Raw genomic sequence first — 121,896 nt, 5'->3', positions numbered from 1 at the left:
CGTCAGGCTTCAGGGGAGCTGTAAAGGACAGGGATGGTGGGAGTGGTAGTGTGATACTTTTGCATGCTTGCTAATATCGTCTCCATAAAACAGCATCAACTGCTGCTGCTGCACACAGTGTAAGTTTAACATGCTCCTTTAATATTTACAGCATGCCCGTAGAAGATTCCAGTGATTTCTGTGGCAAGTAATGAATGACAGCACAACCATGATCAGACATCTTCAGGAAAAAGTCTCTCAGAATGCTGGTATTCACAAATCCAGACCCAAGGACGATTCCTGGGTTCAGGATTTTCTAAACCTAAGGTTGGCACCATTTCATTATTGCCTACATGGTTCTGTAGGGTCATATCTACAGGTTCTCCCCAAACAGCCAAAGTGGACTAGGAAAAGGTGATGGGAACAAGGGGGTCACTTGCTAATACAGGTATCGTCTTGGGACAGACTTTTTGTTTTTGTAATGCAGTTACAGTGAAAGTTACTCCTTGACTAAGAGAGCAAAGAACAAAGATATCAACAGAAGTGTGTGTGTGTGTGTGTGTGTGTGTGTGTGTGTGTGTGTGTGTGTGCGTGTGTGCCGTGCATGTCTATCAGTTTGGCAGGTATGGCTATCCAAAGCAGCACAGGTATTTAATAAACCCAAGATGTGGTCAGCACATTCTAATAGTACATCAGTCTTTCACCATCGCTTGCACTGAATTCCTCAATTACGCATTTGCTTGCCCCATGCTCTTCTCCACTGTGACACTCTGAGCCTGCATTACCTATGGAATTTTCCCAGGCATCTCTGTTTGGTGGTGCACCCATGTCAATTACACTTTTTTTTTTTTTTTTTTTTACCACTTAAGGCTACAGCTTCCTGCTGTGGCACTGCAGGGTGTCAAAAGGTGAAATGCCTCGTGGCCTCAATTTTTTTCATCTATATTAGATGTAGATTCCATGAATCCAAACCAGGTCTGTTGAGTTAGTATATGTAGAAAACAACCAAAGTAAATCCTCTAAAGTGTTTTACAGCCATAAGTACTATTATGCAGAACAGCAGAAAGTACTATTTTTATTATCTCTGGCATCTGGGTTTTCTTTGAAGGACTCAAATTGTTTTATCCCCCTAGTCAACATTATCTCCACATGAGCCACGTGGGCTGTCCTTTTTAGTCTCTTCATCCCCTTTCCTAGTGCTGAATATTCCCCTATTTTCTTCCCCTTTCAGAGAGCCCAGCACCTCCTGTTCTTGTGTCTGCACAAAGATGGAAGCCATTGAATTTGAACTCTTAGCCTCCCTCCTCTCCCCTTCAAGATTTCCCACTTGGTCACCCTCTGGCTCTTCTTTGCTCTGACTTTGAGAATTAAGCAGCTGTTTCTTCTCTACCAAAGAAAACCCTCCTATTTGGACTCTTGATTCTACTGGTGCTCCTGCCTTACACTTTGTTTAAGCTCCCAATTCTAACTTGTCTTCCTCTTCTCTGTTTTTATGGTCTTGTCTTGTCGGTTTTCTCCGTCTCTTTCTGCTGTTTTCTTTATAATAACATCTCTCGATGAAAATCTCACTCAATCTTTCTCTGTCATGCAAAGAGGTCAGTATCATCAAAATTGCCCTATTTTTAATACGTTGTTTGCATCGAATCAGGGCAGAACTTGCCATCATCTTTCTAGACCCATTTTATTTCTGTCTTGGAATTCTGTTAATCCCATTTACTTAGAATAAGCTGTTTTCTGAAAATACCACTCACAAAAATAGTTTTTAAAAGCATTTAAAAACCTTCTATCTCAATCCATATTTCTCTAAAGGATGAAGGATCAGGGGGATCTGCCCAAAGCATCACTTCCTCCCATGTTGGAAGAGTCCACATGTGAGACTGCTGAGTCTCATTGCTGAGAATGGCAGCTACTTTGCTATGCCTTTGACACAGAAAGGGAGACCTCTTTCCTGAAGAACCTTGACTTTTGAGTCCTGACAACAGGGAGCTTTCATTATCAAATGGGTTCTTAAAACGTACTCAGCCAAAGACTACCAGGAACAAGTCTGTAGCATGAAAAAAAAGCAGATTTATTGCCTTGGAAAAAGGGAGGGCACATCAGAGGAGTGCCTGCCGCTAGACAAGCAGGAAGAGGTAGGCATCTTTTGTGAACTGGGCTCTCACTGAAGGACTTTGAAGAAGGTCTAAGGGAAGCAGGGATCAGTTTTGCATTGGTTGTTGTTTTGAGGTACCAGTAGAAAAAGAGGCAATTAACTAGGAACTGGGTGTTTTCATGAAGTGAAGGTGTCAAGATGACTGAGCAATTGGGTATCCCTAGTAAGAAATGAAAATAGCACGTGGTCCGGGGCATCACTGGTCAGTAACCACCCAAAGAGAGGGTCGTTATTGTAATTTCTAACTGCTCCTTGATCTTGGCAGAAACAGTGTTTTCTATTAACGTTGCAGCTGCCTTCGTCTGTGTCTGTCCTCCCAGCCTGATTAGTGGCAGGGCTTTTTTCTTTTTTTCTCTTTTCAGTCCAAGTTGGTTTTCCCTCTTTCAATTCCAAACAGATTTTCAGCATCCCAGACTCTAAACTCACTGAAATACATTTCCCCACCTAACCAATTGTAAGTATTTGGGTTCATCTTGATTTAACTTAATAGAAAACTCTAGAGCAGACATCAAGCAACCTTAAAAAGTTGAGGCAAAGCCATGTGGTTTCACTCCCAGGTTCCAACTTAGGATATTTACAACTTTTCCAAATGCCCCACCACTCTGCCTTTTGATGATGCCACTGCCCTCACAAATAGCCTTTCTAGATTAGAGCAGGTCTATTACCCTACTCCGAAAGCTTAATGGCCCCTCATTGGAAATCTCATTGTCTTTGAAGCTCACCATGATTTGGCTCTGTTCTACCTTTCCATTCTCCTCTCTTTCTATGTGTTTCACATTTGAGCCACATCAGAGCGACCCTTGTACTTCTACACTTCCATGCCTTTGCTTACACTTTCCCTCATCCTGGAGGGATCCTCTGTCCCAATCAAAGTCCTATTCTCACTTATCTGAAGCAAGAAGTTTCTCCAGGAAGCCACTCCCAAATCAGCCTGTTGACACTACCAGCTGCTTCTTTAGCATTCCCATAGCACTTTGTTTATGCCTCTGGTTAGCATTGCTTTTCTTCGGTCTCCTAAGAACGCAGTGTTTTTTAGAGTTATCCCTGATATTTGGGGGGAAAAGTGTTATTTTACTGACTCTCTACGTCCTGGGGAACATAGAACTCTCTACGTTCTTAACCTGAAGTTCATGACTTCATGTCTGGGGACATGGGAAGGTGAAGTATCTTGTGAAACTTTATGTATACGTCTGTATGTACACGTTATATAATTGTGTAACTTGTTGGGAAGAGGGTCTACAACTTTCAGCAGATGCTCAAAGAGATGTGTAACCCCAAAGAGGTTAAGAATAACTATTAGAATATTAGACTGTTGTGGAATGGGCACTCTGCCACTCAAACAGATGGGGGAGAGGAATACAAACAACCCAGAAATCATGAATGTGCATCAGATGTGGGTGCTTAGGGCATGGTACCCAGCTGGGCAGGTGGAGAACTCTATCCACCCAAAGCTGCCAAGGGCTATTTGCCAGTACTGATTAAACTCTGGACTGTACTTTCACTGACTTTAGGAAATTGCAATAAAATTCTGTCCTCCCCCGTCAAGGCACAGCAGCACAGTCATTGGCTGAGTTTGTCCACATAAATGCCCTGACCGTGCCTTTGCTGAGAAGCCAAGTTGGCAGTGGCAGCAATGCCACTTGTCCTCATCTACTTTTTCTATTCCCAGATAAATTTTAGTTTGATTAATAATCACATTTCAGTCTGTCACAGGCACCATGAAGACTAAAATTCTGGAGGGAAAAAGTAGTGCATGACATATATCTTTTCTCCATCCTTAGACTAAATAGAAAAGCTCCTCAAAAGGATTATATGATGCCATATCTTCCTATTCTCTCACTTTAACACAGGTGTCTAAGTATATGGGTTGCAAGACAATACAGTCAATGTTGAGCATGAATGAGACAGCTATGACCTGACCTTCAGTGCAAGAGACAGGCCCTTGATGATACTGCCCATGAGAAAAAGACTCATGATTTTGAGAATGTTTTTCCTGCCACTTCTTCCATGCCTTTCTTAGAAAAGTCTCTGTGGAACTGACTTGGCTAATAACAGGTTAGCATTAGAAAAAGGCATGAAAAATATGTACACTTCCAATAGTCATGTGCATTCACATGCCCATCAACTAAGCCTCATTTTGGCACCTGTTGAGATCATTTGCCACAGCTTATTCTCTCCCACAAGGGTATGCAAAGAGAGAGCAAAAGAATATGCTATTCAGCACCAGGGTTTAGGGGGCAAAACTCCATGTTTCCTCTTCCTCAAAGTGACTAGTTATCATTATTACTTCTTTCTTTTCAAACAAATCCAGTTACAAAAATCCTACAACAGCAAAAGCATTATGAAAATCAATGATAATTCTTCCAAAAGCAAGTGTGACTGCCTTCAAACCTAGCTATTCGTGAGCGAAGGAGCTTACTTCTCAATCTGAAAAGCAATAAAACTTGCATATAGTCAAATCAACCCCTACCAATGAGTTCCTTTGGGACTAACAGATAATATTTTAACTCAGTAATTTTAAAATGAGCATGCATTAGAATCATCTAAAAGGCCTGTTAAAATACAGATTGCTGGGCTTCATCCCCAAAGTTTCTGATCCAGTAGATCTGGGGTGGAGCTGGAGAATGTGGATTTCTCATGAGTTCCGAGGTGATTCTGATGCTACTGGTGTGGAAACCACATGCTGATAACCACTGATGTAGGACTTTAAGGTTGTGAGGTATTGGTAATTAATTCAGAAACCAGGACATAACATGTTTTAAACTACCTAGTAATACAAGGTAACATAAGGGTCCAAAATAAGCTACAGTGTGTGTGATATTGAGAGAGAGGGAATTCGGGGCTGGCAGGATTTGAGCTGACTCCCAAGTCCAGATGGAATTAAGATCATCAGAGAGGAAGGTGGAGGGCATTCTAGGATGGGCAGAAGAATCAAGTTAGTTAGAGGTAAGACTGGAGGGGTAGGTAGGGACCAGTTTGTGGAGAATGGCTTTCAATGCCATTCTATAAAGAGTTCAGATTTTATGTAGCAGGTAGTATTTCTTCCATTCCCACATTATTCCTCCCATGGCATGCAGTCACAAAGCTCTAGTTCCAGGTTACTGCAAACATTTTAACCTTCCCAAAGTATTGTTCAGCTGAGGTGAGTGGGAAGAGGGAAGGTTTTAGCATATCTCTGATGTTTGATGAAGATACGAATTGAGATTGGGAGTTGGATTATTTGCAGTGTAGAGTCAATTTATTTTTCCTAGGTTGGAGGGATGGGAAAGCCAGCAACTTTTGGATGGCATCTGAAACACTAAGTAAAGCTTGTTTCAGTATGGATTTTGGTTGCTGACAGGAATACGAAAAAATCATGGATGTCTTGGGCAACTGTGGCTCTTGAAGTGGGCAAGACCATTCACTAGAGGCCAGTGCTTTTCAATCTTTAAGGTGCACATGTAGGAATCATTTGTAGATCTTGTTAAAATACAGATACTGATTCAGCAGGCCTGAAACGGTGCATTTCTAACAAGTTCCCAGAGGATGCTGATGCTGGGGACTGCAATTTGAAGCAAGGTACCAGAGGACATCCAGAGCGCGTTAGGGGTAGAGAGGCCCGTGGGGCATCCTTCCCGAAGTACGGAAGGAGGATAAATGCGATCCTTAAAGAAAGGCCCTTCTCCAGTCACTCAGGAGAGCGGGGACAATGGTGTGGAAGGAGGAGGAGAGCGTGGGCAGAGCTGGGAAGGTGGCAGCCGGGGAGGGCGGCGGCGCCGAGGTGCGTCAGGTACGGGTGTTCGGGTGATGGCTGTCCGGCAGGGCACATTGCCGCGGCGCGTCTCCGCGTGCTCGAGGCGCGATTTCTGGTCTTTAGGCCCTCGGCGGCTCCCATCGCGGCTCCCGGGCGCCCAGCTGGGACCGCGGCGGCGGCGGCGGCAGCCGGTCACTCCACCGCGCGGGCGGCGCACACCTAACCCGCCGGTCCCGGCGCTCTGGCTCCCGGAAGCGGAAGGGGAGCGCGGCCCGGCTAGGGCGGTGGCGGCGGGACTAGAGGAGGAGGAGGAGGCGGAGGGGGAAGAAGCGGAGGTGGAGGGGGAAGAGCTGCCGGCGGCCGCGAGAACAGCGGCGGGGAGAGGCGAGCCCCCGGCGCCGGTGAGTGTGTGCAGGCACGAGAACGCCACGGCCGCCCCCCCGCCCCCGGCCCCTGCAGCCCGGCGCCCGGCCGCCCGCCCCTGGCTGCGCCCCTGTTCCGCGCCCTGTTCCCTGCCCGCACCTGCCCTCGCTCCCGCTCAGAACCCCGGGTCTTCTGCGTGCCCTGCCCGCCTGGGGCCTGGCCTTTCTCCCAGCATCTTCAGCCAGAGCTGCAGCCGCCCGCCAACTGCCCCTCCTATAACTGGTGGTGGGTGGGTTCGTGCTCCAGTCAAGATGATTTGGGGTAGTTTTTCGTGTGTGTGTGTGTGTGTGTGTGTGTGTGTGTGTGTGTGTGTTTAATTAAAAAAAACCTTTGCCCTGAGTTTCTCGCGTGTGAACTGTAGTTTCTCTCTCTGTACCTGCGCCCGGAGACCTGCGTAGGGATCTGGGATTTATCCTTGCCATCACAGCCTTTCATTCATTTCCAGATCGCTGGGTGAGGCTTCAGAAGACTTGCAGGAGGAGAAATAGTTTGCTCCTTTACTGACCTTCTGCCTCCCTCCCCCAGATTCAAGAGTGGTTTTAAGAAAATGGCTTATGGATGGCAGCAGTTTGCACTTGTTACCATTCACTGTAACAGACCGCTAGATTTTAACTGGGGAGTCCATTTAAAGTTGTGCTCTTTCTCAAGCTGTATTTGGAGCGTATTTTAAGATCCCTTGTGAGTCAGTGGAGGATGTCTGTATCTCTAGGGCTAAGAAAACCTGACCAGTTTATTACTTGAAAATATTGCTATATAGCAGTCTATAAAAGTACAAGAGGAAAAAAAAATCAAGGTCGTTGTGAGCAGGTCATAAATCATAGTGTAAAGTTACAGTATAAAATCATGACAACTAACGATAATTAAGCATGCAGGTTAAAAATATTTGTCAGATGGATCCAAGGCCTAATATGTGTACTTTAAAAAATTCACTGCCTTCCTTGTAGTAAAAAGTAATAATAATTATCATCTGATGATTGCTTAGTATATGCCATTCCTGAACTAAAAGGCCTTTGGTGTAATATCTTGTTAAATCCTTCCAACTCTTTAGATTTTATTTATTTTAAAGATAAAATCCAGAGAGATGCTTTATTTTGCCGTAGGTGTGCTAAGTTGTCATGGCAAAAAAGATTTTTGAAGAGATGAGAAATCAGTTGGAAAGAAGGAACCAAATGATTTGGTGTCGTGGAAAGAAAAACTAGATTTTAGTTCCATTGCTGTCACTATTTATTTAGCTGTGGGGTCATGGGTAGGTCAGTGACCCATGCCATTTTTCATCTATACAACCAGGAAGTCAGGATAAATTCTTTAATGCTTATTTTAGCTTTCCCATCCTTACTTGGCATATGCTAAGTTTGTAAATAATTTAAGACCCTTTAACATGTTAAAGTTACTTTTAAAACATTTACCTGAAGAAGTATTAGTAAAATTATATCAAAATATAACCAAAAAATGTATAATTCCATACTTTTAGAATAATATTTGGTGTCGTACTATTCCAGAATTCCTCATTTTGGAGGTAAAACAATAGGATTATATTAAGTCCCTTCAAACTGTTGTGACTTCTGTTAAATTTAACGTACTTTCGAAGCCGTAGTTGGAATAAATGAACTAGAGCATATTTTAAATAAAACGGTGTCACATTGCCTATCTCTGGGGTGTTTTACTTAATAAAAAGAAATTTAAGCATTTAAAAATGCAAACATGTAACCATCAGCTTAACAGGTATGTTCTAAAGAAGTAACCAGTGAATCATAAAATTTTTTACTTATTTACGCACTGCCTGATTTCTCTAATTCATAGAGACTGATTCAGAACCTGTGGAAAAGCACATGGATAGAATAATGTCGTGTATTAGTGAAGAAATGAATTTAGAAGTCTAGTAATGTCTCCATGGAGCTTTTTTTCAGGAATTGTAATTGAATGTGAGTCAATAAAATCTTTTTCAGTGTAGAAGGCTACATAGTGGCGTTATCAGTACTACCAGGCATAACAGGGAAGGCGGAGGAAAAGCTCTTTTTATTACCAGGAGGTTGTTCCTTAAGCTCAGTTTTACTTTTATATTAAGGAATGAAGACATTTTATATTACTTTAGTAAAACATTAGGGCTCAGTTTCAACTTTTCAAATGCACTAAGTATAAACGGCATCGTAGCATGTAGTAGAATAATCAATGAATTAATACCTCTTATTAAAGTTGAAAATGTTTTGCTTTGAATCAGTAAAAACTATAGGTGAATGACATGAAGAAAAATGGAAAAACACCAGTCTTGCTTATTATCAGAGTAGTGATTTTTTGTTTCTTTATTGGAGTATAATTGCTTTACAATGGTGTGTTAGTTTCTGCTTTATAACAAAGTGAAATCAGCTATGTACCTACACATATATCCCTATATCTCCTCCCTCTTGCATCTCCCTCCCACCCTCCCTATCCCACCCCTCTAGGTGGTCACAAAGCACCGAGCTCATCTCCCTGTGCTATGCGGCTGCTTCCCACTAGCTATCTATTTTACATTTGGTAGTGTATATATGTCCATGCCTCTCTCAGAGTAGTGCTTTTTTTGGTTAAGAATCTTTGGTAAATTGAGTTAGCCTAGTTTAAAAAGCATATCTTAATAGACTTGAAATAGCACTGCTCTCCATGGTAGCTACCTTCCCCAAAATATCTTAAAGTGATGGTAGATTATTTACTTATTTCCCTCTTGTGATGTACCATGGGAAGAAACGTGGTATTTTCAAAGTTTGTCTTCTGCGTTTTAGGCCTCTTCTTTCCCTGTGCTTTTCCTCTCAGATAGATTGACTTGATCCATTTAAGAGACTGAATAGGTTTCTGCTTTCTTCATCTCTCTGTTGCTGCCACTTCCACAAAAGGGCAAGTTAGGTAAAAATTAGTATTTTACTACTCACTGATTCATTCAATTTTAACTTAATGTGCTCCACTGTGATCTCAACCAGGCTTCTGATTTTAAGCCTTTTATCTGTAATTATGGAATGAATAACTTTTTTACCTGCTGCAGGATTTTCAACTTCAGCAAGCAAGGAGAGATTTTTTTTCTTTTAGTGTTATTGGTTTTAAATCATGTCTGCTCTGGTAAAGCCTGGTGTGAAGGAAATCTAATTTAGCCTTTTGGTTTGTGTGTTCTTTTTTTCAATCTGTTCTTGGTGCAGTGGGTACTAGATAGAGGTAAGTAGCTGGCTTGCCTTTCCTCATGGAAGAACATGTCTGATTCACACCCAGGAAATGCCAGAGTCTAACTTCTGGCTTTTACTGTAGCTGAAGTTTTTTCCTTGTGCTGTTTTTGGAGCAAAGGTTACCCGTGCCTTCTGTTCCTACCCTGCATTTAACTCCAGTTCTTCCCTTGCCTGTCCTGTCCTTTTTCCCACACCCATACCTTCCTAAATGAAGAGCCCTGCCTAGACATTTTGTACTGATTGAAACAGTATTTGGTAGTCTTTAATTCATATCATCACACACCTTCCCAGTTATTTTTGCTTTTTGTTGGGAGATTCTGAAGAAGTGTGTCGTTGTAGTGCAATACTTTTAATAAAGGTATTAATTTACATTTTTTTCACTCACGAGGTGGGTACACAGAAGAGCAACAGCTTACGTTCAGTTCTGCCCAGAATATAGTGATGTAAAGACTTGTTCTAGGAAGTGGATTCTTGAAACCATTGATGGTACAGGTTTGATATGCTTTGACACTTTGTCTACCCACATTTTAACAGTCTTCCTGGAGAACTGAGCAATTGGGTCAGAATTCCCTACTTTAATTCTGCATTCTTCCTTAGCTTTTGAAATCACGTCCTGGTTTTCTGCCATGCTTCATTGCTTAATTTCCCAGTCCTTCCACTTTTACCTGAAAGAGATTTAGTTTACAGGCTTTAGTTCAGTCACTCTATTTTAGATCAGATCTCTATTTTTGGTTTTCTGCTTGAAGAGACCTCACGCCAGCCTTGTGGAAATACAACCTCCCTACATGCTTATAGTGTGATGCGAGGGAAAAGGCTGTGTACTGTCCTATCTGAGGTTTCTCATCTCTGACAAGTTCTCAGACTTCAGTGTTAGAGAAGGTAGGCAGCTGGGTATAGCTAAATTGTATTTAATGATGGTGACCCAGAAACACTGTTTCATCCTGGAGTTTGTAAGACTAGATGTACAACTCATCTTTAGTCCCCCCTGTCCTCCACCACCCCCCACAAACGCCCCTTTAAAGTTGCCATTGTTGGAGGTGCTTATCATTTGCCAGGCAATTTCTCTTTTAAGTATGACAACCACCTTGTGTGTTGATATTTTATTACCATTTTAGAGATGGTTAAACCGAAGCTTGAAAAGAAACTGAAGTTTGGAGAGCTAATAAGAGGCTGTTTCATAATTTGAATGTGGCTCTCTTAAGTGTCTGTGTAAGATTAATTTCCTACTCTATTGAAATAAACTGAATACCTCTGATATTTTAAAAATTGAATTACCTCTTTGGCTAATTAAAGACAGCTATATCCTGATATTTTAGGTAGAATTACTTGACCAATTTTTCAGAGTTGATAAAATCAGAAATTAAATAGCTGTATAAATATGTAAGATTCATTTTAAGCTGCAGTTATAAGGTTTAAATTTTATATATTTAAAAATTTTATATATTTGTGTATTAACCATTTTGTTTTGACCCTCGGGGGGGATTTTTTTTTTTTTTTTTGGTTTGCCCTGTAAATTGTTGATTGCAGTCTCAGATGTAGCAATGTTAAAAATACTTAACATTTTGTAGTTACAGAACTTTGAGATATTCTTTGTTATCACAAAATTTCTTGGGTTTTTAAGACTAGAATTGCTTTTATATCACGTGGGTGAGATTTGATTCCACAGTGATGGCGATGCTGAACTAGATAAAACGTTCATCTCATTTTGGATGCTATGGCTGTGATTTAGTTCTGATAACTGTAAATGTAAAGTAGGATTTTTTCCTTGGTTTTAAGCCAGTGAGTGACTAGGGTTTGACTCATGGACGGTTGACTTGTGCTGTTACCTAATGTTACTGATGGAAACTACTGTTTTGCTGCAACAGTAAGAAGCCACCCTAGAGTCATAGCTTTAGCAGAATTACTGACTTTGGCCATGTTTCAGAGCACTTCATCGTACCACACTTAATTCTGCTTGAGATCTTTTCTAGAAGAAGATGAATTCATTCATTGCCACTAGAGTAGCAGCTCCTTTACTAAATCATTCTGTATTTTGTCTCTAAGAAGCAAATGTGCAGCCAAAGAGACCACTCTAAATTAGCTTAGAAAGTTAGAGTATAAACAAGTTATATATATATCACAATCTAACAATCATGGACCATAGAAAAAGTGACCCTGGGAGAAAGTACAGTTTAAAAAAAAAGTCTGTAAGGGGAATGGAAATGTAATGATAATGATTTTGATGTTTTTTTCCACATCCTCAGTATGTAATAGATTCCTATTGCTGTGGTAAGCAGTATGCATAACAAACTCACAATTTGTCCTTTATCTCCTTTCTTGGAGAATGGTACCACCATTCAGCAAGACCCTAAGCCAAAAACTTGGGAGTCATCCTAGCATCTGCCCTTTGCATGATTGATCACCACGTCCTATCAGTTTTACTCATTAAGTTCTTATTCTGCCCTTTTCCAGCATACCTCCTGTCTTAAGTGTTCCTTCCTCACCCCCCTCCCCTCCCCACTTCCTTTAGAAGTTACTGTTTTTGGGGTACTTACCATGTGCCCTCATTTCTCGCCTGAATAACCAGTAAGCCTAGCTTATTCCATATAGTCAGTCTTGGAGCTTTATCCATCCACCCAAGTTCATTCTTCAAAGTGTTGCTCTTCTTTCCAAAATGCACATTTCATCATGGCATTCTTCTGCCTTTAATCCTTCAGTACTTTCCAAACTACTTTCTTCAGGGTGAAGTCCAAACTCATTGGCATGGTTTAACAGTGTTTTTTATTCTTAGATCACTCTCTTCTTGTAGGTCATGAAATCAGTCTAGTAGGCTGTGACCAGCATTATATATTTTTATTAAAGTGAAATATAATAAAATAGTACAGTATCAGAGTACGTCACATATAGTCAGGGTGAATATCACTTCATTAAACTTTTTCAGTTATATATTTTATATATGTGAAATATATACTCACATATCTCATATATTTCTGTGTATATATTACCAGATGTCCTGAACTATATTTCTTAAAGATGCTTGTGTTCGAAAGGTTAAACGCATTTTATCCCATGCTTCTATATGCAATGACTCTAGTCATTTCAGTTTACTTAGATTTTCTTTGCCTGCCCTTATACCTTTGCGTACTCCGCTCTCTTGTTCAGAAGAGCCTCGATTCTTCATCCACAGGTTTTGCTCTCTCCAGAAATCTTTTCCTGATGGTAACGTACCAAAAGAAATTTTTTATTGCAACCTTGTACACACAAATATTTACATAACTGAAAAGTTCCGTGAACCAATACCCTTCCTGTATGAGATGCATTATTGCCCCCTTGCCCTCTGTCTTACTTTGTCTTACTTGGTATTGATCATGTCTGTTTACTAGTTTGTCTCTACTGAGAATAGGGAGGGTCTCTTTTTTATCTATACCAGTGCCAAGGCGTAGTAATATAGATAGTGATAGAATTAGTGAGATACTGAATCAGTATATGTTTTCTAGAACTCTTTACAGTATTATTGTTTAAGCCTGAACTGTAGAAACTAACTTTAATGGTTGATTCTCTTAATGGTTTCATTATAGGAGGATAACTTTTTTCCTTAAAACATTTAAACTAATATGTGCTTCTATTTTAAACTCTTTATTTTATGTTTATCAATTGTGATTAGACAGTCCAGGCCTAATATCTTGATAGATATTACATTGGATTTTGTCACATCAGTGACCTCAGAATGTATTGTCATTTTGTGATTTGTGGTCAGTAAGTCTGATGAAGCCCAAATGCTGGACATGTAATACTAATTTGATTTTATGGGAACTGAGTGGTTTCGAAAGAGAGAACGTAGAATGTTCATGTATAATGGTAATCAAATAAAGATTTTGGGGGGCTGGCTGGATTAGATATGAAAGCATAGAATTAAGTGGAGTTGAATCATTTTATTTCTAAATTTAAACTTTTTTTTTGTAATTGACATTTTTTACAGTTAGAATATTTAGTTGCTTACAGTTTTTATCTTTGTTGTGAGATATTATTTGTTAAACCATTAATAGATTCGCACGGAGAACTGCTCTTGAGGAGAGATCCATTTGTTGGGATATAATAAAAAGAATGAATCAGGATAAAACCTCTAAATGCAAGTACCAGAAAAATTACAACACATCTCAGTGAATTTGCAGGTGGTAAGTGCATTTAATTTTAATGGGAATATGTTTCTGAATTGTGCGGCGTAGTATCCTTAAAGTGTTTTGTTTAGATGAATTTAACAATCTTTCATTTGCAAAAAAAATGATAGTTGCTTTATGTTTATATAAAATTTTCGTATTATCTTTTAACTACACATTTTCTTAAATAAGGCTTTTTCCATAGAGAAAAAAATCTGTAAATAATACAAGTTTCAGAAACATCTTCCTGAATTAGAAGTTTTATATGGCTTTACAGCTGATGCTTCTGTGCTGCATTTTTAAAGATATTAATTTTAAAAGCATTTCATATAAGGATAATACATAGTGATAAAGAGACGCTAAAAGTAAAAATTTTGTTTGTGCGGTTGTAGTGTCAAATCACACCTTATTGGCTATCTTTATTTTTCAGTTGGTCGAGAAGAATTTAGAAGTACATATGTCTATTAATAAACTTACATGAACACATAAATATATATATAAAATGTGACAGCATTCCTTCTCACTACTCTTTCCTTCCTCAGCCCAGTGGTAACCACTGTTAACAGTTTGGTAGATGTGTTTTCTTCCACCCATACAGAAATTACTTATACATATTTTTTTTCTAACAAAAAAAGAAACATGTTATACAACGTACATCTGAATACCCATCACCTAGATTCTACAACTAATATTTTACTGAACTACATCACATACTCATCCATCTCTCTGTCCACACATCAGTCCATTTTTTGAGGGGATCCATTTGAAAGTAAATTGCAGACATCAGTATACTTCCTTCCCCCTCTCCCCAGTCAGTTTACATGCGTATCAGCAATGGATGAGATTGTCCTTTTCTCTGTGCCCTTTCAACATTGGGTGTCACCTGTCTTTCTAGAATTTTGTCAGTACGAAGGGTAAATAATATACCTAGTGATTTCACATTTTCCTAATCAGTAATGATTAACCACTGGATTTTTTTTTTCTTTTGTGAATTGCCTCTCTGTGTATTTACTTTGTATGACTCTTACTAGTCATATGGTATATTCTTTTTTTCCAGGGATGCTTTGTCTTTTAATTTTGTTTCTGATGTGTTTTGAACTTCAGAAATTTTAATCTTTATGTGGTCAAAGGTGGCTTATGGGTCTTGTTGAAGATCTTCCTCATTCTAAGATTATAAAACCACTTGCTATATTCTTCTACTAGTTTTGCTTTTTATTTGGAATTTTGAAGAGAAGGAGAAATCACTGTGAACTAAGGTGCCAGGAAAAATTTCATATGGCGAGTGAGATTCAAATTGACCTTGAAGTGTGAGTTGAATTTAAATAGAGTAGACAAAATGGTAGAGACATTTTGGACAGAAGGAATGAGAGAGGGAATATATTTTTCATATTCATGGAACAATAATAAGACCACTGGCTGAGGTGGCGAGTCATATAAAACTGCAAGTTTAGAGATATTCATTTGGCTCCATTTCTTGTAAATTATTTTGGCTCACTTTTATCATTTTTTAAAATCTGCATTCTGGTGTTATAGTTTTCTGTCATGTAATAGTTTTCTGTCACTTTCTTTTCATAGTGACTTCAGTATTCTTCCTGAGGAAAATATGTGGTGAAATTTTGTTGCCTGAAAAGGCAAAAAAGGGAAAGGTGGTTTCCTACCAGAGTAGTTTGAACATTGTGAATATTTACTAGTCTAGTTTATTAGAGTTGAGTTATAATTTCTTTAAAAAAAAAGTCGTGCTGTAGTAATTTACATCATTAATGAAGTGAGGGCACTCAAGTATAGTTACCAGATATCAATCTTCAAAAATGTTGAAATACCAGTGTGTCCACTAGTTACATCAAAGAGTTATGAGCTCACCATTTAATATACAGATTAATATGTTGGATTCTCTAGCTGATGCAAGTATTTACAGATGCCACCCTTAAGACTGAGTAGCAGCATTGTGTTCAGTTTGGTTGTTGCTCAGGATGTGTAATAGTTTCTGTTCGGCCGTGAGCCGCGCCTGGTAGATAATAACTGAGTGGAGTGATCCTGCAACTTTACCAGTTACACGTTTCTGGTTGTAATCTGATTTGGAGCTCTTGGAAGGCTACTGTTTTCTTTTCTACAATCTAGTTGTAAGGATTATGTGGCACTAATTATGTGGATTAATTTTCACTACTCAGGTATTTAAAAAAGTATTCAATATCTTATTTGTTCATTGTTTTATTTTTCTCTCCTTAGCGCACTTTTCCTTGGAGATGCTTGTTCTTTTAGAGCTTGTTGTCTGTGTATGTTTATATCCAGGAAAAACAGACACATTTTTAACTATACTTTTCATTTATAGTTTCTGTTGTGAGGAACTCTTGCAGTGATAAGAAAAATTTGTTATTCTCTGGTAGAGGAGAATAAAAATAGAGTTTAAAAAAACAAATGAGTGTTTGATAATTTTGCTACTTGTTTTGCTGGCTTGTATGCTTTTCTGTTTCTAATACTAATACATTTAGAAATAAGTAACGAAATTACTCTGTTCTGTATAGTTACTAGAATTCATTGTCTGTTTTTTTAGTCGTGAATGGAACTGAAACATTAAAAGAAAGAAAGTACATGAAGTTAATGATATTGAACATGTTGAGAGACAGAGCCTTCTGTCATTCTTTTAGCACTTGATGGTTGGCAAGACTATAAAAATAAACATTCTTTTTAATGTTTCTCTTTTTAGGTATGTTGATAGCTTGTCATTTGTATTTGAGTTCATTTAGCTTTTAAAATAATCATCCCTAGAAAATTAAATCCTCTGTGACTTTCCTCACTTTAACGATACTGATAGGTCTTTTAATTTTTAAATTAAAAGGTAATGAAGTTCAACTTTTACTTTTTTAAAGGCCTAGGCATTATTCCTATTTTAAAATTCATACGTAAGTGCTAACTGAGACCATATCTGATTTAAAGAGTTGGGTGGTGAGTTTGAGTTCTTGTCTTTTTTTCTGCTGTCCCAGTGTTTCCAGGTTCTAGTGATAACAGGATAGGGGTATTCTTTTAAAATTAATCCTTAATCTTTTTTTCTTTGTTCTGGTAGCTTCGTAACTTTAAAGAACATTGGCAAGGCCTCCAACGGGTAGTACCCTGAGGCTCTTCAACTGATGATAAATTATCCTTAGAATGAAATAGTCTGGGATATAAGCTGGAAATCTGGGAGTCATCCTCCAGAAGCTTACTGGTTTGATTCTGTTTCTTCAGTTGATCTCTCCAAAACTAATTTTGGCTTTTGCCTTCTCGTAGCCTAAATGATCTTTGTCTTTAATTTCATCCTCCACACCAGAGCATTAATCCTTTATTTAAAATATAAACCTCATTATGTTACCCGCCTGCTTTAGTAGCTTTCCAGTGCCTAAGAATGGCATCTTTATATCCATCATGATATAGCCCTTTATTTCTTACCACTTGCTCTCCACTGAAAGGTTTGTGATTTATCATGGCAGTTTGTAATACCTCCTACAATTTTTACTCTTGTCTACCTCCTGCTCTTCCTTCTGTTTGCAGTATTGTTGTCACTTTTCTTTGCTTGGATAACTTTTACTCTTTTAAGATTGAACTCAGTTCACTCCCCTGCAGGGGGGTCTTGCCCTGATTTAATCAGTCCCCATCTTTCTGTGCCTATAGTAAGATCTTGTCCACATCCCTGGAATGTATTATATTAAACCCATTTTATGGCTCTTTTCCCAATTAGACTGTTAGTTCCTTTAAGCAAAGACCATGTCTTATTCATCATTGTATCTACAGTGTCTAGCAAGTGACCAGTATATAGTGGAGGCTCAATGAATATTTGTTGAACTGAGTTCAGTTCATTGCTGTACATTGAAGTCTTAGTGAAGCTCCTGGATCCGTGGTTCCTGGATACCAGTCAGCTGTATCGAGACACCTGGGGAGCATTTTAGAACATTTTATAGGTTTTTGAGCATTACTCTGTAAAGAATTATGATTCAGTACATCTGGAATGAGGCCTGGGAATAAGTATTTTTAAAAAGCTCCTCAACTGATTCCAGTTTGCTTATAGGTTTGAGAAACATTGTCCTAGTGTATTATTGTATTATTCCATTGTATTTTAGGTAAAAAAGTTGCCCCCTAGACCTCATATAGTAATTTATTATTTAAGGTTTATAAATTATAGCTACTAAAGTAAGGATATATTTTAGGTCACTTTTTTTTTTTTTTTTTTGCGGTATGCGGGCCTCTCACTGTTGTGGCCTCTCCCGTTGCGGAGCACAGGCTCCGGACGCGCAGGCTCAGCGGCCATGGCTCACGGGATCCTCCCGGACCGGGGCACGAACCCGTGTCCCCTGCATCGGCAGGCGGACTCTCAACCACTGCGCCACCAGGGAAGCCCTAGGTCACTTTTTAAATACCATATGTAGAAGTATCTTTAAGCCTCTCATTGTGAGGCCTATCAGCATTTTGTTAACACTGAACTGAAAAAAGCCCCATTTAAGCAGGAGTCTTCTCGAATTGATAGTAATATTAGTTGGGCTTCATTCCATGAATTTAAGTATTTTTGGCAATTTGTAATTACTTCTCACTTTTTATTATAATTTTTCAAAATGATTTTTAAGCATTTTGTTGTGATTTAAAATTAAATTAAATTGAACAAATCTTAAGTGTATATAGCTCAGTGAGTTTTTACATATGTAGATATCTGTAAGGCAACAGGTCAACATCTAGAACATCTCTAGCTCCTCAAAGTTTCCCCCATTTCCCTTCCCAATTAATAAACACCCCTCCCACCACAAGATGAGCGCTCTTTTGACTTGTATTACTATCAGTTAGTCTTATGTACAAAACCTTTTTGTAGTTTTAATCATATCTTTTGGTGAATATGTGCACTCATTTCTCTTGAATTTACACATGGAATTGCTGAGTTAAGGGCAGACTTGTGTTTAACTTCAGAAGGTAATGCCAGTTTATACTCTATGATTGCAATTCATATGAAAATTGAAATTAAATTATTTGAAGCTTATGGTGAAATTTTAATAGGCTGAAACTTCCCTTTGTTTTCCAAAGTGTTCTATTTTGTCAAAAATATACGTAGAAAGAAAATTTAAGTGTCATTTTATAGTTGCCAAAAAGGTAGTTTTGTTTTATTCAAATAATTTTTCCTTTATAAGTAAATTTTTCTTTTTCCCTTTCCTTAGGTTGATCTTTCCTTGTGGGTTGGCAGGCAGTCATAGGACTGCAAAATGGGTCTCCGGATTCACTTTGTTGCTGACCCACATGGTTGGTGCTGCATGGGTTTGATTGTCTTTGTCTGGTTATACAACTTTGTTTTAATTCCCAAAATTGTCCTCTTTCCTCACTATGAAGAAGGACATATTCCAGGCATATTAATAATAAGTAAGTTTCTAGATCTTTATTTATTTCTTTGGATAATTAAAGCTTTTTCTCATTGTGAATGTTTTTGGAGTAAAATACCACTATAATAACCTTCCTTTTAATATTATTCAGTGCTATTAATATGAAGTTATTTACTAAATTATGGACATTTTAAAAAAGAATGGCCTTTATATATTTTGCAGGGTTAGATAAATGTGATATCTTCATACCTAACTCTACAAAATATATAAAGACCATTTTGTTGAATAAAAGACTGGCACAACAGTGCTATTTGTGTAGGTCTGTGTGTATTTTTAATGTTTCTGTTATATACTTATTGCAAATGTGGAAGGAGTTTTAAGAATGATTATGATACACATTGAGAAAAAGTTTCATGATATAAAAGTTATTGATTATGATTTTGATTATGATAATACTTTGAACTTCTGGATAATTATTTTCTCCTACAGTTTAATGGTGATGGTTTGCTTATGATTAAAAGAATAAGATTGAAGTGATATGATTTACATGTACATGGCATTTATCATTTTCATGTACATTATGTCATTTTGATCTCATAAGAGCTGTGGGAAGTATAATCTGTTTTACAAATGATAAAACTGACCAATACCATGCAGTCAGTCCTGGAGTTAGCACTTGAACTAAGTTTCCTATTACAGGTGCAGTGCCTTTATCCCCCCAACAAAATGCCTATTTCTTTTTCATCTAAAAGGTAGAATTATGATGAATGAATATATTTTCCTTTACTGTTATTTTTTCTAGTTATTCATTTTAAAACACAAAAATTTCTAGATTCTTTATTTTCAAATTAACTCTCTTAAGATCTATTGAAAAGAGCAATTGAACATCACTAACCCAATGTAATTCTGAAGCTAGCCACTTAGAGTTAATGAAAAAGTTTAATTGTAGAATAGGTTTAAAAATGCTGCTTTGATTCTGTCAAATATAGTACATGTAATAATTAAAAGGGATTCATTTATACCAATATTAGTAGGGAATTTCTGTTAATAAAGAATCTGGTTTATAACAAGTTTATCAGTTATTATTATACGAAATAACTATTTAAAATTACTACATTTTAGATAATCCTCTTGGCAGTATTATTTGATGAATGAAATGAGTTAATCATCTTTCCATCTTATTTTTGAAAATTATTTATCCTGATGGTATTAATTAAAATATACATTTATCCTTTAGATATGCTTGTTGAAAAATGTTTTGAAGGGTAAATACTAATTTTATTTATTTGTTTGTTTATTTCCAAGTATTCTATGGCATTGCCATATTTTGTCTGGTTGCCTTAGTGAGGGCCTCAATAACTGATCCAGGAAGACTCCCTGAGAACCCAAAGATCCCACATGGAGGTATGGTACCTTTCAGATTTATCAGTTTTACAATGCCAGAATTATCATCTTTATTAATGTATTTGACTGTCTTTAGTATATTAATTATATATGTCATGTAAGGCCACTTTCAAGTCTTTCCTCAGTTGTTTCCTTTCCAGACTTCTCAATTTAAAACCACAAATCTCAGCTGATTCCTCCTATCCCACACTCTCTGGCTCTCCTTTTCAGTTTACATGTTTATTTATTTGTCTCTCCCTCCTCCCACTCTAGATCTGTGTAACCTCTGTGAGGGTGTAGATTCTTTGTTTTGTTTTCTTCATTTGTTCAGTACTGTATCCTTAATGCCTAAATAGTCTCTGTCACTTAGTAATAGTTGCTAGGTAAATATTTGTTGAATGCTATATAATTACTGAGAAATTATATTTTTATTTAGTAAAGGAATTTTTTGATGGTGCCACTTACCTCATGATATTATTGATATAATATTGCTTAAATATTTGTAGTATTATAATACTATTGCCTATATTTCTTCAAGTTCGAACAATTCAGTGAAAATTTTGAAAGCCTTTTATTCTAGTGTCAATGAAGGTAATTTTTGGTCACTTTATTGCATAGTAACCATTCAGGCAACATAAAAAAATTACAAATATATTGCTTGTTTTATTACATGCCAGATATAGTAAACCTCCTTTACCCTCTTTCCCAAGTTTCACTTTTCCATCATTTGCTATGTAAGCTTTGAGAACTCTGTACTTTCTTCTAGAAAGAAATTTATATGTCTTTGTTATACATTATAGAACCAGAAAATTTTTTATAGTAGTTTCTGAACTTGCTGTACATTAGAACCACGTGGGGAGCTTTAAAAAATCTCAATGTCCAGATCACATCCCATATTAATTAAATCAGAATATCTGGGGGTGAGAGCCAGGTATCCGTATTTTTGAAAGATCCAAGGTGATTCTAGTGTGTCACAAAGTTTGGGAACCAATGTACTAATTCTTTCTAAAATTAGATAAACTGGCAAGTCACTTATATAGCCTCCCTTGAGTTTCTGATTGTTTTTTGAGATCCATCATTTGGGGCTTACTTGGTCTTGCAAGTTTAACGATTAAGTGGGAATGATATGACACTGATGTTTATGTAGAAGTTTCTGAAAATTATCTTGAATATTTAGTTTTTATTAATTTATAGAAGCAGTATCACTGTCATTTAGCGGTTATTGTGTGTGTGCGCGCGCGTGTACCTGTGTTTGGTCAGGGAGGATGGCACTCTGTAATTTGTATAGAATCCCTCTTCTCTACTAGCCTAAACCAAAGGCTCTCTAAAATATTGATACATGTATTTTCTTTTTTTTTTTTTTTTTTTGTGGTACGCTGGCCTCTCACTGTTGTGGCCTCTCATGTTGCGGAGCACAGGCTCCGGACACGCAGGCTCAGCAGCCATGGCTCACGGGCCTAGCCACTCCGCGGCATGTGGGATCTTCCCGGACCGGGGCACGAACCCATGTCCCCTGCATCGGCAGGCGGACTCTCAACCACTGCGCCACCAGGGAAGCCCTGATACATGTATCTTCTACTTCAACTCTAAAACCCAATGTTATCAGAAAATCAAAGAAGCAGGCTTTTCCTAACTCAGGACTCATTTCTGATGAAATCTTTAGTTTGCTGTGGTCAAACATTCAAATGCCTACATCTGTCAGATACTGCAAATCAGTGAAATGGGCCAGGGAGGAACTATTTTACGTTGAAAATCTCATATCTTATCTAAAGGGAGTGGCACTATTCAGCTACAGTGAAATAGTCATACAGGCCTGGTATTATTAGATACTGCAATTTTTGAAGAGAAAATATGGAATCTCAATTTTTATGAGACATTTCATGATTTTTAAAAATATTGGCAACTAATTCAAAATTTTTAAAGCATTGTTTTAAAGTAAATACCAAACGGATTATACCTGTGGGTCAGATTGAATCCACCTGAAACTGCTGTGTTACCTTTAGCTTATAGACTCCAGTGATGGAGGACACCATGGCATCTTGCCAACTATTTGGATATCTGCATTATATCTGGTCTCATTGACATTTGGCCTGTTTTTCTTCAGTGAAGAGTTCCCATTTGCCCAACCAAAAAAACATGCATTCATTTATCACATTTTAATGTTTCCAAAGTTTCTTGGTATTGTTACAGAGCTACACTGGCAACCGATTCTGTCAGAAAACCTCTGTTAAAACCCAACCCTTGTATTGATTTTTGTAGTTTCAAGTTATATTTTTCTCCCCAAAACATTACTTTGTGATTTGAGATATAGTAATTGAGAAAAGGCCCCCTAATATGTGAGTCTTTTAAAAGACTCAAATAGAAGGTGATTCCTTCCTTTTTGAGGGATAAACCAAACCAAATCTTGCTTTATAGTCATTCATGCATTTACAGCATTAATAAGGTTCCCTGTTAAACAATGAGATGCTGTTTACCTTACATTAAAGAGCATCTATCATTTATAGAGTTTACCTTTTTTCTTTTATTTGTTTTATGTTTTGATTTTTCTTTCCTTTAAAAAAATGTATCTGTTGATTTTTTATCTTCTATAACTACCATAAATTAGGAGTTGGATTCTGTCTCCCATAGGCTTTTATTTTGTTAGATGGGTAGTACAAAAGTCTTGTAGGTGACCATCAGACACCAGAATGTATCAGTCACCAAGATCCTATTTGGACATGAATAAACCCTGAAGAAAAAAGGGAGAAGGCTAAGAAATGGTTTATAGATACATAGGGTGGTAGGTTAAGATGGATGGCTTTTTTTCTTGCTCTGCAAAGCAAAAACATAGATGATACTTTAATTTCTGGATTTTAAAAATAGTGATTTTTTTTCCTTTCTAAAAACATAAATGTGTGTGTGTACTTGTGTGTGAAAATGTGCATTTTCATTTGTATTTTTCATTTTAGATTCTTACATCTTAAATTGAGCCTTAAATGGCTCAAACCCTTTCTTTGAACAAATTTATGTTCCAGACCATAGGTCAGCACATTCTTCTGTACTGTTAAGGGCCAGATAACAAATATTTTTAGCTTTATGGACCATATGGTCTCTGTCACAAGTCCTCAGCTCTGTCATTGTAACCCAAAAGCAGCCATAGAAATATGTAAATGAACGGGCATAGATAGCTGTGTTCAAATAAAGCTTTATTTATAGACATTGAAATTTAAATTCCAAGATTTTTATATGCCACAAATTATTATTGTTATGATCATTATAATTTTCAATCATTTAAATTTGTAAAAAACATTCTTACCTCATGGGTCACACAAAAACAGGTGGTGGCCTGGATTTCCCTGTGGACTGTAGTTTGCCAACCATAGTCTACACTACAGAATGAATTACAGTCTTTCTCTGACTCTAGCCAAACGCTCTTTTCTGAGGATACAACATTTTAAGTATGAAATAAATAATTTATTCTTTGCAGTATTATGTGCTGAAATTGCCAATAGCGAATACCCCATATTTATTTTTTAAGGGGCTGGTTTAAGAACATAAAGTTTTCATGTTGTCTTTTAATGAAAATCGGCTCATCAAAGAGAGTCTCCTTCCTGACCATATTCCTTGTAGTATGTGAATTCAAAGTTTTAACATTGGGATATTTGGGAACATCTAACATCCACTAACATGTAGGGGGAAAAAAAAGTGACATGCTTGTGACCTTGTATTATGCTACGAATGAAATATTTCTGTTTCACTAACAGTTAAATTATCATAGTTCAATTGTACCTAAATTAAGCTTTAATATTGTTGCTCTCTCATGTAATATGTTTTCATTAAAATAAGAATTATAAGTAAGAAACGGAAGAGAATTTTATTTTAAAGTGAAATATTTTAAATGTAAAAGATAATTTCTCAACTTTCATATTATTGGAATGAACAGTTGATTTGATATAGCTTTTATTCATACTTTATTGATTTCTTCAGAGACATTGGTAGCAGAATGTTTTTCCAGCACTTTACTATAAAATTCCAGTATCTTGATTTTACTTCTGGCCATTAAACTAGAAATAATGGAATTAAAATAGGGTATCTTTTTAGAAAATTGAAAACTACCCACAATTCTATTACTTATATTTAAAATCTTCCATTTAAAAATTTTTTAAACTTTTCATGCTTTAGCAAGGATTTAGTTACTACCTACTGTGTGCTGGGTCACATTTTGCATATACTAATACTCACTCTGAGTATTGGAATTAGGTTAATTTTACTATGCCCGTACTTTTAGTGAGGTTAGGATATAGTTTTCCATAAGTGATATAAAGTTTAAAAGTTTTTATAAAAGTAAAATTCCATTTCAAGAAATATTAAAATGATATGTTCTATATAACAATTGTCTTATCTTGGTAGATGACTGTCCCATAGAGTTTTTATGGATCTAATTAGAGCAGTTCTTAATGAAAACAAATGACTTTTCCCTTTATTCCTGTAAACTTCATGTTTTTAAGCACAAAGCTTAATTGTGTGCTCTTTCACAACAGACTAGAGGAAATTGCTATTTGGTGGTAGGATAGAATTTTGTAAAGGACTCCTTTATTTCCATTAAATAGTAATGTTCTTCACCTCTGAAACTATTCTAGTACCTCTTAAACCCATCTGAAATCTTTTTCCAACCCTCTCTCATAAACATTCCCAAATGAGTCCATTAATATTTTAAAAAATGGTTTCGTGTGGGGAGTTTGGGAGGATGCCATCTCTGTTTTTCTTACAATATCATAACGATTGATTTTGACTTATTAATCTATGAAACCAATACTCAGCATTATTTCTTCTTTAGAGCCTTTAGATAATAAATTTCTAGGAATTAATTTGTTTAAATATAATTCTGTTTTAATGTAATAATTTGGTTGTACTTCGGGGTTTTGTCATTAAATTTTACTTACAGCAATATGCTTAAACTCAAATATGTTGTTTTCTATCTCTTAGTTTAACTATTAATATTTGTCTTATTTTTATAGTGTTTAAAATTAGAAACGTACAAAATAAAACGTGCATAGAATAGAGCAGCAACATTTTTGGCAGACATTTTCACTGGACACTTAGACATATATATCGAAGAATTCCTATAAACTCTTCTAAACACTTGTTGCTAAATTTCAACATTATTCATGTGCCTTTATTAAATGGATTTTAATTTCCTCCTCTAGAAAGGGAGTTCTGGGAATTGTGTAACAAGTGTAATTTGATGAGACCAAAGCGTTCCCATCACTGCAGCCGCTGCGGCCACTGTGTTAGGAGAATGGATCATCACTGTCCATGGTAAGAAATAAGTAATTCACTTTTTGGAAAAAAAGGTAGTAAAAAATAAATCTTAGTACTTAGCAGATTTAAACAAAGGTTATATTAGAGTTACACAGTTTAAGAAAACCTTTTTAATAAAGATCCCTGTATTTGATCATATGGTTCTGTCAACTCCCAAAGTCATTTTTTTCCAGAGATCCTATATTTTCTCACAAGGAGATATTTGGGCAGAAAACTAAGAATTAACATGCACCCAAATATGCAAAAGAACTAAGGTGGTTTTATTAAATGAGGCAATGTATGTAAAGCATTCAGTGTAGTATCTGACATAGAAAATACTTAAATATAAATATAGTAGCTGTTATTGTTTCTAACTGTAATAAACCGTATACATCTCATTGTTTGTATTTCCCTTCCAGTTTGTTTAATTAAAGAGTAACACATTTCAGATACCCTTATACCTCATTTCACCCACTTTCAGCCTTTTTCAGTGCTATGAATTGGTAATAGGTATTAACTGGCTGGATGTGTAAAAAGTGGTAGTTAGCTGATTCTGCTGAACTGCCAACATTTTTGGTCAATAGGGGGCTCTCTTGTAATATTTAAAGAAAATGTTCAGTTGAGAAATAGAATTTTTGAAAACAAATGCTGTGAGAGTTCTTCATTGTATCTCATTTCAAAGCTGTCACAAAAATCTGTGAAAAAGATATTGTATTTAATTCTGCTTTCCTAGCATGGGATCTCTGTATAAATATTTAAACTGGTATGGTGTAGCACTTTATAAATATATCTATATACATATATATTTATGTTTGTACACACATACATGCATATATGCAAAGTTAGCTACATAATAATCTTCTTAAATTTATAATTGCATTTATCTAAGGTTGACTCAGGGTAGAGTTTAGCTTTGCCTAGTAATGCTAATCAATTTAGAGTTTCCCTTGTTTTTGATAACACAAGTTACTATTAGCAAGCTTTTAGTAAGAATTTGGTTTTCACTATAAACTGATTGTTTAAATACAAGGTAATTTCCTGAGATTAAGAAAAAGTAAAAGCACTTTGTTACTATGTAAAAAACTTGAAAATTCCATCAACAGGATAGTTTAGTATATAACATACAGTTGGTGTTGAAAAAATGTGCCTTGACTTTAAACAGATCAATTCTCAAGTGATTTTACAAACCTCAGTGTTCTGTTTACAGTTGCAATAGTAGTAGATTTTTTAAAGCTATATAAAACATGTTTTCAGGTAAGGGATAATCACACTTAAAAACTCAATTTTATACACTTTTTAGAGTAATATTTCTGATTAAAAGTATAATAAATGTTCAGGATAGTTGGTTGGATATTGATACCTCCTTTTAAGTGAATGCAATAGCTTAAGCTTAAAAAATAATCAACTAGGAACTGTTTTGGTACTATATAGATGAGTGATTTTATTTATTGATTTATTTTCAAGGAATAAAGATTGACTTGGTGACAAAATAAAGTGCTGTTTAACCAAAATTCTAAGATTGGGGTGAGCTCTCTGTTCCTAGGCCTTGTGCCTCCATAGTTTTAGTCACCTTCTCAGAACACTGGTGGGAAGAGGGAGGGTAGACCAGGGGGCCTGAGTAGATTTAGGGATTTATGTGATTGAATTCCCTAATAGAGCAGTGCTGAGATATTCAGAGAGTGAGGGAAATGTACAGTATAACTAGAAGCAAGGAGAATTTTTGATTTTTTTCAGAAACTGCATTATCTTAGCTGCTTAACAGCTTTGGATTTGGAGGTCAGTTCTCTGATGACCTCAAGGTTTACTCTATTTTTGGCTCTAATCACTCCTTCCAAGGAACTTGCTATCAAAAGAACTCTTACATGTAGATTATCTTAGTGTTTCTTAAAGTTCTGTGCTTAAGAAGAACGCCATGATCATAGCAGTTATTTCTCAAATTTTGGGGGGACAGAAAGGAATGGGGCAAGTATAAGTCATCTTTCAAGCAACAGCTATTGAAGAGTATTTTTGAGTGCATACAGAAGCACCCTTCTCTGGTAGCCCTGCTTGCAGATAACAAAACACAGGAAGTTTTCTTGTTTACAAAGCATGCACTCTTTAGTCTAAGAAATGCCTCTTCCAGGTTTTCGGTTCAGTTATATATCTGATTTTAAAAAACAGTTAGACAGCACACTTTTAAAACAACAATTTAAGTTAGGAATTTGACCCTATTTATTTATTTTTTCAAACAGTGGCAGTGTAATGCTATATTGAAATGAAAACATTTGTGAAAGGTAATTTGTAGTTTTGAACTAGGGTTTTCTGCTGGAATTGTAAAATATTTTGAAAATTTAGGTACAATAAATAACCTTAAACAATAAAATGGTCAGCTTGCATTAATCTTGAATATTTTGGGATTATGACATTAATCCTTTTTCCTAGTTGTGGTTCACTGTTGTATTGGTGGAAATGTAGCTCTAAGAATTTATAAATACTTTTGGATATGTGTTTATTTTCAGGAACCAAGGTTAGATTTTAAAAGTAAGAAAAATTGTGAATGCTTAGCAGTATCTCAGAGTGGCAGGTTTAAGTTATTTTACTTCACATCATTCAAATTGGTCTGCACAGCTAGAATGCTGTGGTGGAAGAGCAGTATACAGAAGAGGGTTCTTGTTCTCTTGACCACTGTCTCTCCTAACTGTACATCCTCTGGCAATTGTCCTAACTCCTTTGTTCCTTTTTTGTATCAGTGAAGCAAGGAGGCTGCCATCTGTTCTTCCCTGCCTCACTGGGTTGTTGTTGAGTTGAAGGGGAATCATATACAGGACTTCTTTAAAAAGTAGAATGTGCTTTACAAATGTGAAGTGGCATATTTGTGTCATATCTTATGTACTCTTTGCTTTTAGGTTTGAGTGACTTTAGCTTATCTCTGTGAAGTAAAGCACATATGAAGTTTGTGCTTTATGTGAAGTTTGTGTGTGTTTGCGTCTAGTTTTACCGTCCTAAAATTAACATTAAAGTTTGAAATAATTTTTCTTTTTCCTTTTTTTCTTCAGGATTAACAATTGTGTTGGTGAAGATAATCACTGGCTTTTTCTGCAGTTGTGTTTCTACACTGAACTTCTTACTTGCTACGCACTGATGTTTTCTTTCTGCCACTATTATTACTTTCTTCCACTAAAAAAGCATAACTTGGTAAGAAATGTTTATATCAACTAATGTTAGAGCAACTATATTATACAGTTAGTAACATGTGGTGCTTTTAAGTGCAGAAAACTGAAAACAAAAACAACAAACATAAACCCTCAAATTGGTGCATTTTAAAATATATTGGAATTGAGAAAGTGGACCCTGTTCTGATATTGCCTTTTAACCACATCTATTTATGATTATTTATTAGTGTTGAGTTCTTTAAAAAGTGACATATTAGATCTCTTAATAATATATTGGTTTAAAAATATCTACAGTAATGAAAAACAAAGTGAAAATGTTAGCTTCTTGTTTCTTCTCAGGAATAAAAATAGACTTGTTTAATTCTTAAAGGTTCTCAAAGGAACATTAAGTTCTTGAGAGAAAGGACAAGACGAATTTGCAGGATGCCCTAAGAAGTTATTACATACACCGTTTGAGGCATTGCTTTTTCCATTTTGTAGAGGAACTACAATAGATGTTAACAAGATTTGCCCAGAATGGTGGTGTTAGTGGTGGCGGTGGTAGTAGCATCACCTAGGAGTGTTAAGGCTTGACTGTATATCAACACTATGCTATGGGCGTGTGATTTTAATTCTCACGTTAATGCTCACTACAGCCACATGAGGTGGGTATGATTTTTCCCCCATTTTATAGATGGAAACAGACTAATAGAGGTTGAATAAATAGTTACTGAAGATGCAAAGCTAGGGAAGTGATTATTAAACTGGTTTTAGTTGTAGAGCTGGGATTTGAACCTGATTTTGTGTTTTCTGAATCATATCTTGTGTGCTTTGTGTGTAGAACTGGTATTTGAGCCTGATCCTATGTGTCATTTGGACTTAGATTGTGTTTTTAAAATGCCGTCTGTGTGTGTGTGTGTGTGTGTGTGTGTGTGTGTGTGTGTGTGTGTTTTGTGTGTGGGAGAGAGAGACAGAGAGAGTATGAGCAAGGGTGTGTGTGAGAAACCGGTAGGGAAGAGAGAGGGAAGAAGGAATAGATTCCCTGATGGAGAAGGGTGTTTTCTTTCCTATTTATATCATTTTATACTGTTTAAATCTTTTTTTATTAAAAATAACAAGTTCGGTGGTGGTACATACAATTAAATTTTGTAATAAGAGAGCGATTGAGAGAAGGTCTTTAAGTTCTGCGTATTTAGATCTTTTTTATACACATGGTCATTTTGTTTAATTAAAAGAAGATATTTACTATTGTTGCTTAGTTGCATATATTAGTGGGGCCTTGTGGTAATTCTCCTTATTAAATACAGAGTGAGCAATTAAAAACTAATAACTGAAAAAAGTTCAAAAGGGAGAACTGTAAATATAGGTGTTTGACATCATCACACTGAGACTTTAGTGCATCCTAGTACTGTGGTTTTAGAAACGTTTTATTTATAGATGAATTTCTTTTTTTATGCTTTCTCATATTTTAATTTTACTTTCTAATAAGACCAGGTACAAAAGAATGGTCACCCAAAACATCCAGATCAAAAGCTCTAATGCAATAGCAGCTAATATTTAGGGAGTCGTTAGGGTCGACAAGGTACTTTTTCTGCACGTGTTATTTCTTTTAATTCCCACAACAACTGTGTGAGGTGACCTAGCCATGAGCGTGACTTTAAAGCCAAACTCCTTGGGTTTGAATCTCAATTATAGCTTAATTTCTGTTATAATTGGCATTGTAGTTAAAATATGTAAAAGGTTATACATATTCTCCCAAGAGTAACCTGTTTCAAGTAGATTGAGCCTAATAAGAAAAGCATTAAAATAAAAATTTCCCAGTAAGATTAAGGTCAGAATGTTTTAAAAACTGAGAGAGAGGTAAAATTTAGTGGTATTAATGAAAAGCGACTAGAGCTTCTCTAGGAGGGAATGCATTGTAGGATAGTGAAGGGATTGGCAAACCATGGGCGTTGGGATAAGTTTGAACCTCTGCCTGTTTTTTTTTTTTTTGTCTTCTTTTTCCTCTGCCTGTTTTTGTTAATAAAGTTTTACTTGAAACACAGCTGCTCTCATCTATTTACATATGTTTATGATTGCTTTTGTGCTACAACAGCAGAGTTGAATAGTTGTGAGAGAGGCATATGGCTTAAAATATTAAGTATCTGGCTCCTTTATTTTTTTAATTAATTTATTTTTGGCTGCATTGGGTCTTTGTTGCTGTGCGTGGGCTTTCTCTAGTTGCAGCGAGCAGGGGCTACTCTTTGTTATGGTGCGCGGGCTTCTCATTGCGGTGGCTTCTCTCGTTGCGGAGCATGGGCTCCAGGCACGCAGGCTTCAGTAGTTGTGGCAAGAGGGCTCAGTAGTTGTGGCTCGCGGGCTCTAGAGCACAGGTTCAGTAGTTGTGGCACACAGGCTCATTTGCTCTGTGGCATATGGGTTCTTCCTGGATTGGGGCTCAAACCCGTGTCCCCTGCATTGGCAGTTGGATTCTTAACCACTGTGCCACCAGGGAAGTCCAGATTAATCCTTGTATCATTATAAATTATACCTTTTAATCTGTAGTAATTATTCTTGCCTTACAGTGTTTTTCTTTGTTATTAATTTAGCTATATCAGCTTTGTTTTGGTTAGTATTTTCATGGTATGTCTTTTTCTATCTTTTTACTTTCAACCTTTATCAGTTATATCTTGTCAGTGTTCCTTGTAGACACCAAATATTTCTTTTTTTTTAAGTTTAGTTTGATAATCTTTGTCTTCTAATTGGAATAGTCCATTTTTATTTACTGTGACTGATATTAATCCTATCAGCTTACTATGTATTTTCTACTTGACCCATCTGTTCTTTGTTTCCGTTTTTCTCCTTTTCTTACCTGCTTGGAAATTTTCAATTTAAAAAGATTTCCAATTTATCCCTTCTGATGATGTTTCTCCTTTTACTCTTTTCAAAGTGGTTTTCCCAGAGATCAAAACATTCTTCCTTGGTTTTCTGAAGTTTAATATAAGTTGGTACTTTAAACATTGCTGTGATAGTAAATGTAGTGGCCTTAGAACCCCTCCTATCATCATTTTTGGTATTCTGGGCGCATAAAATAGATGTTGAACTAAAACTCATGACAACAAGAAGTAATTATTGTCGTTTATATATTATGTGTTATAATACATATGTTATATGAAGTCACTATTTGTTTAGAGTTACCCACATATTGATGCTTTTTCTAGTCCTTCATGTCTTCGTAAGTTTCTGAGTTTCTTTCTGGGAGTATTTTTTTTTCTGCCTCTTGGTGGAAGTGTACTGGACAGATTCTCCCAGTTTTGGTTCACCTGAAAATGTCTTTATTTCTCTTTCATTTTTGAAGGATTTATTTGCTTGGCATAGAATCATACGTTTGGAGTTATTTTCAGGTTTTAAAAGATGTTACTTCCTTGTCTTCTGGTTTCCATCATTTCTGTTGTAAAGTCAGTTGTTAGTTTTATTGTTCCTCCACTGAAGTAATGTATCTTTTCTCTGACTGCTTTTATGATTTAGTTATTTATATTATTTCAGCTTTGCTGAGGCATAATTATATAATTAACATATAAATTTATAAGATACTTAAATTGTGCATTATGATAATTTGATATATGTATAACTTTGAAAGGATTTCCCCATCTAGTTAATTAACACATCCAAAACTTCACATATTAATCTTTCTTTTTATGAGAACATTTAAGTTCTTCTCTCTTAGCGAATTTCAGTTGTACAGTATGGTGATAAAACAGTGGTCATCATGTTTTACATTAGATCTTTACCTTATTCATTTTATAGCTAAAATTTGCACCCTTTTACCAACCTCTCCCTATTTCCCACAACCCCAGCCCCTGGCAACTACTTGTCTACTCTCAGTTTCTATGAGTTGAACTTCTTTTTCTTAATTCCACAGATATGTGATACCATTTGGCTTATTTCACTTAGTATAAGGGCATCAAGTTTCATCCATGTTATCACAGATAGCAGGATTTCCTCCTTTCTCATGGCTGAATAATATTCCACTGTGTATATATACATCTTTTTTATCCATTCATCTATTGATGGACACAGTTGCTTCCATATCTTGGCTATTGTGAATAATGCTGCAGTGAACATGGGAGTGCTGATATCTCTTTGATATCCTGTTTTCATTTCCTTTGGATATATACCCAGAGGTAAAATTGCTGGATCATATGGTAGTTCTATTTTTAATTTTTTGAGGGGTCTCCATACTGCTTTCCATAGTGGCTACACCAATTTCTATTCCCACCAACAGTGCAAAAGGATTTCTTTTTCTCCACATCCTTGCCAACACTTACCTTTTATCTTTCTGGTGATAGCCATTCTAATCTAACAGGTGTGAGGTGATATCCCATTGTGGTCTTGATTTGCATTTCCCTGATGATTAGTGATGTTGAGTACCTTTTCACATACCCATTGGCCATCAATATATCTTCTTTGGAAAAATGTCTGTTCAGGTCCTCTGCCCATTTTTTAATCAATTATTATTATTATTTTTTGCTGTTGGGTTGTATGGGTTCTTTATATATTTTGGATATTAACCCTGTATCAGAGATATGATTTGCAAATATTTTTTCGCATTACATAGGTTGCCTTTTCATTTTGTTGGTGGTTTCCTATGCTTCGCGAAGGTTTTTAGTTTGATTTAGTCCCACTAGTTTCTTTTGCTTTGGTCACTTTGCTTTTGGTGTCAAATCCAAAAAAACATTGCCAAGACCAGCGTCAAGGAGCTTACCCAATATGCTTTCTTCCACCATTTTTATGGGTTTAGGTTTTATGTTCAAACCTTTGATTTATTTTGAGTGGTTTTTGTGTATGGTGTAAGATAGGGGTCCAGTTTCATTCTTCTGCTTGCGACTGTCCAGTTTTCCCAGGACCATTTATTGAAGGGACTGTCTTTTCCCCATTGACTCTTCTTGGCTCCTTTGTCGTAAACTAATAGATCATTTAAGAGTGGGTTTTTTTCTGGGCTGTCTATTCTGTTCCATTGATATAAGTGCCTTTTATGTCAGTATCATACTATTTTGATTACTATAGCTATGCAGTATATTTTGAAATCAAGACATGAGATGCCTCCAGCTTGGTTCTTCTTTCTTAAGATTGCTTTGGTTATTTGAGATCTTCTGTGGGTCCATTACAAATTTTAGGATTGTTCTATTTTTGTGAAAAAAATGCAGTCAAATTGTGATAGGGATTGCATTGAATCTGTAGATTGCTTGAGTAGTATGTCCATTTTAAGAATATTTAATTTTTCCAATCTATGAGCGTGGAAGAGCTTTCCATTTATTGGTGTTGTCTTCAGTTTCTTTCATCAGTGTCTTCACTGTACAGATCTTTCACCTTGTTGGTTAAATTTATTCCTAGGTATTTTATTCTTTTTGATACAATTGTAAATGGGATTGTTTTCTTAATAACTTCCTGATAGTGTATGGAAATGCAACTGATATTTGTATATTAATTTTGTATCCTGCAACTTTATGAATTTGTTTATTAGTTCTAACAGTTTTTTGGTCGAGTCTGTAGGTTTTCTATATGTAATACCATGTTATCTGCAAATAATGTCAGTTTTACTTCTTCCTTTCTAAATGGATGTCTTTTGTTTCTTTTGCTTGCCTAATTGTTCTGATATCCAGTGTTGAATATTGGTGATAAGAGTGGGCATCTTTGTCTCATTCCTCATCTTAGAGGAAAAGCTGTCAGCTTTTCACTGAGTCTTATGTTTCTGTGGGTTTGTCATATATGGCCTTTATTATGTTGAAGTATGTTTCCTCCTACACCCAGTTTGTTGAGAGTTTTTATCATAATGGATGTTGAATTTTGTCAAGGGCTTTTCTATGTCTTTTGAGATGCTCATATGATATTTATCATTCAGTTTGTTAATGTGGTATATCACACTGATTGATTTGCAGATTTTGAAGTATCTTTGCATCCCTGGAATTAAATCCCACTTGATCATGATGTATGATCCTTTTAATGTATTGTTGAATTTGGTTTGCTAATATTTTGTTGAGGATTTTCACATCTTTGTTCATCAGAGATATGGTTTTCTTTTCTTATAGTGTTGTTGTCTGGCTTTTGTATCAGGTTAATGCTGGCCTTGTACAAAAAGTGTTCCTTCCTCTTCAATTTTTTTTGAAAAGTTTGAGAAGGATTAGTGTTAATTCTTTAAATGTTTGGTTGAATTCATCCATGAAGCCATTTGGTCCTGGACTTTTCACTTTTGGGGGTTTTGATTACTGATTCAATCTTCTTACTAGTAATTGGTCTGTTCAGAGTTTCTGTTTCTTCATGATTCATTGTTGGTAGGTTGTTTGTTTCTAGGAATTTATCAATTTCTTCTAGGTTGTCCAATTTCTTGGTATATAATTTTTCATAGTAGTCTCTTATGATCCTTTGTATTTGTGCAGTATCAGTTGCAATGTCTCCTCTTTCATTTCTGATTTTATTTATTTGAGTTCTCTCTTTTTTTTTTAGTGAGTCTAGTGTATTTCGTTTATCATTTCAAAAAACCAGGTTTTAGTTTCCTTGATCTTTTCTATTGTCTTTTTAGTCTCTATTTCACTTACTTGTACTCTAATCTTTGTTTTTTCCTTCTTTCTACTTTTGGCTTATTTTGTTCCTCCTTTTCTAGATCCTTGAGACATAAAGTTAGTTTGAGATCTTTCTTTTTTCTTTTTTTTCTTTTTTACATCTTTATTGGAGTATAATTGCTTTACAATGGTGTGTTAGTTTCTACTTTATAACAAAGTGAATCAGTTAAACATATAGATATGTTCCCATATCTCTTCCCTCTTGCGTCTCACTCCCTCCCACCCTCCCTATCCCACCCCTCTAGGTGGTCACAAAGCACCGTGCTGGTCTGCCTGTGCTATGCGGCTGCTTTGTACTAGCTATCTGTTTTACGTTTGGTAGTGTATATATGTCCATGCCTCTCTCTTGCTTTCTCCCGGCTTACCCTTCCCCCTCCCCATATCCTCAAGTCCATTCTCTAGTAGGTCTGTGTCTTTATTCCTGTTTTACCCTTAGGTTCTTCATGACATTTTTTTCTTAAATTCCATATATATGTGTTAGCATACGGTATTTGTCTTCCTCTTTCTGACTTACTTCACTCTGTATGACAGACTCTAGGACCATCCACCTCATCACAAATAGCTCAATTTCATTTCTTTTTATGGCTGAGTAATATTCCATTGTATATATGTGCCACATCTTCTTTATTCATTCATCTGATGATGGACACTTAGGTTGTTTCCATCTCCAGGCTATTGTAAATAGAGCTGCAATGAACATTTTGGTACATGACTCTCTTTATTTTATTTTATTTATTTATTTTTTAACATCTTTATTGGGGTATAATTGCTTTACAATGGTGTGTTAGTTTCTGCTTTATAACAAAGTGAATCAGTTTTACATATACATATGTTCCCATCTCTCTTCCCTCCTGCATCTCCCTCCCTCCCACCCTCCTATCCCACCCCTCCAGGCAGTCACAAAGCACCGGGCCGATGTCCCTGTGCCATGCGGCTGCTTCCCACTAGCTATCTACCTTACGTTTGTTAGTGTGTATATGTCCATGACTCTCTCTCGCCCTGTCACAGCTCACCCTTCCCCCTCCCCATATCCTCAAGTCTGTTCTCCAGTAGGTCTGTGTCTTTATTCCTGTCTTACCCCTAGGTTCTTCATGACATTTTTTTCTCTTCTTAAATTCCATATATATGTGTTAGCATACGGTATTTGTCTTGCTCTTTCTGACTTACTTCACTCTGTATGACAGACTCTAGGTCTATCCACCTCATTACAAATAGCTCAATTTCATTTATTTTTATGGCTGAGTAATATTCCATTGTATATATGTGCCACATCTTCTTTATCCATTCATCCGATGATGGGCACTTAGGTTGTTTCCATCTCTGGGCTATTGTAAATAGAGCTGCAATGAACATTTTGGTACATGACTCTTTTTGAATTTTGGTTTTCTCAGGATATATGCCCAGTAGTGGGATTGCTGGGTCATATGGTAGTTCTATTTGTAGTTTTTTAAGGAACCTCCATACTGTTCTCCATAGTAGCTGAACCAATTCACATTCCCACCAGCAGTGCAAGAGGGTTCCCTTTTCTCCACACCCTCTCCAGCATTTATTGTTTCTAGATTTTTTGATGATGGCCATTCTGACTGGTGTGAGATGATATCTCATTGTAGTTTTGATTTGCATTTCTCTAATGATTAATGATGTTGAGCATTCTTTCATGTGTTTGTTGGCACTCTTTATATCTTCTTTGGAGAAATGTCTATTAGGTCTTCTGCCCATTTTTGGATTGGGTTGTTTGTTTTTTTGTTATTGAGCTGCATGAGCTGCTTATAAATTTTGGAGATTAATCCTTTGTCAGTTGCTTCCTTTGCAAATATTTTCTCCCATTCTGAGGGTTGTCTTTTGGTCTTGTTTATGGTTTCCTTGGCTGTGCAAAAGCTTTGAAGTTTCATTAGGTCCCATTTGTTTATTTTTGTTTTTATTTCCATGTCTCTAGGAGGTGGGTCAAAAAGGATCTTGCTGTGATTTATGTCATAGGTTGTTCTGCCTATGTTTTCCTCTAAGAGTTTGATAGTTTCTGGCCTTACATTTAGGTCTTTAATCCATTTTGAGCTTTTTTTTGTGTATGGTGTTAGGGGGTGATCTAATCTCATACTTTTACGTGTACCTGTCCATTTTCCCAGCACCACTTATTGAAGAGGCTGTCCTTTCTCCACTGTACATTCCTGCCTCCTTTATCAAAGATAAGGTGACCATATGTGTGTGGGTTTATCTCTGGGCTTTCTATCCTGTTCCGTTGATCTATATTTCTGTTTTTGTGCCAGTACCATACTGTCTTGATTACTGTAGCTTTGTAGTATAGTCTGAAGTCAGGGAGCCTGATTGCTCCAGCTCCATTTTTCGTTATCAAGATTGCTTTGGCTATTCGGGGTCTTTTGTGTTTCCATACAAATTGTGAAATTTTTTGTTCTAGTTCTGTGAAAAATGCCAGTGGTAGTTTGATAGGGATTGCATTGAATCTGTAGATTGCTTTGGGTAGTAGAGTCATTTTCACAATGTTGATTCTTCCAATCCAAGAACATGGTATATCTCTCCAACTATTTGTATCATTTTTAATTTCTTTCATCAGTGTCTTATAAGTTTCTGCATACAGGTCTTTTGTCTCCATAGGTAGGTTTATTCCTAGATATTTTATTCTTTTTGTTGCAGTGGTAAATGGCAGTGTTTTCTTGATTTCACTTTCAGATTTTTCATCATTAGTGTATAGGAATGCCAGAGATTTCTGTACATTAATTTTGTATCCTGCTACTTTACCAGATTCATTCATTAGCTCTAGTAGTTTTCTGGTAGCATCTTTACGATTCTCTGTGTATAGTATGTCATCTGCAAACAGTGACAGCTTTACTTCTTCTTTTCCGATTTGGAATCCTTTAATTTCCTTTTCTTCTCTGATTGCTGTGGCTAAAACTTCCAAAACTATGTTGAATAAGAGTGGGGAGAGTGGGCAACCTTGTCTTGTTCCTGATCTTAGTGGAAATGCTTTCACTGTTTCACCATTGAGGACGATGTTGGCTGTGGGTTTGTCATATATGGCCTTTATTATGTTGAGGAAAGTTCCGTCTATGCCTACTTTCTGCAGGGTTTTTATCATAAATCAGTGTTGAATTTTGTCAAAAGCTTTCTTTGCATCTATTGAGATGATCATATGGTTTTTCTCCTTCAATTTGTTACTATGGTGTATCCCGTTGATTGATTTATATATATTGAAGAATCCTTGCATTCCTGGAATAAACCCCACTTGATCATGGTGTATGATCCTTTTAATGTGCTATTGGATTCTGTTTGCTAGTATTTTGTTGAGGATTTTTGCATCTATGTTCATCAGTGATATTCGCCTGTAGTTTTCTTTCTTTGTGACATCCCTGTCTGGTTTTGGTATCAAGGTGATGGTGGCCTCATAGAATGAGTTTGGGAGTGTTCCTCCCTCTGCTATATTTTGGAAGAGTGAGAAGGATAGGTGTTAGCTCTTCTCTAAATGTTTAATAGAATTCGCCCGTGAAGCTACCTGGTCCTGGGCTTTTGTTTTTTGGAAGATTTTTAATCACAGTTTCAATTTCAGTGCTTGTGATTGGTCTGTTCCTATTTTCTATTTCTTCCTGATTCAGTCTTGGCAGGTTGTGCATTTCTAAGAATTTGTCCGTTTCTTCCAGGTTGTCCAGTTTATTGGCATAGAGTTGCTTGTAGTAATCTCTCATGATCTTTTGTATTTCTGCAGTGTCAGTTGTTACTTCTCCTTTTTCATTTCTAATTCTATTGATTTGAGTCTTTTCCCTTTTTTTTTGATGAGTCTGGCTAATGGTTTATCAATTTTGTTTATCTTCTCAAACAACCAGCTTTTAGTTTTAGTGATCTTTGCTATTGTTTCCTTCATTTCTTTTTCATTTATTTCTGATCTGATTTTTATGATTTCTTTCCTTCTGCTAACTTTGGGGTTTCTTTGTTCTTCTTTCTCTAATTGCTTTAGGTGCAAGGTTAGGTTGTTTATTCGAGATGTTTCCTATTTCTTAAGGTAGGCTTGTATTGCTATAAACTTCCCTCTTAGAACTGCTTTTGTGGCATCCCATATGTTTTGGGTCATCGTGTCTCCATTATCATTTGTTTCTAGGTATTTTTTGATTTCCTCTTTGATTTCTTCAGTGATCACTTCGTTATTAAGTAATGTATTTTTTAGCCTCCATGTGTTTGTATTTTTTATAGATCTTTTCCTGTAATTGATATCTAGTCTCATGGCGTTGTGGTCAGAAAGATACTTGATACAATTTCAATTTTCTTAAATTTACCAAGGCTTGACTTGTGACCCAAGATATGATCTAGCCTGGAGAATGTTCCATGAGCACTTGAGAAAAATGTGTATTCTATTGTTTTTAGATGGAATGCCTTATATATTTCAATTAAGTCCATCTTGTTTAATGTATCATTTAAAGCTTGTGTTTCCTTATTTATTTTCATTTTGGATGATCTGTCCATTGGTGAAAGTGGGGTGTTAAAGTCCCCACTATGAATATGTTACTGTCGATTTCCCCTTTTATTACTGTTAGTATTTGCCTTATGTATTGAGGTGCTCCTATGTTGGGTGCATAAATATTTACAATTGTTATATCTTCTTCTTGGATTGTTCCCTTGATCATTATGTAGTGTCCTTCTTTGTGTCTTGTAAGAGTCTTTATTTTAAAGTCTATTTTGTCTGATATGAGAATTGCTACTCCACCTTTCTTTTGGTTTCCATTTGCATGGAGTATATTTTTCCATCCCCTTACTTTCAGTCTGTATGTGTCTCTAGGTCTGAAGTGAGTCTCTTGTAGACAGTATATATATGGGTCTTGTTTTTGTATCCATTCAGCCAATCTGTGTTTTTTGGTGGGAGCATTTAGTCCATTTACATTTAAGCTAATTATCGATATGTATGTTCCTATTCCTATTTTTGTAATTGTTTTGGGTTCGTTATTGTAGGTCTTTCCTTCTCTTGTGTTTCTTGCCTAGAGAAGTTCTTGTAGCATTTGTTGTAAAGCTGGTTTGGTGGTGCTGAACTCTCTTAGCTTTTGCTTGTCTGTAAAGTTTTTAATTTCTCCATCAAATCTGAATGAGATCCTTGCTGGGTAGAGTAATCTTGGTTGCAGGTTTTTCTCCTTCATCACTTTAAATATGTCCTGCCACTCCCTTCTGGCTTGCAGAGTTTCTGCTGAAAGATCAGCTGTTAACCTTATGGGGATTCCCTTGTGTGTTATTTGTTGTTTTTCCCTTGCTGCTTTTAATATGTTTTCTTTGTATTTAATTTTTTTTTTTTTTTTTTTTTTTTTTGGTGGTACGTGAGGCTCTCACTGTTGTGGCCTCTCCCGTTGTGGAGCACAGGCTCCGGACATGCAGGTTCAGTGGCCATGGCTCACGGGCCTAGCCACTCCGCGGCATGTGGGATCTTCCCGGACCGAGGCACGAACCCGTGTCCCCTGCATCGGCAGGTGGACTCTCAACCACTGCGCCACCAGGGAAGCCCTGTATTTAATTTTTGACAGTTTGATTAATATGTGTCTTGGCATATTTCTCCTTGGATTTATCCTGTATGGGACTCTCTGTGCTTCCTCGACTTGATTGACTATTTCCTTTCCCATATTAGGGAAGTTTTCAAGTATAATCTCTTCAAATATTTTCTCAGTCCCTTTCTTTTTCTTTTCTTCTTCCTGAACCCCTGTAATTAGAATGTTGGTGCATTTAATTTTGTCCCAGAGGTCTCTGAGACTGTCCTCAGTTCTTTTCATTCTTTTTTCTTTATTCTGCTCTGCAGTAATTATTTCCACTATTTTATCTTCCAGGTCACTTATCCGTTCTTCTGCCTCAGTTATTCTGCTATTGATCCCATATAGAGTATTTTTAATTTCATTTATTGTGTTGTTCATCATTGCTTGTTTCATCTTTAGTTCTTCTAGGTCCTGTTAAATGTTTCTTGCATTTTGTCTATTCTATTTCCAAGATTCTAGATCATCTTTACTATCATTATTCTGAATTCTTTTTCAGGTAGACTGCCTATTTCCTCTTCATTTGTTAGGTATGTTGGGTTTTTATCTTGCTCCTTCATCTGCTGTGTGTTTTTCTGTCTTCTCATTTTGCTTATCTTACTGTGTTTGGGGTCTCCTTTTTGCAGGCTGTAGGTTCGTGGTTCCCATTATTTTTGGTGTCTGTCCCCAGTGGCTAAAGTTGGTTCAGTGGGTTGTGTAGGCTTCCTGGTGGAGGGGACTAGTGCCTGTGTTCTGGTGGATGAGGCTGTATCTTGTGTTTCTGGTGGGCAGGTCCACCTCTGGTGGTGTGTTTTGGGGTGTCTGTGGACTTATTATGATTTTAGGCAGCCTTTCTGCTAATGGGTGTGGTTGTGTTCCTGTCTTGCTAGTTGTTTGGCATAGGGTGTCCAGCACTGTAGCTTGCTGGTCATTGAGTGAAGCTGTGTGCTGGTGTTGAGATGGAGATCTCTGGAAGATTTTCGCCGTTTGATATTATGTGGAGCTGGGAGGTCTCTTGTGGACCAGTGTCCTGAAGTTGGCTTTTCCACCTCAGAGGCACAGCACTGACTCCTGGCTGCAGTACCAAGAGCCTTTCATCCACACGGCTCAGAATAAAAGGGAGAAAAAGTAGAAAAAAAGAAAGAGAGGAAGGAAGAAAGGAGGGAGGGAGGAAGGAAAGAAGGAAGGAGGGAAGGAAGAAAAGAATGAAAGAAAGAAGATAAATAAAATAAAATAAAGTTTTTAAAATAAAAAATAATTATTAAGAAAAAAAAATTTTTTTAAAGAAAAAAAAAAGGACGGATAGAACCCTAGGACAAATGGTGGAAGCAAAGCTATACAGACAAAATCTCACGCAGAAGCATACACATACACACTCACAAAACTAGGAAAAGGGGAAAAAATCATAAATCTTGCTCTCAAAGTCCATCTCCTCAATTTGGGATGATTCGTTGTCTATTCATGTATTCCACAGATGCAGGGTACTTCAAGCTGATTGTGGAGATTTAATCCCCTGCTTCTGAGGCTGCTGGGAGGGATTTCCGTTTCTCTTCTTTGTTCGCACAGCTCCTGAGGCTCAGCTTTGGATTTGGCCCCGCCTCTGCGTGTATGTCACAGGAGGGCGTCTGTTCATCGCTCAGACAGGACGGGGTTAAAGGAGCAGCTGCTTCGGGGACTCTGGCTCACTCAGGCCGTGGGGAGGGAGGGGTACGGATGTGGGGCGAGCCTGTAGCGGCAGAGGCCGGTGTGACGTTGCACCAGCCTGAGACGCGCCGTGCGTTCTCCCGGGGAAGTTGTGCCTGGATCACCGGACCCTGGCAGTGGCGGGCTGCACAGTCTCCCCGGAAGCGGGGCGTGGATAGTGACCTGTGCTCGCACACAGGCTTCTTGGTGGCGGCAGCAGCAGCCTTAGCGTCTCATGTCTGTCTCTGGGGTCCGCGCTTTTAGCCGAGGCTCGCGCCCGTCTCTGGAGCTCCTTTAAGCAGCGCTCTTAATCCCCTCTCCTCGCGCACCAGGAAACAAAGAGGTAAGAAAAAGTCTCTTGCCTCTTCGGCAGGTCCAGACTTTTCCCCGGACTCCCTCCCGGCTAGCCGTGGTGCACTAACCCCCTGCAGGCTGTGTTCACGCCGCCAACCCCAGTCTTCTCCCTGCGCTCTGCTCCGACCGATGCCCGAGCCTCAGCTCCCAGCCCCGCCCACCCCGGCGGGTGAGTAGACAAGCGTCTCGGGCTGGTGAGTGCTGGTGAGTGCCGGTTGGCACCGATCCTGTGTGCGGAAGTCTCTCTGCTTTGCCCTCCGCACCCCCATTGCTGTGCTCTCTTCGCGGTTCCGAAGCTTCCCCCTCCACCACCCACAGTATCCACCCGCGAAGGGGCTTCCTAGTGTGTGGAAACCTTTCCTCCTTCACAGCTCCGTCCCACTGGTGCAGGTCCTGTCCCCATCCTTTTTGTCTCTGTTTATTCTTTTTTCTTTTGACCTACCTAGGTACGTGGGGACTTTCTTGCGTTTGGGGAGGTCTGAGGTCTTCTGCCAGCGTTCAGTAGGTGTTCTGTAGGAGTTGTTCCACGTGTAGATGTATTTCTGGTGTATCTGTGGGGAGGAAGGTGATCTCTGCGTCTTACTCTTCTGCCATCTTCCCCTCGTCTCCTCTCTTTTTTCCTAATGTAGGCATTTATAGCCAGGAACTTCCCTCAGAACTGTCTTTGCTACATCTCGTAAATTTTGGTGTGTTGTATCTCCATTTTAATTTGCCTCAATATTTTTTAGTATCTGTTTTGATTTCTTCTTTGGCCCATTGGTTGTTCAGTGGTATGCTGTTTAATCTCCACATATTTTTGAATTTTCTAGTTTTCTTCTTATAATTGATTTCCAATTTCATACCATTGGGGTTGGAAAAGATGTTTGATATGATTTCAGTCTTCTTAAAATTATTAAGGTTTGTTTTGCAGCCTAATATATGATTTACCCTGGAGACTGTTTCCTGTGAACTTGAGAAGAATGTGTATTCTACTGTTGTTGGATGGAATGCTCTTTAAATGTCTGTTAAGTCCATCTGGTCTAACATGTAGTTTAAGTCTGATGTTTCCATATTGATTTTCTGTCTAGATGATCTATCCATTGTTGAAACTGAGGTACTGAAGTCCCCTACTATTATTATAATGCTGTCTAGTTCTCCCTCAGGTCTGTTAATATTTGCCTTATGTATTTATGTGCACCTGTGTTGCTTGCATCATATTTATACAAATGTTATATCCTCTTGTTGGAGTGACTCTTTATTGTTTTATATTGACCTTCTTTGTCTCTTCTTATAGTCTTTGGCTTAAAGTCTATTTTGTCTGATATAAATATAGCTACCTCTGCTTTCTTTCGGTTTTCACTTGTGTGGAATATCTTTTTCCATCCCTTCACTTTCAGTCTGTGTGTCCCTAAAGCTGAAGTGAATCTCCTATAGGCCCTAGATGACTGGATCTTGGTTTTTTTTACCCATTCAGCCATTCTTTGTCTTTTGATTATAGAATTTAGTCCTTTTATATTTAAAGTAATTATTGATAGGTATGGACTTACTATTGCCATTTTAAAAATTGTTTTCTGGCTGTTCTGTAATTCCTTTGTTTCTTTCTTTTTCTCTCGCTTTCTTCCTTTGTTTTTTGGTGGTTTTCTTTTGTGCTGTGCCTGATCTATCAATATAAGATTCACTCAGCTAGTTTCTGGACTTCATTCAAAGGGAATTGCTTCATGCTTAGTAGTAGATTCATTGTGTCTGTGGGAAGAGTTGAGTTCAGGAGCCTTCTCTCTTGCCATCTTGGACCAAAGCTCCTGTGATTTCTTTTTGTTTTTGTATTTAGCAGTTATTCTATGATGTGCTTCATTGTTGTTTTCTTTGCATTCTTCCTGTTTGAGAGTTTATATAACTTCTTAAATCTATGGCTTGATGACATTTTTAAGTTATGGACATTTCTTGGCCTGTGTCACTTCAACTGTTACTTCTGCCCAACTTTATCTCCTGCATTCCTGGGATTCTGATTATATGCACATGACATCTCACTGCACTGCATAACTTATGCAGTCTTTCCTGCATTTTTCCTTTTTTTCCCTCTGTGCTTCAGACTGTGTATTTCCTACTGACCCCTCTTCTGGTTTACTGCTCAACTCTTCTGCTCTGTTTAATCTACTGTCAAACCCTTCTGTTGAGGTTATTAATTCAGTTATTATATTTTTCTCAGTTATAATTTCCACTTGATATTTTTTTCATAGATCACTCCTCTGGTGAAATTCTTCATTTGTCATCTAAAGTTTTGAACATTTTAATGAAAGTTATTTTAATATTTATGTCTGATAACTTCAGTGTTGAGATCTACTTGTGGGTCTGTTTCAGTTGACTTTTTTTTTTTCTCTCTTATAGTTTCCAGATAGTTTGTCCTTTCTTCTGATATATCTAATAAATTTTGTTAGATACTGGGCATTTTGTGTGACAAATTGTAGAAGAGCTGGTTGATTCTTTGTTTTTCAAGATATGATTTACTTCTTTTGTGGACTGTCAGTAAGAGAAGACTCATCTTGATCCAGTCAAGGATTTGTATAATAAATATTTCTAAGGCTAATAACAGAATATTGGTCTTAATACAGCAGTGCTTTTGAAGATGACATTTTCTGTGTTTATTGAGACTTTGTAAGGATTTATGATTTCGGGTTTTGTCTTCATAAAAACTAGTTTCAGTTTGCCCTTTCTCTTATGTCATAGCCCTTCAGGAGTTTCTCAGCTGGAAACTTCAATGTGAACAGTGGATTGTGCCTTCTCCTTTTTGTTTCCCCAGTTCTCTGGGATTGCAGAAAACTCTGAGCCTCCACTTCTACTTGACCTTTCATATGTAATGTTTATGAGGTGGCAATTACCTTTAAGTAAAAAGTACTGAGGAATGTAGGACTCACCTTAGTGCATTTCTACTCTTTCTGGGATCTTTGTCCTTTAAGTCCTGGCTAGTTTGGCTACTTCCCAGTGTCTTCAGTTAGCTGTTTATTGACCAATTAATTGGATTTTATCTGGCTTTTAGTAATGTTCTTATTGGTAGGGTTAGTCTCATACAATCTTTTCCTGCCTAGGTGTCATTGGCAGTAACATTTTGTTTAAAAATTTCTTCCCAAGTGATTTTAATCATTGCTTCCTAACTACACAACTCCAGGAGACCACACTCATGTCATAATCTATGTAAACAATATCCTGTGGAGTTGTGCAGAACCATACGACTATAACCATAAGGTTTGAGAACTATTGTGCTGTAGAAAATGAGACTGGTGATGGACTTGATAGTATTGGTAGAGATTAACCAGATGGAGAGATGAAGGAAGTCATTGCTGGACAAGAGAATAACAGAAAGCTTGAGGCAGTTAATTGGAAATTGGTTTTAAGGTCACATTTTTTTCTAAGATATTAAAAAACTCTATAGCAGATATTTTTAAAGCTAAATAATAGAAAATTATCCTTACTTATAACAGGTTTTTTTGTTTGTTTTGGGGGGTTTTTTTTAGTGATGACATTTATTACATTTTTTTATAAAGGTAGAAAATTGCCAGTAATTTCAGTACAAAAGTCACTATTGACATTTAAAAAAATTAATGTTTTGTAGTGGAATATTCTTCAAACAATCCTGCCCCATCAGTTTTTTTCTAAGTCCTTGCCTGTCTCTCTTTCATTTTTCTCTAAAACAAACAAAGTATATCCAGGTCTTCATTTTGTGTGTAAAGTTGTTCATAAACTTTGTTATTCTTTCCATTATATGGGATATGGTATAAAGACCCCCAGATATCCCTAATTATCTTTAGAGATTGTGTTATTGATTACTGTGCTTCTTTCTTTTGGAGAAAAAGTACAATGAAAGTATGCCATGGACTTTGACTCTATATTCTGTCAGCCAGAGGAAGTGAAAGCTTTAGTCTGCATTTTTCTTTATATCCTTTCAGGTAGATAGATGGCAGCATAGTATCTTTCGTTAAGTTCTAAAACTGAGTGCTTATCTCTGGGTGGGAAAAGAAAGTGTTAAAAACTCTTACTTAGGTTTTTGTTTCTTTTCTTTTCTTTTTTAACATGAAAGTGTTTATTCATTGGACTGACTTTTAAACTTTGTGGTGATGTCGCTTAACCTGTATTTAGTAGAAAACTGGTACATTAATGATTAAGCACATGGGAAAGAAAGAGTTGAGAGAAAGCAGGCTGTTCACAAACTCTGGAAAATAAAGGGTTTGGGACCTGATTTTCTTCCATTTCTCTCTCCTCTTGGCTTTCTCTTTTCAGGGGAGTGCTTTCTCTGCTGGATTGTTTGAATTGCTTTGCAATAACCCCATTGTTTTTGAGAGTAACTTAGTGCTTTTTAGATTTCTTCTTAATCTTTACTTTTAAAATATCCACCTATCATGGACTTTCAAGGATTTATGTGATTTTACTATGTGAAGTTTTGAGGAAATACTTTAATATATCCTTTAGTTAGAGAAGGAGTTAATAAGAGGTAAGGAAGATAAGGAATTTATTCATCATGAATCAGTGCCCCAAAAAAGGATTTATTTTTATGCTGTAAGTATTGATTTGTATCCTAAGTCTTATAAAGAAGGCCTACAAACCTGAGAAGAATTAGTATTACCATCTTCTTTGTAAATAGTAACTAAAAAAAAAATCTCTAAATTCTCAGTTGATATTAAGACAAAAATTCATATTTAGAAAATTACAGAAATGTAAGTAATAGGTATCTTTCCAAATAAATGGGGATAAGTAAAGCATTTTTAGTTAAAATCACAGAATCCAAAATTAATAAAGATTATAAGCTTGGAGATATTTGGAGAAGTTTTTCAAATGTTAGATGTCAAATTAGTTTGACCGTCATTTGTATTTATCATGCTGCTATAATGTTAACTTTTACTTAAAATCCTCTTGAAACTAATGTCTTCCTTTAAGTAGTTATTGGGATGAAAATCATTTTAAAGATTTCAAAACCTGTAGAGTGGGGAGTGATGTGGCATTTTAAATGAATAAAATGGATAGATATATAATTAAAATAAATTTTCTTTGGCCAAAGTCTATATTTGACTATTTTTCACATAGTTATTTTAAATGTTTATAAGCAAATGCCTGGCCATTTGGCATATTATTAAATTACAAAAATATACTTCATCTTATTGTATGCTAGTCGTTTACCAAAACCATTATTAGAAAATTACAGCATTTTATTGGGTTGGCCAAAAAGTTCGCTTGGGTTTTTCTCTAACATCTTATGGGATAAAACCAAAATAACTTTTTGTCCAGCCCAATGATTAAATATGAAGGAAGGTGTCATTATAATTAGGGAGTATACTTTCTAAAGATTATTATTTATTGATCCATGAATATTTCATTAGTCATATGTTTCAGGATTTTTATATTATTCTCAATTTGTAAGAATTGGATTAGTGGAAAATGTCAACTTATTTAAAATATCCTTGAGAGGATAAGTAGTATGGTTCCCATTGTACAGAGAAGGTACTGAGATTCAGAGAGGTCCAGTAACTTGTTTAAGCAGAGAATTATCCCACTTGGCAGAGGTGTTATTTGGGCCCATTTCTGCCTGTTCCTAAGTCAGTGTTCTTTCTATAGTATCAAGCTGCTATTTCCCTTTTTTACACTTTTCCCTGAGGATACTTTTTAGCAGTTTAAAAAATACTCAAGCATCACAAAATTTCTTCAGGGACAGCTTATTGAATCTCCTGATTGGTAAATTCATACTTTGCTGTTTTCATTTTTCATTGAGGCAGTACATTTTTAGTAGTTAATCTAATCTAAAGACTGTCAAAATACATCTTATAAAGGCATTATAGTAGGTTAAAAATATTTTTTTAAATTATGTACCTGCTGATAATCACATATTGTAGGCAGTACTATCTCTACTTTCTTTCTATGTGAGAAAACAAGTTGTTTTCTTTCTTAAATAATTGGTAGCTATTAGTGTAGAGCTTATGCAACTAATCATTTGTGGCATAGTTCTAAAGTTATATGTTTTAAATTGTTTTTAGACGAAGTAGATTTAGATAATTCCCAGATGATTCTTTTGTGTCTATTTTTATGTGAAGGGCAAAAACTAATATACTAACTGCATTTAAGGTTATGGGTAGAGTGATAGAAGTGGGGAAGGAAGGGTGAGAATTTGAATAAAGGACATGCTGCCAATATTCAGAAGAGGAAAATAAATAATGTTTAGCAGTCCAACCAACAGCTTCAGCTAGGAAGATACATTATTATTATTCTGATTAGCTCCTATCTAATAGTGTTGCTAGGGATTTGATGTCGGATAGAACTATGCCACAGAGTTATTTGTGTAGCTTTTTGGCTAACAGAATAGAAGTAGCCAGAGGACTTAGTTGCAGGTAGCTCTGAATATTAGTAAAGCTCTTTACAATTTAGTTTAATCTTTTTATATAATCAATCTCAAAGTATCCTGAGCAATTCTGTTATTTATTGCTATTTTAAAAAAATGATTTAGGCTTTACTCAATATTTATATAGGGTCATTTATTGTGGGTACTTTAGAATGAATAAAATTGCTGAAATATGTATTTAGTTTATTTTTGGCAAGAATAGCCAATAGTGTGGAATTAAGATAAATATGAAATGAAAATTATTTCATTAGCAAGTATAAGGGTAATTTGGTGTTTTTGCCTCTGTATCCTGAAATGTTAGTGGAGGTAGTAGCATCTCTTGGTAAATTTTTCTTTCTCTTTTTCTTTTCTTTCTTTTTTTTTTTTGCTTGGAAGGTATGGTGTCAGATATATAATTAGTTTACGTTTGTAAAAAAAAAAAAAGTATAAGACTACCCTATTATGCTAACAATTGTCAATTCTATATGTCATATATCCCTGTGCTTTGACTGACAGATGGAACAAAGAAACCTTATGCTAAATCTTGACCTTGCCTTGCAGTACCAGGTCTACTGAATATATGTCCTCATTAAATTTTATATAGCTAATTATTTATGAATATTATAGCACTTAGCATAAAAATTTAGCAGTTTTATTTCTCTGTGAGAATGTTTCAGTCACTTTGAGCTTAAATGGTTAAACGCTGGCAGCAATTTTACTGTCTCACTCATCTTTTACTTTTATCAAATGCTCTAGTACTGTATTAAATGCATACTGTATTAAATGGTAAATGTAGCAAGAAAATATGGTATCTTGTTTTCTTATTGAACAGCTATAACTTTTCTAGAGTTTTTACTGCTAAAAGATGGGAAGGCAGACAAAATGATTTTTCTGAAATATTGTACCCTCAGCCATGAACCTAGCAGTCAGGTGCCAGTGGAATTTGCTCCCTAAGAAAGCTGCATTTATATCTGTATCAAAATTGAATGTGTAATTCTGGTCACTCAATGATAGTCATGAGTCAAGTATGAATAGTGATTTTTTTCATTTAGATATTAGTTTCCATTAGGATTTAACAAGACTGAAAAAAAAGTACATTTTACCAGGGGGCTGGAGGTGAGAAGGATATACAGAATAGTCGTGTAACTTCTTTGCCTATAATTTTGAATGTAATGATATAACTTAAGCTGAGGCCCATTCCCAAAAGTGCTGATAACCATACAGATATGGTAGGATTTTACTTTATGCAAGAGTAACGGCCGCATGAACCTAACTTAGCATGTGAAGTTGGTTATTTAGCCATTTTGAAAATTCAAATCTGTATACTTTAGATATCTTAGTTGTGATCTAAGTTATTTTCATTTTTGAAAAACAGAGAAAACAAATCCCTTCCAGTATTACAGTGGGGGAAGGAGGGAGTCTCTGGCCCCCCTTCCCCCCCTCCACCCCAGAGACATTGGTAATGATATCTGGAGACTTTTTTGGTTGTCACAACTGGGAGAATGCTATGGGCATTTAGTAGGTAGAGGCCAGGGATGCTGCTAAATATCCTACAATCATAGTACCACCTCCTACAACAAAGGCTGATCTGGCCCAAAGTATAGTAATGTTGAGGTTGAGAAACTCCTTCAGTAGGAGGAAGATAACAAATACCTCACATGTTAATTTTCAGGCTAGTCTCATAAAAACACAAAAGGACTTATAAATAATAGTTTGTAAATAAAATTGCTTCCTACTGATTAATATAAGACTATTATTTTATATGTAAAATTTTATTTGTAAAACAGTTGTTCATTTTCAAAAATTATGAAGAACATTCAGTAAATCATTTAACAAATATTTATTGAGTGCCTGCGATGTGCATGGTAGCCATTCTAGGCTCTGAGAATGCAGCAGTGAACAAAACGAAGTTCCTGAATTAAAGAGCTTACGTTCTAATTGGGGGAGACAGGCAATAAACAAATATATGGTATACAAGATTAGTATTATGAAGTGTAATAAAGGTGAGTAAGGGATAGAAAGTAATGATTGATGATATAGTCAAGGAAGGCCTTTCTCATAGTGACACTTGAGCAGAGACCTGGAGCTCAAGCATGTCACTGATATTGGGAGGAAGAGCATTTCAGTGAGAGGAAAGAACCAATGCCAAGACTGTGAGGTGGGAGCATGCTTGACATTTTTAAGGAAGAGTAAGGAGGCCAGTGTATCTTGAGTGAGGGAGAGAGTTGTAGGAGATGAATTGAGAGCAGTGAGGACTGGGATTGAAGGTGAGACTTTGTTTTGTCAGGATGTTTAGTGGTTGGGACTTTGGAAGCTTTTGAAAGTTTTTTAGCAAAATTACACAAACTCATCTACATTAGAGAAAGAAACCTGATTGCTAGGAAGAATAAATTTAGGGACAATCATGGCAGCAAGAAGACCATTTACTAGACTGTTAAAATATAGTCCAAACAAGATGATGTGGGGAGTAGTGGAATGTTGAGAAGTGGTGCGTTATAGTTTAAGAGCTGACAGGATTTAGTGTTGATTTGGATGTGGGCTATGAGATAGAAAGTGACAAGTAGAGGATGACTGCAAGGTTTTATGTCCTGAACAACTGGAAGAATAGAGTTGTCATTTACTGAGATGGAGAAGCTTGGAGGAAGAGTAAGTTTTCGGAAAAAGTTTGAAGATTTTGGTTCTGTTGAGGTGCCTATTTGATATCCAAGAAGAGATGTTGTTAAGTAGACAGATATGGGAATCTGGATTTCAGTAGAGTGGTCTGAGCTAGATATATAAATTTGGGACCTTTAGGTGTAAAGATGGTATTTAAAGCCATGGGACCTGATAGGAGATTTTCTAGGGAGTAAGTATAGCGAATAAGAAAGGAGGTCTTAAGACTAAGCCTGGAATACTCTTAAATTTTAGAAGACAGAAAGATGAGGAGGAAACAGAAAGGTGACTAAGCAGGAGCACCCGGTGAAACCAGGGAGCACTAGTGAAAGAGAGCATCAAGAAAGTTCACGGGGGCTTCCCTGGTGGCGCAGTGGTTGAGAGTCCGCCTGCCGATGCAGGGGACGCGGGTTCATGCCCCGGTCCGGGAGGATCCCACATGCCGTGGAGCGGCTGAGCCCGTGAGCCATGGCCGCTGAGCCTGCGCGTCCGGAGCCTGTGCTCCACAATGGGAGAGGCCACAACAGTGAGAGGCCCGCGTACCGCAAAAAAAAAAAAAAAAAAACAGAAAGTTGACGGTATATATTGAAGGAGAAATTATAACAATGTAGTGTGGACTGCAAACAAGTAGGAAGTCAAGTGAAGGTATTGGAGGAAGGCATTGATGGACAGTGAAATGGTGGTTGGGTCAACAGATCGGACGTTCATTGAGGGTGAGAATGTGTTAACATTGATGGTCTACAGGGAGTTAGATTGAAAGATACAAGGTGGTATTCAGAAGGTGATGTGTTTGAATTTGCAATCATGTTATGAGCACAGTGATGGGAAATATTAAGGTAGAGGATATAATCATAGAATTTGGATTGAGATTGGAATAAGATTATTAGAAGAAATGAGTTCAAGGAATTCACAGACCAAGTATTGGAAGAATTATTTGCTAGATCATAAGTAGCCAAATCTGATCCTTGGTTTATTTTCATTTACCTTGCATCAGGAGGTGATGACCCCACTGCTCCCTAGTTGTGTACCATTTTGAAATTTTAAATGGTGTAATTAGCAGATAGGAATATAGGAATATTATTTCATGTAAGTGTCCTTTTCCACCTCTCTTGGTTTGTGTGACATGTGTCTATGTACATGTTGCCTATGTGTTTCTTTTTCTGTGTTTCTCTCTGCTATTTCATGTGTGTAATAGTCTTTGTAGGTAGTACTCTGACTCTTCATGTGTTGGGGGAGACTGCTTTTTTGGCTAGCTTTCTTCCTCATTTTCATTTATTCATTCAGTAAACATTTATTGAGCATCTACTGTGAGCTAGAGCGAGTTATAGGCTCCAGGGACTCATCATTGAACAAAACAGTCAAGAGTTCCCATCTTCAAGAAACTTACTGTTGTGAGAGACAGATAGTAAATACATACATAATTACATAAATAAGTAAATATCAGATGGAGGTAAGTACTCTAGAAAAAATAAAATAGACCAAGGCAGTAGGGAATGCTGGGATTTTCTGTAGTTTGGTCAAGGCAAAATAAGCAAATGGGCCCTGGTAAAAATAAACAAATGGGTCTCTGATAAGGTGATGTTTAAACAGAGACCTAAAGAAAATGAGGGAGTAAACCTGTGGATATCTGGGGAAAGATTTTGCTGGGAAGAATAAGTGTAACATCACTGATGTGGGGTTTGCTTCATATGTTGGAGAAATAGCAAAGAGCTCAATGTGGTGGGATCAGAGTGGTCCAGGAAGAAAGTGGTAGATGAGCTCAGAAGGCCAGTCCGACTCCTCCTCTCTCTTTCTTCCCTTTGTCTCTTGTATCCTTTTCTATAACTTATTTGACATTTTTTGTCTGTCCTTTCACAGGCCATATGTAACTAAACGTTTTCATTTTGCTATATATATTTTAAAAGAGTTCTGTTTCTATTCTAAAATTAAGAAAGTATTTTTGTATTTAATATTTCATGATCACAACTTTCTTTTTACTGCAGTTTCAGTTTTTGTACCTTTTGTATTGTAAAATATAATACACATATATAGGTGTGCACAAAAATAAAAACATACAGCTCAGTGAATGATGGCAAAGCCTCTTTGAGCAATATTTATAAGATTTATTCTTTTGTTACATTAGATACAGTTTATTTGCATTGCTATGAACATTGCTACAAATATTCATAGTATTTTATTTTATTTTATTTTTTTGCGGTACGCGGGCCTCTCACTGTTGTGACCTCTCCCGTTGTGGAGCACAGGCTCCGGACGTGCAGGCTCAGCGGCCATGGCTCACAGGCCCAGCCGCTCCGCGGCATGTGGGATCCTCCCGGACCAGGGCATGAACCCGCGTCCCCTGCATCGGCAGGCGGACTCTCAACCACTGAGCCACCAGGGAAGCCCCTATTTCATTTTCTAATAAATTTATTTATTTATTTATTTTTGGCTGCGTTGGATCTTCGTTGTTGTGTGCGGGCTTTCTCTGGTTGCTGCGAGCGGGGGCTACTTGTCCTTGCAGTGCGCGGGCTTCTCATTGTGGTGGCTTCTCGTTGCGGAGCATGGGCTCTAGGCACGCAGGCTTCAGTATTTGTGGCACACAGGCTCAGTTGCTCTGTGGCATGTGGGATCTTCCCGGACCAGGGATCGAACCTGTGTTCCGTGCATTGGCAGGCGGATTCTTAACCACTGCGCCACCATGGAAGTCCATAGTATTTCATTTAATGTAAAATAGTTTATATATCCATTCTATTGATGGACATTTACATTGTTTCCAGTTTGGGGCTATTAAAAATAATGCTGCCAGAAGCAACCTTGTTCATGTCTCTTGCTGTACAGGTGCATGTGTTTCACTTGGATGTACAGCTAGAAGTGGCTGTTTTCAAAGGTTATGTGTACGTTGCTTTAGATACTGTTAAAGTTTTACGAAGTGGTGGCACCAATTCAAAACCCCACTAGTAGAGTATGTAAGTTCACGTTATTTCATAGTGTTGCTAATACTTTTTCAGGTTTTCCTTTTTTTTTTAATGGCATAATATTAAAAGTATCTCCTTTATTTTTCAATTGAAATATAGTTGATATACAGTATTACATAAGTTATGGGTGTACAATATAATGATTCACAATTTGTATAGTTATTATAAGATACTGGCTATATTCCCTGTGTTGGACAGTACATCCTTGTAGCTTATTTTATACCTAATGGTTTGTACATCTTTTCCCCCTACCCTTATATTGCCCCTTCCCCTTCCCTCTCCCCACTGTAACCACTAGTTTCTTCTCTATATCTGTGAGTCTGCTTCTTTTTTGTTATATTCACTAGTTTGTTGTATTTTTTTAGATTCCACATATAAGTGATATCATACAGTGTTTTTGTCTTTCTCTGTCTGACTTATTTCACTTAGCATAATGCCCTCCAGTCATCTTAAAGTTTGTAATTTTAGTGGGGATGAGCAGTACTTCGTTGTGTTATTGAGCCCCTTTTCACATGTTTATCGACCATATGTATAACCTGTTTGATGCAGTGTGTCTGTTTATTTTGCATGTTTGGTAGGGGGGTTATTTAACTTTTTTTTTTCCTGGTAATTGTAGGATGTTTTAGATTTGAGTCCTTTTATGATTATGTATGTTGTAAATATCTTCTCTGTAGCTAAATTTTTTACTCTCTTAATGCTATTTTTTGATGAACAGAAATTTTAACTTTACTCCAAGTTACCAGTCTTTTCCTTTTTAGTTAGTGCTTTTGAGGTTCAATTTAAGAAGTATTTTTCTATCCTAAATCATCAATATAATTCTCCTATATTGTCTTCCAAGTATTATATTTTTTATATTTCTACCCAGAATTGAGTTTTATAATGCTTATGAGGTAGGAGTTAGGATTTCATTTTTTTCACAGACGGATATCCAATTGATTTAGCACCATTTATTGAAAAGATAATTCCACTGTGCTCTGCAATACCATCTTTGTCATAAACCAAGAGCCATATATGTGTGTGTCTGTTTCTGCTTTTTTTCTAGTCCATTAGTCTATCTTTGTGGTTGCACCACACTGTTACAACTGTAGTTTTATAATAAATCTTGCTATCCAGTATAAGAGAGTTTTTCTGCCTTTTTTTTTTTCACTATTATTGCTCCCATCAGGAGCCTTTTTAGACACTTTCTCTTCTTTTCTCTGTGAAGTTAAATACTAAGGAATAAGATTTTGTCAGGTAGGATTGATTTGTGGACAGCCACAAATCACTGTAAATGGCTAAGTTTTTTTTCCTCCAAGAACCAATTTTCTCCCTCCTGGGGGCGATACTACCCCTACTGAGAATGCATGCAGTAGAGCAGATCCTCCTCCTTGTTCTTTTTATATAGGGGTGGTATGCTATCCTTTGCTTTTGTCTTTTTCAGTGAAATTTAGAAACAGCTTACTTAGCAGTTTACAAATCAAAACAAAGTAAAAAACTCCTACCAGTATATACTCTACTGGTGGGGGAATTTTATTGGGATTGTATTGATTCTGTACATCACTTTGATTAGTTGACATCTGTACCTTACTGAGTTTCCTGATCATAAGCATAGTATAGCAGCAAGAAGAAGTTGGAAACATGGGTAGTCCTATGATCATGAGTGAGTAGTTAAAACTTTTCCTGAAAAGAATATTCACACATTTACCAGTGAATCCTAGCTCTATCATATATGAAAGGAAACAGTAATTCCAGTCTTATGCATACTCTTCAAAACACCAGAAAAAGAGGAAACTCCCCAACTCATTTTATGTGTATAGCATATGTTGGGTATATAGCCTATTAAGGGCAATAAGAGAATGAAAGGAAATTAGTCTGATTATGAACATAGATAAACAACCCCTAAACAAAATTTTAGCAAACTGAATCTGGTCATATATAACCAGCTTGATCAAGTTGAGTTTATCTTAGGAATGAAAGGTTGTTTTTACACTAGAAAATCCGTCAGTATACTTTTATCAATTAACAAATTAGGGGAAAAAAACCCAGATGTATGGAGACTGTATGTATTAGTGTGTGAGGACAAAGATAAAATTCAGCCTCCATTCATGTTATAAACTCTTAGCAAACTAGAACTAGAGAACTTTTTTAGTGAGATAAAAGGTTCCAAAACAAACAAACAAAGAAAAACCACACACAGAACCCAACACAATAGCTGTAGCATGCTTAATGATGAAATGTTGACCTTTTTCCCTCCAAGTTGAGGGACAAGGTGTTGATGCCTGCTGTGCCCCCACTGCCATTGTTATTAAATATAGTGCTAGGAATTCTAGTCCATGCAGTGAGGCAAGAGGAAGAAAGAGACGGTATAACTGCTGAAATGAAGAAAACCATCATTACTCTTAGATGGTATGATCATGTAAATAACTTACCTGTAGATTCTTTGGAATTTTTAAGCAAGTTTAAGAAGTGTGACTATAAAACAATATTTTAAAAAATCAGTTTTATTTCTATATGCTAGCAAACAGTGCTTTAGACAATGAAATTAACAGCAGAACCATTTATAATAGAATCAAGAAACAGGAATTAAATCTGACTTTAAAAAGCACAAGACCTCTAGGGGAAAATTGTGACTCTTAGTGGAGAGAATATATCATATGTGTGTGTATGTCTGAGTGTGTTGTAACTCGAAATCTAATTTAAAATTTTTATGGGAATACAAATTACAGTTGACCTTTGAACAATACACATTTGAACTGTGCAGATCCACTTATATGTGGATATTTTCAGTAGTAAATACTCCAGTAGTACAGGATCAATGGTTGGTTGAATCCGCTGATGCTGAGGAACCGTGGATACTGAGGGCCTTCTATAAGATATATGCAGATTAACCCCTGCCTTGTTCAAGGGTCAACTGTACCTAGAATAACCAATACATTCCTTTTTTTACATTGAAGTGTAGTTGATTTACAATATTATGTTATTTTCAGGTATAAAACATAGTGATTCAATATTTTATAGATTATACTCCATTTAAATTTATTACAAAACAAAGGCTGTATTTCCCTGTGCTGTACAATATATCTTTATTGCTTATCTGTTTTATACTTAGTAGTTTGTGTCTCTTAGTCCCATACCAAGATATTCTTGAAAAAGAACAAGTTGGGATAAGTTGGCCTACTAGGTATGGAGAGTTATTACAAAGCCATAGTAACTAAGATGTGCTCACTAGTACAGGGATAAACAAATAAACCAAGAGAACAGGATAGAGAGCCCACATCAGACTCAGGCACTTATGGACACTTGACCTCTGATCCCTGAGGAAAGGACAGCTTTTTAAATAAACCGTCCCGGGACAATTGAGTATTCATATAGTAAAAGTAAATTCAGAACCCTGTATTTCACAGTACACAATCAATTCCAGGTGGATTAGTGACCTAAATGTGAAAGGCAAAGCTATAAAGCTTTTAAAGGCTTTAGAAGGTAATATAGGAGAACGTCATCATCATGTCAGGGTTGGGAAAGATTTCTTAAACAGGAAATAAAAAGCAATAAAAGAAAAGATTGATAAATTGGACTACATTAAAATTAAGAATTTGGGATTATTCAAAGATGCCATAAAGAGAATGAAAAAGTAGACTCAGAGTAGGAAAAGATATTTGTAATATGTAACTGAAATGTAGTATCGAAAATGTCTGAAGAACGAATCAGTAACCTTTCTCTTTAAGGTAGGGATGCGGGAGAGGATGTGATGGGGAAGAAATGCACTGAGGAAAGCGTCTGCATGTTTTCAGATGTTTACATTCTTTTCTCTAAACTGAACTTATGTTTTATGCATTTCTCTCTATATAAGCACATTTCTTAACCAAAAAATGGAAAGGAATGAAAACGATAAAGAAATACAGTTACTGTATTAGTTTTCTAGGGCGACATAAAATACCACAGACTGGGGGCATAAACAACAGAAACTCATTTTCTCAGAGTTCTGGAGGCTGGAAGTCTAAGATCAGGATGTCGGCATGTTTGGTTTCTCTGGAGACTTCTCTCCTGGCTTGCAGATGACACCTTGTTGCTGTGTCTTCGCATGTGCTTGGGCATCCGTGGTGTCGCTTTGTGTTTCTGAGTTTCCTCTTCTTATAAGGGTACCAGTCAGATTGGATTAATGTCCACCCTAAGGGCCCCATTTTTCTTGATCTCCTCTTTAAAGGCCCTCTCTCCAAATACTCTCACATTCTGAGGTGCTGGGGTGAGGGTGGGGTTAGGGCTTCCACATACGAATTTCTGGAGAGACACAATTCAGCCATAATAACACTGATTATGTCATAAAGATTTGAATAGCAAATGGATGCTTGTGATGTAGATAAAATTTCCCAAGCCAATTTTTGGATTCAAAAAGTGCTAGATCTAAAAAAAAAAAATCTAAGATAGAAGTAAAGATGTTGTGCTCTGGAGAAGTATGTTAAATGACTCAAAATATGGATTTAGTACTGATGTTAATTATGTGTGTGTAAAGTTGGGATGCATTTTTTTGAAAATGTAAGAGCGATAAAAAGCAATTTCTGAATCAATTTACTATTTTACACAAGTACTCTCTAACATAAATGTATACCTAAGTGAATAAATGTAATTTTAAGTAGATCTTTTAGTCTCATCTTCATCCCTAACATGTATAAATTCTAGTGGACAAAAAAGTTTTTTAATCTTTTCACTGGGAGAAAAGAGGATGCATTTTATTTGGTCATATATGGCACAGATCTTCCTTGACTTACAGTGGGGTACATCCTGATAAACCCATTCTAAGTTGAAAATATCCAAAGTTGCACCATCTTAAAAGTCGGAAAATTGTAAGGTGAACCGTTGTAAATTGGGGACCATGTGTATTTTTATTAGGGTAAGCTCTACTATGACACAGTATGTTCATTCCTAAAATTTGCCCCACTGTGCAAAATCATGCAATGAAAACCATAGGGCTTATGGGAAAATGAAGACACAACACTCAAAAACTTTGTCAGTGACACTTAAAAGGGTTCCTAATAAAAATATCACAGTTTTATACATGTTAACTAGTTAAGAAATACGTAAATACTATAACAAACATTGCACTTTACCTTAGAAGAGACCTGAAATTTTCTTGTGGAAGTGGGCATCAGAAGGGTTGCGTTACGTGAGTTATTACCAAGTGATGGAAGGAGAGTCATATGAAATTGGAGGGAAAATTGTGATACCAGGTACGGATGAGTGTGGCTCATAACACACATGACAAATTGAGTTAGCCAGTAGATGTTTGGGGGTGTGTGTTTTGTGTATTCCTGTATGGCTTGGTTTAGCTGGGTGAAGTTTTTACTGTTCATCTTGGGTTTCTTGCAGATAAAATCACACATAAACAAACACAAGAGTCTTGCTATGCTCAAGTTGTTGCTTAGTGTATCAATCATGTTGGAACATATTTGTGTTATCATACAGCATAATAGCAGAGTTTACTGTACTGAATTTTTAATATCATTCATAGCCCCATCTTTTCCTCTTTACATGTTTGGTAAGGATTTTGCATTAGGCTCTTTCTAGTGAAATTTTGAAATAGTCAAAACTAATAGGTAACTGTTACATAACACCTTAAGTATCTTGGTGAATTTTAAGTTTTCCCTGGCTAATAAACGGAGTGGTTTGGGTGTGGACTCAGAGTTTTGCTTAAGTCAGATGGATGATCACTGTGCCACACAGAAAAGCATCAGTTCTTTTGTTTCAAACAAGATCATTATGTTCGGTGACCCCCCTGTTTCTGGTATTGCTACCAGGGTACCTTTAAGCCTTAACCTGAATCAGTATTAACAGAGCATGTGCGTGGTTATGTTTTGGGGTCCTTCCCATTTGCTTGTTGCTTTTTATCCACTGTGGCTATTTTATTCCAAAGCTTAGTAACTACAGGTTTCCAGAAGTCTTTGTTCTTTCACTCTCTCTCCCTCGACTGGAACGGTCTGGCCAGACAAGGGAGAGAGAGTGAAAGAACAGTGAGGGTAAATGAAGTGGCTTCTCCTGGTTTTCCTGACCTCCTGCCACAGTTTCTTTGGATCACTTTCAAGACCCTCATTTTCATGCCCTGGGCTGGACAATCAGTTTTCCCTCACAGCGTTTCCATTTCTCTCTCCTGTCTAGGCATTCCTTTATGTTTCTGCTGTCCTCTGTGCACACATTCCTGTTAAAGTATATATCACATTGTTTTGGAGTTTTGCAGAGTTGGGCTCTCTCTCTGAATAAACTGCATACTTCTTGAGGGCACAGACCATATCTTTATCCTTTTTACATTTCTACTACATAGCTCAGTGCTTGGCAGTGGTAGTTGAGTGAGTGGATGGATGAATGAATGAGTTGGTCTTGCAGAGGGCTGTTCATGTGATCCTATTATTTGTGTTACCCCCTCATTTTGACTAAAATACATAATCTCTAGGTATCTTGGCCACTTGAACTTTAATATTATGAATCAGGTTTGTGCATTCAAGCTTTTTAGCAGTACCATAATAAAATTTCCTTTTGTTGAACCAGAGATTGTACACCATCTGTTTTGTTTTTGTTTTTTTGATTTTTGGAGGGTTTTCTGTTTTGTTTTTGCTCCAAATAGTAGATGAGCATGGCTAATTTGCAACTTTAGGATTAGGAGTTTTTATGACAATTGAGTAGTAAAATCCCATTTTTCAGCTTGCTACTATGAATTAAAAACAACTATTTTTGAAATTTTCAAATATTTATATGTTTATGAAGTGGAATAAACTAAAAAATGGGGAGAGTAGTTCTTTTAAGATAATAAGGGAAAATGTTATGGCTCAATTCTTTATTATTGCAACTGTAAGTAATTTTTGAATTGTTTTTAAGATTTTCTTTTTCTTCTTATAGGACCTCTTTGTTGTTAGACATGAATTGGCCATAATGAGACTAGCTGCCTTTATGGGCATTACAATGTTCGTTGGAATAACTGGACTCTTTTATACTCAACTAATTGGCATCATCACAGTAAGTATATTTTTAATGTAAAGTAATGTATTTGTGAACATATTGCCTAATTACGAACTTAATTCTAAAAAGTTACAGGAAGTTTAGAAATTAAAGAGGAAACTTATCCGTAGTCATTTATGTATTTCCATTTCCGTATGCCTGTGTAATTTTAAAGTAGTTATAATCAGTGTACAGAGTGTACATATAATTTTGTATCCTGCTTTTAAAAAGTAGATTAAAGTATTTTTATATGGCTACAGACATCATGTTTATAGTTTTTAATAGTTGGATATACTATTTAGTGAACATAACATATTTTAATTAATCATTTTTCTGTTGATCAGCATCTACTATGCAATCTTTTTTTTCTGTATTACAAATACCTCTTTGAACATCTCTTTTTCCTCTTTAAACTAGTAACTTAAGGTAAATTCCAAAAAATGGAATGTTGCTGGTGGAAACATTTTATTAGTAATTAAACGGGGTTTTTTTAATGTATTTATTAGCCAAAGTGGATTTGTCACAACAGAAAAGATTTTAAAAATGAGAAAAATAACATTGGTTAAGGATTTAAAAGTTTGGAAATACACTGCATTGCAGAAGATGCAGAGTAAATAGGCTTTTTCGTATGTTGTTGGCGGGGGTATAAATTGGTATAAACTTTTTGAAGGGCAAATTGTCAATGTCTATCAAAATTTTAAAGGCACAACCCTTTTGACCACCTCTAGATACTGTTTTTTCACACGTGTGTAAATAAGTGTGTATATTAAAAAAGATCTTCATTGTTATATTGATATAGTGTATGAAAACTTAAGTGTTTATAAGACTATATTCAGTGGAAAAAAATGTAAGAAAATGCATCAAAACTTACTTTAAAGCAACAGTAATCAAGAAAGTGTTGTACTGGCATAAGGAAAAATGAAATAGAATTGAGAGTCCAGAAATAGACATATATATCTATGGTCAGTCAGTTTTTCAGCAAGAGTAGCAAGACTATTCAATAGGGGAAAGAAAAGTCTTTTCAACAAATACTGCTGGGACAGCTAGATATCCACATGCAGAAGAATGAAGTTGGGCCCTTACCTCATACCATATATGTAAATTAACTCAAAATGGATCATAGACCTGAATATAAGATCTAAAGTTATAAAACTCCTAGAAGAAAACATAGGATTAGGCAATACTAAGGATTAGGCAATACTAAATCTTAGACTAGGAAATAATATCCTAGATATGAAACCAAAAGTGTAAATAAAGAAAAAAAAGATAATTTGGACTTACTCAAAACTGTAAACTTTTGCACTTCAAAGGATGCTATCAAGAAAGTGAAAGGACAGCTCACAGAATGGGAGAAAATATTGTGTATCTGATAAGGGACTTGTATCTAGAATAAAGAACTCTTAAACTCAGTAATAAGAAGGCAACCTAATTAAAGCATGGGGAAAGGATCTGAATGGACATTTCTTCCAAGAAGATACAAATGGACAATAAATACTGCATGAAAAGATGCTCAACATCATTAGTCATCAGGGAAATGAAAATCAAAACCATAATTAGGTATCACTTCTCATGCACACTAGGAGGCTATAATAAAAAAAGGTAATAACAAAGGTCAGTGAGGATGCAGAGGAAGCAGAACCCTCATGCACTACTAGTGGGAATGTAAAATGGTGCAGATACTTTACAGAATAGTCTGACCATTCTATAAGTAAACATGAGTTATGTTTTGATTCAGCAATTCCACGCCTAGGTATGTACCTAAGAGAAATGAAATGTATGTTCACATAAAAATCTGTACATGAATATTTATAGCAGCATTAGTCATAATAGACCAAAACTCTCAGCAATCCAGATATCTATCAGCTGGTGAATGGATATATACAAAATGTGGTATATATCCATAAAATGGAATATTATTTGGCCATAAGAAGAAGTGAAGTACTGATGCATACAACACCATAGATGAACCTTGAGAGCATTATGCTAAGTGAAAGAAACCAGTCACAAAAGGTCACATATTTGTATCATTCCATTTAATGATATGTCCAGAATAGGCAAGTCTATAGAGACAAAGTAGATTAGTGGTTGTGTGGGGTTGGGGAGCTAGTGGGGGCTGGAGATAATGGCTAAAGGGTACAGAGTTTCTTTCATAGGGTGATGAACATGTTCTAAAATTGATTGTGGTGATGATTGTATGACTCTGTGAACATACTAAAAAACCACTGAATTGTATACTTTAAATGGGTGAATTTTATGGTATATGAATTATATGTCAATAAAGCTGTTAACAAAAAAAGAATATTTATGGCATAAATTAAATGTTAATTTTATTCATTTGTTCACATTCATTCATTTATTTATTCATTTTATATATGGTTTGTTGATGTCCTTTGTCTGTTTTCTATTCAGGTGTTCTTTTCTCTTATGGTTTAATAAGAAATGTTAATAAAAACATTCAAAAAAAAGAAATAATGCGGAGGTAACTCTCTCTATCCCTCTATCTATATGCAAAGACTATCTGTGGAAAGACACATGAGATACTAGTAATGGTACTGGCCTCTGAAGAAAACTGAAAGAATGCAGTCAGAAATGGAAGGAAAACATATTTATTGTGTAACCATTGTTTTAATATTTTGCAAGGTACTCATAATAACCTTTCCCCTCTAGATTTTATAGGAAGAATTTTAAACACAGGAAATTTTAAAGAATCTTACAGTGAATCCTCAACCACAATTAACATTTTAGAGTATTTGCTTTATCTCACTTCAAATTGTCCATCAGTCCATTGTATGTTGTAATATATATCAAAGTAATTTGCAGCATCAGATAGTTCACCACAGAAATCATTAACTGGAGCTCAGTGCTTGTTTATGTGTTTTCCTTTGAGGCAAATTTTACATACAATGAAAGACATAAATGCACACATGTGCAACCCAAACCCCTTTCACAATAGAGAATATTACCATCACCCTAGAAAGTTCCGTCATGCCTCATATCAGTAAGTCCATATCCTCTGCAGAGGCAGCAGTGATCTGTTGTATTTTTCCCATCCATCACAGATTAGTATTGGTTATAGAATTTCATATATACCCATTAATATGTCTCCTTTCTTTCAATATAATGTTTTTTTGATTCATCCATGTTGTTGCATGTATTGATAATTTTTTTTATTGCTGAGTAGTATTCCATTGTATGACTATACCACAGTTTGTTTATCCATTCTATTAAAAGACAACTGGTCTGGTTCCAGGTTTTGGTAATTATGAGTAAAAACGCTGTGAACATTCTTGTTCAAGTCTTTTTGTGGAAACATGTTTTCATTTTCTTGGGTAAATACCTAGGAGAAGAATTGCTGGTCACTTGAGACAGGTTTATCTTTTATTTCATAAGAAATTGCCAGGCCTTTTCCCCAAGCAACTGTATCATTTTGCACTCTGACCAACAATGTATGAGAATTCTGGTTGCTCCACATCCTCATCAGCATTTATTGTTGTCAGTCTTTTTAATTGCAGCTGTTCTAGTAGGTTTTAATAGTATCTGGTTGTTTTAATTTGCATTTCCTTGATGACTAATGATACTGAACACTTCTTCATGTGCTTATTGGATATTCATGGATTGTATAATGTCTGTTTAAATATGTTTTTATTATTGTTCAGTGGCTTGAAATGTTTTCTAATATCTCTTGTGATTTATCTAGTGATGACGATAAATAACATGATATTAATCACATTCCTGTGGACGAGAATAGGTCTTCCCCTAACATCTTTTTTCTCTGCTTTTATACTCATTCATAATTACTTTATAGCCTATTCATAAGTCAAGTCTAAGTGCCAGGTTATGCTTGCATTTTTGAATTTCCACTTTTGAATTTGCCCAAATCATTGGTATATATTTATATTTCCTGGAATGAAGTTTCTCTGATTTCCCCCAATTTCTTATGATTAATGACTGGAAATGGATGTTTGAGAGTGTTGCTGTTAAGACTACAAGTTACTTCTGAGAGCCGTCAGAGGTTTATAGCTGAGGGTAACAGTTTCCTTCTCACCTAAGCAGAAAGTGGGGTTTGGCAGCGAAGACTTCAAGATATTTTAAGAATTCCTATTCTCAAATTTTAGTAATCACTTCTGAGTTGGACATAAAGTTATTTATAGTATTTGCTGGTTTTTAAAGGGTATATAGTATCAGGTTCCTTTCTGACTATTCCGTCTACCAGTATGTTAATATTAATTTTCAAATTGCATGATTTTCTCTTTTGCTATAATATTGAACAACATTTCACCATTTTAAGACAGGGAGATTGGGTCTGATGTTGTGATATTTCTAAAACTGAGTAGAAACCACATTTGTTAAATAATGCTCTCTCCCCAAGTCTCATCTCTTTCTGTATACATTTAGTACCCTCTCAGAACACTCTGTGCTAGACAGGTCTCATGTCTTTGGAAATTATATATTTGTGAAACATTTAAAAAGGAATGCAAGCATTAAGAGAGAGAATATATTCCATTTGTTAGTCCAACCTTTAGGCACTGTACTTCCTCTTGAATCTAAGTACTTAAAAAAATTACAGTAAATTTCAATTCCATTTACCTGGGCTTTCATAGTGAACTTCAAGTACCACTCTTTTTGAATGAAAAAAACATTTTTTAAAGGTTTCCAGAATTCACTCCTCCCCACATTGATTTAAGGTTCTTTAGGGCTTAATTATTTGAAGTTGTTATGCATTCAGTATTTAATTTTAAATCTAATGAATTATTAGTATTTAAAAATAGTATTTAATATTAAAATTAAAATTTAAAATATAGATTTTGCTTCCTTTCTTTATAAAATATGCTTGCTGTTTCATTTTATAAAAAATTAATACTGCCTAAAGGACATTTCACATCTGGACATGTTTTTGTCATAATCTGAATCCATGGATCTCTCTTTACAGTGTGAAAGCAGTGACGAATTTGTCAGTTAGCATAAGAAAGAAAAGGGGGAGAAAGAATCACAGTGAATTTAATTACTTCATCGATGTCTTCCTCCTTCCCCTACTCCTGCCCCCAAAGACCAAGAGGCATTTTGGGAAAACACTGGTGGGAGTATCATTTCATTATAGAAACTATGTAATTACATAGCTTGACTATAGGCCTATTAGACTATAAACAAGCAAAACAAGTGCTATCTCTATTTAGGTTTAGGTTGAGGTTTTGAGGAAGCAGTGTATTAATTTTCAGTAATTTTTCCCCATTATTTGTTCTTACTTGGAAAAATCATTTCTCTCCTGTATAAGAGGAAAAATCCCATCTTATTGATAGTAGAAGGTAACAGGATAATCATAGTAATGATAATCTGTTGTCATTTTAGACCTAGTAAGAGCAGATTATCTGTGACCCAGATAAAATAATTAGAAATTACTTAAATTTAAAAACAGTGGATTTCTAATCCCATTTCCAAGGTTAAAAGATCTCAACACAACCTGATGTTTCTATGGAACAGACTAATCTTAAACCCAATTTTAAAGGATTACCTTTGATTATTTTTAGATTTAATTTTAAACAAGATTTAACTATATATGTTTGTTCCTTTTTACTAAAATTAATACTGAAGTTAAAGTGTTTTCAAAGTCTGCTTTGAAGCATTCTTTATTTAGTTAGGGAACAGATTATTCTAATTATTCCTTACTTAGACCGTTTAGCCTTTTTGTTTGTTTCTGAATGAAATGGATAGTGATGTTGTCATTATTGTAATTGATGTCAGAATTTCTTATTGAGCAGTAGTTCACACACAGCCAAGAATAATGTCCATTCTGATGAGCACCAACACTAAGAGTGCTGGGTGATTGTATTAGTCATGTTTTGAGTTGCTGGGCTTGGAGACAGTTAATCAAGAAGCTCTGTAACAGCTGGTACAGCGCCTTCTGGTGAGGGTCTGACAGTGAGCTATTGTATACCATGACACTGCTCTGACAGTTTATCTAAATTTTGTATACAAGCATTTTTGTTTTCAGGGCACCGTGGAGTTTGTGTAAAAGCTTAAGCTTTTGATGGCGTCTCTGGAGCTTAGTGCTTTTCTCAGTTGTGGTGAGATTGAGGGTGGGGCGGGGAAGATATGTTTAGTTGAAATTTTGTAAAAGGTTTTAAATTCTCAAAGAAAAGAATTGAGCTTTTTATATTTGGTCTCACAGGTAACTATTGTTGGACTCTACTTGAATTACTAAAGATAGCTTAAAGCAAAGCTTTTCAAAATAAAGGGAGAAAATGTTTTCCCCCCTAAATACTGGCTCATGATTACCTAAATAAATATAGACAGAATCACAGATGCAGGAGTGACTTAATTTTAACTTGATTATGTTATACAATGAAAAGTATCTTGTGTTCAAAATGTTAAATTAGTTTAAATGGCATTATCTATTAAATAACATTCTTATTAATCAGATGATTAGTGGACTTACCTGCCTTTTAACATGTACCTAGAAATGTAGTCCTGAGATTATTAATCCTTATAATGAAATTCTGCTAAGTATCCCCTGAATCAGTGTGGTGAATTAACAGCATTCGGTATAGTCTCTGTACAAATTACGTTTGCTTTACTCAACTCCAAATCAGCATTGCAAATATGGAAATCGTTGCTAATTATGCTGAACCCAGCTCACTTACATTTCTGTAAAGGGAGCTCTGTACAGCATTTTGTCTTTCTTTCTGAATTATGTTTTCATTTAATAAAAACAAAATATATTTTTAATACGGTATTTCTAATTATAATATTATGGGAAGTATCTTCTCTGTAGCTTTTTTAAAACGTAGAAGAATCATTAAAATTTAAATTGTTACTTCTTATATGTTTTTAATGTCATATTCTAATATGGGCTATAATATTTCTTTGAATTTTGGATACAGTAGAGAACTTTATAGAAACTAGGTTCCCCCTCGCCAAGGAATTAGTTTAAATACATACTGTGTTACATTGCATAGTAATAGAAAAGCTTTCTTTCTAAAAATTCCTGCTAGCATCGTAATTATTATGTGTGGAAGTGGATTGCTCTTTAGCATAAACGTGTTCCTATGTGAAAATGTATTTATATTGCATCCTCTCTCTTTACTCAATGTAATAAACTTCTTGAAAGTAATTTAAAACAACTTAAATCTATTTCTGTAGATGTTTTTCAATAAGAATAGTGCATTTTAATTTTCTTAAAACATGATGAATAGCTTGAGTGATTAAATAGATGCTTTTTTTTTTGGTAAGGAAGCTAAACATTTATTAGTTGTACTTGCTGTTTTTCCCATGTTATTGTTCATGTTCTGAATCCATGTGAATTTTTAATCTGAATTTACAACTTTATAGGATTGGAGAAAACAGTGAATTTTATATTTATAGTTAACTTTTAGATCTTTTTCCACAGTGATTCATATGCTTCTCTCTGTCACAGTCTATCACTATATTAATTACTTCTCAAATTCCAGCCAAAGGGGCACATTAGCCCATCTTACTTCTACCGATAACCGAAAATCTTATGAAAGTATAGTTTTGTACTAAAAATGTAAGAATAGTTGACCTTGATTTGATTGTTGATTGCAAACGTAAGTTTTCAGCTGTTTCTAAATAGTGTATGGCTTATTTATATATGTTATTGTATATAATCCTCCTCTCTGACATCCTCGGTATATTCCTGTATAATTATTTCTTGTATGTTTAACTACTTTCACTAGACTGTAAGCTCCTGTTGCTAAGGACTGTGTCATAATATGTACTTAGTAAATTTTTGATAGACAATAAATGAGTAAATGAATCATGTTTTATGTACTTAGTACTTATTTTTTCAACTAGATTATAAGCCCCTTGTGGACATTGGATTTTATCTGTGTAGTCTCCTGCAGTCCATGTCATTTTATCTTTGATTATAAAAAACACTTGTTTGTTTAAACATAAATTTTTCTAGTTACATTCTAATGTAATTAAGATAGCTCCAAGCCCTACAATAAAAACTTAGGCCTGTCATTTATTGAGGAGTTATTAAGGGCTCTAAGATATTAACTCATTTAATTTCTACAAAAACCTATGAGGTAAATAGTAGTATTTGAAAATTGAGATACAGAATTTTAGTAACTTTCTTAAGGTTTTATACAACCAGAAAATGGCTTGATGAAGAGGAGTATGGGAATTGTGTTGGAAAGAAATGTTTTAAGTGGCTATCAAAGTAACATCTACTGCCTTCTCAGTTTGGTTTCATGATTGATTAAATGTCTATGTTAACTTAAGATCTCTAATAAAAGATGTAGCTGGTCCTCTGTTGGAGATGGATGCTTATGAACCATTTATTTCAAGTGAGTAATATAGTAGTGAGTTCTGGCTTCAAAGGAGGAGAGAGAGCTAAGGTTAACAGAAAGTTTTCTCTCTTTGGATTGAAAAAAATTAAAGATAAGGAATCATGTTATTTCTGTCCATGTTCAATTAGTTTAGTGCTGCAAACATATATTGAGTACCCACTTTGAATAATTTGTGCTGTTCGGTGCTATGAAAGACACAAAGTTAAATGAGTTGCTCTCTGTATGTTGAGCAGAAATTCTAGGAAGTTAAGCAAAAGTCTATTTTAGAATTAACAGAAATCAGTAGTAGACAAAACAGGTATATAATCTCTAGTTGTGATAAACTTTCCTTAATAATGTTTTTTACTCCAGGTTAAATCAGCAGAGTCACTGAATCAGGTATGTGCAGTAGAGTTAAAAGCATCAACAAGACCTATGATAAGACTAAAGAGTGCAGGCCATCCTTGAGGTTAGATCGAACTGTCTTCAAGGAGACTTTCTGATAGAATGTTCTTACTTTCCTCAGATCTTCAGTTTGACAGATCTGGAAACTCCATTTTGAAAATGTTTCCAGGGTTAATCAGGCCCAGAAGCAGTGACTCTACTTCTAGACTCAAAAGTGATAGTCATATAAACCAGGTTGACTATTTATTCCCTTATGTATGATTGTCAGGTACCAAAGGACTCTGCAGTACATTCTTTCTGCTGTACAACAACATATATGGCAAAGTGTTAACTTTGTGAGAATGAACTCAAAGCAGAATGAGTTAGTTGGATGGATTGTATCATCAAGCTGTCTATTCCAAGAGGACTAGATTCTCAGGTCTGTTAACCAGGAAACATCTGGTGATAAATTCTTGCTCTTTGCCTCTCACCTCCCCCCCCTCAATTTTTCCAATAGGCAATAAATACCTCCCTCCCCCTTCCTATTAGAAACTTTTTTTTCCATTCCAGTTATAATCTTACTAGTTGAGATACAGTTTTCTTTTAAGTCAAACATATTTCCTTAGACTGAACCTGAAAGATAATTTCTTAGAGTAAGATGAGCCATCAGGAGAAGATAAAGTATAGTTGATAAAATACTTGAGCCCTATATTTCTGTAAGTCTTTCTTGTTTCTAGTTTATTCTTTTTTTTAGAAGATAAACTTCCGGTTTTTAAAATATCTCAGTTATGCAGACTGGCAGAAGTCTTGGATATTTTTATCATCAGACCATAATCAATACATAAATATTTCTTTGGAAATAAGGTATTTTGATTGTAGATAATACAATAAAAATGTGTTTCTTATCATTCCTTGAAGAGTGAGTTTTTCTAGATAGCTGTTTTACATATAACTAAGAATTTATAAAATATACTCCATGAAGATAGCAATTACCTTTTTGGTCATTTTTGTGATAGTCACTAAAGGTATTGAGTCTTTTATGTTGAATGGAATTAACTGCACTAAAATCTATTTTAAATATTTTTAGTTTATTTTTCATGTGTGAAATATTCCACAATTCCCTGCTTAATAAAACAAAACAAAAAGTTTATTAAACCTATTTCGGCACTTGGAAATAACTTATGGTTGTCAATATTCCTGCCAGTAGTAACCTCTCTTCTCTTCTAGTTTGCTGTTTCTATTGTGCATATAAATACGATAGCATGATAACTTGTGTTGCCCTGAGTATGCTGTATAAATGCCAGTGCAAAAACTTTGTGACATGTTTGGCTGTTCTTTTTTCTTATAATAGTACTCTGGATAGCTGAGAGATAAGCATTTGCCATTTCTAGTGGAAAAAAATAGTCTTTTTTGGCTAGCCTCACAAATCCTGTTCATAAAGTCATGGTAGACATCACATCCTTTGATTGAATGACAATCTGTTTATGATGACTTGAAAGGTAGTGTTCCTCGTATTTCTTGAACCAGATTCTAGAAAGATGTCAAAAGCACTTGCAAATAGGAGCTTTTCCCATATGAAGTCTAAATTCAAAGTCCTTAAAATTGATCATTTTATTGTCACAAATACATTCCTCAAAGTTATAATCGAGTTTTAAGTTTCTGCACAGTAAAAATATCCTGTAACATTGGCTAGTTCTAGTAGTCTAACCTTGTAATTGCCTTCCTTATCCTGAAATAGTTTCCACTTTTAAGTGTTATCTACACCTGCAATTTGGGGCCATTTATATACCTTTCCTGATAACACTTTTAAATTTCTTTCCTGTCTTTTCCTTTGTATTTTTGCGCAAGCTATCTTAATTGTTTTGGAATAACCTGTCACCATCAGTTCTAAGATACCATTTAAATTACTTCCTTCACTTTTTTTTTCTGATATGGAACCAGGACCCCAGCTTTCCTCTAAGTCTTTAATAAATTTTTTTATGTATTTGCAGACTGTGTTTTCACAAAGTAAAACATTATTTTGAGGAAATTATGCAACAGAACCAGGAAAGGTTAATTATAAATAGAATTGTCATTGGAAACCATGAATTTCAGAAAATGCTAGGAAATTAGTGACTATAGAGTGACTAATCTATAGCCTCCACACAGATTACTGGGAAATCTGGAAATGAAACTCTGTTATTAGTTACTAGTCACATAAAAAATGATAGATTTGTTTTCCTGTATGTGAGCCAACCGTAGTTAGACAACTGTTCATACATAAGAATTTAATGTTCTGAGCCATTCGTGTAACTTCTTTAAAGAGTTTTTTGAAGTAAAGGTGCTTTTCAGTAGTATTATTGGAAGAGAGTTCTATAGCTAAATAAGTTCTTCCAATTGGAGTTGCAGCCACAAATATTTGCATGAATAGTATTGCTTAATAACTGCAGTCCACCTGCTATATCTGAGGAAGCTAATAAAGGAAAGGATAAAAGGAGGAAGATTTTTTTGTGTATTTAAAAGAATATATTTTCTTTTGTACAACTTAAAAGTATATTTAAAATGTAAATATATATCTAAAATAAGATTATATAATTTGTGTTTTGATTATTTGGATATTCCTTATCATCACTGTTTCTCAGTCTAATGATGGGTCTTCCATTAACATGAATTAGACCAGCATGTCTAGAAGCTTTCTTCTCTTTATTGAGTTGTTTTTCTTATATATTTGTGTTAACAGCTTTATAGAAAACACATAATGAGAAATTGCATTATGATGAAGGGACTGGTTTTTCTCTTGGGAAAAAAAAAGAAGTTTTTTTACCAAAGAACACTAATCAGTTAGCTTTCCTTTTCAGAGTAATAAATGTTGTAGTACGGCAAATGCATACATTGCCTTGTTGAATTTGGCTTTGTTTACAGAAATCCATAACCAGTAGCGCTCTTTGGCTCTTGACAGTTTTCTGTTCAATAGTGTCTTTCATTTATCATTTTGGTATTTATTTTTTAATGCATATTTAATGACAGTTGAATTAAAATATAGACTTTTAAAAGAATTATCAAGAAGGCAAGTGTAATAAAAGGTTATTTTTTAATGAAGTGAGACTCCTACAATTTGGGGGGGGTTGTAATTGAATAAATTGGTTCTTTTTAGCACAATGTAATGTTGATTCTGTTTTTCCAAGGGAATTTCAGCAATGTACATAGATAATTTAAAATTCTTTTTTTTAACATCTTCATTGAAGTATAATTGCTTTACAATGGTGTGTTAGTTTCTGCTTTATAACAAAGTGAATCAGCTCTATGTATACATATATCCCCATGTCCCCTCCCTCTTGCGTCTCCCTCCCACCCTCCCTATCCCACCCCTCTAGGTGGTCACAAAGCACCCAGCTGATCTCCCTGTGCTATGCGACTGCTTCCCACTAACTAGCTATTTTGCATTTGGTAGTGTATATCTGTCCTTATATACACTACCACTCTCACTTTGTCCCAGCTTAGTACCCATATATAAACTTTTTATATCTTTAGAATATTCTCTGAATATGATTAAAAACATCATGAAATAGATACAGAATCAAGCCTTGATAACTGTTATATCTGAGTATTTTTTTGATTTTTAATAGGATACAACATCTATTGAAAAGATGTCAAACTGTTGTGAAGAAATGTAAGTATGAAAGTGAAGTCTGTAGTGTTCTTATTTAAAAATGCAAACACCTGGTTATATTTGAAAAATGTGTGCATGTAGTGGAAAGATAATATAATGATGGCTTTTTCTTGGTGCCTTTTCTAAGACCTGAGCTAGCAAGCATAATCCAGTCTTACAGTAGGGGTAGGGGTCTTCTAGCCGTGATAGTTTTCAAACAAAATAAGTACTGATCATTCTTGTTCCTTGTCCTACTAAAGTAAGTTAAATTATTTGTCCTGAAAATACATCAAAAGAGATTTGCTACTGTGTTGTTGACACACATTCTGTTAATCCTGAGATTCTCCTCTGCTTCAAAAGTTGCCCTAGGTTGATTGACGACACAGATACAATATCTGCTATCCAGAGTTAAAACTCAGCTGCATGCCATAATGAAAGAAAAGCTGTATTTGTGATGCTGGGACACAATTCATCAGAGTCCAGTAATGGATCCCCAGCCAACCTGTATTGTTTTAGCTGACTGAAGTGCACCATGGGAGTGCTGTCTTTCACTAATAATGCTGTCTTCTGTAGATCGAGGCCCCGAAAGCCATGGCAGCAGACCTTCTCAGAAGTTTTTGGCACTCGTTGGAAGATCCTGTGGTTTATTCCTTTCAGGCAGAGGCAACCACTGCGAGTTCCCTACCACTTTGCCAATCACGTCTAAACAGATGGATGGTGGGCACAGATGGGTCCTCCATGCTGGAAATGCGTTACAGGTTTTCTGATAATAGAACTATGACAGTCTTCAAGTCAATTAAAATCCACCCACCAATCTTAAGCATCATAATGTGCCCCAGGCTTTATTTTAATAGTGATCTTGATCCTGTTGTGGGACTAATACATGATCTATATTTAAGTTTTAAAGCATGTTTACTTTCAAATTAGCTTTCCACAGGGATTTCTTTAAATGCTTTTGTTATTAAACTCAAAAGGCAGTGATTGGGATGAAGTAATTGTACATAATTTCTTTTAGTACTGACAGTGTTACAGATTTTACTTTATGGGAAACTTCGGATGTTTATTTAAAATTTTCACCTTTAAGCAGTACTAACCAAATCTGAATTTCATTCTTTAGGTTTTACAAAAGTTGATACGCCTTATATGTAAATTTTGTTTTTCAAATACAATTTTATGTTATACTTCCTTTTGTATGTGCTGCAAGATTTTTTAAAATTTAGCATATAGGATTGAACAACAACAACAAAACAAAAACAGCAACAAAAAGGACAGTGTTTTCTTAGAAGTAGCTTTCTAATGTTTTTTTTTTCTCTTCACCAAAAACACCACTAAAGTAAAACACCAACTACCTACCTTATTTTAAAGGAAAGATTAATTTTTTTTCACATTAACTTTCCCATTTCTTTCCCCTGTACTGTTGTAATTATTGGTTTTTGTTAAAATATTTGCTCCAAGGGGAAATTTTTGACCAAACAGGCATGTGTTCCTATTTTACCCTAAGATTTTTATTAGCAAAAAGGGTAAAGAATTTGCAATAATTCCACTGATACCTTTTCTAGTGTAGTTATGTTAGAATGCATATGTTTTTAAAATGCTAGTATAGGGCTCCCCTGGTGGCGCAGTGGTTGAGAGTCCGCCTGCCAATGCGGGGGACACGGGTTCGTGCCCCGGTCCGGGAAGATCCCACATGCCGCGGAGCGGCTGGGCCCGTGAGCCATGGCCGCTGGGCCTGCGCTTCCGGAGCCTGTGCTCCGCAACGGGAGAGGCCACAACAGTGAGAGGCCTGCATACCGCAAAAAAAAAAAAAGCTAATATAACTAGATAATATATAATGTATAGTATAAAGAAGAATATTGTGCTTTAAAAAAATATATGTATACTTTTTACTTTTGTTTACCTACTAGTAGATCTAAAATTACACCTTGAAGGTTTTTATATAATAGATATTGGCCAACTAATATTGAAATTTTATTTATAGGAAGTTACTAGTAAAAGTAACTTTTGTGTACCTGTAATCACCCAGATTGAAATTAAATTTTAATTGACCAACTATAATCTGGATTGAGAGACCATTTTTAGTAGCCAATGTTAGGAAATGACCTTAAAATGAGAAAATATAATCTATATTCATTATTAGCCTTATACAAATTTAAATTGCTAATTGTGATGGTCTCTTGGAAAGCATAGAATATTTGTGTGAGAAAGAATTTAGCATGGTTTGAAAAAAATTCAGTTAAAAATTTTTTTCCATTAGAATACTGCAAAATCCATATATCTTTAAAAAACTAATTATGTACTCAGCCTTTCCCTTGAAGAGAGGATTGAAGGGGTATCTAGTGTTCTTGGAGCATATCAATATTTTCTTTTTGGTTAGTTTTGGTAGTAAGGAGTCATACCTGAGAAATCATGAAACAGAAGGCTACCATTGTCAGCTAGTTAACTATACTGTGGTTATTTTTTAGAAATTATAAATATCTCCTAAAATAATAGAATAAGGTCTACTCAGAGATACAAGTACCATGTCTTTCATGTTCTGATTACAGTGCTTTATTATTTAAAAACTTAGTGGCAGATGGAAATATTTATTGGTGCTGATAAGATTCATAGTAAATTTAATATAAGAAGTATATTTATAGAGCTTAATGAACCACAAAATTAGTACATATATTCATTCCAGGCAGATGGGTTGGGTTTTGACCAATTTTGGCCTGGTGACTGAACTGTTATAAGGAGTAATGTATAGATAATGTAGATAGATGTCAGTCAGATGCCTTATGCTGTATACATTCCTTTCAAATAAGGACATTGAGAAAACAGCAAAGCCAAGTGAAGACCCCCTAAAGAGCTTTATGGACGAATTTATACTTCATATGGTAGCAGTAGCTACCTTGAAAGGTACCAGGGAGGTACTGAGTGCCAACCTCTGTCTCAGTAATGAGAATCAAGAGGTGGTCTCTTTCCCACTCTAACGGTTTCTGGTCTTGGTTTTCTTAGGTTCCCCACTTCTAGGGCACCTCTTCCCACCTTTCTCTTTACCTTCCCTGATCCCTCTGTACCTGATTTCTCTAAATTACTGGAATACAAACTAATGCACTAGGCAAGGCATATATTTATTTTTGTTCGAATGGCAGAAATGCTACATATCAACATATTTATGTAGGAATCTATATAAAGTATATCTATATATACTTATGCTGTAACTTTCAGTATTTCAGAGTTAGCACACCTAACTGGGTTTTATGATTCTTGTTAGACAACTTGAGAGAGAACACCTGGCACTTTCCTGGGGAGTCCATAAACTCTAGTGTGCTCTCTGCGCCCTCTTTTGGCTAATTGATGTAATTATACTGGCTCTAGAGATTTGTTGCCCAAATGAAATGTATACCCAAATTCTGAACATTTCAGAGGTACAAACTTAAGGGAAGTCTATGTACAAAAATGTGAGGTTTTATGAAAATTAATGTGTTCCTATTTATGATTCTGATGTCTGGTTCATACATATATGACTACTTTGCTTCATTTATGTATATTCATATTATATTTTTTACTATCAGACAAATTTATATCAGATCAGGATAAATAAATATAAACCATTTCATGAATTTTATTTTGAACCTTATTTTGGCAAATTAAGTCCTTAGAATTAAAAAGTCATTACCTTAAAATTACCAATTTATTACAAAACAAATTTATCGTAGTTACAATGGCAAGCCAGTGTCTAATGTGTTTTACTGAATATCTAAAAAAATACATTCAGTTTTTTAATCCCAGTTTTGAAATGATTTTTTTAACTGATTCAATTGCATTAAAATAATAAGAGATTAATAATTCTTTCTATACTTCTCTTCATTCTTTTTAACTTTCCTACTGTGAGTTAGAGCTGTAGCTTTAGCAGCCAATTTATTATATATTCTGGATAACCCTGAAAATAACTAATGATGTTGAGCATTAGAAAATAATTATAAGCAGTGAGATTACTGATGTAATCTGTATATTGGATGAAGTATTTCGTTATAAACATTTCATTTCATTTTAAGCGAAATGTATTTTAAAGGATGTTTTACATTCAGCAAAGTCATTAATTGGACTTCTGGAAATGAAAGTAGTTGTTAAGTACTTGTTATAAATTGCACCTCTTGAACAATAATATTTGTTGCTCTTCTTTTCTGCAAACAAAAATGTTTATGGGCTCAAGATTGTAGGCAAAAAGTGACTGAGTTCAGAATTTTAAAAATATTGTTAGCTGATGTTCCATTGTGAGAAAAATGCTATTTTGCTTTAGAGTTGTATTAAAAATATTTGTGGTTAACATAAGAGATAGATATACTTAAAATATTAATATGTTAATGTCTTTGAACAGAAGAAAGCATAGTTTACTTTTAAGTAATAGAAATAGAGAACATAAGCATAAAGTTTAGTGTTAACAGCTAAGTTAAAACTTCTGTCATAATGAACATCAGTGAATGTTTGCTAATGCTTAGAGGTATTTTTCTCTAAGGATGGCGGCTAATTATAACTGTTCTTCATCAGGCTTTTTCAAGTCACTTTCCTACAAATAATTAGTTGAAGGTGTGTCACCCAAAAGGGTGTATTAATGCTCATCATAAAGACTTGAGTTAGGGCAACACCTCCACCCAGGAAGTATGAAGTAGTTTTGATTATAACCACATACCTTTCTATGTGTTAGATAATGGAGCAGTTTGAATGTTCTCACATATGTTGGTATAAAATCACAATGTATCCAGCTCTAGTTTACAATGGTATTAATATTAACAGAGCTGCTAGTCTTTCCCTGGACTTTTCTCTAGTGTCTACTTCCCTTGTGCTTCATGTATGAATAGACTACTTAGCTCAAGTTTACTAAACTATTGCTGCTTCATTAAATAAGTTTTTGACATGACCTCTATATATGTAGATATATCTAGAATTTACTTGGTACAGTTTACACTTACAAACATTAAATAATTTATTAATAGATATAAGTATTCGATTTTTTACACAATTCTACTGTTGCTTTCAAAAATATAAGTACTGGCAAATGTAGTTAGTAAGTCATGTACATTTAGTATGTTCTACTTGGTAGTATTAGTAACCATATAATTAACAAATGAATGAGTGTATTATTTAATGTCCACATTTGTTACTTTCAATCCTAAGAATCCTCTGAATTTCTCTGTAAATCACAAATTTCATTATGCTCTGAATTTAGCCATTCTCAATTGAATTCTAGAATATTCTTCAGCAGAATGTGAGAAAGTAATAGAACCAACTTGCTTGAAGTATTTTGAACCAATGTTGTTCTTATGTATATCAATCAGTATTTAGCATTTCAGCTGCATTTAGGATGATGATGGTTTAACTTCAGGAAGTGTTTTCTCTGATGTCTCCTTTCATTATCATTGTGCAATTTTTAACAACAAAATTTACTACATTTTTGTCTGTTCTTCAGATGTTGTAATACTGCCTGCTAGTGCTAATTTGAAACAGAAATAATAATGGTGTTTATCCTTATGTCATTGGTATCTTCTATTATCATTATTTTTTTTACTATTATTATTTCCTTTTTCCCTTGTCTACCATAGAGGACAGGTACAAATGAGTAGTGAGTAGCCAGAATTAGATAAAGAGAGTATTAAGATGGAGAGAAGGCTAGACAGAGCATGTATAATCAGCATCTCAGCAGAAGGGTTTACTGGATACAGAATCTGTGACGTCAGAGAATTCCTCTGCTACAATCATTTTAGCCTTATCTCTTGTTGACACTGTTTCACTGTAAGAGTTGTTGATGCGTGTAAGCGTTTAGTTTGAGTTATTTTATCCAAGGAGTGTATATTGCTGATTCTTGTCAGCTAGTCAGATGCCTTTAAGAAATTATTTTGAATTTTAAATATCGGAAGTGTACAGTGTACGCTAACATGAAGTGTCAGGAATTATGCGAAAGTACAGCTACTTAATGCCAAGCAGAAATGAATAGGTTGCCCAAGGTTTGATTGAAAAAGCTGGGACCTTTTTATAAGTCTCCTCTTGCAGAGAAAGGATATACTAAGTATTGTAGTAAAATCTGTCAACAGAGGGAAAATCAACAGTTTGTATATAAAGGGTGCTTTTCACTTTAAAATTTGGACTATTTCAGTTTTTCATATCTTGAGGGTCTCCGTAGCTATTGGTATTTTGAATCCCTGTAACATGTAATGTGGTGCTTACCACAGTTGTTCAACACTCTGATCTTTTGGGTATTGATAGCTTTATATCTAAACAGAGATATGGACAAAACAGTAGCAATGTAAGGTGGTCTTTTTGTGGTTTTGCTTGTCTGTTGACTAAATAAGGGTTTACCTGGGTAGGCTGTCAAGTAAAGGGAGAGCTAGTCTGCATATTGCACACTCGGTGTTCTTGCCAGGGTGTGTCGGGTGACATTGGAACTACTGGTGCCTGAAGTTAGTCTTTCACAGCCTCAACAGCTAAGACATCCTGGTGCTACTCACTTTAGCATTGAGTGACATTTTTAATTCCCGTACCAAAGAGTTAATTTTCTTTTTGGTTCACTGAGTTTTCTTCTCACATCCTTGTGTTTATAAAGTAGAATTTAATGTCACTAAGAACAATTTTGATTAATAGATCTTAGTTTTTGCACACTGCTGCCTCAATTTAGTTGGCTTTAAATGTCTCTCACTTGGTCTGTTTTTTTCTTTTTTGCTTAGAAAGTAAAGTAAAAAAAAAAAGAGGTTTTTTTTTTTACTTAATATGGTCTTTAATTTTGTATTTTCGTATAGATTGGCTACTTTAAAAAGTAGTTTAATAGGTCGAACTTAAAAAGATAATTGAAACACTTTACACAAGATTTTTTTGTTTTATTCTGCAGGAATAAATGAGAAATAATAAGTCTTATCTCTACAGATGAACTCTGTAGCTTGTTGGGCCCTTTTAATAAATGCTAAAGCAAAATGCTAAAAGGAGAAGTTAAGGGCCCATTCTGATTACAGATGAAAATTTTGCATCTGTGTGTGTGTATGTGTGTGTGTGTGTGTGTGCGTGTGTGTGTGTGTAATCCTTAGTGGTATTAAAGAATGATAATTGCCATTTGTCTGTTTTGCGAATAAAGATAAAATTAAAGAACGTTTTAAAAATATACGCATATGTGATATATGTATGCACACACACACGCGCACACACACACTCTTGCCCAAGAGGAAATGCAAAACTTTGATTTAAAAGCAAAACGAAAATTGAACTTTACCCAAAAAAAAGCCTGGATGTTGTTACTCACTTTACGTAAGTTAGAGTTAAGAGTATTTTTAAAACTAATTCTGCTTAGTGATTCATTTTACAAAAAATGGGAGAGAACATCCTTTAGAAGTAGTTGTCCAAATGTAATACTGCTATGTGTACTATCCTGGTTCCCTATTTTTTTCCACAGATTTCTAAAACACTCATTTAATGTCCTTAAAAAAACTGTAGCTGAAATGATTAAAAATTTTGGCAAGAAGATAACTGTGTGTATGTACTGGAAAAGTAGACAATCACATTTGAGAATGTTTTGCATAGTTTTCAATCAACTAAAATCATTCTGTCTTTGAATGTAGATACAGTATATGGTTTTGCAGTGAATTCTGAATGGAAAAAAATCAAGTCAAACTAGTGTGAGATGTGACTTAGGATCATTTGAATGATATGTAGAAATACAGATGTACATATTTTTAGGGGTAAAGACAAATTTAAAAGCAAAACGGGAAGAGACAACATTGTCTCTCTCTGTCAACAATATATTTTCTAGATTTTGTTGTGACAATATCAGTTCTGAGTTACTCAGCTTGTTTATGTGTTACTTAAATTAATGTGGCTGAATGCAGTTATTTGTTCAAGTTATTGGATAGTAGAAGATTCACAACTATCTGCTCTCCTCCAGAGATGAATATTAAAAAGAAATATCTACTTTAGCATAGGTACAATAAAGCAACTAAATGATACAATAGGAAGAAGTTTCTCCACAATTGGAGATACTCAGACAAATAAGTTGCAGGTCTAACCTGGGGGAATAGAATAGGCTTTTGGGAGAACTGAGCGTAGATGATCTTGCTTGTAGGAGCTTTATGTCCCTGGAATTAGTGTTTTTAAAATGTGACTGGCAAGTTTAATGAATAGGCAAAATTTGTGATATTTCAAGGCTCCTAAAATTTTGTGTCAACCTCAATGGTGTCTAATATTATATCCCTAAAATAAAAGACTTTTATTTTAATAGCGGTATGTTCCAAGTGCCATATGATGATCCTGTTTTTACATTTATCAGTGCATATGTTTTTTTTCATTAGTGCATATGTTTAACTCTGAGTGCTGTTTTGCTGCATGTCTGTTTTACCTTGTCAGTTACCCTAAGAGCATTTAAAGAAAAATCTTCACTGACATTTCTTGTGCTAAAGGTAATAAGGAAAATGGTAGTTGAGGGATATGAGAATAGATTGAGAAGAGGGAGGAAAATGACAAGTGGGAGCCATGTATGTATCTGAGATATACTTGTTTAAATGAAAAGTTGACACTGGTTCTTAAAATGAAAAACAAACCATGTATCTAGCTTAAGAACGGTGTTTTGTTTTTAATTTATTTTAACGATTTAGTTTTATTCATGTAATATTTCTGTTTGCAGATTGTTTTTAATTTAAATTGTGGAGTTTTTACTTCTCTTGAAATGTATTATGTACTGTATTTTTAGAAATCTTATTTTTAAATAAATATTTTTTAAAAACATAGGACTGTTCTTCTCCCCCACCTCTGTATTTATTAAAATCAACCCAAATTCTAGATTTCAGCACTATCAGTGTGGCAGGCCACTTTGTTTAGTTTCATGCAATTTGGATAATGATTCATACATAATAGCCTTAGGATTTTGTTCTGTTATAATCTCAAAATTGTTTATATATTCAAGAAAAACTGGGTATACATAGTAGGGTTGAAATTGACAAATGCAGTATTTCTAGTTAGGCATATTTGTTTAGAGATGACCCAACTGGCTGGATTCAGTCACCCCGTTTATTTAACATATATTGTGCCAGACAGTATTTTATGGAACTATTTTTTCTTTGTGGAATAATTTACATAAAATAAAATGCAGAGAGTATATATCTAGGCATTGTTTTAGATCTAGGGGTATTAAATTACCTAGAGCCTTTGCTGTTATGGAGTTATAGTCTAAGAGTATCTGGGTAGCTTTTTATTGACAAATTTCCTAAGTCTCAACTAATTGCTTTACTTGTATATGCGAGAAGTGAGAACAGAGACGTGTATATTAGTGGGTATAAATTGGTCAAAAATATCTGAAAAGACAAATCAGTATGTCTTAGAAACAGTGAAGGTGTAGAAACTGAGATTGAAAGATAGGGGCTTAACTTTATTTTAAAAATCCCTTCTTAAGTTTTTATTACCAGAAAAGTAATGTTGATAAATACTCTGAATTAACAGATAAGTTAAACGACTTGATGGAGTTTCAGATAAAACTATAAACTTTGCTGCATTGGTAAATGAAAGCAAATTGTTGCATGCTGACAAACCTTAAAGGATTATAAAACTTTATTCTTGTTCCTTTTTCAATTTCCTTTGCTCTGATTCAAAGCAGCATTTAAAATAATTGTGCTTCCTCAGTGATGATAAATTATAATTCTCAAGCTTTTTGGTCTCAGAACTCCTTTGTATTCATAAAAATTATTACAGGCCCCAAGGAGTTTTTGCTTATGTAAATAGTCTTTATCAATATTAACTATATTAGAAATTAAAACTGAGTATTTTAAATGCTTATTTATTAATTCATTTAAACATACCAATAATAAACCTATTGCATGTTAACATAAATAATGTATTTTTATTTAGAGATCCATGATTTTACATTTTTTTCAAAGTTCTAATATCTGCCTTTACAAAAGAAAGTTGGATCCTGATACTCTCCTACACTCAATCCGTTGCATTGTTATTTTGGCTGAAGTATCTAGAAAAATCTGGTCTCATGCAAATAATGGAATTGGAAAAAGGAAGAATATTTTAATAGTCTTTTCAAGTGCCTGTGGATATTCTTTGATAATATAAAAATCTCAACAAGTTATGGTTTCTGAAAGTTTAGTTGCATTGTAGAACCGGAAACAATACCAAGGAACTTTTCCTACTGTGTTATATTAAAAGCCATTGGTCTCTTTTTCACTTTGGAAAGTTCTCTTCACCCATACGTGATTTTGTGACATCATTCATTAGTCATTTGGAAACTATTGGAGTAACACAGATCTTCCAAGTGTTACACATTTCATTCGATAAAAATAAGATAAAACTAGATTAAATTAAAAATTTTAAACTAATATTACCACTGATCTGGTCAGAAAAGTAAGTACTAGAAAACTGTTAAGCTCATAATGACACATTACATTTTGTAAAATCCTAATTTTCATGTAAAAACTTGAGTTTTATTATTGGTAACCACAATGTCAGTGATTTTCCTTAAGGTGGCAGGTTCACTTCATTCATTCTGAGAAAATGTTTGCCAGATACCCATGTCTGAAAAATGAAAGTTTGTCAGTTATTCTTTCAAGTAAAAACCGACATCCCATGAAAAATGTTCAGCTTGAAACTCAGTAGCACCAGTGCTTTTTTCCTCAGGAATGAACAGTCATACCTGGGAATGCAGGTAAAGGGCTTCATGTTTACTTCCCATGTTGTCAAACAGAATATTCAAAATGTACTCAAAGGACAATATTTAATAAAAAAAATATATTTTTACTGATTCATCAAGGACATATTAAGTGAAACTGGCTTGTCATTTTCTTTTTTAAGCTGAGGTTTGTTTGAGTCTACTTAATTTGAGTCTGTTTAGGGAGGAAAGCAGTGGGGAGTGGGGGGGAGGTAGGACAGAACACGATGCATTTGAGACTCCAGTTCATTTACTCTATATTTGATAAGTGAAAAGGAGCATTAGCTGCTTAAAAAGAGAATTTGTATTTCCGTATGCCTGCTTTTGAAGTACTTAAAATGTAGCGTTCTTAAAGATTCACATCTATTTAGCCTTGTTATAAAGAGACAAAAACTAAAAATACATGATAGTATTATAATACTGCAAAATCATTTGAGAAGCTGCCAGATACTGTAAGTGAACAAATGCATACAAATGCTGCTCTAGGCTGATCAATTATCCATATGAGCAGCAATTACATTAGTGTGCAAGGGCAATTGGAGGGAAAATTGGACCCTGTGGACATCCAGCTGAGCAAACAGGACTGAGGAAGGATAGAGGATGGGTGTTGCTTTGGGAAAAAAAAAAACAAAAAACTAAGCTTCCTTAAAAAAATATTTGTATCAGTCACAGCATATTCTTTATATGTCCTCTGGTTAGTATTTATATGTCCCCTGGCCTAGTATTTTTCAAATTAGCCCTTTTCTCCAAACAAAAACGTGCCTCTGTTTAAGGATCAAACACCCAAATAGCAATGTGTTTTGCATGTGAAAAAGCCAGAATAATTCAGGAAATAGAGAACTTGGAATATACAAATCCAGACATTCAGATGCTACTGTACATATATGCTTAAGTATGTTGTTAGTAGTAAATTGTGGAATGGTCTGGATGATATTTATCTTTCTTAATACTGAAATTTACTATTTTTATAACTAGAAGTGTTCCCTCACTCTAATGAGTGATGGTTCTTGGCATAAACTGAATGATTGAGGATCTAATACAATGTGGAGTTGTTATAGTTCCACCTTGAAGCTGTGGGTGAGTAATCTTGATGAATAAGGAATGACCATCAAGTTAATGAAATTTGTTCTATAAACTGTATAAGCTGTGTAGCTGTTGGACAAAATACCCTTATTCCATTTAACAGGTTCATATTTTAATGGCAACTAAAAATAACCAATATCAAATTTTTTGGGTGGTCTACACATGTTATAACTTGATGTGTGATTTAGAGAGTTCTTGAGTGTTTGAAAGCATTTCACATGTTCTCAACATGGAAAAGTATCCACAATATAAAATACTAATCCATACAAAGTGCTCTAATTTTTGCCATTCATTTTCCATGTGTATTTTTTATATTTGAAAAATAATTTCAGTAATTTGGGTGATCCCAGTGGTAGATAATCTCTAAAAGGACCTCGGGTGTTCCCCACCTCCTGGTATTCAAACTCTTGTAGAATTTTCCCCTTTTCCATCCCTGGAAGTAAACACTATTCTAAATTTGGAATGTATTATTCCCAAACATGTTTTTGTACTTTCACGTGTGTAAACGTGAGAAATATTTTATTAGTTGATGATTTTTAAAATTTACATAAACCTCCTCACAGCAGTTATCTTTTGTTCTTGCTTTTTTTTTTTTCCTCCACAGCACATACCACCATCTAAAACAAAATGTGAAAAATCCCCTCTTCCACTGTCCACTCCAAAGGTAGCTACTGAATAGCCTGGTATCCATCATTCCTCTCCCTTTCCTTCACATATCTCATATCTATCTATCTATCTATCTATTCTCATACGCATGGTTATTTGGCTTTCAAGGGAGACCCAACTAACTTTTCTGTGATTTGCCTTTTTAACAATATATCTTGGTGATCATCCCTATCATGACATAATAGTCTATCCCTTTCTTTCTAACTTTTCTGTAGATCTCATCATATTAATATCCTATAAGTATAAAATATAAATAAAATAAGTATATTCAACCATGCCTCTATAATGAACTTCAAATATATTCCTTTTTTTTTGCTATTGGTAACAATGTTACAGTAAACACTTGTACAAAAAACTTTGTGTCCATTTGCTAGTATTTCTGTGAGTAGATTTCTAGAAGTGAAATAAGTCAAAGGATGTGCATATTTTTAATGTTGATAGGAAATACCAAATTGTCTCCCCAAATTCTTTAATTTACACACAGCCTCACTTGGTACCATTAATCTTTAAAATTTGTGTCAGTCTAATAGAGGTGGGCATCTGTTCATTTTTTTTCTTCTCCAAATTCCTTGTTTATGGCATTTGACTCTTTACTTTACCTTATTGAGTGTTATTAACTCTTTATATTTTCTGGATATTGTTTTTAAATTTATTCAATATGTTTCTAAATTTTAGCCCAGTCTCTTGTTTTTCTTTATGGTTTTTCTTTACTGCTGTGTAACAAATAACCGCAAACTTAGTGGCACAAAACAACCAACCATTTTCTTATGGTCACATATTCTGTGGGTCAGGAATTCAGAAAGGGCACAGCAGTTTTTCTCTGTTCCATAGTGTCTGAGGCCGCAGCTAGAAAGTTTTGAACTGTGAAGGAATCTATTACTGGGAACTGCAATCAGCCAAAGCCTCATTTACTCACATGTCTGATGGTTGATGCTGGCTGTCAGCTGGGACCTCAGCTGGGGCTGTCATTGAGAACACCTGCCTGGGTCTTTTCAGATATCTGAGCTTCCTCACAGTATGATGGCTGGGTTCAAGGAGAGTAGCCCAAGAGAACCAGGTAGGAGCTATATCACCTTTTGTGACCTAGTTTCAGAAGTCACAAGCCTGCTGTAGTCTCAACCCTGCCTGAAAGAGAATGTGGACTCCACTTCTTGGGAAGAGTGTCAAATTCACATTTAACAAGAAAATCATCTTGGAAGGGAGGTATTGTTGAGATATATGGAAAATAAAATCTGCCATAATCATTATATTTTATGGAAGAATTAAGTTATCTTGAAATTTAAACATTTTAAGATGTCTGGGTTTTTTTGTTGTTGTTGTTTGGTTTTTTTTTTGTTTTGTTTTGGGTTTTTTTGCTGTACGCGGGCCTCTCACTGTTGCGGCCTCTCCCGCTGTGGAGCACAGGCTCCGGACGCACAGGCTCATCGGCCATGGCTCACGGGCCCAGCCGCTCCGCGGCATGCGGGATCCTCCCGGAACGGGGCACGAACCCGTGTCCCCTGCATCGGCAGGCAGACTCCCAACCACTGTGCCACCAGGGAAGCCCGATGTCTGGGTTTTATCTTGTTTTAAAAAGCCTTTCTTCAATCAAGATTATATATTTTCCTTTATTTTTCAAAAAACTTTGATAGTTTTGCTCTTTTGTATTATGCTGCTGAATTCATTTAGATACTTTTATAAACTCCAGTGTAACTTTAATTTTTGTAAACTTCAGTGTTTTTGTGTATTTATGTAAACTTTTATTTTGTAATAAGTGTATAGTGGGAGACGAACTTTAAATTTTTTTAGATATACAAAATATCACCAACACAATTTTTTGCAAAGTTCATTTTTGCATATATGATTTATAATGTCATTTGTGTTCTTAAAGGTAAGTAGCATGCATTTTATTCTTTTAATAATTATTGGTAAAAATTTCAAAAGCATTCACCTATAGTTTTCTAATTGTAACCTTCATGTAAAAATAGTATTTTTTAATTCCACCCATTTGAAACAATAATTTTTTTATGTTTTAATTCCCTATTTCTGCTTATTTTTTAGTGAATATAATTTGGAATTTTATAGATTATTATTTTTTATCATCCATTTTAAAATCAATTTTATTAAGGTATAGTTTATATACAACAAAAGGAAACCATTTTAAGTGTACATTTCAATTAGTTCTTAACAAATATATACACCGTATGACTACCAGTACAATCAAGATATAGAATATTCATTCAGTCACCACGAAAAATTCCCTGGGCCCGCTCACTCCCAACTCTAGGAAACACTGGTCTTCTTTCTCTCACTCTAGATTAGATTTGCCTTTTCCAAAACTTCACATAGATGGATTTATATAATGTGTCCTCTTTTTTTGACAGGCTTCTCAGCATTATGTTTTTGAGATTCATTCATGTTGTGAGTATCAGTTTGTTTCCTTTTCTTACTGAGTGGTATTCTGTTACATAAATAAACCTCAGTGTTTTTATCTGTTCCACTTCCTGAAACAGTTATGAAGGATTGGTATTATTTATTTAAATGTTTGTTAGGTTTCACCAGTGAAGCTAACCTGGACGTTGGCTTTTCTTTGCTAGAAAAATTTTAGTTACTTATTCACTTTGTTAACCTGTTATAGGTCTACTCAGGTTTTCTATTTCTTCCTTTTTTATTTTTTTAACCATTTTTTATTTGAAGTATAGTTAATTTACAACGTTGTATTAGTTTCAGGTGTACAGCAAAGTGATTCATTTATATATATATTATTTTTCAGATTCTTTTCCATTATAGGCTATTACAAGATATTGAATATAGTTCCCTGTGCTATACAGTAGGTCCTTGTTTATTTTTATTTTTTTATTTTTATTTTTTCGGTACGTGGGCCTCTCACTGTTGTGGCCTCTCCCGTTGTGGAGCACAGGCTCTGGATGCGCAGGCTCAGCGGCCATGGCTCACGGGCCCAGCCGCTCCGCGGCATGCGGGATCTTCCCCGACCAGGGCACGAACCCGTGTCCCCTGCATCGGCAGGCGGACTCTCACCCACTGTGCCACCAGGGAAGCCCCCTTGTTTATTTTATATATTGTAGTGTGTATACATTAATCCCAAACTCCTAATTTCTTTCTCCCCCCCACCCCCCGCTATCCCCTTTGGTAATTATGTTTGTTTTCTATGTCTGTGTGTCTATTTTTGTTTTGTAAATAAGTTCATGTCTATCATTTTTTTTTTAGATTCCATATGTGATATCACATGATATTTTCCTTTCTCTTCCTGACTTACTTCACTTAATATGATAATTTCTAGGTCCATCCATGTTGCTGCAAATGGGCATTATTTCATTCCTTTTTATGGCCGAGTAACATTCCATTGTGTGTGTGTGTGTGTGTGTGTGTGTGTGTGTGTGTGTGTGTGTACATATATACACCACATCTTCTTTATCCATTTATCTGTCAATGGACATTTAGGTTGCTTCCATGTCTTGGCTATTGTAAACAGTGTTTCTATGAACATTGGAGTGCATGTATCCTTTTGAATTAGAGTTTTCTCCAGATATATGCCCAGGAGTGGAATTGCAGCATCATATGGTAACTCTATTTTTAGTTTTATAAGGAACTTCCACACTGTTCTTCATAGTGGATGCACCAGTCATTCCCACCAACAATGTAAGAGGGTTCCTTTTTCTACACACCCTCTCCAGAATTTATTATTTGGAGACTTTTTAATGATGGCCTTTTTAATTATTTAAATGATTATTTAAATGATTAAATTATTTAAATGATGGCCTATTTAATTATTATTTGGAGACTTTTTAATTCTGACTGGTGTGAGGCGACACCTCATTGTAGTTTTGATTTGCGTTTCTCTAATAATTAGTAATACTAAGCATCTTTTCATGTGACTGTTGGCCATCTGTATGTCTTCTTTGGAGAGAGATCTGTTTAGCTCTTCTGCCCATTTTTTGATTGTGTTGTTTGTTTTTTGATACTAAGCTGTATGGGTTGTTTGTATATTTTGGAAATTAATCCCTTGTCGGTAGCATCATTTGCAAATATTTTCTCCCAGTCCATAGGTTGTCTTTTCATTTTGTTTATAGCTTCCTTTGCTGAGCAAAATTAGGAAAAAAATAGAAAATATGAACTGACCAATTACCAGTACTGAAATTTAATCAGTAATTTTAAAACTGCCAACAGACAAAAGTCCAAGACCAGATAGCTTCACAGATGAATTCTACCAAACATTTAGAAACGAGTTAACACCTATCCTTCTGAAACTATTGCAAAAAAATTTCAGAGGGAGGAACACTTCCGAACTCATTCTATGAGGCCAGCTTCACCCTAATACCAAAATCAAAAATACCACACAAAAAAAGAGAAAATTATAGGCCAATATCACTGATTAACATAGATGCAGAAATCCTCAACAAAATACTAGCAAACAGACTTTAACAATATATTAAAAAGATAATGCACCATGAGCAAGTGGGATTTATTCCAGGGATGCAAGGATTTTTCAATATCTGTAAATCAGTGTGATACACCGCATTAAATAATTGAAGAATAAAAACCATATGATCACTCAATAGATGCAGGAAAAGCTTTTGATAAAATTCAACATTAATTTATGATAAAAACTCTTCAGAAAGTGAACATAGAGGAAACATACCACAACATAATAAAGGCCATATATGACAAACCCACTGCTAACATCATGAGCTCAATGGTGAAAAGCTTAAAGCATTTCTTCTAAGATCAGGAACAAGACAAGGATGCCCACTCTTACCACTTTTATTCAACATAGTTTTGGAAGTACTAGCCACAGCAATCAGAGAAGAAAAAGGAATCCAAATTGGAAAAGAAGAGGTAAAACTGTCACTGTTTGCAGATGACATGATAATATACATAGAAAATCCTAAAGATGCTTCCAGAAAACTACTAGAGCTCATCAATTAATTACATAAAATTGTTGGCTACAAAATTAATATATAGAAATCTGTTCCATTTCTATACACTAACAATGAAATATCTTAAAGAGAAATTAAGGAAACAATTTCACTTACCATCTCATCAAAAATAATAAAATACCTAGGAATAAACCTACCTAAGGAGGCAAAAGACCTGTAGTCTGAAAACCATAAGACACTGATGAAAGAAATTGAAGATGATATAAACAGATGGAAAGATATACTGTGTTCTTGGATTGGAAGGATCAATATTGTTTAAATGACCATACTACCCAAGGGAATCTACAGAATCAGTGCAATCCCTATCAAATTACCAGTGGCATTTTTCATGAACTGGAACAAAAAATTCTAAAATTCATATGGAAACACAAAAGACCCTGAATAGCCAAAATGATCTTGAGAAAGAAGAACAGAGCTGGAGTACTCACACTCCCTGACTTCAGACTATACTTCAAAGCTACAGTAATGAAAACAGTATGTACTGGCACAAAAACAGACCTATAGATTAATGGAACAGGATAGAAAACCCAGAAATAAACCCACACACTTATGGTGAATTAATCTACAACAAAGGAGGCAAGGATATACAGTGGAGAAAAGACAGTCTCTTCAATAAGTGGTGCTGGGAAAACTGGACAGCTACATGTAAAAAAATGAAATTAGAACATTCTCTAACACCATGTACAAAAATAAACTCAAATGGATTAAAGACCTAAATGTAAAGCTAAATACTATAAAACTCTTAGAGGAAAACATAGGCAGAACACTGACATAAATCGCAGCAATATTTTTTTGGATCCATCTCCTAGAGTAATGGAAATAAAAACAAAAACAAATAAATGGGATCTATTGCTTCTTAAGTGTGTTTTGGGAATTTATGTCTTTCTAGGAATTTGTCTATTTCATCCAAGTTGTCTAATTTGTTTACACAAGTTGTTCATAGTATTCCCTTAGATACCTTTTAATTTCTTTTTTTAATTAATTAATTTATTTATGGCTGTGTTAGATCTTCATTGCTGCGCGCAGGCTTTCTCTAGTTGCGGCAAGTGGGGGCTACTCTTCGTTGTGGTGTGTGGGCCTCTCATTGCGGTGGCTTCTCTTGTTGCAAAGTACGGGCTCTAGGTGCCCGGGCTTCAGCAGTTGTGGCATGTGGGCTCAGTAGTTGTGGTGCATGGGCTTAGTTGCTCCATGGCATGTGGGATCTTCCTGGACCAGGGATCGAACCCATGTCCCCGGCATTGGCAGGCGGATTCTTAACCACTGCACCACCAGGGAAGTCCCACCTTTTAATTTCTGTAGTGTAAGTAGTGATGTCCCCTCTTTTATTCCTAATGTTGGTAACCTGTCTTCCTTTTTTGTCAATTTTGTGATCTTTGTAAAAGACGTATTTTGTTTTCACAGATTTTCTTTACTTTTTCTATTTCATTGACTTGTACTATAATTTCTTATTTCCACTCTAATTTCTTTTCTTCTGCTTGTTTTGAGTTTAGTTTGCTTTTCTTTTTCTAGTTTCTCAAGGTGAAAGTTTAAATTACTGATTTGAAACCATTACTTTTTTTAACATAGATTTTTCAAAGCTATAAATTGCCCTCTTAGCACTGCTTTAGCTATATCCCATAATTTTGATACGGTGTAGTTTTTTCATTCCATTTTAAATACTTTAATTTCCCTTGTGATTTATTTTTTGATCATAGATTATTTGGAAGTATGTTTAATTTGCAAGAATTTAGGAATTTCTCAAATTTATTTCTGCTGTTGATTTCTAACTTAATTTCATTATTGTTGGAAAGTACCATTTTTTCAATTCTTTTAACTTTTTGAGACTTATTTTATGGCCTAGGATATCATGCTTCTTGAAGAATGTTCCAAGTATGTTTGAAAAGAATGTACATTGTGTTGGTTTGGGGTACAGTATTTTATAACTGTCAGTTGTGGAAAGTTAGTTAATATGTTTGTTCAAGTCTCTCTCCTTGGTGGTTTTTTGTCTAGTTCTTCTGCCGGTTATTGAGATTAGGCTATTGAAATATTCAAATATATTGTTGAATTGTTTATTTCTCCTTTTAACTCTTTCAGTTTTTGTATCCTTTATATTAAGGCTCTGTTGTTAGATGAAAATGCATTTATAATTGCTACATCTTCCTGGTTGTATAACTGTTTGGTTTATAACATAGATATTTTATAAAATATATATAACACAATAATGCAAAGGAGGAGAGGAAATGGACCATACTGAAACAAAGTTTCTGTATTTTACTGGAGTTAAGTGTCATTCCCTAGTTGATTTTGATGAGTTACAATGGATATTCTAGTAGCTGAAGTAACCACTGAGAAACCAGTCCCCCAAAATACAGTTTAAAATCAGTAGAAGAATTAAAATGATACACTAAAAATATATATTTAAGACCAAAGGAGGCAGTAGCAGAGGAACAGAGGGGAAAAAGGGTGTAAGACATAGGAAACAAACAGTGAAATGGTACCTGTAAATATAACCACATCAATAATTACTATTACAACGGTACCTGTAAATATAACCATATCAATAATTACTATTATAAATTGAGTAACAACTCCAATCAAAAGGCACAGATGGTCAGATTGGATAGAAAAGCAAGATCCAACTATTTGCTGTCTACAAGAGACAAAATTTATGTTCAAAGACATAAATGGATTAAAAATAAAAGGGTTACAAAAGATATACCATGGAGGCAGTGATCGTAAGAGAGATAGAATAGCTATAATGACATCAGACAAAACAGATTTTATGTCAAGAAATATTACAAGAGACAAAGAGGGATATTTTATAAAAGAGGTACTTAAGGGTCATGATTTAATAATATCAGTAATTTTTACTGCTTCATGAAGAATTTTCTTAAGTGAGACTAACTCTTTTCTGTGCAGATTTAATGATAATGAACAATACAGTGATTGCCAGTACAGTTTGATGTAATATGTTGATTTCTGCTAAGGGACCATAAACGTCAGTTTTAGAACTGCTCAGGCCATTTACACTTAATGTAATTATTTTTATAGTTGTGTTTAAATCTGTCATCTTGCTATTCATTTATTGTTTGTCCTATCTGTTCTTTGTTCTGTTTTCTTATCTTTTGGGGATTAATTTAGTATTTTGTTAATACTTCATTTTATCCCCACTATTGGTTTATTAACTCTACCTCTTTTGATTTTTAGTGGTTTCCCTCAAAACTGTAATATGCCTCTTTATCATTCTACTTTTAAATATTATTCTACTTCATGTATAATATAAAAATTATATAATATTTTGCTTCTGTTTCCCTTTTGGATATAGTTATCATATATTTTGATGATCCATGTGTTATAAACCTCACAATACATTGTTAACTACTTTTCTTGTACCAGTCAATGATCTTTTAAAGCAATTTTAAAGTAGGAAAAATATTTTAAAGATTTGCCCATCTCTTTACCATTTCTGGTGCTTTTCATTTCTTTTGTAGATCTTGCTTTCCCTGTACATCTTTTTCCTTCTACCTGGGAATTTCCTTTCACATTTCTTATGATGCAGTCCTACTGATAATGAATTCACTGAACTTTTGTTTGTCTGGACAAGTTTTATTTCACTTTAATTTTTGAAGGATATTTTTGTTGAATATAGAATTCTAAGTTGGTGGGGTTTCTATGCCCCCCAACACACACATTCATCCCCTTCCATTTCATTGTTTTCTGGCGTGCACATTTTCTGGTGAGAATTGTGTTATAATTTTTCCCCCTTTATCTGTAGTTTTCAGCAGTTTAATTATAATGTAGCTTGGTGTAGTTTTCTTTGTGTTTATGCTGCTTGGGTTTATTAAATACCTTGTTAAATCTACGGATTTATTATATTCATCAAATTTTGAAAACTTTGGCCATTATATCTTCAAATATTTTGTCCACCTCATCACTTTTAAACATATGCTGTAACACTTTGTGTTGTTCCATAGGTGACTGAGACTGTGTTTTGTTTTTTATTTTCAGTCTTTTTTTTTAATCTGTCCTTCTGTTTGAATAGTTTCTATTTTGATGTTTCAAGTTCACTGTCTTTTCTTCTGCAATGTCTAATATACTGTTAATCCCATGTAGTGAATTTTTCATTTTAGATGTTGTATTTTTTATTTATAGAAGTTATATTTAGTTCTTTATGTCATTCATTTCTCTTTTTATTTTGTACATGTTTTCCTTTAAATACTTAAACATGATTATAACAGTTGTGTTTTAGGCCCCTTGTCTGTTAATTCCATCATTTCTGTCATTTTTGCATCTGTTTTGATTGACTAACTTTTCTCCTAATTATTAGTTATATGTCCATACTTCTTTCTGTGTCTAGTGATGCTTGGTTGAATGCTGGACTCTTTGAAATTGATATTTTTGAGCAACGAATATTGTCTTAAAACAGTGTTGGACTTTGTTATGACAAGCAAAGTTACTTCTGATCAGCTTGATCTTTTGGAGGCTTTGTTTAAAAACGCTAGTTTGATCCTAGCACTGAGGCATGAGTGTTCAGCTTGAACTTCTCCAATCCTGTGTGAGCTCTGAAAATTGTTCAGCTCACAATTTCTCAGTCGTCTTTTGCTCAACCTTGTGGAGTCTCACCTTATACCAGTATGGCTCAGTATTCAGCAGCAGTCTCAGAGATCCTCACAAAGACTTCTGGAGCTCTTGTTCTGTGTGGTACCTTTCCTGTGGTACTCTGCCCTGCAAATCCCAGCCTCCTCTGCCTCTCTGAATTCGGTGAGAGTACCATGCTCTGTGTAGGATTCCCTTCCTTATCTAGCAGCCTACAAAGTGACTACGGGCAGAAATCCAAGGGGATTTTAGGATTTACCTCATTTGTTTTCCCTTTTTTAGGGGTCATAGTCTTGTACTGCCTGTCAACCAATGTCTCAGAATGGTTGATTCATACATTTTTGTCCACTTTTTTAGTTTTATGGGGGGGGTTACATTTCTTTTTTAACATTAAAAACATTTAAAATCTTCACCATCAAGGCTATACACATACCCATCACTATGCAAAGTTTCCTGCCACTTGCTTTATTATTTTGTATGTGTGTGCTAAAAACACGTAACATGAGATCTACCCTCTTAGCAAATTTTAAGTATACAATGCGGTATTGTTAGCTGTAGGCACTAAGCTGTTTAGTGCATCTCCAGAACTTATCTTGCATGTCTAAACCTTTGTACCATTTGACCATCACTTCCCCAGTTTCCCATCCCCACAGTTCCTGACAACCACCATTCTACTCTGCTTTTATGAATTTGACTATCTTAGATTCCACATGTAAGTGAGCTCATATAATATTTGTCTCTTTGTATCTGGCTTATTTCACCTAGCATAATAGCCTCCAGGGCCATCCATATTGTTATAAATGGTAAGATTTCTTTCTTGTTTATGGCCTTGATGGCGGTGCTGGTTTCACAGGTGTATACTTATCCTCAAATTCATTGAGTTGTATACATTATATAGGTACCACTTTTTACCCTGCCAATCATGCCTCAATAAAGAGGTTTTTAAAAACATTAAAAATCTTTTAAGAGTGCTTTGGACTCTTGAATGCATTCCCTAGGTATATCCCTGTTTCAACTGGTCACAGGTTTCACTTAACTCACTTGATCTGTCTTCAGCTAAAAGACAAATTAGTGTATATTGTTTCCCTTCCAATTCTCTTTTCCAGGAGACTTTGACCTAGTGAACCTCTGCTCTCAGCAGATGCTCCTTCTTTACTGTGTGATTCTCTGGTGTTCTGAGCCAAGAAAAGGCATGGAGAAATACAGTGATCAGGGTGCACTTCTTTTGAGGCTCTCTCCATTAACCATTGCCAGTGCTTTGTGACATGGGCTGTAGATTTCAGACAGCACCACAGTTTGCCCTTTAGTTTCTGAGCCAGTTCTTTGTGTGTGTGTGTGTGTGTGTGTGTGTGTGTGTGTGTGTGTGTGTGTGTGTGTTACCTGCTTGGTTGTAAGAAGATGCTGATGAGGACTACTGCAGGAAAAATTGTTTTCATAGAGCATTCCTAATGCATAGAGAGGGATAGTAGCCTGGTTTCCTGGTTTGTACAGGCTCGATCAGCTGAGTCAGTGGGCTCATCGTGGAAAGATGGGGACTCTTTTACGCCTTTTCTCAGGCTATTTCTGTTTCATGATTTAAAGCCAGAGTTGGTTGTGACTTTATATGTGGTTCTCTTTTTAAATCTTGCCCCAACAGCCTTATAACTAATAATAATAACATATACTATATTGAGGAATCTCAACATAATGAAGCAAAAACATGAAACTTTTTTTTCTAGTTATACTCTGTTAACTGCCATTTCCATCATGGGTGGTGGGTCCCTTGACATTTTACCCAGATTCTGCAACGTTTTCAGTCACTTTTGGTTATCAAAACAGATTAATAAGCCTTGCTCATAATCAGTTTAAAATGTCAGTCTTACATTCAGTTCAAAGCTCTTTCTATCCCCATCCCTACCACAAATCGGGCTGGAGATGGGACTTCAGAGCTGCTTCCTCTCCAGGGGTTTGAGTGGGAGAGGACAAGAGGCAGGTCCTTTCACTGTTGGTTGTTCCTGCTTCTCTGGCTACCACTAGCGGGTTATCGACACTTCTGTGTGGCTAGTTTCCCCTTGCCGGCTGTCTGATGGTCTCTTTGGAGGACCCTGGGAGGAACAAAGGACACTGTCCTCTGCAGAGCCCTTGATTTGAGGGATCGGGTTTCAGTTTGGCCTCTTTCCTCCCTTTTGATTCCAGTGAGAGACAGTCCCAGCAGCCTCTGTAGCTGGCATGCTTTTACATGGTAGATGGGGCTCCTTGTTGAGATATAGGTGAAATGAAAAAGTCCAGCCACCTCTAAGTGGTATCCATCCAACCATGGAACATTCTTGTATCCTTACTATGAATGCAGTGGAAGTGTAAGCAGCTTCTCAGCCACTTCTTCCCTCAATTCTGCCATCTCTTTCACATTCATTTCTCTAAGCCCAAGGAACACATTAGATCCTCAGCTGACCTGTCGCCTCACCAAACTTCAGAGTAAGGATGATCATTAAATCTCTTGGTTAATGCAAAATGGGGGTATTGGAATCCCCCAAACTTAGTTAGAATTTTTCTTAGGATCCCCCTCCCTTAGCCTCTTAGAGAAGAAACATCAGGTATCCTCCCCCATGGGGAAGGAGAGGTTATTATAGACACTTTTTCTGAATATTCACCCAGAGGTCACACTTCTCTGCCAGTTCTTCCTTTGTATTAGTAGTGGAGGGGGGTTGGGGCTAGGGGTGGGGAGGACTAAAATGAGCACCTCGAAGTAAACGTAGAACATTCTGTGCCATTACTTCTGCATTTGCTACAATTCCAGGACAATGGAAGAAATCCTGTTGCACAATGACAACATTAATAACCATGAAACTATGCTACTCATGCTAACATTTGCTAAGTATTTACTTGGTGCCAATGCAGGGCGCTGAGGGCTTTACAGGCATATCTTCTCTAATCCTCAGAACAAGCCTATGAGACTGTCCCCATTATCTCTACTCTGCAGGTGAGAAAATTAAGGTTACTCAACTATTAAATAGTAGATTCAAAATTCAGAACTTGAATCTGCATTTTTAACCATTTTCCCCATATTGGGCATTGGGCTGGCAGTCTTTGTGATGCTACTGAGAGTTTCTATTTTTGGGTTTATCTTTATAGGTATCGATTGGAGAAATTGCAGGGGGAGCACTGGTACTGTTAGAAGCCATTCTCAACCAGAAGTCTCATTTTCCCCTTTTTAGCTTTAGGATTCTGTGACTCAGATGTAAATATAAATATGGTTTAGCAGAGGTTAACAAAACACTCATTGACTTACTGCCAACTTCACTCTAAGTCCCAGGGTTTTTTTTGGTTTTTTTTTTAGGGAATAACTACCTCTCTGGGAATTAATTTTCCCATGTGTATTTGAAAGAATTCCCTCAGGCCACAGATCTGTAATCTGGAAGAGTTCATTTAGCAAATGACACCCAGCTTTTCTCACCCTGGTTTGCCAAAGACACTGTGAGGCTCTGTTTGAACACAGGCAACAGTACTGGACAGCAGATGTTTGCAAATACAATTTGTTTAATTGCTCAGGCACTTTATAATAAATTTTTCTCCTAAGCTGTGGGAAACACATTCTTTATCAGTTTTAAAACAGTGCAACTTTGCAGAGCCACTCTGTCTGCCTTTTTTCCTTGTGCACTGGTCCAGACAGATCGAGTGAACAAAAAGAAGAGAAAGGGGAAGCTGTTGGCAGTTACCCTCAACTTTACCTCTTAGTAGCAGCAACAGCAATACAGAAATGAGTACCTTTTCCCATACAGCTCCCCACCTCCTGAAAAAACAAAAAAACAACCAACAGAAAAGCACTCATGACTATCAAGCTGAAAAGATGAAAAGACAGTCAAGGAGACGGAGATTCACATGGCAGTAGCCCTTCCTAGCAGCCCATCTTACAGTATCTAGTTAGTGTCTGAATTCTGGGAATTTCACAGGGACTGGGCATTACCTTGGGGCTGGTGCAAGAGCTAATGGGAGGTTCCCACGGGTGCAGTGAGTACCCAGCATGGCCTTTCAGTCTGTACACTGTCACTTCAGCCTCTTACACGTACTACAGAGCCCCTGACAGTTGCACCCTAGAGGACATGGGTGTGTGGTAGGTTGGTCTAGGTTTCAGGAAGTTTGGAGAAAAAAATTTTTTAAGTGTTAGGAATCAACATGAAGGAGACTTCTAAGGCAATTATGCTAAAGAGGATGGATGAAAAGTACAATACCGCAGGATGGCAATGAACTTGCAGCTTAAGAAAAGATCACAACTTTGGATTTTATACCACTTTCCACTAATATTAGAGGAGAGAAAACTATAGCTTTGGGGGGAAAAAAATACTCAAGTCATTTCCAACCCAGAGTCCAAGTTTCTGCAAACAGCTCGTAATGCATCTGGCTACAGATGCATTATAAACAAGACGGCTTCCTCACAGCAACACATTAAATGCTTCATTTCAAAGCATTCATCTCATCTCTTCCAACAGATTACAACATTACAAAGGACAACATTCTTTTGTTTTCCTTAATTATTTTTTTTGCAAGCTGCTGTCTCTGTAACGTGTTACAGTGATGGTCAGATTAAAACAGGCCCTTTCAAAAAACACCCAGTCGACACTGGAGTATTTGAAGAAGATACACAAACTTCCAGTTCATAAGCTGTGTGGATGTGGTAACTCTGTCTTGTGCTCTGGAATAAAACCACGTTATGCAAAGAAGAGACTGATTCCAGATGGTCCAGACTTACCTCTGACTTCGAAAGACACACACACACACACACAAGCTAAAATAGCACAGTTAGTGAATCAATCCTCAGTTCTCTCCTTGAAGCATCAAGACCTATCCTTCTTGGGGTGTATGGAAGTCTCAGTTTTTTATCATTTTTACATATGGCTGCCTTTAAATGAGTTTGTCTTCTCATCCTGTACATAACCAAGAATCAGGAAACCAACAAAATGCTCATCGCTTACTTATGCAACCTTCCTACTTCAGGCCCTTACAACTTGAGACCAGGGTTTGCCCTATTCTTAAGTGTTCTTTTATTTAGAAAATTATAGAATGTGAAACAGTTACTTCATTCATTTTTAATGTTATTTTTAATAACACTACATTATAGAAGATCCAAAAAACAAGAAAAAATTACCCATAACTACATTCTAAGAGAGACTACAGTCTTTAAATTGGTGTATTCCCATCTAGTCTCTTTTTGCTATGCATATTTATTACATAATTGTACTCAACAGTCTAATACAGTTTTATACTATTTTGCATTTAATTTTATGTCTGAAGCATCCATTCACTCTCCATGCCTCATCTTAAGGACTGACACAAAGATTTCCTACCTTGTCAAGTAAAGTTAGTGGGAGACTGGTATTTACCAACTCATCTCTCTTGAGGGAAATGCATTGGTTGGTTAGGTCTTAACCCAGCAGTAGCCTGTTTACATTTCTTCTGGTTCCTTAAAAACAAAGAGACTGCATAACCATCCAGAAGGCCTACTTGCGTCTCCTTCAATACTGTGATAGTTCTTTTATCTTCAGGAAATCTGGAGAGAACTATGTTCTCACTTTTCTATACCATCTAATGCCTGCTGTCTAGGCTTGTTATCTTACACTTGCTAAAAACAAGGTCAGAGCTGGGATCCTCACTCGCTTCAGGATTAGCCTAGAATCACGACATGGGTTGCATGATATGTACTGAGGGTGACAAATATTCTCATCAGTTGGCGGTTGTTGAATAGGAACCTGGGGTCAGTTTTACATCAGTAGTGAAGTGTGATTGGTTGTTTAGCAGTGTTTGCCTCAGATACGGGGGGGAAGTTATGTGCCGAAAATTTGCCATCCCTTGAGAGAAATATTTACTTTAAGCCTAATATATGCTATGTATCGTACTACTATATTCATATATGCTATATTCCTCATAGCAATACTAGGAAATGGTTTCATTCTCCCATATGGGCAGTGCAGGAGAGCAAAAGTGAAGTGTTCATTTGAACTCAAAAATTAGGAAAATTACCTCAGAGGGTTAAACTGTGAAATCAACACAACATGAAATTCAGAGAAAGTATTTACAACTTTATGCTAAAGAAACTTGTCAGAAAGGCTCCCAGGATAACAGTATGATTATTTGCCAATAACTGTATTAATGATTAAGCATATTTTAAAGAATGATTGTCAATCAGAAGGTGATTTGATTAATAATGGAAACTTAGATAAGCAGGTACCACTGAGTCCCATTTTGGCTGTATATTCCCAAGTGAGACCGTTCAGTTTCTTATATTCAGCAAACATTTATTAAACATCTACTGTGGGCCGTGCATTGTTCTCAGTGTGGGGCATGCAAAGATAACTAAGATATAGTGATATAGTGCTTGCCCTTCAAGAAGCTCACAGTTTATTGGAGGAAACAGTTATAAACAGATAATTAAAACTACTGCACAAGGTCAGCTTGGCTATGTGGAAGTAGGGAAGAAAAGCACCCACCCCACCTGGGAGAAAATGGTGAGGTTTCCTGGAGGAGGTGATATTGGAAAGGAGTCTTAATGTAGCTTTCCAGACTATCTATACTAAAGGGCTAATCCTTTTCTCTTTTTAATTTTCAGTCTGCCATGCAAATACAATAAAAATGATTGACTAGGAAAGCAAAATCAATCTAAAAAAACCTCAAGCCCAGCGTTGTGATTAGAGTACAAAGATATGAAATTACTCTAACGTATTACTACAAAACATTTCTAAATGCTGTCTTTCAACTTGCAGACTTACCTCAATTCACCGGTTTAAAAAGCAAACAGAAAACTGTTCCTAGACTGGCACACATCCAGGGACCACACTTTGAGTGGCCTGGTCTTATAGGATGAGTTGGCATTGGCCATCGGCTAAGGGAAGGACCTGGTTAGTGGGGAGGACAGATTGAGTGAAGAGCTGGCTGTGAGATTTCCTAAGTGGATGGTAGGGCTGGGGATGAAGCGCAAGCATGTGGCAAATTCTTTTGGCCATTTGAGTGACTTAGATGCCCTTCCTTCCTTCTGTCCTGCTTGTGTTTCTCATCCCTCTCTCCCCCACCCTTCTTTCTTTTGTTTTAAATAATATTTTGGTGTGACTTTTTAAACACAGGCTTCCCATCTGCCCTGATTTCTTCACTTACTTCTGACTGGATATGTTTTTACAAGTCCACTTAGATTCTTTTTAGCAACAAGACGAATTATAAATCGATAAATTAAAAATAAATAAAGGGAGAAAATTTTTGCCTTATGAAGTGGCCGTAATTTAATCTCCACTCCCTACCTCTCTGCACGTTGGGAATGAATGTCTTCTGAATGCCCAGCATTAAATTAAGATTTCGCTCTGACCTCAAAAAGCCTAAAGCCTAGTAGAAAGGTGGGCAATCGAGCAGATACATTAGCAAGTCCAGAAACATGTATGTCTGAAAGTATCTGGCGTCATGTTTGGGAAGTGAGGATTAGAGTTTGGCTGGGGTATAGGGTATAATGGACAGGGGGTAAATAAGGGAGTAGATGGCCCCCATCTACTTTGGTCCACTTGTAAAAGTGGACCAAATTATTTTCCTCCCTTGATGCACAGTTCTTGCAACGTGACTTTGAAGCTTCCTCCACCAAGAGGAAGAGTCTTTTCCTCAGCCCCTGGAATCTGGGCTGGCCTGGTGATGGCTCTGGTCAATAGAATGTGGCAGAGGGACAGTGTACAGCTCTGACTAGGCCACAAGGGGCCTTGCATCTTCTACTCACCATTTTGGAACATGCCCACGTGCCATGAGCTCAGCTAGCCTTCTGGAGAATGAGTGACATGTGACCCAGTCTTCTCAGTCCCCCCAGCTAATAGCCAGTTGGTCCCCAGAAGGACCAACACACAAGGAGCTTAACTGAGACCAGAAAAAACACCCCTTCCTAGGACAAACCCAGGGGTCTGGGTGCCGGGACCACAGTGTGAATCAGACACCACATGGGGCACAGCGGCAAAGAGGGAGACAGGATGCGTTGGTGCTGTAGGAATAAGCTAACTCAAATCAGGAGCTACAGGACTTAGGACCATAAGTATATTCTTCAGTGATTCTGTATCATCTCCATTTCTTAGTAAAATATTTTCCAAACTTCAGGGGAGGTGTCCTTTAAAGAAATGGGTTTGATAAAAGTACTGTGCAATTAGGTAGTTCAGAGAGAATATGGAAGCGTGGGCATGAGTGGAAGGACATAAGTGCTGTCACTCACTGAGGGTGACAGCCGCCAGGGTTTGTGCGTTAGAAAACCGAGCCACCCCCTCTCCTCACCCCCCACTTCAGGTAACGTGGCCCCAAGAGGATGCATATAGCGTGGGTCTTCAGGTCACTGGTGATATTCTCTTATTTTAAACCTAGACACCTTACATTTACAGTACAGCAGGACACTTGGAAACCCTCTCCAAAGATCTTCTGACATGGTCTTAAGTATACCTTAAAAACAGTCAGCACTGAAAACAAAGCAGCTCTGTGGAGGAGCTACACACGAGGACTTTCCAGAGGCTTATCCCAGGGTCCCTGAACATAGGATGCTTTTAATGTAGGTGATTGGAACTTCTACTTTTGAGGGAGAGCCTTGGTGTTAACCGAAACCAGTTTTCCTCCAGCGTAAACGCTGTTTCTTACTCCTTGCCTTCCCTGTTTGATTCACTCCAGACTCAACCCTCTCTAGGAGTCGCCGTCGAGGAGCTGCAGTTCCATTCAGGGAATGTGTGCCGGGCATCTGTGACTTACCGTCCCAAGACTAAATCCCAGAGATGCAGAGAGGCCCCGGAAATGGCTTGCCTCCACAGCATTCACCAGCTCTTAAGGCAAAAAAATTTTCTGTCTACTCTTTGATGTCATTACCTCCAATCTCAGACTAGGGGTTGACAAAGTATGGCCCGAGGGACAAGTTTGGCCATTCACCTCTCTGTTTCAGGAACATTTTTTTTTTAACTGTGGTAAAATATACGTAACATAAAATCATCTTACCCATTTCTAAGTGTACAGTTCAGTAGCGTTAAGTACATTCACATTGTTGTACCGTCTTCAGAAACTGAAACTCTGTACCCATTGAACAACAATTCCCCCTTCCCCTTCCCCCCATCCCTGGTAACCACCATTCTTTCTGTTTCTATGAATTTGACCCTACCCTAGTACCTCACGTAAGTGGAGTCATACAGTATTTGTCTTTTTGTACCTGGCTTATTTCACTTAGCATAATTCAACCATGTTGTAGCATGTGTCAGACTTTCCTTCCTTTCTAAGGCTGCATAATATTCCATTGGGTGAATATACCACATTTTGTTTATCCATTCATCTGTCGATGGACATTTGAATTGCTTCCACCTTTTGGCTGTTGTGAATAATGGTACCATAAACAAGGGTGTACAAATATCTCTTTAAGTTTCTGATTCTGATCCTTTTGGGTATATACCCAGAAGTGGGATTGCCATATCATACATTAATTCTATGTTTAATTTTTTGAGGAACTGCTATACTGTTTTCCACAGGGCTATACCATTTTATATCCCCACCAACAGTGCACAAGGTTTCCAATTTTTCCACATCCTTGCCAAGACTTGTGATTTTTCTTTACTTTTGATGGAAGCATCCTAATGGGTGGGAGGTGGTATTTCATTGTGGGTTTGATTTACATTTGCCTAATGATTAGTGATATTGAGCTTTTCATGTGCTTATTGGCCATTTGTATATGAGCAACCATTTTCAACTTTTAGCTGTTTTCTATGTGTTTACCTCTGTGCTTCTAAATAACATGATCAAGTGCCCTGTTTTGATTTTTCAGATTTAACACTGTTACCTTTATTATACCCTCTCCTGCATTCCCAGTTCATGCACATCAACTTTCCCTTCCATATCCTCTCACTGTAATTATATCATAAATTTGATATATACATGTTGTCTTTACATTAATATAACTAGGTGAATACTTTCTCACAGCTAAGCCATGGTATATATTGTGACTACATTTCTTTTATAGAACAACTTTTTATTTTCCCTGGAGTTAATAATTGCCATGATTTTTAAAATCGTTTACTTTTCTATGCACCGATCAATGATTTAGCTCTAAGCTCATTGCCAGAAGTTAAAATAGTCCCTCAGTATATTCACACATGTCAAGTAGTCCATCTGTTTTATTTATATTCTTCAACTTCAGCTTCCCGAACCTCTCTGTCTCCTCATCTGATTTTCCAATTTGGGGGGAATAGAGATGAGGTTAGGGGGAGACACTCAGAAGCAAAATACATATATCACTCTGGCATTGGAGAGAAGAGAAAACACTTTTCCTCTTTATTTACTATTAGTAGTAAATACCAACTTATTTTATTTTAATAAGTCATCAGTTTATTTCCTGTGTCAAGGTATTACATGTCTCTTTGGGCTGTATGGCCTAGAGTTTACTCTGTTACTGGTTTGTGTAACTTACACAAACTTACACACAGCTGGAAAGCACTCATAAACCATAGATTTCGCCATCAACATATAATGGGATGATGACGATGGCTCTACAGAAGATAATGAACAAACGTCTCCAAATTATGTACATTTCATCTTGCAAGTACAGAGAGCAGTCCCAGAACAGGAACAGTGGGCAGTGGTGGTTTCTTCCCTGTGGAGCTGCACAGGATGCTTTGAGGAGCCACATGGCTCTTCCGTGGAACATAGATGCAAAACACGATGTGTTCCAGTTCATTATACCTTGTCATTCCCTCACCCTTCCATGTGTTTTGTACCTCTGGGCTTCTGTTATTGCTGTTCCACCACCATGGAATCCCTTCCTCTCCATCTCCACCTGGAAAACACTTATTCACCCTTGTGAAGGTTTAGATATCACCTCGTCCAGGGACACTTTCTATGAACCTCCCAGAGGATTCCCTTCTCTCTGTTCTGCAGGGACACACTTTATCTGGCCTCCAGGAGAGCATGCCTTCTACACCAGTATCTAGCCCAGCACTTGGTTCTCTGAAGGTATGTAGTAAAGGTTGACTTAATTAATGTGCAAATGAATGTATGGGTGAATATTCTTAAGTAAACGTTCTCCATGGACAAAGAACCTTTCAAATTCTCCAGAACCACTTTCCCTGAATAAGAAAAATTTCCAGAGCTGTTCCCCCTCCATGATCCTTCTCCTATCTTTATTTTTTGTTATTTCTTAAAAGTATTACAGAATGGAAAGTGACTGACCCTTAATTTCTGACTATTTTTATTAAGCCCGACTGGTGACTGAGTGCAAGTAATCCATTTCACTACTTTGTTATTTTGTTCAATATTCAACACACAGATTTTTCATAAAAATGTGACTTCCTGCTTTATTTCCAGTGCAACACATGAGGGTTCCATAAAATCTACCAGAGAAAATGAAATGTAGTGCAGACAGGAGATTTTATCTATTCACTGTGGCTCCCAACTGTCGACTCATATCGTGTAATTCTACTTAGCACTTCTGGGCCCATTTCCTTCGAAGTACTTTCCAAGCATTACCTAAGTGATGTGAGCGGATGGGACGCCAGGAACTCGAGCTGTAAACGTAGAACTGTTAAACACAGTTCTGAGGAAATTAGATTTTAGAATTGGAAAAGAAATATGGTCCTGAGACTAACGCCTATCTCAATTCAAATGACCAAACCTCCACCTTCCTCCAGCATCTCCTCTGTGAGAACAAGGGGATATTATATTAAATGCAAGTGCAACTGAGAAGTGACGTTCCAAAGGTTATGGAAAGCTATAATCCCTGATGGGCAGCCATATTAAAGGACACTTTGTTTTTCCAGGGTTGTCAGAAAAAGAACCGCCATCACTGCATAATCAAGACACAGAACACTACACTTGGAAGAGCCAGTGCATTTTAAGAACAACCAATATTTTAAAATGTAATCATAGCAATCACTGTTTATTGCCTACTGTATACCAGGTGTTTTGCATGCATTACCTTTAATCCTTTTCACAAAACTTAGAACAAGGTAATGATTCTACACAATTGAAGAGTTTTGCCCAGTCGCTGTGATTCCTTGTAACTTCAATCTAGGAAGATTCTCTCACATAAGAAGAACACCTTTTAGAAAATGCCATCGAGGGGAGAAGAAGGCAAGAGACTAAAGGAATTCTGCTCAGAGAATGAACTTATTCAGAGCTTTCTGATCTCATGGAAGTTTGGAAAATGCAAGTCAGCACAGTTGTGACTCCTGAGGAGTGGGACTAGAGGGTGTTGAGAGGGGGTAGCTTTCAGTTCCTGGTTTGTAGACTTCTCTATCACTTGCCATTTTTTAAACAATAAACAGGTAGTTGATTTAGGAATTTTAAAGTATTATAATGAGAAAAAAATATAATGATCCTTTATAATCCAGGTCCTGTTTTCACGTGTTGCTTCTCTGTCCCAATCCGGTGTCACCTGCAAATCCTAGTATCCCTAGTTCAGTTCATCCTGTGGGCAGGAGCATGCTCTGTGTAGTTCATCACTGTACCTACAGCATCTAGAAAATGCCTGGTGCCTAGTCAGTGCTCAGCCATTCTTTTTCTAAAATTTTTTTAAATTTAATTTATTTATTTTTGGCTGTGTTGGGTCTTCATTGCTGCACGCGGGCTTTCTCTAGTCGCAGCGAGTGGGGGCTACTGTTTGTTGCGGTGCGCGGGCTTCTCATTGTGGTGGCTTCCCTTGTTGCAGAGCACAGGCTCTAGGCTCACAGGCTTCAGTAGTTGTGGCCCATGGCCTCAGTAGTTGTGGCTCACGGGCTCTAGAGCGCAGGCTCAGTAGTTGTGGCGCACGGGCTTAGTTGCTCTGTAGGATGTGGGATCTTCCCGGACCAGAGGTCGAACCCGTGTCCCCTGCATTGGCAGGTAGATTCCTAACCATTACACTACCAGGGAAGTCCAGCCATTCTTGGTTGAATGAGTTGAATGAGTTCTCTACAGGAATCTTATATTTTCTCTTTCCTTTCAATGACCATATGAAAAATGAAAAGCTCTAGTTGTCTTGAGATCAACATGGTATTTTGGTGCATGGGTTTGCTTTAGTGTTTAAGACTGTGCTTGTAACAAGTGGTCCAGGCTGATGAGAAAAGAAAACTAGACAACTGGACATGTAAATGATGCATGTGTGCTGAGCTGAGGCCAATGACACTGCATCAGGCTGCAGAAGGATGACTCACAGACATCCCCAGCCCCTTCCGGGATTGCCACGTGGAGCTCAAAAGCACCTGCCTGTCGCCGTCTGGACCACTTGAGGTAAGCCAGTGATTTCATGTCAGCCAGAGAACATCACCTGTCACATTAATGCTGTTCACTTGACTTTCACGGGGTTTGCATTTTATTTTTAACATTTAGCTTTGGAGTTATATAAAAGCCACCAGCAACATTTAATCTTATTTGTGCCTGTATTTAAGTAATACTATAATAAAATAATTTAAGTCAAACACTGAGGTCCGTCAAAACTTTCTTTATAAAAGGAATTACTTTGGAGAAACAAAATTTCAAATTGTGAAAATAGTAAACCAGACAAAACCAAAGACAGAGCCCTATGACATATACCTTGAACTATTGATATTAATCCACAGTTTGGGTACATTTGGTCAATCAGGTAAAAATACACATAATGGAACTACCACCCACACTGTGCAGTGCCCTTGTCCACAGGATATACTCACAGACCTCATCTACTGTTTATCAAAATCAAGACACACGGTATCTTGGGCCACTTCCTCACCTGTCAGTCTAGTCGCCCTACTAGGTGTTCATGTGATGGATATTTGCCGAGGGCTCCCTGGGTACCAGACCCTGTTCTGGGGCCTTGGAATCCCAGCTGTTGGGGCTTTTAGCATAGCCCTTCCAGATTCCTCCTCAGACCTCCACCCGGTAAGGCCTTACCACGTGTACTGTTTACTCAACTGCACACAGTTTTTAATCATTATATGTTAACTATCACACTAGGCAACTGGAAGTGGGATGTATGCAGTTTCTGCCTTCCCTGAGACTTGAATTCCACTAAGCTAAGCTTCCATTTTGTTCTTCTGGCCTCAGTCCTGAGGCCAAGCACTGCCCACCTTGCTGGGCTTTCTCTTCCTGCTCAGCTGCTTTCTCCATTGGGCCCAGGAGACATGTGTGATTTCACCTGAACTTAACACATGTGAAGGAGCCCAGGTCAGCCCACCAGAGGAAGAGAAGCTGTGTGGAGAGAGGCCCCGATTGTGTCAGTTGTGCCAACTCTTGCGGTTTCCTCAAAGAATTGTGAGCTTAAAAAAAAAGGTAGTTATTTATTTTTTTATATTTAAAAATTTTTTTATTTTATATTGGAGCATATAGATTAATAATGTTGTGTTAGTTTCAGGTGTACAGCAAAGTGATTCAGTTATACCTATACATGTATCTATTCTTTTTCAAATTCTTTTCCCATTTAGGTTATTACAGATTACTTAGCAGAGTTCTCTGTGCTATACAGTAAGTCCTTGTTGGTTATCTATTTTAAATATAGCAGTGGGTACATGTCAGTTCCAAATTCCCAATCTATCCCTCCTCCCCCTTCCCCCCAGTTAACTATAAGTTCCTTCTCTAAGTCTGTGAGTCTGTTTCCATTTTGTAAATAAGTTCATTCGTATCTTTTTTTTTTAAAGATTCTGAATGTAAGTGATATAATAAGATATTTGTGTTTCTCTGTCTGACTTACTTCACTTAGTATGATAATCTCCACGTCTATCCATGTTGCTGCAAATGGCATTATTTCATTCTTTTTCATAGCTGAGTAATATTCCATTGTATATATGTACCACATCTTCTTTATCCACTCCTCTGTTGATGGACATTTAGGTTGCTTCCATGTCCTGGCTATTGTAAATAGAGCTGCAATGAACATTGGGGTGCATGTATCCTTTTGAACCATGTTTTTCTCCAGATATGTGTCCAGGAGTGGGATTGCTGGGTCATATGGTAGTTCTATTTTTAGTTTTTTAAGGAACCTCCATACTGTTCTCCATAGTGACTGTACCAATTTACATTCCCACCAACAGTGTAGGAGGGTTCCCTTTTCTCCACACCCTCTCCAGCATTTATTGTTTGTAGATGTTTTGATGATGGCCATTCTGACCGGTGTGAGGCGATATCTCATTGTAGTTTTGATTTGCATTTCTCTAATAATTAACAATGTTGAGCATATTTTCATGTGCCTCTTGCCCATCTGTATGTCTTCTTTGGAGAAATGTCTGTTTAGGTCTCTGCCCATTTTTTGATTGGGCTGTTTGTATTTTTGATATTGAGCCACATGAGCTGTTTGTAAATTTTGGAGACTAATTCCTCGTTGGTTGCATCGTTTTGCAAATATTTTCTCCTGTTCTGTGGGTTGTCTTTTCGTTTTGTCTGTGGTTTCCTTTGCTGTGCAAAAGCTTTTGAGTTTAATTAAGTCCCCCAAAAAACAGTTGTTATTTTAAACTGTGAAGTTTTGGGGTGGTTTTTTTACCCACTGAAAGCTAATTGATAAGGCACTTTTGCCAAAAAACAGTCCACTTGCATGTCCAACAGGTGACTGGTTAAATGAAATCTCATTCATTCATGCATTGAAAAAGTGAGATGACCATCAAGAATAATGGCATTGATATATGTTTACCGACATGGGAAGCTATTCTTGATGTGCTTGTTAAGTTGAAAAGAATATTATAAGACATGTAAAATATCTCCTTTTGTGTAAAAACTCAAAACCTAAGTAAACAAGCTATGAATTTGTCTGGCAGGTTATACTTTAATGTGAACATTAGATTATTTTTAGTGTTTTGTTTCTGATGATTTTAAAAAGGTTTTAATATTAATTCTTTGGGTACCTCTATTGTCTCATTTGTCTACTTGGATTAAAAGAAATAATAAGGAGAGTTTTGTTTTATGTAGAAGAGATAGTGAATGTAGTTTGATTTCTACAGGTAATATTTTAATTAACTTTTAAAGAAAGCCATTGTCTCTATCTATGCCCTAGTCCCCAATACCGTGCTCATTTCTTTTCTCACCTCACCTCTGCTTTGTGTCTTTTGCATCCCTACTCTTGGGCTCCCCTTTTTTTTCTATTAATTTTTTTGGAGTATGGTTGCTTTACAGTGTTGTGTTAGTTTCTACCGTATAGCAAAGTGAATCAGCTATACGTATACACATATCCCCTCTTTTTTGGATTTCCTTCCCATTTAGGTCACCACAGGGGCTCCCCTTTCGTGTCTCTCTCTTTTTCTGCTTTCCTCCCTGCGGTTGTTGGCCTCCATGAAACATTCATTATAATTTTATTCTTTGCTTCTGTCACAGCACCTTTCTATCTTACGTTCCCATGCTGGATCTGTGTTTGTGGATGAAACCTGAGAGCACTTGGCTACAGACAGACTTTTGTCTTCTCAGTAAGCAAAGTAACCTAAGAAGACTGGGGACAGGACTAATGCTGCCAAGTGCATGGGGATGGCACTGATGGGGAGGTGGGAGATGGCAGAGTTAATGGATAGGGAAAATGCGTTCAGGCTCAACATCGAAAAGGAATGCAGAGATAACACGATGCACCACACGCTCTCCCTAATACCTGCTTAGTATTTATACTGTGACTTTGACTAACAAGCTGAATTTCCCTTTTTAAATTGTGACTAATCTTGAGGTAGGCAGACAGCCCCTTTCTACTGATGGAAATATTGAGTACCAAAAATGACTAAGTGATATATCTTAGGTCAAAGGAGAATCTAGTGTCAAACTTCATCATCTGATCTCTACCAGTGGTCTGTGTATTTTCACTACAAATAGACACTCTGAAAAGAATAGTGTGGCAATACTGCTGGGTATTTTTACAAGTAAAATGACAATTTGCTATTAAAAATGCAAAACACCAATGAATGCAAAAATAATAATTAATGGACATAATGGGAAAATAGCAATAATATTTGTCTCTTCATTTCTACTTATCTCCCTCTCTCTGCATCTGTCTTTGCCTAGAGTTTACATAAGTAAAGGCACCATGTTTATGATGCATTTTGGGGCAGTTTCTGAGTCTTTGTATCAGGTTTTTCAAACAATCAAAATGCTAAGTGATGCAGTGTAATTATGTGGTTTTGTGAGCTTCAGGATAGTTTTTATTTTTTAAATTGGTTCAGCCTCACATTTTCCCTAATGGTTACAAATGATTTGAGGCTTGGAGCTATGAACTCTGCTTAGTGGAAGGTAATCCTGCACTGGGAGTCATTCACTGTGCCTGGGGGGAAGGAAAAAAGGAGTGTTTCATCTATTATCAATGTAAATGGCTGCACTGATGCTAAACTGTAACAACTATTAACTGTGGGTATGTGTTAATCCATAATTACAGTTGAACCACTTTCCTGCAGTAACCAAAGATTTATCTATTTTGGGTATACTTTAATACCATGCGGTAAGTGTGGAAATAAATTCCTCAAGCTATATAAAATCAGACTAAAGCACATTTCCCTTAAATGTGCTCTCTAAAATCTGTGCCTTTCTATTTTCTATTGGAAATCCATATCGTATTGAGGTACGCATTTTTCTAGCTGTTTTTCTTTATAACTTACTATCTTTTAAGTCCAAATATATTGAAGGAGCAGATAGCAGTGATACTAAAATAATGTTTAAACTAAACATTTTATTTTATTTACTTATTTATTTTTTTGTGATACGCAGGCCTCTCCCCGTTGTGGCCCCTCCCGTTGCGGAGCACAGGCTCCGGACGCGCAGGCTCAGCGGCCATGGCTCACGGGCCCAGCCGCTCCGCGGCACGTGGGATCTTCCCGGACCGAGACACGAACCCGTGTCCCCTGCATCGGCAGGCGGACTCTCAACCACTGCGCCACCAGGGAAGCCCTCAACATTTTATTGTTAATCACATAGAACTTGTCTCGTAGTTCTAGTGAACTCCACTTATTGCCCCCCACCCCTCCCCATGAGTGGAGGTTGGAAGCTAAAGTACTGCTATGTGGGGGGATGGTAGGTGGCAGTGCTTACATGCAAAGGGAGAATGGTGTGCCAGTTTACTTAGTCAAATTAATGCTTTCAAATATAATGTGCAGAAACTATTTGCTTATTCATTATATCCTCATTACCTACTATGTGTCCAGAGTTTACGAGGACAGAGTCTTAGGAGGATGTAACCCAAGCCTAATTAGAGATACAGGCCAGCAAACATATCTACACTGCAGTGTGATAAGTGAAAACCGTGGAGGAAAGTATGCATTACAGTTACTTGGTCAACTTTGGTTGGAGAAGGCCAAAGAAGTCTTCAGAGAAGAAGTAATGATTGCACACACAAAGGTCTCCAACATAGGCACTGGAACAGAGAGCCCTGGATGTAAATCACTCTCTTCTACAGAGAAACTCACCCCATGACGTTGGGCACACTTACTCATCTGCACTCAGCTTTAGTTTCCAACAGGAGAAATATGATAAATAATACTAGTGAGGAAATTCATGTAAAAAGCTTTGCACAATCCTTGGTACATAGTAAATTCTCATTAGATGAGAATCTAAAGAACTCTGTGGAGTTCTTTGATAAGAGACCCTTGCACCTGTCCAAGGCTCCAGAGTCCCCTGGGAGGCAGCAAGAATGGGGGAGGGTGGTTGGAGTTGTGTTTCTTGGTGACATAAGGAGAAGGGAGCAAAGAAGGACCCTTGTGCCTCCTAAATCATCTTGAAACTCTGAGAGCTGAACTGCAGCTGGTAGCACCCATGTCTCCCTGTCACAGATGAGCCAAACTGACCTCATTCAAACTCCATCCTCCCAGGAAATCTATGTTTGTGCAAAACTCCACAGCTTCTTATCTGAACCTCCAAAGAGTCCATGCAACTAGCAGGCATGGAACACTGTCCTTCTCCTAAAGGCAAGGGCCTTGCAGTTCAGAGAAGTTGAATAATATATGCGGTTGATAAAGCTTATAAGGGTTGAGCCAGGACTTGACTTTAGGTTCACATTGGTATAATGAGGAAATTGTGTTGGTTCATACACAATTTATCCATGGCAAAGGGTCCTGGAATAGTGAGAGTAGAATTATAATCTTCGGTGGGAGAGAGAAAGAACCAGTAGCCTGCTGCTGTACTAGCAGCAGGAGTCCCTATCATTTGTAGTTTTAAATATTCAAGATAGAGACTTACCCCTGGGCTCCCACCCCAGGTTTACATGGCCTCCAGTTCATAGCAGGTTGTATGTACTCTTCCCATGCCCACCTTCGTGGCAGCCCATGGCTCACACCTCCACTTCTGATTGCATTGTTTCATCTCTTTTCAGCCTTGCTCTAATTTCCAGCATTTCCACTCTATTACTTTTGTATATTTTTTATATCTAAGATGACAGCCCCCAGCCATACTGACCTGCCTACTGGGCAGTCCAATTTATCTCCCCAGCTACCACGGATCACCTTTTTGTTGGTGCTCTGGTTACAAAATTGCATAGGTTTTGAATGGACTGTCTCTAACTTTATGTTTCCCATTAGTCCTGTTACTTGATCCCTCAGCTTCTGATAAGGAAAATGTATTTACTTTATTAAACACTTTATTCACATTATCATATGAGGTCAAGAACAGGTAATGTAAAGCAAGTTCTGTAATTGAGTTTTATTATTACTCCCATTTTACAGAGGAAAAAGTGGAGACTCTGAGAGGTTAAGTAATATTTCCAAGTGGCAGAATTGGAGTTAAAGCCAAAGTCTGCCTGACTCTATTCAGATGTGTAGATTGTGGCTACCATATTGGATAGCACAGCTCTAGACCATTGTGCTGTGCTCCCTGGTGTCAGTTCTCTGCGTTTAATGGCACTCTGGACTTGCAGTTTGTGAAATTTTGAAATAATGCCAAATGACCTGCCAATTGGGAATGCAGAATCAATGCTCAGAGTCATAAAATGGTAGTTTTATAAGGAACCCTTTGTTTTGTTCATATTATTATGAAGTATGGTGTTAGGATTTAAAAGAGTGTTTGATTTCCTGTTTTTGTTTTGTTTTTTTTCTCCCAAAGCCACATAGATGTGGTTAGCCTGAAAAAGAGAAAACTGGGAAATATTATAAAGCAAAGTACAAGTATCTGAAAGGCAATTTTATGAGAAAAGACTAGATTTCTATGTAACCAAACGGGCATGACTGGGAAGAGTGGACATGACCACAAGAATAACAATGGATAAAGGACAGTCAGCTGTTGGGAGAGAGAGAAGGCCAGCTTGGAAGGCAGTGGACTCCTAGCACTGGAGCTGTTCGTGCAGAGTCTACACAGCCACTTGGTGGGCACGTTGTAAAGCCAGCCCATGCACTGGAACATAATTGGCTTGCATTCTTATATCAGCAAGAGTCTGTGAGTTTGGAATGACAAAATATGTTTTTAAGCTTTGTATGATTCCCTTCTAAATCTAAATTTAGACCTCAGTATATAGATTTTGGCACCATAGTGAAGATGTCTGTCTAGTGTAAATGTTCAACATACAGTCAGTAAACTCCCTTGAAAACTCCCTTGTGTGATGCCTACCATTGGGTAGAGCTTGGATCTCTGCAAAAGAAAATAACATGCCTTCTTGTTTTATTTTGGAAACATCCAATAAGGATCCTTTAGCTTTTGAATTGATGTAGTGATTTCAAGACCATACCACCAAAATGAAATCTGCATTTCAGTAGATGTATCATTGATTTGTTATCCACCCTAAGAAGCAGAATATGGTTGCAATCTGAGGATTACTTGTTCCAAAGACAGTGGTGGAAAGGTGAGTCTAAATAATGATAAAACACCCAAAGTCAGAAGGAGCCTTGTAGTTATCTTAGCGTTAAGTACAAATCAGACCACAGTAGTCATGTTAGAGTCTCAGGATGACTTGCTATACATTTTGGATAGATTAGGTCAGTGTTCCTAATACATATGAATTGTTAGGGACTGAATTGTGTCACCCCCCCAAATTCATATGTAGACACCCTAAACCCCCAAATACCTCGGAATGTGACTGTATTTGGAGATAGAGCCTTTAAAGAGGTAATTAAGTTAAAATGAGGCAATTAGGAAGGGTCTTAATCCAATCTGGCTAGTGTCTTTATAAGAAGAGGAGATTAGGATAACACCATGAATGCATGCAGAGAGAAAAGGTCATGTGAGGACACAATGAGAAGGCAGCCATGCAAGCCAGGAAGAGAGGCCTCAAGAGAAATCAGTCATTCTGACATCTTGATCTTGGACTTCCAGCTTCCAGAACTGTGAGAAATAAATTTCTGTGGTTTACGGCACCTTTTCTGCGGTATTTTGGTATGGCAGTCCCAGAAAACTAATATATGAATTATCTGGGGATCTTCTTAAAATGTGCATTCTGATTCAGGAGGTCTGGGGTAGAGCCTGAGACTACATTTCTAATGCTTTGAGTAGCAAAGAGCTAGGTTGGGTTGCAGCAACAATTTTATCCTGAAATCACAATGGCTTAACAAAATAAAGTTGACTTCTTGTTGTGTATCTAAAGAGAGTGGGCTTGAGTGAAGCCATCCACATAGGCAGTCAGTAGCCATTCAGGAACTTACAGTGACAAAGTCTTTTCACTACCTGCAATATCATTTGTTGCCAAGTCAGGGAAAGAAGGCGTTGAAAGGCTGCCCGCCCACATAACTTCTGCTTATATCCCATTGGGCAGAACTAGTCATGCGGTCTTGCCTAGCTGCAAGAAGTCTGGGAAGTGTAGCCTTCCTTGTGCCCAGAAATGAGATGGTAATTCCACTACACTAGTAATTTCCACTACACTTCCATTCTGATTTTTCCCTTTCAGACATTTCACTGCTATCTGGCAATAGTGCTGAATGGGAACAGGAACACACTTGTTTTCCACTGGAGAGACGGAATGGTATTATCTTCCCCTTGTAACCCACTAAACTATATTGTAAACAGATATTTGGGGTGGTGAATACAATTTATACCCTCAAGATATTAATATTAGGCTCCCTTTCCCTCGTGATGCTCTTTCAGAGACCATTCAAGATGCAGATCACTGGGGAAGATGTTAAGGAGTTTCACATTTTATTATTATTATTTTATTACTATTATTATTCTCAGTCCATGTATTCTTCCACGATATTTTAGAAACATAAACTTGCCCCCAGATTTCCATTTCCTTAGAGGTTTGGGATATATTCCTAGAAGCTATCTTTCAGAGAATCAGTCTGATTGCAAGTGTTTGAGAAACTCTAAAGTCTAGTTTACAGAAAAGGATGAAGCTAAAGCAGTGGTTAGAGGGTAATTTGTAGGTTTGAGTGATTATATCAGAAAGGAATACATGTATAAAATCAGTGATCTGTGGTCAACCTTAAGTAATTAGGAAGAGAGAAAATTAAATCCAAAGTTAACTTTTAAAAAGGAAATTCTAAAAATAAGAGTGGAAATAAATGAAATAGAAAACATGAGCAAGGAGGAAACAAAGTCAAAGCTGGTTCTTTGAAAAGATCAATACAATTAATTTAACCTTAGCTAGACTGATCAAGTAAAAAAGAGAGAAAAATAATTACCAATTTTAGGAATGAAAGAAGAGTTGTTATGATATATTTCACAGACATGAAAACAATAATAAGAGAATGTTATAAATAATTTTATACCAATTAATTTGGAAACTTAGATAAGATGGCTACATTTCTTTAGAACATATTTTATCAAGATTGACACAATAAGAAATAGGAAGTCTGAATAGCCTATAGCTGCTAATGACATTGAATTAAATTTAAAATTTTTCCAGAAAGAAAACTCCAGCCTCAGATGGCTTCACTGGTGAATTCTATCGAATATTTAAGGAAGAAATAACATCACTCTCTTTCAGAAAATAGAGAGGAAGAAAACAGTTCCCAGTTCATGTAATGAGGCTGAAATTACACGGATATCAAAAACAGACAGGGTTTTTAGAAATTTCATGTAAAAATCTAAAATTCTAAAAATCTTATATGTTCTGGTATAATGTTATAAGTCATAATTCTAGTTATTACTTTAAAATGTATATCTCAGAAATAACTAAATTTCCTTGTCAATTGCATTATTATGAACTTTCATCAAATCTTTAACCGTGGTCATTTTTAAGTCTTCTGTCATTTACAGACAGTTCTGGGTGTACTCTGATGCTTTCGCAAAAACGTTCCTATAAAAGGGTTTCATCTTCAAGGAATTCATGGTAAAGACTCTGACAAGTACAGGTTTCTGGTAACTGACTATACTGCTGAACTGAATGAATAAGCATTTTCAGAACTCTAATGGAAAACTGATGAATTCATAAAAGTGCTAACAAAAGATCAAGATGAAAAAAATTAATTACATGGGACTGAGTGAACTGATGAGGATGATTACAATTTTTGTGACTTTCTGTTTGAATAAAAAAAAATCTCACAAGGACTCAGAGGCAAAAAATATACAAATCAGTTTTCACTGTAAAGTAAAGGTGCTGTTACAGTGGAGGGTTACTGGACTGATTGTCAATATTATGACATAGTATGAGTGTGTTTCGTGTTTGGTAATTGCAATCATTGTTGCTTTTGTTGTGGTCATCCATTTACAATGCTTGGTGTCAGTTTATTTATCTCTTGTAAAAATAAAATACAGTGTATGTGTGTGAAGAAAATAAAATAAAAAGTCAAAAAAACCCCACCAGACGGGGTGATTACAAGAAAATTACAGAAAATACACCTTATGAATACAGACACAAAAATCCTTATCAAAATATTAGCAAATTAAATTTAGCAATGTGTAAAAAGAATAATAGGGCTTCCCTGGCGGCACAGTGGTTAAGAATCCGCCTGCCAATGCAGGGGACAATGGTTCGAGCCCTGGTCCGGGAAGATCCCACATGCTGCGGAGCAACTAAGCCTGTGCGCCACAACTACTGAGCCTGCGCTCTAGACCCCGCGAGCTACAACTACTGAAGCCCACGCAACTACAGCCCATGCTCCACAACAAGAGAAGCCACCGCAATGAGAAGCCTGCGCACCGCAAAGAAGAGTATACCCCGCTCACCACAACTAGAGAAAGCCCGCGCGCAGCAACGAAGACCCAATGCAGCCAAAAATAAATAAATAAAATTAAAAGAAAAAAAAAGAAAAAATATTTTCACCAACTGGAATTTATCACAAGAATGCAAGATTGGTTTAACATTCCAAAATTAATTATTAATTCAAAATATTAGATTAAAGGAGGAGAATTCTATGATCATCTCAATAGATGCAGAAAAAGCATTTGACAAAATTCCACTCACATTCATGATTTAAAAAAAACTCTCACCCAGCTAGGAATAGAAGGGAATTTCCTCAGTGTAGGTCACTATGAAAAACCTAGAGCTAACATCATACTAATGATGAAATACTGAAGCCTTTCCTTCCAAGAATGGGAATAAGACAAGAATGTATTTTCTCACCACTGTTATTCAACATTGTAATGCAGGCTGTGGTCGTTGAAATAATGGAAGAAAAAGAAATAAAAATATACAGTTTGGAAAGATGGAAGTATAACTTTCTTCACAGATGACTTGATTGTGTACAAAGAAAATCCTAAGGAATATACCAAAACACAACACACACACACACACCCCAACTACATAAATATGAGCAAATTTAGCAAGGTTGCTAGAAATTGGAAGTCAATATATAAAAATCAATTGTATTTCTATAGCAAGGAACAGTTGGAAAGTAAAATATAAAATTCCATTGGCAATGGCATCCAAAAACGTAAGACACCTGGAGATAAATTTAAAGACATGCGAGACCTCTACACAGAAGACTATGAAACATTGCTGAGAAGAATTAAAGAAAATCTAAATAAAGGGAAATATGTAACATATTCATGGATAGGACGACTCAAAATTGTTAAGATGTCAATATTCTCTGAAGTGATCTGAAAAGTCAGTGCAGTCCCAGTGAAAATCTAAGCAGAAATCGGCAAGCCAATTATAAAGTTCATATGGAAATGCAAAGGACCTACAATGGCCATTTTTCATTTTTGAAAAAGAAAAACAAAGTTGATAGGCTGACACTTCTCAAAGGTGAAGTGCTAGTAGGACTTCCCTGGGGGCGCAGTGGTTGAGAGTTCCGCCTGCTGATGCAGGGGACACGGGTTCGTGCTCAGATCCGGGAAGATCCCACATGCCGCGGAGCGGCTGGGCCCGTGAGCCATGGCCGCTGAGCCTGCGCGTCCGGAGCCTGTGCTCCGCAACGGGAGAAGCCACAGCAGTGAGGGGCCCGCGTACCACAACAAACAAACAAAAAAACAAACAAACAAAAGTGATAGTAATCAAGACGATGTGTACTTTTTGTTAAAGGATAGATAAATCTAGCAATGGAACAAGTAAATAGAAAGTCCAGCCATTCATCCACGAGTATAAGACCAAATGTTTGTCAAAAATACAAAAACAATGCAACCATTTTCAACAAATTGTTCTGGACATGTTGCGTGAATTGTTGCGTGAACATGTGGTTAATGTCATCCCCTGACCCCCGCCCCAGCCCCAGACCGTTAGCGGCTCCAGGGAAAGGCGCATGTGTAGTTTTGCTCACCAGCCCCTAGCACAGTGCCTGGCACATGGCAGGTAAACAATAAATATTTGCTGGAGAAATGGTGACTGGCAAAAGCAAGTGAAACAGTGAAACTCTGCCGTCCATCCTTCCCTCCCTCCTCTAATTCCAAACATACACCACCCTCCCCCAGACTGCCTTTGGAGGTTTTCTCTTCACCTTTGCCCTTTCCCTGAGTTGGTTAGTACCAGCCTTTACTTGTGTACAGTGTGTAGAGGAGGGGAGTGGAGGGGGCAGGTGTTGGGGCAGCAGGGAGATTTGTCTCTTAATGGCAGCCTCAGAGCCATAACCCTGCCCTTAAGGAGCCCTGCAGTAGGAGGCTTTGACAGTGATTAAGAAATCAGCAGCCCTCTGTATTCCCTCCTAAGAACTTTTACACGGGAGGGCACTCCAGGCCGCCTCTCACTGCTCTCCGGCTT

General features: G+C 36.3%; 1 protein-coding gene across 4 annotated transcripts; it reads left to right on the top strand.

Moving 5' to 3' along the window:
• The first annotated feature begins 6,200 nt into the window (after positions 1–6,200).
• ZDHHC21 (zinc finger DHHC-type palmitoyltransferase 21) lies at positions 6,201–75,198 on the top strand. 4 transcript variants are annotated; one of them, XR_009541372.1, is made up of 10 exons: positions 6,201–6,265; positions 13,501–13,629; positions 18,783–18,981; positions 20,247–20,345; positions 25,511–25,622; positions 28,640–28,778; positions 61,668–61,784; positions 70,728–70,877; positions 74,044–74,087; positions 74,640–74,734. XR_009541372.1 is itself a non-coding variant. In XM_060153480.1 (9 exons), the coding sequence occupies exons 3-9, from the start codon at positions 18,828–18,830 to the stop codon at positions 74,770–74,772; spliced, it is 798 nt and encodes a 265-aa protein (XP_060009463.1). In that variant the 5' UTR covers positions 6,201–6,265; positions 13,501–13,629; positions 18,783–18,827; the 3' UTR covers positions 74,773–75,198. The 4 variants fall into 4 exon arrangements, 3 of the variants coding, with proteins under 3 accessions (XP_060009463.1, XP_060009464.1, XP_060009465.1); XM_060153480.1 differs by lacking the exon at positions 70,728–70,877 and having other exon boundaries at positions 74,640–75,198; XM_060153481.1 differs by lacking the exons at positions 70,728–70,877; positions 74,044–74,087; positions 74,640–74,734 and adding an exon at positions 63,077–63,915.
• Positions 75,199–121,896: the final 46,698 nt, after the last annotated feature.

The sequence above is a fragment of the Lagenorhynchus albirostris genome, chromosome 7 (genome assembly GCF_949774975.1).
Source record: "Lagenorhynchus albirostris chromosome 7, mLagAlb1.1, whole genome shotgun sequence".
Taxonomy (NCBI): domain Eukaryota; kingdom Metazoa; phylum Chordata; class Mammalia; order Artiodactyla; family Delphinidae; genus Lagenorhynchus; species Lagenorhynchus albirostris.
This window is presented reverse-complemented; position numbering and strand designations above follow the sequence as displayed.

Coding starts and splice junctions, on each gene's coding strand:
- ZDHHC21 (XM_060153480.1), top strand. CDS start 18,828: ATGGGTCTCCGGATTCACTTTGTTGCTGACCCACATGGTTGGTGCTGC. Junction 20,346..25,510: donor CCCAAAGATCCCACATGGAG/GTATGGTACCTT, acceptor TTCCTCCTCTAG/AAAGGGAGTTCTGGGAATTG. Junction 25,623..28,639: donor ATGGATCATCACTGTCCATG/GTAAGAAATAAG, acceptor TTTTTTCTTCAG/GATTAACAATTGTGTTGGTG.